The 130,900-nt window shown below is 38.5% G+C and overlaps 1 protein-coding gene and 2 non-coding genes across 5 annotated transcripts; all 3 read right to left on the reverse strand.

Moving 5' to 3' along the window:
- Positions 1 to 1,190: 1,190 nt before the first annotated feature.
- On the reverse strand, positions 1,191 to 118,198 carry ITCH (itchy E3 ubiquitin protein ligase). Of its 3 annotated transcripts, none has more exons than XM_075563753.1 (25): positions 118,107 to 118,198; positions 110,319 to 110,382; positions 76,599 to 76,689; positions 68,133 to 68,274; positions 65,159 to 65,283; positions 63,074 to 63,211; positions 49,487 to 49,532; positions 46,389 to 46,546; positions 44,445 to 44,634; positions 43,159 to 43,254; positions 41,243 to 41,417; positions 37,139 to 37,208; positions 32,176 to 32,260; positions 30,721 to 30,849; positions 28,749 to 28,821; positions 27,451 to 27,522; positions 22,454 to 22,542; positions 20,436 to 20,595; positions 20,055 to 20,188; positions 19,605 to 19,745; positions 14,990 to 15,110; positions 14,453 to 14,557; positions 12,693 to 12,789; positions 9,122 to 9,194; positions 1,191 to 4,168 (listed from the first exon to the last, which is right to left on the reverse strand). In XM_075563753.1, exons 3-25 carry the CDS (start codon positions 76,666 to 76,668, stop codon positions 4,069 to 4,071), a joined length of 2,589 nt encoding a protein of 862 aa, XP_075419868.1. In that variant the 5' UTR covers positions 76,669 to 76,689; positions 110,319 to 110,382; positions 118,107 to 118,198; the 3' UTR covers positions 1,191 to 4,068. The 3 variants fall into 3 exon arrangements, with proteins under 3 accessions (XP_075419868.1, XP_075419867.1, XP_075419869.1); XM_075563752.1 differs by having other exon boundaries at positions 110,306 to 110,382; XM_075563754.1 differs by lacking the exon at positions 110,319 to 110,382 and having other exon boundaries at positions 118,107 to 118,190.
- Positions 29,803 to 29,906, reverse strand: LOC142423561 (U6 spliceosomal RNA). Its single transcript, XR_012779190.1, has one exon. It is a non-coding gene; the product is annotated as a U6 spliceosomal RNA (small nuclear RNA).
- LOC142423654 (small nucleolar RNA SNORA9) lies at positions 54,603 to 54,737 on the reverse strand. The gene has a single exon (XR_012779260.1). It is a non-coding gene; the product is annotated as a small nucleolar RNA SNORA9 (small nucleolar RNA).
- Positions 118,199 to 130,900: the final 12,702 nt, after the last annotated feature.

The raw sequence follows: 130,900 nt of genomic DNA on the forward strand, positions 1-130,900 counted from the left end.
CCAGTCTCCTATTGGGTCTTGACAAGCAGGCCTGGGCGTGTTCTGTGGCAATGGAAGACCATGATTTTAAGCAGAGGGGAGTCGTTGAGATTTAGGTCAGCCAGTTCACTGAGCTTGCAGAGGATGGGTCTGGAGTGGAGAGAATGGAAACAATGAAGATGGAAGACTGCTGTGGTCAATCAAATTAGGGCAAAGGCCGAGGGGTGGGGTGCGGGGCACCTGGAAGAGAGTCAAAAGTTTTCGAGATAGATGTGACAGGATTCGGAGACAAAGGAGATGGGAAGAATTCATTGGCCATGGAACTTGTGGACTGCAGTTTAGCAATGCCATTAATCACACAGGCTTTGGCGTCTCATCGTTCCAGATCCCAATCCATACTCTCATCACGGAAAACTTTTAGCACGTTACTCAAAACACTTTTGAGCTTGTATTTTTTTCATCTGCAAAATAATTATCCTTCTCCTGAGGTGGCTGAGAAGACAAATGAGAATGCTTTAGAGATCCTGCAGTATCTGGCATTTAGCAGTGAATGCTGGCGATTGTCCGGAACTAGATGACAGTGGTGCAGGGACTGCTCACTAGGAAGAAAAGATATTTAGAAGAGCAGGGCTGAGCATAAGTTGTCAGGAGCAGATAGGCAGGAATCTATAGGACACCTGCTCATACAGGTCATTCTTCTGTAGGTAGGGAACACCTTTTCACCCAAGACAAAAAAGTGTGCAAGTGAAGAACCAAAACGTTTAATTATAAACATAGTCTTATAGTGAGGCAGCTCCTTGAGGACCTTTAAGAAAGCACGTGACTCCCGTGGTAGCTGGAGTTCCCTGAGCATTTGAAATGAGTCCAAGGAAACAAAGAAACCGGTACAGTATTCACAATCCAGTGCTACCGTCTCCTTTAGTTAATGAAAGCACAGACACACAATTTTGTAAATAACTCTCAAAGGAAAGAAAAAGGGCGCGGGGGGGGGGGGGGGGGGGCTGGAGATACCAATTACTAAAACGTAGTAAAACCCTGAAAGTGTTTAGGTGGAAGTTACATCTCAAATGAGGAGGGATAGAGAGCAGAGGAAAAGTTCGTTCCCATGGTTCACTCAGCTACCCATGAGTCACCCTTGATAACACTTAAGGGTCTTCACTTGATCTTAGCCAAAAGGCCGAGAAGCGATTGCTTCAGGGTCTTCACAGATAAAGTGTATTGTTTTAATAGAGTTATTGTAAGTCTTATGACATAGGATTCTTCTGCACTCTGTCCAAAGATCATAAAAACAAGCAGGAAATCACTAATCTAGGCTGCTGGGTCACTTTTCACGATTTCATTTGATGAACCAAGTGAGGTCCTTTAGAATGCTGTCTTTCCCAATCCCCCAAACAGCAGAAGAATAAGGCAGTTGTCACTTTGTTTTTATTTCAATGAAACATGCAGTAAAAAAGAAAAAAATTAACAGAATTTATTAGCATTTACAATGCTTACAAGAAAAAGGACTCTAAGAAGCAATTTAGTTTTGATTTAAGAAGTCGCTAATTTAACACTTACAATAAATCTATTTCAAATGTTCCTTTTAGACCAAAATTTAAGATAGCATTTGGTAGATCCTTTTGTCTATATTTGCCGTGTTTTTATATAATCTCTGATTCTTGGGATATCCAGCCCCCATTTTCCTAACACAGCAGGGAAGACATATACATGTGGCCACTTAAATTAAAGGAAGAAATGGAGTAGGGAGATCACAGGCTGCAAAAATATATACAAGCATTTACCTTTTCCAGAACTAAATGTTTCTTCCATAAAAATATTAAATAGCCAAACCCTATAGAACTAGGGCCAGGGCTAATTCAAATATAACTATTCTGTATTTTAAAAATATAGGGCAGAAAGCCTTTTGGGTGATATTTATACATTTTCACATGATATTTCTAGGTCCCTAAATGAATCATGAAGCATTATGTAGAACAAAACAAAACAAAACAAAACAAAAGAAGCTACTTTCTTACATTATCTCTTAACTTAATCGCATAAATCTCTTGTAAATATTGTAGGCAGCTACATTTCAATATGAGAAATCACCTCAAGAAGAAATCTTTATAAGGCTTAATCTCCACAGCCATGTATGACCGAGGTTCAGACATATATATGAGTGGGTTGGTGGCAGACATTCGCTCTGTAAGACAAAGCAGTAGCATTTGTCCTCCCTGCCAGTGAGAAGGCAAGTCCCGACTTTGAAACGAGGGCTTTTGGAGACCATACTACAGTTCCCAGGCTATATAGGAGAAAAGGTACAATAAAAGCTAAGGGGAGCCTCATTTCCCCCTTGACACCAACAATCCCTGAACGAGGCGACCCTTTTATTCACCTAAGTCTCTGCTTTCTGATGACAGTGTCTAAAAATAGATGCACAAGGTTGAGAAATAAAATGAAATCGTGGTTTCAGGGTTTAATGGGGACCAAAACAAAATCGAAGAGTTCATCAGTCCGTCTCCTGCTTACTGTTGACTGAATGTGTCCCATCCTACTGAAACCTGCTAGGGTCCCTGGTTCCTGGGTTCAAAAGCTGTCCCCAGGGATCAGCCATGACAGCTAACTCCCTTGGCTTAGGCTGCACCCTACAATCTGTAAAGTAAAATCTGTGGTAGGAGCCATCTCGACAGAGTCTAGGTTAGGCTAAGTGAAAAGAAATTAAGTATAGGGAAGTTCAAAGTGCATTAACTGGCTACTAAAGGAGCAGTCTAAGATTAAACGGTGTGTGGGTGGGGGTGGTGGTAAAAAGGATGGATGAAAACTTAAAATTTTAAGTGTGAAAAGAATATTGTAGGTGAGGACATTACTCCAATCAGAATAAAAAAATTTTTAAAGGGAAATTACTTTCGCGTATGTCAGAGAAATGACAGGTGAAGACAATCAAGGGCGGAGGAGGACTACAGCTCTGCGGTCACTAGGCAGTCCCTCCTCGTCTCACACAGCCACAGCACTGCAGAGCATGCTTCACTGCCCTCACACTGCTTACAACCGGAGCGACTTGGAAATCATCACCTAGAGCAGCGGTTCTCAATCTTCCTAATGCCGCGCCCCTTTCCTACAGTTCTTCATGTGGTGGTGACCGACCAACCATAACATTTTCGTTGCTCCTTCACCACTGTCATTTTGCTACTGTTACGAATTGGACGACCCCTGTGAAAGGGTCGTTTAACCCCCATAGGGGTCGTGAGCTACAGGTTGAGAACCGCTGATGTGGAACAAAAGGCAGATTATGACCAAAGTATAAGGATGTCTTCTTTTCCCAAACACAAATATTCACTGTGGCTTGAGATGGACTGCTACATTAATCCCAATTCCAGGTTAGTTTGTGTACACAACAGTGAGAGAACCACAGTGTTAATGTTCAGTTTAGTATTTGCAAGGCAACTGAAACAATCAAAATTCTCAAGTGAGCAGTCTGAAGGAAGTCATTTGCAGGCTGGGACCAACTGCTCCCTGAATTCAAATGGACAAAGCTACTTTGCAGGGAGATGCAAGAGTCCTAGCCTGCACCTCCTCCAGGTGTAACATCAAAATGCTGCAGGATTCACGCTCCACAAAGGAAAACACTTCCAGGCTGAAGTGAGAGGGAAAGCATGAGCCCAAGTCAGCGCAGGGCCCCAGAAGCTGGGTCAGCTTGTTCTTTTAACAAAGGCCCCTAAACCAAGGGGTTAACACCAAGATCTTGCATATTGTAGTTACCACGGGACTTCCCTGCATATGTGCAGAACCTTAAAGAAAAACAGAACTACTCCCAAGTGAGACTTCTGTGTACAAAATTGTTAAGGAAACAATCTAGTAGAATAAGACAAGGCAGATTTCATTGCTGTTAGATCTCAAGTTAAGAAGGTTCTGAGTAGTCATTTGCAGATCTGATTTCTGGAAATGGTGGAATAGAAATCCAGAATCCCTGGGCGAGAAATCTCAGTGATAACAGTAATTTGTTTACACAGACAACTCTCTAAACAGCCACAGTCCATTTACAGCAAAATGTGCAAAGAGGGAAGGGCAAGTCGTGCCATCTTGTCCTGCAGTGGTGCCGATCCTCAGAAGCTACTCTTGTCCAAAACCTTCCGTTTCTTCAATGGCAAACAGCAGCTTTTCCTTCAGTTGTTCGTAACTCTTATAAGGTGGCAGGTCCAGGCGGTTAAAACTAAAACAAACAATCATTAGCTTGAGAAAAGGAAATATACCAAGAATCACATGGACAAGTATTCTATAGCAAACTTGGCTTTACACGTGGGCAGAACGGGTTCAAACCCCAGCCCTGGGAGTGAGTGCTTTCCCCTTTTCCAAGTGTCAGTTCCTTCTCCAGGAACAGGGCAGTGGCAGTATCTCCCCCCTCAGGGTGGAGTGAGGCCACAGCCAGCACAAAGCACAGTGGGGGTGCTCAGAGGGGTACTCTGTTCACCAGAGGCAGCAAACTTTTTCTGTCAGTCACCTAGGAAGGGCCAGACATCCGTAACGCCTCTTTGCAAAGTTAAACACACCATCTTCTGAGTAAGAAATGCCTTTAATATTCCGCTTCCACTGCATTTTCATGCACTAGTTTGAAGCTTGTGGGATTTTACGTGGCAGCTTCTAACTTGGGGCTGTTACTGGTGGCACACGAGGGCTAAGTGTTGGGCTGCAAACCTTGAGGTTGGCAGTTCAAAAACAACAGCTGCCCTGAGGGAAAAAGTTAGGCTGTCCGCTCCTGTAAAGACACGCAGTCTCAGAAAACCTACGTACGGTCACTGGGAGGCAGACTTGACTAGACGGCAGTGGGGTTATTTTTTTGGTATCAATATCTCAAGGTAACAGATAGAGAATCTCTTCTAACGGAATCCAGGACAGATAAACCCCTCAGGAACAGTTATGGGAGTAGCGATACCATGAGGGGAAAGGGGGGAGGAGGAGGAGAAACAGGGAACCAATTGCAATGATCTCGAACAACAGAAACGTGGGTGAAGGGAGACAGCGTACAGTTTCAGACATGAAAAGGATAATTTATAATTTATCAAGGGTTCACGAGGATGGGGAAGGGAGGGGAAAAAAGAGGAGCTGACACCAAGGGCTCAAGTAGAAAATGATGATGGCAGCATATGGACAAATGTGTTTGATACTATTATGTATGGATTGTTATAAGAGCTGTAAGAGCCCCAATAATGATTCATTTTTAAAAAACCAAATGAAGGTGAATTATGAGAGTGACGAGTGCAACGAATGTATAAGGGTGCTTTGCTCAATTGATGTATGTACAGATTGTGATAAGAGCCTTATGAGCCACAATACAAAGATTTAAAAAAAACAAAAACCAAATGATTCTAGAGCTTTGGTCCTCAGCTATATACATTTTTATGGTAAGGCTTAGGAAAATGTACAGTGACAGGGAAATCATGCTAGCTATAAAGGAAAACAAAATGATTTCTTTTGTTAGCCCTTGCAAATGAAAAAAACAAAAAACAGAACTTGGCCAAACAATGAGGTTAGTTTATAAATGACTGAGATAAGATGTTCATAACAGTACAATGAAAGCACAGGACTATGTTTCAACTGTGAAAAAAAAGCAAAACGTCAGCGGTCAAATCAAAACACATGTACGTGCAAGGTTAACATACAAAAAACAACTGCGTTTCTAAGCACTGACAATGAACCACAACCTAATAAACCTTGTAACTTTGAGTATGGCCTGTGAGTTCTATGCAGCTACTGTAATAGATTATTGAACTCAACAGAGCAGTAGAGAGTGCCATGGGGGGGCAGTAGGTATAAGACTTGGTAAAAAGATTGGAGGATGGAGGGAGACACAGCTTACCTTCCCCTCCAAGGAGTCAGCTTTGAACAGTTGATGCGGTGAGGCCTCTCTCCCCTCATAAAATTACAGGAGACTAAGCCTACACTATGCTATTTTATAAGAATACAAAAAGAACTCTTACAACTCACCATAAAAGGCAATCCAATTTTAAAACGAGCAAAGATACACCAAGAGCCAATAAGCACAGGAAAAAGTTGTCAGGAAAATACTACTCAAAATCACTATGAGGTATTAGTTCAAACACAGCAGGATGGCTATAATTGTTTTAAAAAGTGAATATGAAAATACAGATGAACTGCTGGTAGGAATATAAAATGATGCACTTGTTCTGGAAATGAATAACTCCTAAAAAGGAAGGGGGGGGGGGGAGGAGGGTGAGGGGGGAAGGGGGAGGCTGACACCAAGAGCTCAAAAGAAAATAATGATGGCAACATATGTGCTTGATACAATTGATGCATGATTGCTACAAGAGCTGTAAGAGATCTCAAAATGTTTTTAAAAACATTAAAAAATATATTAAAGATTTAAAAATAATGTACCCCTAATTTAAAGAAAAAGGAATTCAAAATCTATAGCTACCATATGACCTAGCTATTCTGATCCTAGGTATATATACAAGAGAAATAAGTATGTCCAACTCAAACACTTGCACATGAATGTTCATAGCAGCATTATTTGTAATAGCCAGAAAGTGGAAATGACCTAAATGGCCTTTAACTGATAACTAGATAAACAAAATGTGGTGTTACCCAAACAACAGAATACGTTTTAATCAAGAAAAGAAGTGAAGTACTGAAAATACAGCATGGGGAGCCCTGGTAGCACAGTGAGTTAACCACTGGGCTGCTCACTGCAGTCAGCAGTTCAAACCCACAGTCTGTGTGGGAGAAAGAGGAAACCCTTGGCTCCCGTGAAACGGATCAGCTCAGACAACATGGATGGACCTTGAAAACAAGATCTTAAGAAGCCCGACATAAAACACCACGTATTGTATGATACCATTTATAAGTCCAGAATAAGCATGTAAATACTAGGGGCTAGGAGCAGTTGGGGCAAAGGTGGAGTGTTGATGGATATAGTTTCTTAGTGGGGCGGGACCTGTTCTGGAACTAGATAGCGGTGAAGATGAGGGCACTTCAAAAAGTTTGTGGAAAACGAGAATTATAAAAATGGGACTCTACTCACTCAAAAAAAAAAAAAAAGCGAGAAGTAATGGACTTGCCCCCTCATGAACACTATTGAGTCATCTACTTTTAAAATAGTAATTTTTATAGGGAGCCAGAGATAGCAATCAGCAATGAAGATAGGTTAAAAAGCAAATAGAGGGAATAATGTAGGAGCAAAACATTTGAGCAAAAGGAAGTCAAGCAGATTTCAAGAGAGCAGTGTTTTAAACTTGGGAATAAAATAACAGTAACCTCTAAGAAAATGGGTAAAACTTATCAAAATAAAAGGAAAATCAGACTTAGAAAATAGAAACATAAGCAGCACACACGCAAAATGAAAGCAGTAACAATCAATTGCTATCAATAACACTGAATATAAATGGATAATGTACCGGTTAACAGAGCATAGCAGAAAAAATATGAAAACAGGAGCAATTAATATGCAGCTTACAAGAAATACGCCTTAAACACAAAGACAAAAATAGACTTAAAATCAAAGAATGGGAAAAATATATTAAGCTAATGAAAATTTTAAAACCTGTGGGAGTGGCACGATTAAATTTTATAAAATAGACCTCAAAGCAAAATCCACTATGGGAAACAACAAAGGACAGTCATGTTGAAAGGGGACAACTGAACAAGAAACGAGAACCAATAAGTACCCAGGTGCTCAATGAAAGGCTTTCCAATACATGAATCAAACTCATAGATTTGATGAGCAAAACAGACAACACTACAATGCTAGGAGACTTCAATCTGCCATTCTCCAGGAAGGACAAACAGCTAGAAAGAAACCCAACAAAGAGACAGAAGAACTAAGCACAATCAACTTGACCTCTTACACATATGCAGAGCACTCCACCCAAGAACACGATACATTCTTTTCTAGTATAGATAGGACAGCAAAGCAACCCTTAATACATTTCAAAATAATGAAATTTCAAAACCTATCTTCTCAAATCACAATGCTGGGAAATTGGAAGCCAACAATTAAGACTAAGGAAAAATCAGAACCATGGAACTTGGATAAAACGCTGCTCAAAACGCACTGGGTCGTTAAATAAACTGAAACAAGTGAACAATTTGGAAAGCAGCACTTAGAGGGATGCGCCGTGAGCAGCCCGGGACATGCATGGACTAGGAGGACACTGCACTGGAGAAAGTGACTCAAACTCCCAAGGACAAGTACTGTAGGTGATCACTATCATGCGTGCATGTCCCAAACAAGTCTTTAGTGGAGACTGGAGAGGAGGGGAGGGAAGGGGATGCAACAGGTTAGAGCACAGCCTTCCAAATGTATCTGACTTACCACTCCTTTTCAGAAAACAAGAATTACTCATTGTCCCTGATAGTTAGAAACTGTTGTACTATAAAAGCCCACAATCCAGGGTAAAGCATAGGTATTAGCTTTTGTAGGCCCTGGATTGTTCCATCAGTTCCCAGGGGTGGTGTGTTACTCACCTTAGGAAACACTGGGCTGGAGGGTTGACAGGCATGAACCTGAGTTTTATCATATGTGGATTATGTCTCCACAAAGTACTATTTAAAATTCACGTCTTTTATGTATAAAATAATTTTTTAAAAGATAATGAATTAGTAAAAAGAGCAAGGTTCATAGACAATGAAAATGTTTCACAAAATAAATTTCAAATATTGTTGATATCAGGCCAAAGTATAACATATTTTTGTGTTTAAAGTAAGATTGGGATTCCTTGCTTTCATTCAGAAAAAAGTTAAGTTTTCTACATGCCACATTTAAAAAAATTCAGGGCTAGAAAGTAAGAATCACTGGCAATGGGGACAAGGCATCATTTGGAGTGATCAAATGCTCCCAAAGAGGACTGCGATGCTGGCGGCACTGCTCTGCAGATCCACTAATCACTGAATTACATACACAGACGGCACTCTGTGATGGGCACTCTCTCTCAGAGCGGCCGGCAGGTTCAGAACTGACCTTGCAGGCAGCAGCCCGATGTGCAACCACTGTGCCACCACGCTCCAATACATAAAGGAAGCCTCAATAAAGCAGTTAAAAATAAATGGATATTGTTAAATATATTTTACTTCTGATATCTAACAAGTTTTAATGTCTATAGGATATCTGGAAAGGGGCTTTTTACTTTCTCTTTCTAAATTTACTTACCAAGTATGACTTCTGGGTAGCCAATTTTCTTTCCCCACTTTTTCAATGCAAAACTTCTGTGGTCCATTGCTTCCTATAAATATATAGAAATAAAAAATAAACTACAGTTATGTCATCCCAGTGGTTTTCAAACTGTGGTCCCTAATCCAGTAGTATCAGCACCATAAGGAATTTCCTAGAAAGACAAAGTTCACTTCAGACTATTGAGTTGGAAACTCTGAGAGTGGTGCCGAGTTAATTCTATTGGGCACTGAATTTTAGAACGATGTATGAGCTAAAGCACAGTCAAAGTAAGAAAATGCTGCTTTAGACACCATTCCATAGCTGGAATACAATAAAATGATTATTAATAACTTGCAGAGAACACACAAAAACTGTAATTTCAGTAGTGGTAAACACAACAGCAAAACCCAAATCCACTGTCTTACACAAATACTTGATTTAGGTTGAGAATTGTTAAAGTCTTTTAAAATGAAAGCTAAATGCCAGTAAGTCAGCTCTAACAGCTGCCTCGTGTGCTAAGGAATTGTTCTTTATTTTCAATGGCTGATTTTTCACAAGTAGGTCTTTCTTCCAAGGGTTTCTGTGTTTTAAATGGTTATGTAAAAAGTCCAATAGCATAAGAGAGTTTACTATTTCTTCAGTATGAAGGTTAAAATGATTTAATTACACTGGAAAATATTTAATAATTTATTATCTCTACTTGCTACTTCTTTAAGCATACAGTAGAAAAGGAGTTTAATTCAAAAGTGTGCATATTAATAGAGAAGCTTCTGGTTTTAACAGACTTAGAATCAGATATTAAATATCAGAAACATTATGAAAGAAAATGAATTTATAGAATTTCATTAATAAGGCTGTTTTACAAATACATCATATTATTACCATTCTGAATACTTCCTAAGATATTATGGAGCATAAAATAATTTTTAAAAATCTAGTTGTAAAAAATTATATACTGAAATTATTTAGGCTTTGTGTTTTCAGTCTTACTCCAACACTGTCTCTAAAAGTCTATTTCAGGGGTTTTCGACCTTCTTAATGTCGCGACCCTTTCATATAGTTCCTCAAGTTGTTTCGTCGCTACTTCCTCACTGTAATTTTGCTACTGTTGTGAATCGGGCGACCCCAAAGGGGTCGCAACCCACAAGTTGAGAACTGCCGGTCTGTTACATAGCTTCTGTGTAGATTGTTATCTATATTTCTATTCTCAGCCACTGCTCAAGTGATATGGCCTCTAGGCCTCTTCAGGTCTTGATCGCTGACATACTTCCACGCATTCGTCACTACTCAGAACCAGTGTCAGGGCTTGCGAGTTATTTTGACCTTACGCCTTTAAACACAGACTACCTAATTTTTCTTCTCTTTGACAGTTCATAATTTATCTTGGCAGATGTAGCATTCCTACTTCATTCATGCTACATACTCCCATTATCATAAATATTTAAGTCTGTTACATAAATATTTTATAGGTCTGCTGTTTTTCTATTGTTTTCTTACTTTTACACAGAATGGCTTCTGATCTTATCTTAAACACAAACATTTTAATAAGCAGGAATAAATATCTATTTACTTAATTATATCTTCTAGTATAGTTGTTCCCAAATATTCATGTACCAAAATAAATTTCATTACAAATTATTAATTTCTCCTTTGTTGTATAATTGGGCCACACATTTTATTTTTATTTTAAGGAATCCTTTTGAGAGGACTCACAGCTCTTACAGCGCATCCACCGAGTCAAGCACATGTGTGCACATGCTGCCATCATCCTTTTCTACACGTTTTCTTTCTACTTGAGCTCTTGGTATTAGCTTTTTTTTCACCCCTCTCTCCCCGACCGTCCTACCCTCATGAACCCTTGATTTATTATCATTATCAATATTATACCACTACACCAACAGGGCTCTTAGAAACCTTAGAACTTCCCCCAATAAAATGATTAAAAAAAAGAGAAACCCTAGAAGTTATGTCATCTATTACTTTTGTTCAAGAATATTAGTTATTATAAATATGCTATCAAATCAGAATGTTGGCTGATAAGACAGAAAACGTTAAAGAATTAAAAGCATTACTGTTAGGACTTTTCACTGGGTGGAAGGTTAACCAGAGGCCTTTTAAAATCTGTGAATCACCTTGTCTCTACTTCTCAGCAGTTCCCTTCGGTGTGGGCTTAGACAGCCCTTATTCAACCCCAACTACTATTTCAAAGAGCAGGTCTAGTTTTTGTCTGTTCAGTGATTAGATTTCCAGTTAATATTGAGACATTTGTACCAATTTTTTTCTCACTGCTACTTTCCTCCCTAACCTCCAAAATAAATGTTTTGTTCTCTTTTTGTCCTTCCTCAAATTAAAGTGTATTCTAAAAGATGCACCTCAACAACATCTTCAGAAACTGTCCTCTCAAGGACTTCTATAGTACAGTTCTGGGTACAGAATTCCCGTCTATGTATGTTAGTTAGCTTCTGAAAGACTGTTACGACTTCATTAGGTCTTCTTTACTCTGAAGTCTTCAGGCTATTTATTCCTGGCACCTATCTAAATCAGATGTGTGTAAGCAGATGTGCTGTACTCTCGTCTTCTATTGTGTACGAGAGAACTCCTTCCCACAGCTTCAAAAGTCACTGCTGTTACGTTGTCTGTGACATTCCCCCACCTCTTTCTGGTGCATTCGTCCCAACTGCACCCCTGCCCGGGATGGTCTACTAGTCTGCCAGTCACCCGAAACTCTGAGCAGGGTCTGAGACTGCCTCCTCCCTGCACCCTCTCTGTCTCGTAACTTGGGAGTTCTCTTTGACACTCCTTTATATGCCACCCACCTTCCAAACCAAGTATTATTTTCCATTTATTTCTCCCTATAGAACTTCCCCAGTGCTTATTCTTTCTTCAGTTTCCACTTCATTTCCTAAGATCAGGATCTCATCATGCTGTAATAATTTATTTCTATCTCCAGACTTCCCCCATCCTTCAATCTACCCAATTTATACCTTGCTATGAAGTCTTCCTAAAATGCCGCTTTAACAATTCTGTTCAAAGCTGTTTTCATAGCTTCCACTACCCTCCAATTAAGATCCAAATATATTCTGTCTTGATAACATGAACACTTTCAGCTCTGTAAGTAATACACAAGGATGTCTCACTGCTTTTATTTCTGCTATGTCTTCGCCTACAATACTTCCTATATATATTTAACTCACTGCCATTGAGCCAGTGCTGGCTCGTTAGTGACTCCCTGTGGGTTTCCATGACGGTAACTGTTTATGAATTTACTTATTTTTAATGTCATAAAATTAGCATTCTCATAGTCACTCACTTTAATGCAACACCTAGCTTAATCACTCACAGGTACTGCACTAATTGAAAAGTAACAGGACCTGTTACAGACTCTGAAATGTCCACATGTCCAAAGAGATAAAGACTGAAGAGTGGCTGATTTATGTTTAGGCAAGCAGGGGTAACTATGAATAGTTAAGAAAACAGTTTCTACTTGTCTTTGTCATTTGTTATGTCTATGAGCACAGCAGTGGAATAAGCACACTTCTCTACAGGAAAGGTGACCCTGTATACATACCCATGAGGTCAGCAAATCCTCCCACTGGCAATCGACAGGTTCCAGTGACAAACTGCAGAAGTCTCATTCTCTTTTCATTATCGATTTCTTTAACAAGCTATGAAAAGTACATTTTAAGAGGCATGTTGGTCACACGTTTAGCATATTAAACCAGAAAGAGGTATCATTTCAAATTTAAAACAGTAAGCTACTCTCGATAATGACGGCAGGGAACGCTGTAGGCCCACATCCTTACAAGGTGCTAAGTCAGGCCACTAGGCCCAAGAGCAGCCTTCTCATGCAGTCTCAAGATTCGCTTTTCCAGGGCAGCGCCTCTCTTCACTCCCAGTATGTGTGCTGCTGAAGCAGACACAGAATATCGGTCCAACAGGACATTCAGAATGGGCTTTTGGTGCATGAGCAAATCAATCTACAGAATGCTAACCCATATCCAATCACCTTCTTCCTGCATTGTCCGTAAGGTTTTGGGGCAGCCAGGAACAGTTGAATTTATGTGGCTTTTACCACTTTGACTCAAATATTAGGTTTCCATAGGGTGTTTTCTAAGCTACAGCACACTTCTACAGCACAATTCTTTTGATTGTCAGATATTTTTATAAAAAACAATTTTTATCTTCTACACTATTATTTTAAAATGCTAATTCCATTTGTTAAAGAGTTCAGTTCATCTTCTGAATTACTTAAATGAATTTCTTTACATGAAGTCATCATTTTTTGAGATGATACCATGACTGCAAACTAGATCTAAATTTTCCCTTGTTAACATTATTTATCTCTTAATGAGGTCTGAATGATGAATACCACACTTCGAGTTAGACACTAATTATTTCTAAATCATTTAGATCAATAGGTGCATTGTGTCTTATACTTTGGATAAAAGGAGAAAGTGTGTTTGCTGACTTGGCAACAATCTTAAGAAGCTATTAAAATCAGTAATAGTTTGTTTATGTAACACACAGTTGGGGTTGTGGCGCCAGTGTACATTCATACATTTTGTTCTGTGATTCACTTCCTATGTGACATTCCGTTCTAAAACACTTATGTCTTCCAACAGAAACAGATGAACAATTGTTGAGCTAAAAGCTGGAAAATATCATGCTAATTAAAATAAATCCAGAACAGAAGGGTAAATACTTTATGGTCCTTTTATGTGAGGTATCTCAGAAGGACAAATGCATCGAAACAATAGCAGATAAGGAGTTGCCAGGAGCTGGGGAAGAGGAGAGGGGAGTGCTACCTGTTAATTGGTGCAGTTTCCATTTGGAACGATAGAAAGTTAAAAATTGATGGTGCTTATGGTTGGTACAATGTGGTGAATGTCAGCAAACTGCACATTTTAAAATGGTGAAAAATGGCAACTTTATTGTATATAATTTTTACCATATCCATAAACCATAAAGACTTTACACTGACCGACCTTCCAAATCAACACTGACTACACTCATGTTGAGACAACTACTTCTGGAAGAAACTGAAGCAGAATATTACCCACCAATGAAAAAGCTTCAGTTCACGACTGAAAATAAAGTTTTGAATTTCACAGATGCTAATTCTAGTTAAGTTGAAAAATCTCTATGAAATGACTTTTCTGTCTAAAAATAATAATTACTCACACTGTTGATTTTCAATTTTCACAGGAGTACAATTCAGTGTTCTGGAATTCTCATTCTTTGTCATATTATCAATAATTTGTATTGATCCAAACAGTCGAATGCCTTTGCATAATCAACAAAACGAGAGAAAGTAATAGATGAACAAACCTGCCAGAACCATATGATTTGCTTGCTTGTCCTTGTGTAATGACGGTAGATGGCATGTCTCTGCCAATCATTCAAATCAATTTCCTGCATTCCACATAAAAGAACCTTTAGGGAGAGAGAAAAGACAATTTGTAATTCGAAAGCCTATGTAAAAATGAAAAAAATAGAAAAATGTATGCAAAAAAGTAAAGTTAAACACAGCTATAAAAAACACAAATTACTAAAAATGCAAGACAAAAAACCACTAAACTATTCAGGAGGTGTCAGTTTGTGAACTGCGTCAAGACTTGTCGCACATTGAATTTCTATGTGAGGAGTGTCATATTTACACACACACATCATTCATCGTAGCGATGTCCTTATGGTAAAACATATCTTCTATTTTTCAAGGGGGGATGGGGTTATTGTTTTATCTTTAGATAAATAATGTCTTTTTACCCACTGGAATGCTCAAAAACATTAAAAACATTACTGATGGCACCAGAAGGTATTATTTATCAGCACACTGCAGGAAAAGATGAAAAAACAAACTGTTACCTCTAGTTCTTTTGCATCAAAGTATTGCAAATATTGCTGAGGAAGTATTTCATTGAAGCCCTCAAAGAAAGCTTGTGTCTGTTCTTCAACACCTCGAGACAACCTCCACTCAGCTACCATTCTAGGAAATAAAAGTAAAAAGCTATCTATCAGAAAGTTTATATTTTTCCTGTTAAGCTGTATGTAAAATAATTTTTAAAAATTTCATTACTATGAAAAACCTTAAAATATAAACAAAGATATAAAAGATAACATGATGAGCTCAATGTACAAATCTCCCAGCTTCAACACAAGGATAATCATGTTCCATTTATGGCACTATCATTCCCTTGATATAAAAAATATTTCAGACTATAACTCTAAGAATATGGATCTCTTTTAAAAAACATAAACACCATAATTCCATTTTAAAAAGTCAACTAGGCACATCTCTTTTAATTATCCTTTATCAAATATTCCAAATTTTAACTTTGCATTTAAAAAAAATGTTTTTAAAATGCCCAGAGTATACATCTTAAAAAGAGTTAAACTGATACTTTCCATTTTGCTGTAGAATATTTACTTCTCAAAAGTTTTACTGCTAGGGGAAAAAAAATTTTAGTGCTAGGAATGTGATTACTTGACAACTTATGACATCTTTTAGAGCCTGGCAAGTGTACTGTACCCTCTAGTCTCTAAAACTCAGGAGCCCTCCTGGGACAGTGTGTCCAGTGTTTGGGATACGAGCCGCTCCATGGGACAAAGAGGAGGCTTCTAATGGGATTCTCAGCCTAGGAAACCCTAAAGAGCAGTTTGAATTTGTCCAACAGTATTGCTGTGAGTCACAATTAACTCACCAGCAGTGGAAGTCTCTATATGTCTGGAAAATAGCAGTCTATTATTAGTGTACTCCTCCCAGAGATAACAATTATGAACTCCAGGAAAGTTATTAAAAATGACTATTTGAAGATATCAGAGAAAAACAAAGAGCAAGCAGAAAATGGAAGTGATGAGATCCTTGTAGGAAGAATAGCACCGTAAAATTGATCCCTATGTAACACATTATTTTTACCTGAAGCTACTTTCCAGTTTACCCAAAACACAGGGGAATGGGGATAAACTGGAAAGTAAGAGTCTTACTAGGTTGGGAGTATAAAGCTGCCAAGTAGTTGTGGGGAAATTTCCAGAAGGAGCCCCAAAAGTGCATTCAAATGTATTTAAAATCCTCACTCTTTCCTAAATTACATATGTAGAATGATGTTATGACTGACTCAACAATAGAAAAAATAAGATTAAAAAATTTCTATAGAAAGCAACAACTGGAAAGCTAAATACATCAGCAGAAATGTAAGCAGCAACCTAAGTTGCAAGAAAGAATTCGAGAGCTTCTAGCTCACAAAGTTAAAGGGGCTCACACTGAGTTTCCCATCAAGATGTCAGAGGACCATGTCATGGTATGCTGTAGGACTTGGGCAAAAAAATATCAGCTGTAGAAAGTTTCCATATAATTTAAGAGATCTGCTCTTGATTTAAAATATCTGCCAGGGAAAACAAACAGGTAAACAAATAAACTCAGTATCCTTTGACGAAGAAAAAAGAATTCAGGATCGCTATTAAGTATCATTAAAAAAACAAAAAACCACAAACACGATATACAAGCATCAGAAAAATGTAGCCCATAACCAAGGGAATGCCTCAAGATCCACTGATAATTCACTTTGTATTTAGCAATGACTTAAACGCAGTTATTTTAAAATGTATTTGAAAAATTAAAGGAAAAGACAGGATTCTCAGCCAAGAAATTGAAATCTTAAGATTCAGATGGCAATTTAGAATTATATGAAATGGATGTCCTAAGAAGCTGAGGATACAACAGAAGAAACAATCAGTAAATTCGAAGGTAGGCCAATCAAAATTATCCAAAGTGAAGCTCAGAGAAAAAGGATTGAAAAAGAGAAAAATATGAACAGAGCACCTGAAAACTGTAAACGAAATAATGCCAAGAGGAAGTGAAGCAAAAGGAACATGTATAAAGTTAAACATAAAAGCAATCACACTTATGCACATCGTCAAGTAGTTAAAATCTAGAATTTTATTAAAATATTTTAAATTTCAGACAGAAAAAATATATTTCATTCATAACAATAGCAAAGTCAATGGCTCACATTATTAAAAAACATGGACAACAATGGAATAACCTTGTAAAAAGGAAATGTTGGTAAAAACCTTCCCACACGTTACGGTAAGGGCATAAAAACAAACCATTAACCTAGATCTAGTGAAAATATCCTTCAAAATGTAAGGTAAAAATAAATATGCTTTCAGGTAAAAAGGAGAATAATTAGCTGCTAGCAGATGCATACTAAGAGAAATGATAAAAAATGTTATTCTGAAGGGAAATGATTCCAGATGGAAAAAAATTAATCTGTGATAAAGAATGAAGAGGGGCAGATATGGTAGCTTTATAAAGGGGTACCCTAAACAAACCCACAACCCGTCCCCCTAAAGCCATGTCTTTAATTTTTTTTTTTTTTTTACAAAACAGCCTTACCACCTTCAAAGTACTCCCCATTGTATTTAATACATTTGTCAAATCTGCGATTCCATTTTTGGAAATATTTTTGAAACTCATCTGTTTTGATATAGCTAACAGCACCTCCCTCATTTTTTTCCTTCTACGATGTCAAATCTCTCTTTTCATGTCACTCTTCATTCTCAGAAACAAAAAGAAGTCGCACAGAGGGAAATCAGATGAGTAAGGCGCTTGGGGCAAAAGATACACGCCGATGTTGACCTAAAACTGGCACACTGTGAACAGGCACATTGTCATGGTGGCAAACCCATCCCAGTCTACTACAAATCGGGCCTTTTTTGTAGCACACTCTTATGCACTATGAGTGCACATTTCCTTCTGTTCGGGAAGTTAACAGTTATCAAGAACGAGGCTTGTCATCAATTGACACTTCACCTTGTTTGAAACAAGAAAACCACTTGTATACTTGAGTTTTCCACATAGCGCTGTCCTCGTAGGCTGTGTTCAACACAAGTTTCTGTGACATTTTTCCTGAGCAGGAAACAAAACTTCACAGTCGCACACTGTTCTCTTAAATAAGCCATCACAAAAAATGAGGTTCAGGGAAAACTCCTTTTAGGAAAATTTCACTGTGACCAGAGAGAACCTGTTTAGGAGACCGGGTGCACTAACCCAGAGTGAGGTGCTCAATGCTCGCCTAGTGGGGAAAATGCGTAATACTATGAGAGCTCCACCTAGTGGGGCTTTTTTCCATTTTTTGGGGGGTACCCCCTCATAGCTAAAAACCAACTTCTATACTTGAATTTTTTGTAAATCATAAGGTATGTGAAATATATTTCAATAAAACTTAAAAGAAAATATGGGGGTAGGTAGAGCTGCTCAATTTCCTTAATGAGTTCAGATCTTCAACAACCAACAAATTATTCAGAACACAGACAACGACCACAAATCAGTAATAAAACAAAACAATTACAAAACGGACACAAGATTTGCACAGACTCTTCACAAGAGTATCTTCAAATAGCCAATATGCACTGGGAAAGTCATGGTGGAAAGCAAATTGAAATCTTCGTGCACTCACAATGGCAATGTTGTGTTTATGAGACTGTGAAACAACTCTTACACTGCTTGTGGGACTTCAAAATGCTACACAAACACTCTGAAACACTGCTTGACAGTGTGTAATGAAGCTAAACACTTACTGTACAAACTACCAGTTCCATTCCGAGGTATTTTACTCAAGAGAAATACAAACATATGTTCCTAAAGAGACAACAGAAGTGGCCACAGCAGTTTGACTTGTAGTTCCAAACCGGGAAACCACCCAAACGTACAGGAGAATGGATAGGTAAATTGTGGTACATGAGAGTACACCTCCCCCCAAAAAAACAGAAAACGGCAAGAAAAGCTCAGCTGGGTGGAGCTTTTGTAAAATGCATTTTTTTAAGCGAGCAACTTGCTCAGAGTTAGTGCATCCAGTAGCGTCGCCTGTTTTAAAGTGAATTTTTTTCTAAAAGCACATTCCCTCGAACCTCGTTTTTGTGATGGCCAATTTAAGAAAACAGCATGTGGCTGTGAAATTTTGTTCCCGCTCAGGAAAAATGCCACAGAAATCGTTGTGAGGTTGAACACAGCTTACAAGGACAGCGCTATGAGAAACATTCAAGCGTACAAGTTGTTTCCTCGTTTCCAAAAAAGTGATGTTCCCACTCTTCACTTACACACGAGTAGTTTTCTAAAGTGAAATCTGGTGCTATGTGGAATAAGATACTTCACAAGTAAAACAATGTCCTTCTCTTTGACCTTGCACAGCTCATATCCTTTTCATCTCTCCATCCACTTATATGGTGGAAAATGATTTCTCATATAACATGATCGCGTCATAATACACAATCCATTCTGAGAATTAGTACAAGGGCAAATGTTATTCTTAAAATACTGTCCATTCATCAAAAGGGACTTTTAAGAAGTTCCTGGAAAAATTCCACTATCTTGTAATTCCATTTTTCCATAAACTATGTGAAGCTCCCCTGTGTTACTAGATCGTTACATGCTGTGGTCCATGAGAATGACTAAAGTATGTTTACAAGGATTCTCTCTCACCTGATGTATTCTTCCTTATTTTCTTCTGTTACAAGAATATTGCCACCATTGGGTTTCAAATCATGACTCTTTATTTCACCTAGAATTTCTTTGTCGACTGAGAAGTACATTTCCAAACCACATTCTTCAATATTGTTTTCTCTGCAAAAATAAAATCAATGCATTTGTTATATTCAATCATAATTTAAAGGTCTATATCCTTAAATTATATTAAGCTATAAAATCAAACTAATAAGAAAACTAGATAATTATACTTTAAAAATCAATGTTTTGGGCTAAGTACCTAGGTTTATTTCTGTAAATTCACATTTGAACAACACAGGTTTCATCAATGTATCAATTTAAATCCTGTAACCCAATTACATGCTTAGTTTGGATAAATTAAAAGTTGCATAATGAAGGCATATAAACTACATTTTGAGAAATTATATGCAAACAAGGGTAACTCACTTAACCCAGATGAGAGAATTATAAAATTCCGGATCAATTGACTCTAAATCCTTGAGTCCAACTGGTTTGTTTAAGATCCGCTTGTAGAAGGGCAAAGAAAAGCCTGTATCTATGAATTTCCCATGAAATAGAGCCTGTACACGCAAAAAAATATGAGCAGTTAGAATTATTGTGTTGTAATTTAAATAGGAGTCATTTTATTTAGAAATATTCGATGAATTCTTTGTATTATGTTAGGGAGAAGGATATATATATATATATATAATAAACACAAAGAAATGCTATTATGAGGTGAAATTTTCAAATAAGAAAGTGAAAGAAACAATGCTTTATTACTGATTTGGCAAAAATAAACACACACAGGTCTCCACCTGCACTTACCATGGCAATAAACCTGCCAATAAACCGAAAATATTTCAGGTGATCTGGATTGATGTAAGAAGCGGGGTTGATCTGCAAACAGTAGTTATCCTTCCCTGCATATTCAAACAGGCAGTACATTGGGTTCAGCACCTCATGCGACAAAAGAAAGAACCATTCTCTGAAATCAAAAGAAAACTTTGGGTAAAAAATCCTGTGAGTAGTCATGCTAAAAATTTAAAAAGCAGTGCTACTCAATTTCAAAGAACTTATATTCATTAGCTGGTGATAGTTTTCTACTTCCATTTAGATTTTTTAGTAATTCTGTTTAAATTCACATTTCAAAGATGACATATATACCATTACTATATTTCAAAGAATCTAAGACATGAAATGCACCATTATTTGGTGAACCACTAAAAATGTTTCCAATTATAATATTAGGGCACATTCCAATTTCATAATTTTGAAAGTATTAGTCTTAGAATCAATGAAATAATCATATATAACTCTAAAATTCCATATCAAGCCATTTGAGAGCATCTGAGGTGAGTCTAACATGAAGGGATCTTTAAAAAGTTCATTGGTAAATTTCAGTACCATTTCCTTTTAATAATATTTTCCTAAATTTCTCAGAGCCCCTTCCGTATTACTAAACCCTATGGGTAAAATATTAGAGTGCTCGTGGAAAGGCCAGCAGTTTAAATACAACAATCACTCTGCTGGAGAAAGATGTAGTTTACTTTGGTAAAGATTTGGAAATCCTACAGCTTTGTATGCTTTAGGGGCAAATCAAATCCATGGCAGTGGGTTATAAGGGAGCATAGTGATCCTCTTCAAGTGCCATTGCTACCAATATCTTTACTTAAATATATATATTTCCTATTTTCATAGTGGCAATAAAGCCCTAGGAAAAATGCTTTGAGAAATTCTAATTAAAATGTTATAAAAATACTAATTGAAACTAATGTAAGACAATGGTTTCTAACTGTGTAACATAGATGGGTCAGGTATAACAGAAGACAGAATGGTAATTTGAGACAGTACATGTGGTATCAACCTGTATCTAGATCTCTTTTCCTTTGAGTCCATGGCTTCTAACAAGAACACTACTTTATACTATTTTTTAATTAACTACCTTGTACTGAGTATCTTTAACTCATACAAAATTGGAAGTTTTGGCTTATGTTTAATATCTATCTATGATTACTCAGCATTTTGGGAACAGGTTCATTTGAATTTTGAAACAAAGAAATATAAATAAGAGCTAATAAAATGTAGTTAATGAGCATACTGATACTCAGCCTCAAAACTATACCACTAATAAAATAGTTCTAATCCTCACAATAATTACAGCATGGTAGATATTACTATTCTTATTTTAGGTGGAGAAATTTGCCCTGGCTCATAATTCTAAGTGTAAAAAAAATTCGAAACCAAAATTGATGCCAACGCCTGCCTTTTCACACTGCCCTGATGCTATGTAAACTTTGAAGCTGTCTGAGTGTGTGTATAATTATGGGAAAAAATAAAGCAATTTCCTGTTTGAGTTTATTTTCTAAGTATTTTTTATTAGAAGCTCCAATATTAAGAAAAGAGAACTGACTACCAACTTCTATTTTATACCATCTTTTTAGGATATGTACATTAATCTGAGTTAGGCGATGAATAGATCATCAATGAAGTGAAGTGGGAGCCTTTTGTGATCTGAACCCAGGTTTATAGCTAAGATGACAAAAAGCTTACATCTAGACCCCACAGCAGGGTACACCTCAACTGAGTCATTAAACCTCATCATTACCCTTTTTATAGGATATCTGCGTATTGAGTGAGTGATATGGGTGAAATCAATTAGTCCTTCAGAGAGAAGGTGTTGTAATTCTGTAGCTGCTGTATAATTAAGGTGCAGTAACTGGCTACATTTCTTTCTTTCTTTTTTTTTTTTGAAATATAAGACTGAGAAAATAATACTTGCAAGCAAAGTATAATGATACTTTTGGAGGAAAGGAACTAAGTCTGAATATTCATATTACTACTACCTTGCTACACCTCCATAATCTAAACCTTCTTCCCCGGGAAAAATCACCCACAAACGTCTTCGCAGATCTTGGGGACTGAAGCTCATTATCTATAACACAAAAGTGTAAAAGAGTATTTAAACACGGTTGTTGAACACTGTTCTACTACTTCTAGGTTTTAAAACAAAAGTTACATTTCTTATGATAGAGTTCTGTCCACACCACATAACACAAAAATGCATCACAGAAAAGCTTCCTAACATTTTACACATTACAGAACATTTCATATACATACGTATATATTTTAGATACTTTATGCATATATAATTTTCCTTTTAATGCTGTTACTATTGACTTATGAGATTGCATCCTTCAATTGCTTCAAGCACAAAGTAATTGAGCGTAGCCAGAGTTCAGTCCTTTCTTTTTTGGGTTGACGCGGGTTTATTTCAGTCGAAGGGTACATGTAACGGCCAATAGGCTAATCCAGAAGCCAAATCCAAAGACTACAAAGAGAATCCAACTCTGAACACTCATTCTTAGTAGAAACATACCACTGTCCAGAAAACCTCCTAAAATGTTTTGCCTGAAGACAGATGGCCAATCTGATCAATATCATATGTGAAGGACAATTCTATAAATGAACTACAATGGACAGATAATTTTGTTGTTTCTTGGATATAAAGTGACTTTATCATTAGTTTAATATCAGGTTAGTAGAACATTTGTAAATGTCATTACACTTAGGGGTGGAGTGAGGGGAATCACAGGGTCTGCATAAAACACTTATTTTATGAAGTGGTTAAGATGAATGATCACATTTAAATATCAAGATTTATATTTACCCTAGGGCTCTCATCCCCATTAAGCAGTTCCTTTTTATAAATTCAATCTTAGTCAATTAAGAACATTGCAGATATAGCAAAAAATTCAAAGAAAATCCCATCTATAACAGTCTCTTGACTACATCAGCTGGGTAGCTAAGCTATGAAAATCAGAACTGTCTCAAGGTTAAAAATACCTTAATTTGCTTTAACAATATGAATGAAAATGAACAATACAAATTCTTCTCTTGCAAACCCTCCCATAGTAATTAGTCTATGTTAACAAAAGAAATATTTTATCTAACAGCGATGGGGGAAAAAAAAATCAGACGCAAAATTTGACATAGATTTATCACCTTTCCAAAATAGTGAAATCTTTCTCAGATTTTTTATTTCATATGTAGTTGAAGGATATCAAATCCAGTGTAGCTTTTGTAGTGTGATTTTTAAACGACTGTAGCAGAACCACGTGTCATTTCTGCAAACGTTTTTGGGCTTTAAACTAAAGACAGAACAGATGATGAACCAGATCTTAAAGAAAATTTTAAATTTTTATCAAAAGATTAAAACAACAAATTAAAAAACCAATCACAAAATGGAAGAAAATTTCTGAAAATCATCTCTATAAGGGTTTAATGTGTAAAGTATATTTAATTTTTTTAATTTAACCAAACCATAAGCAGACCAATTAAAAGAAAAACTGGCAAACGACTTTACTTACCAAAGGAGGTTAACTAAATGGCCAAGCACATAAAAAGTAGTTCAACATTAAGTCATCAGAACAGTGCACACAAGAACCACAAAGAGCGAGCACACGGCCTCTCAACAGATGGCCACGATACCAAAAGTATCTCTCAAAAAGAGAAAAACACAGACATTGGTGAGGATGTGAAGGTACTAAACACTCATCCAATACTGGTGAGAATGGAAAATGATACTGGTGCTGTGCAAAGTTAAAACCACCACCCCACGACTCATTCGTAGGTATGTACTCCTAAAAATGGAAAGCGGAATCTAATAGCCAAGATGTAGAAACAACTTGAACTTCAAACAGATGAATGGATATGTGATATACACATACAAGGAAAAAGAGAAATGAGAGTAGAGATACCAGAATGGATTAGGGGATGGGTGGAGGGATAAAGGGGGAATTGATCATAAGGATCGATCTAGAACCTCCTCCTAGGGGGATGAATAACAGAAAAGTGGGTGCAGGGCAACAGAGAATGATGTAAGATATGGAAATAATAATCTACAACGTATCAGGGGTTTGTGAGGGAGGGTGGGTGGGGATGGGAGGGGGAAGAAGTGAGTAGCTGATATCAGGGGCTCAAGTGTAAAGAAAGCTTTGAAAATGATGGTGGCTATGGGCAAATGTGCCTTACACACGGGAGGCACGTATGGATTGTGATAACACATGTAAGATCCCTCAAAAAAAGTACTTTTTGCAAAAACTGCAACTGAACTGTACATATAAAATTTTAAAATGGCAAATATTTTCTACAGATATAACAAAGTAAAATAGTAATGTAGCAAGATCAGATAGATCATAGGACCTATTATTGAACAAAAATAGCAAAATGTGAAGTTAAAATTTCTTATTATATTATCTACCTAGGTCTATATACTTCTGAAGGTGCTGTTTCTATCTTATAATACTTTCTGCGGGAATTCTGTACTGTTTAATTTATACCAACCAAGTAGTTTTGTCATCCTTAAGGGACTCAAATAGTGCTCATTTGCAATGCTGAGTTTGTTGTTGCTGTTTAGAGTGGGGGAAGCCTGGAGGGGCAATAGCAGGGCTGTGGGGTAGAAAGGATTAGGTTTCCCAAGGAAATTCTTAAATACTACCAGCAGACTAAGCAGGTTCATTGGGATAGAAAAAAATTTGATTCAACTTTCTTGGCCTTTTTCTCATTAGTGTAGTTTTCCATTTTCTTAAAATGTCTTCACAATAGTTCCTATGATTGGCCTGTGTCCTTTGTGAAAAGCAAAATCTATCAAGATTACATCTTTGTAATTTCAAAAACAGCACAACCTTATGAATTGACTTCTCTGCCTTGTATTTAACTGATTTAGCAGATTCCCTCAGAAGCCACTGTTTTGACTGTTTTATTGTATTGGTAAATCTGAGACTTAGATCTGGTTTCTTTCCATAAACTCGCATTTATAAGCTTCGATACTGCGTAAAAGATCGATGGAAAGATTACCTAGGATCTAGTTTAGCTGTTCTTTATGCAGTGCCTTTTGTGCCCAACCAGGAGAAAAGCTTGCTGAGGCCAGGATGTTTGCTTAAAATTGAAACTGCTCAAGTCTTTGAGATGCTAACTTCATCCTCTGCGACTGAGCCTTCCTTCTAGAGCTGTTTTGTAGTTTCAGTGCGGAGCAGGGTTCCTAAAACTTACTACAAAGCTTCAATGATGTGGCAAGATTTCCACTTGAGTTGTTGTTTTTTTTTTAGCTCTAACCTCATTTTTTTCCTGTGGCACAGAAAGTATCTCTCTTTTTTAAAGCATTCTTATGAGACTAAGACAAATGTATTACTGAAATACCTAATTTACAGCAATCCAATGACTGCAAAGACATGTTTAAAAATACACTGCATGGAATATAAACCTGTGCACACATGAGGTCTCATCGAAATACTTTTTGACTTATTAACTACCAAATAAAAGGGTAATTTAATCACATTTTGTATCTTTGAATATTTCTATCAGCAAGTTATATTTTAAGAGAAAGCTCCACTAGAGCCTGTCTCAGTGACTCACTCTGTGATCCTGTAGGCCAGGATTACCTGCTTTGGGTTTCCAAGGCTGTAAATCTTTATGGGAGCAGAGAGCCTCATCAGTCTCCTACTGAGTTGCCTGGTGGGTTTGATCCATTGATCTTTTCATTAGTAGTCCAATGTGACCTGATAACCACCAGGGTTCTAGCTCAGTGACTATAGAGTGAGAGGAAAAAGAAAAGGGGCACTGTGTGGAATTGCTTTCCAGACTCAGATCACAGGAATGACTGATAATTATCTAACTGGTCTCAGTAAGATTCCAACTGCTAATAAAAATTTGTTCATTTCTACTTAGCAAGCTGTGAGTTTTCTTCTTTAATAGTAGTAATTGAGGTTCCATTAGGAAATGAACACAACTGTTTCTGAAAGGAGCCAGCGATTGTCAATTATCTCAATATCTTTCTCCCTTGCATTCAGTTTAGTGTTTTGTAAAAGCTAGCAAGCACTAACACAGAGAATCCTCTTGGCTCTGTTGATTAAGTATTGGACTACCAATTACACGGTCAGTAGATCAAACCCACCAGTCACTCCCTGGGACAAAGATGAGGCCATCAGCTTGTATAAAACATCTACCAAATCCTCAGAAATACTATAAAGGGTCGCTGTGAGTTGGAATTGACTCAATGGCAGTGTGATTGTGTACAGCTATCATAATAGTATTGTAGGGGCTATATAATAAAGAATCATTTCCACACTTGGACAAAAAGCAAGGATGAACAATTACATAAATAGATGTTTACATTCTATGATATTTTTTAACTAGGCATTTAAATTTTCCCAATAATAAAATTACACAAAATTTAGTAGCAGTTGGTTATTAATGATTTCTTTTTAAAAATAATTTTATTGGTGACTCATACAACTCATATCACCATCCATACATACATCAATTGTGTAAAGCACATGTGTACATTCATTGCCCACATCATTCTGAAAATATTTGCTCTCCACTTAAGCCTCTGGCATCAGCTCTTCATTTTTACCCCTCCCTCTCTGCTGCCCGTAGTTCAATACTTCTACTATTAGTGATCTCTACAACATACATTAAATAAAAGTAAATAACTCAATTTCAGAGGAAAAAGTAGTTGACTACTACTGAATAGTGTTTAAAATTAATTATTCTTTCCTATAATTAGTATAACATGCTTAAAATGCAAGTACTGGAGAATGTAAAAACGAAGCCTTTTCCTCTTACTAAGTAAAATCCAAACGCGCCTTACACAACATGCCGATACGCAAAAGTCTGTCTCCAGGATCCCGGATGGTAAGACAGCCGGCAACGAGCCGGCACTTGAAAAGTCAAGGACTCTAACTCAAAGAACTTCCAACTGCGCAAGTTAAAATGGCAGCGTCAGGAGGCGGCCCGGGCTGCCAGTCAGAATGCAAGCTCTGAGTCACTCAAACTGTACCTGTTGAAAGGAATCCTCAAACAACGTCTTCCTCGTCACTGTAATCTTTATGTGCTGAGGCATGGCCAGTTGCTGAAATACAAGAATGCCTATGTCAATTCTTACATTAAAATGGCCTATCAGAAAATCAAAAGGAGAAAGTTTATTTACTTTTATCACTGCATAGAATATCAAGCATGACTATGAATGTGAATTTATATCCAATAATGTTTAAAATGCATTTGTGAACACTCATGCCAATGACACCTTGTTTAATACGTAGCTATACAAGAAACAGAAGAAAACAGGTTATCAGATGCATATGGGCTTGCGCAGCATGGGCCAAGTAAATCTGCACCTAATTTTGTTTTCAAAAGACTACTTCAGGGGCACGGGGTGCAGCTACAAGAGTGTAGGCTCACTCATAAACCCTTTCTGCTGTTTTTCCCATGATCCAACTCTGTAATTTCTGGTCAGTGATTCCAGGTTATAAATATTTTGTAAGTGTTCAGTTTCTACACTTTTATCATCCGCAGAGAATTTAAAAATCACCTTTTCAGTTCAGCTGTTAATGCTGGGATTCATATTTAGCTTTATAAGCTTTTCCCTGTTTTTAGTTTTATTTGGGATTTTGGCTCATGGATTTTATTTCTGTTTGTCAATAAAAATGTAAGAGTGGAATGTTATTAAATTTCAGTTTAGTTCTGTAATGTCAAGAATTTAAGAATTAAAAAATGGATCGGTTAAAAAAAAAAAAGACTACTTCAGACCCATCTTGTGTGTTTGGGCCCAGTTAATTACAAGAATGTAAAGTTTAAAAATAGTTACCATAGTAACATTTTGATTAGTGTATTCCTTTTAAATTAAATTTAAATTAAATATTCATAGGGAAATCATTAATTCAGAAACCTTATTTATACACCACAAATCATTAACCACACGGGGAAATACTTTGAATATAAAAATACTTATCAAAATGCTACTATGTATATCAAATATTAGAAACGAAAAGGACTCACTACATGTAACACATCAGAAAATGTCTTAACTTATGTTTGAAGATTTTTGCAATCTGCAAGTAATGAGTACTACAGAAACAAGAGTAATGTTTTCTGATTCAAATGATTTCAAATTTATCCTGCCAGATAACAGTAGTCACCAGTTACCTAACTATTGTCTAGTTCTTTGCCATTAGCAGGTGAAAGCAAATTCTAGTGCCTCCCATTTTACCTGTTTTTCTATGGGATAACGGTTTTCACCATCACTGTGTAGTATAAGTACAGAAAAGGAGTTACAGAAAATCCAGTCCTAATACTAACCTGACACCAGAACCGGAAATACTGAACCTTTGCCTTGAAGTCCCGAACATAGGCTATCTGGGGTCCATTGTCTCTGAGGAAGAACAATGGTTAGCATGGTCTATACAGCAGATTGTCAGAGGTTATCGAAAGAAACACGCATGGGCATCCAGACACAAACCCTCAGGACTTAACAAATACAAAAATAGCCAATAATCCATACTCCTATACAGCCTTTAAAAACAAAAAAAATATTTTCTCAAAAGTATTTTTTATTTGTAAGAAACCGAGGGAAATACGTTTCAATCTTACTATAACTGTTTAGGGATTTTCTTCAATGTAGCCAAATCTAATACAAATCAGTTAGCCTGCAAGATTAGTTAAATGAGTGAATTTCTGTTGGCGGGAAGGAAAGGGGAGGAGAAGGGCTCATGTAGAAAGAGGATGTTTTGGAAATGGTATTTGTACATATGGCAACATATGTACAAACGTGCTTGATACAACTGATGTGTGGACTGTCATAGAATTGTAAGAGCTCCCACTGAAATGATTTAAAAAAAAAAAAGAATTTCTATCTCTGAGAATGCTGTCTACCACAACATCCATTCTCTGTGGACTTAAAATATCAAGGAGTATATAAACTAGGCAGATTCCTCTCCAGGAGAACAATTACTGTTTCCATTGTGGCCATGTGACTAGATTCAGGCCAAAGAGCTACAACTGTAGGGAACATCTTTTTAAAAATCACTTTATTGGAGACTGGTCCAACTCATCACAATTTACACATCCATCCATCCACTGTGTCAAGCACACTTGTACATTTGGTGCCATCATCATTCCCAAAACATTTGCTTTCTACTTGAGCCCTTGGTATCAGCTCCTCATTTTTCTCACTCCCTCCTGAACTTCTAAGGATTCTCTTTAAAGGGAGTCGATATAACTGGAAAAGAATTAGATTTATCTGTCTTACCTATCTCATATAGTTCAAGAGACTACAATAATGAGTTGGGAAGTATTTCCATTTTATGAAAAAGCTTTTTAGTGATTTTCTTTGCCAAATACTTTTTTTCCCTTCTCTAATATGGAACGCTTCATGAATTTGCATGTCATCCTTGCGCAGGAGTCCTGCTAATCTCCTCTGTGTTCTAATTTTGGTATATGTGCTGTTGAAGCAAGCACACTTTTTCTTCAAGGATTTGCTCATTTTATTTAAGTAATCAAATTTATTGACACAAAGTTGTTTAAAATATCACAACTTTTAAATATCTGTTTATTCGATAGTGATGCCCCTCTGTCATTTTAACATTGGTAATGTTCTTTTTTCTCTCTCAGGTATACTAGGGGATTAGCAAGGTTATTAGTTTTTTCCAAGAACCAATTTTTAGGTTGGACTTCTCTAGTGTTTCATTTCAAATGATTAATTCCTGCTTTAATTTTTTATTACTTATTTTTCCTACTAACTTTGGGTTTAACTCAGTCTTTATTTCCTAGTGTCTTTTTATTTTTTGCCCCTAGTGTCTTAAGGTAGAAACAAGATCACTGATTTTAGGCCTTTCTTATTTTCTAAACCAGACCTTTAAAGCAATACATTTTCCTCAAATAAGTACTTTAGTTATTGATATTACAAGTCATATATTTATAACTTAGTTCCCTTATTTAAATAATCTCTAATTTAATTAATATTTAATGGTATGATTTCCAAGTATCTCCATTATGCTTGAAAATTTTATTATGTAGAAAGTATAAAGTTAAAAGGTAACAGGAATGAAAGAACGCAAACATCAGGCAGTGAACAGATGGTAACAAATATGTAAGGTCTCTAAGTTAAAATATTCATGAAGGAGGTGGCAATACAAAATATTTTGTGGAATAAGACCTACTGGCAAACTGACTCAAGAAACAGAAAGGCTGTATTCCCTGCCAGTTCAGATCTATACATCAAAATCTGAGGACCTGCTTTCATTTTTTAATCTATTTTGTTTAGAAAACTTACAAGGCTGATTTTCCTGTGCGGGGATCTATATAGGTAGTTGCTCTTCTATTGTGGTCCACAAAATAGGGAATTCCATCCACAGTGAATCTCATTTCCCAGCCTTCTGGTAAAGGTTTTTCATTTAACTGACTAAAAAACATATAAGAAAGTAGTACCAAAAAATTTTAGAGTAGGTTTTTTTTTGTTGTTGCTAATATAAAATTAAGATGTCTATAAATGTAGCCATAAACTCCGAAGGAACCATTCTTTGCAGTGCCTTTCGTGGTTTCATAGACATCTCCATCTGAACTAACTACTCACTCACTACTATCAAGTGGCTGAAAATCTTTACAGAAGTAGACAGCCTCATCTTTCTCTTCCATAGGAGCAGGTGGGCTTGAACTGTTGATCTTGTAAACAGTTGTCCTACACTTACCCAACAGCTCCAACAATTCCATACTATAAGCACCTTGAACTCAAACATCACTTCTGTCTTCTCTATGCCTGTGGTTCCTCATCTACTCAGTCACTGAAATGAATTCCCATCAAGAAAGCTTCACCTAATGGTGGCCTTACAGAGTAAGCTTTACAAAAGCAGACAGAAGCACTGGCAGCCAAGCACTCTTGTACAACCAGGACTCCTTGTCTGCCACCCTCAACAGCGTATGGTAATCAAGCTGTGCCCATTCTGCCTTAGCAGTCGTTCCAGTTCACACTTACCTTCAATCCCAAACATCATCTTTACTCCAGTTTTATTCACCACTCAGCTAACTTCTCCTAACAGCTACCTAACGGGTTTTCTTGCCTCCAGGCTTACACTAGTCCTACTCTTATATTCCATACTACTGATATAACGCTCTTCTTGAAATACAGATCTGATAAAATAAGAGTGTTCCTTAAAGTACTCTAAAGGGTCACCTCCACCGGCACCATTCAGCTTCTACACTCTGACCCTAACGCTCCCTTTCAGACTTTTCTCCCATCCCACCCTCCTTACATAAAGCATAACAATTCCTCTGTAATTTTTATTTCCAAGATGTTATTACAGTCATAATCAGATACACTATGTGGGAAAGTACAAACATTTTATCAAATGATACTTAATTTTCATCTCAAAGAATTCATAACCTTCTCTAAAAAAACTATCAAAAGGAAAGAGAATTTTGCTATATTCAGATATTTGAATACAATAATGAAATATAATAGGTGACCATATATTATAATACAAAATATAACTGTTTCTCACTTGCAATTATATACATAAAATAAGAAAGAACTTATCATTTGTGCTATTAAAATATGATTTTTAGCTCTCAAATTTTAAAAGTTCAAGAAAGACCAAAAATGGTAGCAAATTGTAAAAAGAAGACTGTCAACTCTACCTTTAGAGATAGAACTCTAAGGCCTCTCGGGAGAGACTATGTAACTGATCTTCTTTATACCTGAGTCAGAATAAGGCGAACAGCAAGTTCTTACCCTTGACTTCTGGGGTCCTCCCACTGTGTAATACGAGTGTTGTGATTGACAAAATATACTCTGCCGTTGCTGTCTGTTCTCTTCTCTTAAATAAAAGAAAAGATTACTTGGTATAATCTCTTTCCATAAGTTAAAATAATATGATGAGTTAATTTGCCTATTTCTCATTTTGCATGGATACTTTTGGAGATTTTAAATCCTAACTGTAAAAATTTTCATTTATTTTTTGACAATTTATGTATATGTTTACCTAATAATAATATTACTAAGTCCTAGGTAATAAATAGATGTAATTCACAATGCCAGTCCATAGGATCTTTCTGCTTAATTCAATCAAGATGAGCAAGAATTAAAAACATAGAAGCCAACAGTAGTTGTTGTCACACCGATACCAACTCTTGGTGACACCATGTGGAGCACAGTCTTACTGTGCTCCCTAGAGGTAGTCCATGCTGGTGTATAGGGTCATGAAGAGTCAGAATCAACTCAGTGGCAGTGAGTTTGTTTTTTGTTTGAGTTCCATAGGATACGTAATTTTATTTTTAACCTGAAGATACAAGAACTCAAGTTAAGTGATCTATCCAAAATTTCAGAATTAAATAACAGACTATGGAAACTCAAATGTATCCATTTGGGATTTCTGGCATATCAAATGATATTTCTGGCATACTCTTTAAAACATACTAGAAGAATTAACAACTGTTTCTTTGGTATGTAGTAGACATTATGGGAGGTGTTGTTTCTGTTTTAATGTACTCAGTTATTTAATATACTCATTCCAAAATCAATTGCCTTAACAGCTTCATTACTATCCCTGTTAAGAAGTGAGCAACAGGACTCAATTCCCTAATTACACATGAAGCTGTTGTTAGTTTCTCATTTACCTACTGCTTTAGTATTCTCCTTGATTTCTTTTTTTCTATTCTACAAAATTTCCTCTACTCTCCGGAGCTTTCCTATCGGATACATGAATATATATATGTGTTTCCCTTTTTAATAACTTAAATCAAGTAACTTTACAATTTTAATAACATTAAATTCTACTAATCATTGAACTGACTTCTTTGCCTCACCAATAGATTCTTCATTAAGACAGACCTCCTTCTTATATTGTATTTTTTTGTTTGCCTAAAACATCTCAAATAGAACATTGAAAGATTGAAGATTAAAGCATTTCTAACAATTTTCAAACAAAATTTGAGGTTCAATTCTAAGCTGATAAAAGAAATTTTTAATTTTTATTATTGGAAAAATTATATCTAAGCTCAGCTATAGCCTTTGAAAGTTAGTTTTGGTTAACATTTAATTCTAGTTCCTGCACTGATTCCAGGTGGCAGTGAGGATATAAGTTCTAAAAGAGTGTACTGGTGACTCTCTTGAACCCACTCCTGACATTTCATTTATACTCCAGGAGAAACAGAACTCCACGTATGAAGTACGGAAAAATGAGACTCTGTCTCTGGTGACACACTGACATACCTGAATGTTAATATAGGTGTTACTGCTCATAGCACTTGGAGAACTAAATCATGTACCAAGCTAACGCTTAATCTAGAACAAATAAACTCTCACAATGCTGGCCCAAGGTGAAGTTCACATTCTTGGTAATCCCAGCAAAATTTAAAAATTAAGTATTTGAGGACTTTAGAATTATCTTTAAAAAAAATCCCCATTTATTTCTTTTTTTAAAAAGATCTCCTAGTCTGCCTGTCGAGTGCACTCACTGTGAACCTTCCTCCTCCTCGTCCTTGGCGAGCTTCAGATTATGCAAAAGGTCGATTGATGAAATTTAAGAAAAGCGTTCTTTTTTCAATAAATGGTTTATTTTAGGAAAGCTTTTTAAAAAGATCTCCTAACAATAACCTAACTGTACAACTTAAGGAACTGGGGAGGAAAACAATAACAAGTTAAGATTAAAGCTACCAGAAGAAAGGCAGTAACAAATACCAAAGCAGAAATAAAAAGGAACTTAAAAATAATATACTTTAAAATCTAAAACAGTACTCTAAATGAATAGCTGAACATGTATGTATCTTTTATCTGCTACCTAAGTTTACATTTCAGGGCTAGAGATTTTCCCGCCAGACATAATGTGACCACAAGAAAGACTTAAAAGCAAACTTGTTTCTCACGTGCACTCTAAATATCTACTGGTGACACCAGCATTTCTTAGAAGAGACTGCAAAACAGAAAATGTCAAAGGTGTATATTTGTGAACTGAAGACTCATCTGCTACATGAGGAAGTGCTGTGGCCAAAGAATTGATTGCTTACTTTGATGAAAAATTACTGACAATCCTAAGCACATATATTTTGAGAATGAGGGCAACAAATGTACAAATGTGCTTGACACAATTGATGTATGGATGGATGGGGGAAAGAGTTGTATGAGCCCCCAATAAAATGATTAAAAAATATAAATAAAAATGGAAAGCTTTACAAATGAAAAAAAGTACTCAAAAAATTAAAGTTAGATTTCATTTTTAAAAAAAAACCAGTAAAAAGCTTCATGCTATTCTATTTTTATTTCACAGCAACTAAGTGAAAAATTAGCTTTAACCTTTGTGGGCTAACAAAGCCCTATTAGACTATAATGTTGAACCCATAGTATTCTATGTTTTCCATAGTGTACATGTGTTCAAAATTCTTCACTGTCAGCCTGGAAGGTGATAATGTCTAGTCTTTGCATATAAAAAATCCGAAAGGGTTGAGACTGTATTTGACTATACAGTCAACGATGCTGTCAATCTCAGAATGCAAACAAAGCTGGTAGTTATGGGACACTATTTTTTAGGTTACTCCTGAAAGGATGGCAGGAAATGGGGGGGATCTCTTTATCTGTTGAAGCATAAGTGTTGTCACAGGTTCTACAGAATCACAAAGCAGTGCTCAGAGGCTGAGCAAGATAATCATGAACTCACCCAGAAACAAGGCACTTTCAACTGAAGGAGTTAAAACCTAAAAATAATCAGACTATAAAAAAGCAGGGGAGGAGGCTGATAACCTGAAAAACCGAGGTTTCATCTTTAGAGGTAGCCTTGTAGCGGAGTTGTTACAGGCTAAAGCAAACATGAGAACAATGCCGATGATGGTGCTGATGATAAACACAGAAGTTAAGGACCAGCTATCAGAAAAGTGAAAGAGAGAGCCATAGTTTTTCCAATGGCCGTTCTCAAGAAGTAAAATGGCTGCTTCTGACAAAGGATAATCGGGTCACAGATTTTCCACAAAAGAGTACACAAAGTTGATTGTGGCGATGATTGCACAATGCTTGATTTGTCGAATTGTATGACATGTTACTTATAGTTCAATAAAACTTTAAAACTTAAAAATAAAGGACGAAATTAATGACTTTCAGATATATGGATGCTGTGCATCAATTTCACCTTCTGTAACATAACAATAAAAATTCTAAAAAGGATGGAAAACCATCCCTGTCTGGGAATGTAACCTGCCAGCTCAGGTTCAGCAAGTCTTATCCTGAACAACGTATCGCTTCTCTTCTTCTATGGTATTCACCAGAGTGTCAGGTTGTGGTAAAAGTAGAAATTCGCTGCTTTCAAATGCCCTTCCTTTGTTGCAAACCGGTAGCAATAAGAGTTTTAAGTGCAGCTTCTATATTTCTTTGGCTCACAAGAGTTTGGGTTTTTTAAATCATTTTACTGGGGGCTCATACAGCTCTTATCTTAATATATACATACATACACTGTGTCAAGCACATTTGTATATTTGTTGCCATCATCATTTTCAAAACATTTGAATAAATAACCTCAATGAAAGAGCATGAGGTCGCTAAGGAGGTGGGGGGGGGGGGGAGTTTCTCTAGTCAGTATCATATTTTACTCAGTTTCTTAAACTGTGGGTCATAACCCCAGATGGAGTCACATATTCTATGAGGGGTAAGTGCAATCAAAGGTTTCTGAATGTACAAAGACCAAAATTAATTTCAAAATCAAACATGTAATGAATCTGAGATGTTTCTGGCAGTACTTGCCCATGTTGCAAATTTCCTAGGTGAAAAGCGCTAGCCACTGGAGAAAATTTAGGAGCTCTGAATTTTCATCATTTTAACCTGCATTTATTCATGTGTATGGTTACACATTTATCCTAAGTAAAGATTCTCTTTTCCACCACCACAATATCAAAGCTGTTTCATCACAACTAAAGAAATCCCTTCAGCTGCCTTTGTATTTACACCTACCCAGCTCAGACAACCCCACGTCTTTTGGCAACCACTAGTCCGTTCATCATCTCGACACTTTTGTCATTTTGAGAATGTACTATAAATTGAATCATGCAGTATATAATCTTTAAGATCATCTTTTTTCACTAAGCTTAACGCTTTGCAGATCCAGGCAGGTGGTTTTGTGGGCTGACAATTCATTCACTTTTTTTATTGCTGAATCCTCAAAATAGTTTTAAACTCTAAAACAGTACAATAATTCTGAAGTTCCATAAAGTTTATTATAATAAAAGTTAGCTTAAAATGTTTGTCGAGATTTTTTGGCACTCTCGGCTTTTTTTTAATATCATTTTATTAGGGGCTCATACAACTTTTATCACAATCCATACACACATCAATTGTGTAAAGCACATTTGTACATTCATTGCCCTTATCATTCTCAAAACATTTGCTCTCCACTTTGGCATCAGCTCCTTTTGATAATTTATAAATTATTATTTTGTCATCTTTTGCCCTGTCCGACGTCTCCCTTCACCCACTTTTCTGTTGTCTGTCCCCCAGGGAGGAGGTCACATGTAGATCCTGGTAATCAGTTTCCAGCCCACCTTCTCCCTATGCACCCTCAGCTTATACTCTAACACTTCCTAGCTATTTACTCAAACAAAAGCAGAGTGAGTCACTCAACAAGACAGCGATTCAATTATGCAAAAAGGAGAATATCAGCCATAAAGATCTAATTTTCGAAATGACAAAGTCAATGAAAAATATTCACATGACTTACCCCAACCAGATGGCAGTGGGCCAAGGGGATCAAATTCTTTATTTTGTGAAGTAGCAAACAAATCTTGATTCTAAAAAGGACATAACAATAGTAAAACTTAAAATAGGTGATTCTGAGTCTCAATTAGCCTCTCTCAGCTGTGTAGAACATAGCATACTCATACGGAGTTCACATCCTAGAGAAGTGTTGCCCAGTCAATATACTTCCTTTTGGAGGGAAGGGTGTAACAAAGATCTTTATAAATTCAAAGAGTACACAAATAATGTATGATGAGAAAGTTCCTGCAAATCCTCACTCCCAAATGACCATTTTCATTTGTTAAAAAAATTATAAAATATATAGCTACTCCAAGAGTTGTAATTATGGGGCGGGGCAGAGTTTATCTAGGTAAGGTAAAAGAAAATCAAGAGTTAACTTTTTGAAAAAGAGAAGCAAAATTCATATGGACTGTGCAGAATGAATGCCTATGTTTATATGCACATTGTCACTGTATGCCATCAAACTGATTTCAAATCACAGTGACCTGGTAAGACACGAGTAAAACTGCCCCTTAGGGTGTCCTAAGCTGCTGCTTGCCAGGTGTTTTCTCAGCTAAGCCCTTACAACATTATGTAAGCAGAGCTCTTTACATTTACAGTAAACTGGGATACTATTGTGGTTGTTCAATAAGACCAGTAAAGCTCTTTCGACCTTAGAAGACAATTGACCAAATATTATATTCCAGCTGCTTTGAAAAAACTATACAAAATCACATGAAATTGGGCAATAAATTCCATAAAGTCATCATGGAGATTCAAATTATAAAAACTTAGCCATATTTACTTCATCTATACATGATTTCCCTGTTCTTTGCTAATTCAAAAATGAGCCATCGATTTACTCTTATATACGTAGGTACATCCAAAGTATTGCTACAAAGGTTCCAGTTCTCTCCCTCTCTCTCTCACACACACATACATATTTATTCCAAATAAAATATTTTTAAACATATCTCTGATCAGTATATGGTTATAGACAATTCTCTGGGTAATATATTTTTCTTAGTCTTCTTAGGGTGTTTTAAAAAACAAGATCCAATCAAGACAGTGACTTCTGTGGGGATCTTCTAGATCAGTTAAATTTAAGGGAAAGGTCATTTCTGAAAGGTTGTGGTAAATGGGGGAGCCCAAAGTGGACATTTTTATAGATTGGATTTAAAGACAAGATGATCACGGGGACTTATAATTAATAAGTTTTAAGAAAATGAAAACTGCACTCCTGATAATAAGCCCAAGAAAGCTGCACCAAGGAATTTTTTTCCTGGTTCATTATAGGGTAGCAAAATATCTGGTTCAATAGAGGGTAGCAAGGGCTCTAAGAGAAATTCACCCTACAGCCCTGATTCATGACCCTTCAAACTCCCTTTTGCTTTCTAAACGCAAACGTTTAAAATGGGCACCATTTTGAATCACTGGAAGATGCCCAAATTGTCACTTTGACGTGTTATACATCAGAGTGCAGAATTCCAATAACACCTCAAGAAGTGTACAGTCCTAGAAAAGGATATGTTAAGAAATAATAGTTTCACATTTTGTTGTTTTTGTTTATTAAAGGTTTCTATGATTTTGCAATGATACTTTTTATTTACCTTCCTATATTAGTATACGTGAAATTTATATACTTCTATATAATGCAAATTTATAATATATCATAAATTTATACACATCTTCACATTTTTATATGATAATCATACACTTAACAAATAATTGCTAATTTAATACCTAAGCCATAATGGTATTTCTAGTTATTTATTTAAATCAAAATCCAAACAAATTCCTCACATTATTATTTGGTTGGGTCTCCTAGTCTCAATTAAAAGGAGTACTATCTTTTGTTGTTGATGCTTCAATGATGCCCAACTTATTGCAGCAATCTGATGATTCGATTGTGGCTTTAAGGAACATAAAAGATACCTGAGCCATCCTACAACCACTACTATGTTCAAGCGCATTGCTGCAGCCTGTGTCAATCCATCTCACTGAGGGCCTCTTCTTTGACATTGAACCTCTTAACTTTATCAAACATGATGCTATTTTCCAAGGGCTGGTTCTTCTTGAAAATATGAGACTAAAAAAGTCTCACCATCTTCACTTCTAAGGAGCATTCTGGTTGTACTTCTTTCAAGGTAGATTTGCTTATTTTTCTGGTAGTTCATGGGATAGTAAATGTTCTCCACCAACACTATAATTTAAATGCACCAACAATAGCAGTAGAACTGTGATGAGTCTACTGCCCTATAACCAGAGTTGGGACAACATTGGGGGAGGGGGGTGGAGCACGCCCAAAAGAGAATTTCTTAAAAACATCCTCCTCTCTTCCAAGCAGCTGGTGCCAATGTTCAACTCATACCTTTGAATATTCTCGGGAGGGCTAAGAACCGACATTTCAGACAATGGCTCAGACTACTTTGGAGCGGGGAACAGCTAAACTTTAAGGAGAATTTCAAAGACTGACTATCAAATTTATTAAGCAAAACACAGTGGGTCCTTCAGAAATTTGTTGTTATATATTCAAAAAGAATGCTTTCAAAGATCAATTAATGTAAAGATAGAGGGACAAGACAATTACAATTTCAAGAGAAGGACAAGACTGGAACTAAAATTCTGAGCATTTAATATGTGACAAACGTTGGAAACATTATTTTATTTTACAGAATTCTCTAAATAAAAACTTCGAAGGCAACTATGTAAATCTAATTTATAGATAAAGTAAATGAGTTTTGATGAGCCTAAGTAATTTACTCAAAGTATAACAGAACAAGAAGCTGATAGGTTCAGCATTCGAACCCAGGTGTGTCTGACTCTACTCACATGACTTTCCCACTGGACACCCATGAGGAAACTAGGTTAAAGAAAGCAGGCAAACTAGGTATTCAAACCCAGAAGAAATCTAGCCAGACACACCAAAGGTAAATATAATTCCAAAAGAAAGGAAACGTAAAAGGAATAAAGGAGAAAATAAAGGGTAAAGTACACAAGAGACAAAAACTTAATTTTATTTCTCAAATCACGGGGAGGGGGGATGGACTGACACCTATCTAGAGAAGGTGACAGGAAAAACTATATTTTATAAAAGTATCTCAAAACAAAGTATCGCAGTCATAAACAAGTAGAATAGGAAAGGTGCCAATGAAAGTGAAATTGTGTACAACACTGAATGATAATTATTACAGTGAGGAGATCCAAGATGGAGGTAATACATAAAGAACACAGGAATATGAAAGGTCCTATTCTACTTCAGTAGATTCTTAACAGAGACAACACATATGAAGCAAAGGAATGACAATGGAGAGGGCTGTCTTTTCCTGAAGTCTAGAGAACTGGTTTTCTGTTTAGGGCCTATACTACTCAAATCCAGCTTGTATGGCACAGAAAATAAAATTTCTCAAAGAATATCTACTTTTTCTTAAAGATAAACTCTAATACTTTTTTACTTGAAATTAAAATTCCTAGCACCAAAAATTGCAAAAGAAAGCATTATTAGAATTTTATGCATTTACATTATTTCTACGAAAATATGTTAAATTTAAACAATTTGTTTCCAGAAGGGTAATTTTTAGACCAAAGATAATATTGTTTCTACTTTCTCATTTAGCAAAATCTTGTTTAAAAAATTAAAATGTACTCATTATCCCAGAGCAACAAATAATTAGGTAAACTTTATTTATTTAATGAATGTAAGAAGTGATTAGTCTCTCACCAATTCTGTACAACCACGTGAGTCAGGTGGCTCTTAGATCAAATCCTTCAACTATTCTGTGAAGTTAAGCAGGACTACATTTATTGTTTTCATTTTTCAAACAGCTTGGTTTTAATTTTACTATTCTTTTGTCCATGAATTTTAGTTGCCCTATTTTCTTGTTTTTGTTTATTTATTTTAACATTAACAAAGCAAAACAGGTTGGACTTCATGATATGACAGAGAGGAAAGTATCGCTCACACTGGCAGAAGATATCAGAAAGGTCCCCAAACAAAATCTTCCACAGTCACACCCAGCTGTAATCCTACCTGTACACAAGCGGAGGAAATGAACAATCCTAACTGTGCAATGCACAGGCTGCTCACCCCATAAATGAATCTCTGGTTAAACTGCTGCATTGCTCCTTGAAGTTGACTTCTCTGTAGCTGCCACTGTTCATAGTTGCGGACAGATTCTATTGTCGGCCTCTGCCATGTTGTTGTTCTTGTGAAATGGTCAACATAATAAATACGTCCCATGTTGTCAACCCGCCGTTCCCAACTAAATCAGGGGGAGAAGGAAAAAAAAATCAAATTAAAAAAATAGTGGTGAAACAGAAATGAATTAAACAAGACCTCATCCTAGCTCTGGTGTAAATTTGGCGAGATTTTAACATGAGACATTATCTTTTATTTACCTGAAGTTTTTCATTTTATATTTTTAAAATGGAGTGTAAGTAAACTTAAAGGGAATTTTTCTAAAAATTCTTTTTAAAAGATCATAAAGGGGAGGGAGGGGAAAAATGAGGAGCTGATGCTAGGGGCTCAAGTGGAGAGCCAATGTTTTGAGAATGATGAGGGCAATGAATGTACAAATGTGCTTTACACAATTGATGTATGTATGGATTGTGATGAGAGTTGTATGAGCTTCTAATAAAACGAAAATATATAAAAAATCATAAAATTAGTTAAATTCTCAAAATGAAGTAAGTATTCAGTCTCAATCAGTCATTAAGAAAAATGTTCTTATTTTCTAATGAAATTTTTAATGTTGCAAACATAATCTCACTCTCAACTCACTACCGTTCAGTCTATTCCGACTCATGATGACCCTAGTGAACAAGGCAGAACAGCCTCTGTGGGCTTCTAAGACTGTTAACTCTTTAAAGTAGGAAGAGTAGATGAGTAGAAAGCCTTATCTTTCTCCAGGGGAGGAGCTGGTGGTATACAACTAAGTTTGCAGTTAGTAACCCGCTAACCTGGTGACACTATGCCACCAGGGCTCCTTGCAGTCAGTCATAATGGGGACACAGATGATGTACCCAGCTTTTACAAACATCGAAAACATTTTTCCACAGAGATGCAACTTTAGTATTTATGATTTTACACTAGAGCACAACATTTAATTATGTAAATTCATTTCTAAAATAACTTGATGACTTCTACTTGATTGTGTCCAATATTCTGGGTATTAGGAAAAGTAAAATAATAAATACCTTTAAAACATCACTCCTTTCTTCTTTTATTTCATCAGAAGACATTTTCTGGGTTATTATTAAGCGTATATGCAAGATTATGGCATATATACATATATTTGATGGGGGCTTATCCCCCACTCCAACCACCAGAGCTATAAAGAGCCCTTGGGGAGCAGTGGCAGTACTCAGCTGATGGCGGCAGTCTGCTCCCTATTTAGATCACAGCCTTGGAAGCCCTATGACTCCATGCCACAGGGTGCTGTGAGTCAGAATGGACTTGATGGCAGTACTTGTTGTTTAAAAACAAAAATAAGGTTCGTTACTGTGTTCCTTCTGCATTTAATATATTTTCCTTTTGTATAAAACCAAGTACATTATTAATCAAATATCCTAACATCCCCAACTATTTTGCAATAACTTCACTATTTTATTTTAAGTTATCTGATACGGAAAGAATTTTTTCTTGCAGGCTTTAATTTTTATTCTGTTAAATAATTACTCTTTCCCTCGCCCCCCAATAATTACTCTTCAAGAAAATCTAATTCTAAAATTCTATGGTTCTGAGACAGGTAAAACACAGGAAGACTTTTAGGTAGTAAGACCTAAGAAATCTTCAGGTCAGAAATAAGTGAAAAGAAAAATGATTCATCATGGTCATTTATCTCTGGATCTCTCCTTTTTATAGTTTCTACCTACCACAAACTAAAGTGGATGGAGAAAGGGCTGATCAAAATACAGAGTAGGAATCTGGTGATGATTTAATTAAGATTTAATACATAGTGCTAAATAAACATTTCTTTTTCTCTTTAAAATTCAGGTACTTACCCAGGAGGTAGAGGTTCCGGCCGATCCCACGTTGTTCGTTTTTCAACATGATCTACATAGTAGACTCGCCCATGTTGGTCCATTCGCTGCTCCCAACTTAAGCACAAAAAATTTAAGGCTGGTATGGTATATGTGTGAATAGCCTGGTTAATCCTATCTTTGTCTTTTTATTATTAAACAGCTACATTATAGAACTGAGGCAAATAAACATGTCAGTATACAATGAATTTCATCAAGAGAATTTAGTAGGAAAATATCATCTTCTGAGGGTGATATTTAATAGTTAAAATGTCTTCTCCAAATGTTATCTGTTCTAGGAAATGACTATTTCTAAACAGACTTGCAGTTGTCCACTTAAGAGACCAATGCCACTCTCAATCTGACCAGTTCAGGATTTGAATACAAAAGAAATTTTAACTTAATGTAATAAAATTTGAAGAAAGGCTGAGCTAACTGAAGGGCAATGGTCTGTGTGCATTTTACAGAGAAAATTAAAACAATATGACTCTATCAAATGTTTCTCTGGCATAGTCCAAAAGGGAAAATTAGAGGACTGACCAACAGGAATACTGTAATCTCCTTTATAGTCAATCATTGAGCTTGACAGTAGCAATCACTTCTAAGAACATTCATTTCCTCTTTCTTAGCCCCATGTACAAATAACATTCTAATTTGACATCCTAAAATGGAAAGGTTTTAACTGCCAATGTAAATAGTATAATCTGGTTAGCAATTAAAATTCTCATCATGAGTTTATTAATTTACCTGCAATCAATTATTTCTCATTAGTACTCTAGGCTCCATTTTCGCTAAAAAATGTTAGAATGTATACACATATATTAATTATACTTAAGAGCTTCATTAATTTAAAAATTAAATTGAAATCATGAATACTATTTTTCTCAATTACCCAATTTATAAATAACTTTGCTCTAACAACTTTATGATGAAAACTTAATTTTTTAAAAAACACCCCCCATCCCCAAAGAAAAGGTAAACTGAATTAAGTCATTATTTTGTTACTTAGCCTGGTCTATGATTCACTGTCTTTCAAAGAAAAACAGACCCCATAAAAGGACCACCCTGCCTAGAAAGCAGACCAACAAGAAATGTCACATGTGATGTGCATGCTTTATTCAGTTTGAGTTCAGACTCCCCCAAATGTTAGTGTATTAAAATCAGTTATTTACAGAATGGAATTAATATTCTTTTCCATACTAATAAGACATGCAGAGATTAAAAAGAGGTGTGTGCCTAGGGGTATAAGCTTAAATAAAATTACTTACCCAGGTGGTAGGGGAGCTTGAGCAACAGTATTTAAGGGCCTAGGGCCTGCACCTCCAGATATAGTGAAAGGAATTATTAATCCAGATGAAGCTCCTTCAGATGTATTTACATTTGTATTTGTTGGTGGCAAAGAGCCTGTGCTAGAACCATCACTTTCTGATGTGGCAGATGGAGAATCATTGACAGATGCTATAAAAGTTCAGGAAAAAATAGGGAAGATTCTTATTTTCTCATATTTTAATTCAGGAGAGAATTCTAACCTAAACACAAAGGTAAATGAAAGAAAATCCAAGCTGACAATAGACAAGGGAAAACAGTTTTTAGTAGCTTTCTTAAAATCAATTTTCCAATGAAATCCTATTCGCTACCATCGAGTCAATGCTGACTCATAGTGACCGGGATTGTAACTGTTTACAGAAATAGAAAATCTAGTCTTTTTCCTGAGGAGCTGCTGGTGATTTTGAACTGCCAACCATGCAGATTGCAGTCTAGCCCGTAAGCAGTACACCACCAGGGTCCCCATGAAATCCTACAGACCCCAGAAATTAATCTTTGGTATTGGTTATATTCTGGGAAATATGACACTTTACAAATATTTATCAGATAAATATTACATCTTTAAAAATATTCACTGACAAAGCAATTTCTGAAGGAAGACAAAGAGGTATATAGTCTTAAAGACAGAATTTCAATGAAAAAAACAAACAAAATATAACTACCACAACCTACAAAGCAAGGCAAAAAGAAATTTCACGTGTTGAGCATTCTTTGTTCAGTATTACTAACAAGCCCTAAAAAAGAGGAAAGTGTATAATTAAACACAAAGCCATTTTATTAAAATAGTTTTTGGACAAACACAAATACTGTTGCTCTTCTAACGGTATTTAATTACTTTGCATTCTCTGCCCACATCTAGGTAAGGGAAATAATGAAAGATTAAAGATTTGACTAATCAGAAAAAATAGGTAATTCTGCTCTTTCTCCCTGGTGATCAGACCAGGACACTGCCTATGTTAGGTACTCTGTTTCAACCATGTGCTGTGCTACCTGTGGGCCATGTAGTGCTCTGCTCTACCTGGCCGAAGCAACCCATGGCCCATGGTGGACCCTGTTGCTGTGCTATTCTGCTCTCCACCATGACACCGCCCCATCTGTGTCTCCTGTGGGCTGATGCCCACTTTGCATTGCTACACCATGAGACCTGCTTCGCCACCGGTGTTACTGGCCACTACTACACCTTGCCACCTTAGCTCCTCAGTTTCCTACTGTCTGCTTCCTTGACCTTGAGCCAGTGGTCACATGAGTTAAAGACCTTCAGTAAATTAACTGTCCCACAAAAGTGAGCTGGACTGAGTTCCCTGTACTACTATGCGGATTAATTTGCTGTTGTATGCCTTTTCGCTATATAAATCCTCTCTACTGATATATATTTATATATGATAAATATATACATAAATTCTCTCTATATAGATAATTCTACTTATAGACATACTTTTAATACATATAATGGGTAGTTTGTTGTACAGATTTTGCTTCAAAACATATTATTTAATATTGTTGGATTATTTGCCATTTACTAATGGTCCTTTAAAAGTTTAAGGGTAATAAGTGAATATCCTTAATGATGTGACATGCTCCTGTCAGTTAAAAATCCTTCTGGAAAGTTGCAATCCTACCTGACTATCCTTAAGATGCATGTAACTTATGTTCTCCATTTCTCAATGGAAAAGTCTAATTTCACATCTAACAAGAAAAACTTTGGAAAAAGGTATTTCTTGGCTCCCTATAAGATTATTTTTGGTTAAGTTTTTAAATGTAAAATTGTAACTAGAACACTGCCTAAAAGGGTCTCTTGACAGTTACTCGAGGACCCAAGCCCCAACTAGGAATACGATTTATGAGTATGGTGAGCTACATTCCTAAGGCATGGCTGGAATACATACCTGGTCTACGTGGGGTAGGTGGAGGTGGTCGTGAAGGTCTTGGAGGCCTAGAGGGTTTAAAACCACCATTTGAGAGTGAAGGAGAATTATTCCCATTGACTCTCCTATTTTCACCAGACCCTGTATCCTCAGAGTCATCTGATCCATTTGCGCTCTCTCTGAGTAAAGGAGGGAGGGAGGTGAAGGAAGGGAAAAAGAAAACTTTGAATTTAACAAAAGACCAACAAGAAAAGCAAGACCTACATGTTTCATGAGCTTAAGAAAAGCTTCCTAAATTTCAGACTAACCCTCAGGTAGTCAATATATATAATCCTTAGAAGCTCATTCACGAAAGAGAATGAGTGTTGCCCAAGGGTATAGTAGTAACACTTGGGAAGATTCTAAACTATTAGATTTACTGGTTTGGATTTTTGGATTTCAAATCATCCAAAGTATTAGCAGAAACAAAACTGAGTTTTCAAAATATCGATGTCACTATCACTAGGCTATTACAAACACGATAATGCCACCATGTTTATTTCCTTAACTCCCTGTGCCATGCCCACTTTTTTTTTCCTGTCAGAGAAAAATATCATAGCTAAAGGCTCTTGATAGCTAAGGAGTGAGAAGTGACAGATGACTCTGGCAGCCTAAGCACATCAATAATAATAAAATGTATACTGGCATTAACAATAGCAATAAAATTAAGTTTTATAGAACAAAGATTTTACTAAGCCCTGTACAACTATATAGAGCCAGTTTCCACCCACTCCCCAGCCAAAAAAAAATTCTGGGTCATTTTTAATACTGGTAGCCCACAAACTCCTAAAATGCGATCACTTCAGAGACTGAAGCAATATGGCACACTATTCAACATCTTAATTGAGCTGCCCATACCATTTGAAAATCAACTGTTTCCTCCATCTAATTCCCTTGTTCCTACAGGGCACATATAAAACTCTTTCCAGCTACCCTCAACTAATACACATTAGTCCCAATATATCGATAACTCCAGCACTCTTTCCAGACAGATTATGATGCATACAATTATTCTTCCCTCATGCAGCACAGTGACTTACGACCTGTGTTGCTAACTACACAATCAAAATCATCAGTCACTCTGGGGAAAAGATGAGGCATTCTACTTCCATAAAGATTTAGTCTCAGAAACCCAAAGGGGCAGTTTTATAGGGTCTAGGGTCACTATGTGTCAGAATTCACTCAATTCCACTGAGTATTTACAACCCCTCTTTATCAAAAAATTTTCTATACCTATAATCATCTGGTTTGTTTTCCATTTCTGAAATCATCCCTCTTCACCTAGTCAAGGTTAATTTGTCTATTTGTGTCCTCGATCGCAGTGTATGAGAGATTCAAAAGTGTGCTGAAATACTGACTAGAAGATAACGATCTGCTCCAGTAAAGACATATGCTTTTGGAAAGCCATGGGCAGTAGGGGTGGAGCAGTTCTACTCTGTCCTGCAAAAAAACCCCAAAAGCACCCCAACCAAACAAAAAAGTGGTATGTAACACAACCTAATAATGAGTATACATAATTCTATCACATTTTCACTTATTATCACAAAGTATAGGCTGAACATACAAAATAGAGGAGTTAACTGCCCAAAGCAAAGTGAAATATTAAAACACTTCAAGGGAGAAATGTCAGGAATTCAAGACATTTTCTATGATAATACTAAAGAGGCACACTATCTTTCAGGCGACAGAAGTATTTGTGCGATTTTAATCACAGTAGTTACTGTGCCCCCCCCCCAAAATTACTATGTGCTCAAAATTCTGCCTCTTGTGTGATTAGTGTAGGACTTTGTCCCTATAAGAGCAACTCTATTAAAGTCTCTCTTAAATAAGAGACAACAGCTTTAGAAATTGATTTTCCTTAAGATCTTGAGTTGTCTTTTTTCTGTACCTATCAACCTAGTCCTAACAACCACCAGTATTTTTCCTACTTGCTTATCTTCGCAACATCTTTCTGAACACCTTTCCCTTATCTTAGGTGACAATGCTTTTCTGGTTCTTCTCCCCTCTACTAGTTTTTTGGAACATCACTTTCTTCCTACCCACTACATATGTGGTTTAGGAAAAATAAAGCGTCCAATGAAATATTATAACCAATGCACTTTACTTAATTACTCTTTAAAAATTTAAAATCACCTCTTTTCCTAATCTCATTTCCTATTATTAATGCCAGTTTCCAGGATAACCAATAAGCATTTAAAGTTTGGTAAGTCATTAAATACAAATCAAAGCAGATATGACACATGAAAGAGCTAAACCTATGCAAAACAGCTGGTACAAATCTGTACAATCCTTGCTTCTGAAGAGGGCCCAAAAGACACTACTGTTAATGTTGTTCTGTGTACATATGCAAGTTCATATCCGAGCTCTGCTAGAAAAGAAACCTAACAGCCCAGTGATTACCCTGAGATGCTGAACTCCCTGTTTTTGAAAAGGGCACCAATATGCTTATGTTCTATAAAGTGCAGGTGAAGTATAACTGTTCATATGATTAAAATAAATTTTACCAAAATTAGGTGTAAATGTTTTTTGTAATATGTAAGAAATTTTAATTAGTCAAGACATATTAAAACAAAAAACCAAACTCACTGCCACCGAGTCCATTTTAACTCATGGTGATCCTTTCAGACAGGCAGATCCTTTAGGACTACCCTTGTAGGTTTCTGAGATCGTAACTCTTTTTTTTTTGGAGATCGTAACTCTTTACAGGGGTAGAAATCCCTGACTTTCGGTCAAGCTATGTTAGGCATGCCTGTTCTGTAGTAGAAAAATGGGGCTTTCTATTCCTTTTAAGAGTTAAAGAGTATTGGACCCACAGGGACAGTTAGTTGTACCCTGCCCTACAGAGTCACCATGAGTCAGCATTGACTCAATGGCAGTGAGTTTGGTTTTGGTTTATTCCCTATTTGGCTGAGTATGGAAATCTTTCGATTAACTATTTTCCTTTTCACCTTGAACCCTCAATTCTTCACATTCAGTTAGTCTCACATCAATCTGAGCTTGAAGTCCCAACTAAGATTTTTCTTAACTTTTCCTTGTCTCTTTCTGCCATCTACAAAAAGCAAGTCAGTGCAAAACCTTACCTTGTTTCATCCTTGGGCCTGGATCCATCATCATTCTGTGAAGTACCTTTAATAGCAATAAATTTAAACAAAGTTATGTTTTAAGAGATGAATTTATACAGATATATATTTTTCAAACAAAGGAATTTTTAACACATCTCCTCTAAAAATTATCATGTAAGCTAAGCCTAGATATTTGCTAGATATTTCTAGTAAAGAACATACTATAATTTAGCTAAAAAATTTCAAGGAAACATTTTTAAAAGAAATGTTCATGTAGATAAAATAAGTTTTACCAAAATACTGCACAAATGTTTATCATTATGTGAAATGTTAATTAGTTGCAATGCAGGAAATTATTTAATATGACTTTGCTAGCCATATCCTTTATTGCCCCCACCAAAGGACCTTCATTTTCTCGATGGGTCTAGGTAAGATGGTGGGGAGATACTGCTTGCATTACATGGTTCACTATGAGCGAGAGTTAACAGGGTTCACTGTAATTGCCATCCTGCTGAGTATAAAACAAGCCACTTCAGAACTAGGAAGGGAGAGATCTCACTATCACAAGAGAAGAGCTTTGGACCTTGAGATCCCTGCACATTGAAACTCCCTCCTTGATCTAGGTAGCAGTTTTGACTCCAAAAGAGCAATAGAGAAGGATCAGAAATAGGAGCCAAAAAGCAAGAGGGTGGTGGACTTCCCAGCCCACAGAGCAAGTAAAGCTGAGTGCTTTTAACCAGTAGGCTGGCTTGTGGAGTGGGTGTTCTATGTAGGCACTTAATTGGAGGCGCTGAGTTTGCGGACCCTCAGAGCTGAAGCTGAATGTCTCTGAATACTTACATCAATCAAGTTGAGATTTATATCAGTGTCATGCCTTGGAGCATTTACGTGCAGCCCCAAAAGGGCTTTGCAGCACTGCCCGAGCATTCCAGTATTTTTTATTCCTGTGTGCTCATCCCAAAGTATTAAAGTAGCTTTGTAGTTAAAAGCAAACAAAAATCATGCTTCGACAGATTGGACACTTATACAATGAAAGCATACAAACAAAAATGTCTGTACTATAAGTTTATATTTTATGAATGTTACTCTTTTCCCCAGAAAAACTTATCTGATTTCTAAATGCACGCTTTTTATCTACTCCGAAAGATCTAAAAAGATGTTCTAGATTTAACAGTCAAAAGGTTCCTCCAAATAAAAAATAAGTTAAAAAAGATAAAAGGACAATGTGTCATCAGGAAAATTCAGTTTTCACATAGAAGCTATTATTTGATGACTTAAATACCAGTATTTAGACTTTGTGTCCCTCTCCAGTCCTAATAAACAGAATTTTAAAATTGAGATATTTATCCTTTTATGGGATTCAGTGGGAAGCAGCTGTCCCATTTTCAGTGCATGTTGTCATCTGGTGGGGGCTTCTATAACTACATAAATCTAAAGAAATAAATCTCACTTCACCAACCCTAGTAGATACCCTTAGAGATAAATATGTCCCACTAATTAATATAAAGCAGAGACCTGGTAGTGTTGTGCAGTTCAAAACCACCAGCTGCTCCAAGGGAGACAAAGAAGGCTTTCTACTCCTGAAAACCGTTCAGTCTCAGAGACCCACAGGGGCAGTTCTACCCTATCCTATAGGGTCATTATGAGTTGGTATCAACTAGACAGCAGTGAGAGTTTTGAACTATATGAAAATACATATAACCATTTAAATTTTTCCCATTAAATTCAAAATGTCTTCTGTGATGGAAAGCACACAGATTCAACAAGATTCAAAGCAAAAATAATTCAAACTTGAAAAGGTTAAGGTCTACAAAAAGAAACTTTTAAAAAGAATCACCCTGTATGTTTATCCACAAAAATGCCAGACTTAACGCGCGCAGGAATAAAAACAGACCTAAAATTTTGTAACATGGGTGGGGCGGGGGAGGAGAAAGGGAAAAAAGGAGAAGTTGACCCCAAGGGCTCAATGGAAAGTATATGTCTAGAAAAGAATGATGGAATACATGTACAAATATGTTGGATACAAATGATGTATGGTTTGTAACAAGAGTTGTAAGAGCCTCCAATAAAATGGTAAAAAAAAAATTTGTAACATCAAATGCACACACACAAACACACATAGAGGCAATTTTCCCCCTTAGGTCTTTTCCAAGCAAATACTGCTGGGATTGCTCAAAATTCAGTTTTAATGCAAACCACAGAATTCCATTTCTGGTTTAGAGTTAAGGTTACAGCAATCAAACCAATCGCAACAAATTGATATTGTTCCAAACAAAAATAGTTATAAACAGAAATTTACATTTTGTTTGTTGGCTTACAACAAATAATTATCTTATTTATAGTTAATAGATTTTTTTAAAGTGTGAAATTAATACTGCATTGGGGGAAAAAAAAGCAGCATCTCTGCCTGAGGCTCCAGAGGGTGTGGCACAGAGAGAATGGGATAGAATAAGAGCTACAGGCCAAGACAGGGGCTGAGGTAAATAGACCATGAGACAGACGAGAGGAAACACGCCAAGAGTAAGGGACTGTGAGAGAGAGGCAGGCACTCCTCCATGTTCACAATGGCAAAACCCAAGGGACCATGTGGCTGAGAGACAGACTTTGCTGCTGGCTGAGTTGTTGCTGCTGTGGACCAAATATTGGATCCTTACTGTTTACGCATCCTGACTTGTTAACATCCCTAATAAATCCCTGAACTTGAGAGTTTTGTTTGCGAATTTTGTGCAGCTATTACAATGAATTATCAAACCTAGCAGAAAGGTAGTGTATCTTGGGAAGAATGGCAGGTGTACAGGTAAAGAAGGATGAAGGGTGGAGGTATGTTTGCCCTCTGCCTTAAGGCCATGGGGTGGAGTTGGATTCTATTCTTCCCTTATGTAGCTGGAGGTCAGACAGGGCCTCAATACTGTTTACTCAAAAGGAAAATAAGCATAATTTTCTTACTTAAAAAATGATAGTGCACATCAGACAAGACCATGGAATAGGGAACCAAAGGGGTAGTACCCTTCACAATAGCCAAGCACAAATGGAAATATCTAGGGATATACCTGACCGAAAAAAAACCCAAAAGATCTGTACAAGGAAAACTACAGAACACTATTACAAGAAACCAAGAGTAACCTCGATGGAAGAATAACCCATGTTCGTAGATCAGAAGACTTAATTTGGTAAAGATGTCAGTTCTGCCCAAGGCACTAGATAAGTTTAATGCTATCCCAAATCAAATACCATCATCTTTCATCAAAGAACTGAAAAAACTGATTACCAACTTCACATGGAGAGGGAAGAACCTCAAAATTAGCAGAGAAGTCCTCAAGAAGGACAAAGTGGAAGGGCTTGCTAAACCTGGAGGGAGGGGGGGAAATGAGCTGATACCATGGGCTCAAATAGAAAGAAAATGTTTTGAGAATGATGATGGCAACAAATGTACAAATGTGCTTGACACAATGGATGGATGTATGAATTGTGATAACAGTTGTACGTGCTCCCAATAAAGAAACTTAAGATAAAAAAAAAGACATGGATAGTGGGGGAACAAGGCACTAACCCACCCAAAGGGAGGGTATTATTTATAACTCAACAAGAGAGGGGGAGACGAACCAGATTTCAACCAGGTGTGCCAAGACATGAACGTAACACACTGGCATGAAGCAGTGAACCGATTGAAGGTCTGCAGGCCAGCCCAATTCCAACTATGTGGACACTCCTCCCCCACAACTTTCTCTAGAAGAATCTAATTCAGATGTCAGTACTGAGCCTACAGCTCAAGGAAAGGGGCATTCTGATCAGAGCACACACAAAGAGGGTAGGAGAGTGTAATACATCTTGGTCCACCAAGCCCCAAGGATTATATACTTGCCCAAAGCAGCCAAAACACAGAGAGGACCATAGGGCCAGCCCCACCACGAGACATGACATCCCTCACTGACCCATAGCACCACAGGGGACAACACTAGAGACACAGTGCAGAAAGCATGCTTGATCTGACCCCACCACACTGAGGGGAAACACTAAAGGTGTGCAACAAAGCAGCAAGGGGAGCAAAAGCAACGTCGTCTGTGAGGAATATAAATAATAAACATTGGGACCAGAGCATGGCACCCCATCAGATTCGACTGGAAAGCACTTCTAAGGGTCAACAAACACACCTGGAACTATTTATAGGCTTTTCTTTTTTTGTTTTGTTTTGTGTTTTCTTTTGCTTTGTCTTGTTACTATCTCTGCATGTCTATCTAGGTAAGATAGGCAGGAGAGAAAATTTGGAGATGAAAAGAACAGGACCAATGGTTCTGGGGAAGATATGGGAGAAAGGGAGGTGGGACAAAAAATGGGGCTGGGCTGAGGGGAACCAACCCAGGGACAAGGGAACAACAAGTGAATTAAAATCAATGGAGAGAAGGGCATGGGAGGCCAAGTAGGGCTTAATCAAGAGCAACATAGCAGCAAGGAATTATTAAACCCTAATGAAGGCTGAACATGATGGTGGGACAAGAGGAAAGTAAAAGGAAACAGAGGAAAGAACCAGGAGTCAAAACATATTCATACAGGTCTAAATACAGGCATGTACATGTGTAAATATATATATAAAACAAGAGGGGAATAGGACTGTGTACTCATATCTATATGTTAAGAATTAAGTTTGCAGATGGACATTGGGTCTCAACTCAAGTACTCCCTCAAAACAAGAACACTTTGTTCTAAAAATCCGGCATTCTGTGATGCTCACCTTCCCTACACCAACGCTGAAGACAAAATCGGTGCATAAGCAAATGTGGTAAAGAAAGCTAATGGTGGCTGGCTATCAAAAGATACAGTGTCTGGGGTCTTAAAGGCTTGAAGATAAACAAACAGCCATCTAGCAGAGAAGCAACAAAGTCCACATGGAAGGAGCACACCAGTCTGTGTGATCATGTTATGTCAATGAGATCAGGTAACAGGCATCAAAGACCCGGAACAAAAAAAATCGCATGTGAATGAGGGCAGGGCGGAATGGAGACCCAAAGCCAATCTGTAGACAATTGGACATACCCTCACAGAAGGGTCACAAGGAAGAGACGAGCCAGTGAGGGTACAGTATAACACTGATGAATCATACAACTTTCCTTTAGTTCTTTTTTTTTAAATTTTATATATTTGTCTGAAATGTCTATAACCTCACCCCAGAGAGGGTACAGAGCGAGGCCTCAAACCGTTTCACAACTGTTCTTGCAAGGCCTGGAGGAATGCACAGGGTCACTCCAGACCCAGGCATGCTGGAGGCTTGCAGCCTTTAGCTCTTTAATGCTTCTTCCTCCCACTATCATGACCCCAATTCTACTTTACAAATCCAGCTAGACTAGAGCATGTACGCTGGTACAGATAAGAGCTCGAAACACAGCGAATCCAGGACAGATAAACCCTTCAGAACCAATAATGAGAACAGTGATACCAGGAGAGAAAGGGAAAGGTGGGGGGAGAAAGGAGGGACCAATCACAATAATCTACATATAATCCCCTCCCAGAGGAATGGGACAATGGAAGAGTGGTGAAGGGAGACAGTGGTCAGTAGAAGACATGGGGAAAAAATTTTTTTTTAATTATCAAGGATTCATGACAGAGAGAGGGGGGAGGGAAAATGAGCTGATACCAAGAGCTCAAGTAGAAAGAAAATGATGATAGCAACATCATGTGCTTCCCTGGTCCCTCAAAAACAACTCAACGCAAACAGCCATCACCCCCAACGACCTCAACGAAAAAACAGGAGAAACAAAAGGCAAAGGAAGAAGATGTCCTGAACATAACAACATACATAGAAGAAGCAGACATTGAGATGCCATACAAAGAAGCTCTCAGAATGGTGCTTGGAGCGATGCAGAATATGAGGGAAACACTACAGAAAAAGGATGAAATGATAGAGGAGATAAAAGACATATACCAAAGAAAAATACAGGAGCTTGAGGAGCAGGTAACGAAAAACAATAGCAGAATCATGTTCCTTGAGAATCGATTGGAGGAATCAGAGAACCGCATCAGTGTCGTGGAGGACAGCCAAGCAGACTTTAATAAACGTGAACAAAAATCTAATAAGAGCATCAGAGAAGCCGAAGAAAACCTAAGAGCTATGTCTGATGCTATGAAAAGGAACAACATTAGAATTATTGGCCTACCGGAGGAAGACACAACAAAGAAGTCATCTGCAACAATAGCGAGAGAATTCTTGGAGGAAAACTTCCCCAGCCTAATGAATGAAAACCAAGCAACCATCCAGGAGGCTGAAAGAACACCAGCACGACGGGACCCCAAGAAGAAATCACCAAGGCACATAATAGTTAAACTTTCAAACTTTGAGGAAAAGGAGAAAATCATGAGAGCAGCTAGGGAAAAGCAAGCAATCACATACAAAGGTTCCCACATAAGGATATGCTCAGACCTATCAGCAGAAACTATGAAAAAAAGGAGAGAGTGGAGTAACATATTCCAAAAATTGAAAGAAAACAACGCAAATCCAAGAATACTCTACCCAGCCAAATTATCGATCAAGATCGATGGAGAAGTAAAAGTCTTCCCAGACAAGGAAAAACTCAAAAAATACGTTACAACAAACCCAGCATTACAAAAGATCCTCGCCGACTCAGTATGGGCAGAAGAACAACACTCACCAAGCACAAATAAGACACCAGCACATAGAACAACCTCACCCAGAGCACAACAAAGAGAAAACAGACCCCAAGATAGCAATGGCTTAAGGATGGAAAGAAGTCAAGAATAATACACACACAAAACACACACTAATGAGAAAGGAAAGTAGGAAAACTCCCAACACAAAAAGTATAAAATGGCATCACAGAGTCCGCACATGGAGATAATAACCCTGAATATCAATGGCCTGAACTCAGGCATTAAAAGACTGAGACTAGCAGAATGGCTTAGAAAACACAACCCATCAATTTGCTGCCTACAGGAGACACACCTCAAGGCTACAGACAAAAATAGGCTGAGAATCAAAGGCTGGAGAAGGACCTACCAAGCAAACAGCAATACAAAAAAAGCAGGGGTTGCAATCCTTATCTCGGATAAAATTGACCTCAAAGTGCAAACCATAAAAAGAGATAAGGAGGGACACTATATAATGCTCAAGGGAATGATAGACAATGAACCACTAAGCATTGTAAACATATATTCCCCGAATGACAGACCAGCTCAATACGTGAACCAAACACTCCAAAAGATTAAGAAAGAAATCACAGACTCGACAATTATAGTGGGTGACTTCAACACACCACTCACTGAGAAAGATAGATCACAGGGAAAGAAACTCAACAAGGAGACTAGAGAGCTAAACTCCACAATTAGACAATTTGACCTAATAGATATTTACAGAGCTTTTCATCCAAATACAAAAAAATTCACATTCTTTTCAAGTCCCCATGGCACATATTCGAAGATAGACCACATGCTGGGGCATAAGGCAAATCTACATAAATTTAAGCACATTGAAATAATACAGACCTCTCTCTCTGACCACTGTGCCACTCTCTCTGACCACTGTGCCTCTCTCTCTGACCACTGGAAATCAACAAAAGGAAGACAAAGAAAATAAGAGCAAATAATTGGAGGATGAATAACTCTCTACTGCAAAAGGAGTGCATACTGGTGCAGATCCGAGACGAAATCAGGAAATTTCTCGAAACCAACGAAAATGAGCACACGACGTACCAAAACTTATGGGACACAGCAAAGGCAGTCATCAGAGGAAGGTTCATAGCAATACAAGCACACCTGAGAAAGGAAGAGAGACTCATGACGGATACGCTGACACAAAATTTACAAAAACTAGAGCTGAGTCAGCAGGACAACCCTACTAATAGCAAAAGAAAAGAAATTATAAAAATCAGGGCTGAGATTCAGGAGAGGGAAAATAAAAAAACTATGGAAAAAATTAATATCGCTAAAAGTTGGTTCTTTGAAAAGATAAACAGGACCGATAGACCATTGGCAAACCTAACCAAAGAAAGGAGGGAACAAATCTCAATAGCAAGAATAAGGGATGAAAGAGGGGTCATTACAACAGACCCTAATGAAATCAAAAGGATAGTTACACAATACTATGAAGGATTGTACTCCAATGAATTCAACAATTTGGAAGACATGGACAAATTCCTGGAAAAACAATCCCTCCCTAGACTATCCTCGGTGGACATCAAGAATCTCAACAGACCCATCGCAATAGAAGAAATAGAAAAGGTTATCAAGGGATTACCAACAAAAAAATCCCCTGGACCAGATGGATACACTGGAGAATTCTACCAAGCATTCAGGGAAGAACTAATACCAATCCTACACAAACTTTTCCAGAACATAGAAAAAGATGGCAAACTCCCAAACTCCTTCTATGAAGCTAGTATAACTCTGATACCCAAACCGGGCAAGGATCCCACAAGAATCGAGAACTACAGACCGATATCCCTAATGAACATTGATGCAAAAATCCTTAACAAAATACTAGCCAACAGAATACAAAAGTATATAAAACAAATAATTCACCATGACCAAGTGGGATTCATACCAGGGATGCAGGGATGGTTCAACATACGAAAGACCATTAGTATTATTCGTCACATTGACATGAAAAAGTATAAGAATCACATGATAATATCAATAGACGCAGAAAAAACATTCGACAACATCCAACACCAATTCCTGTTTAAGACACTAGCGAAGATAGGAATGGAAGGAAAGTTCCTCAAGACAATACAAGCTATATATGAAAAACCAACAGCCAAAGTGGTAGTCAATGGAGAAAAGACTAACACAATCCCACTGAAAAAGGGAACCAGACAAGGATGCCCCTTGTCTCCACTCCTATTTAATATCGTGCTGGAGGTTTTAGCTAACAGCATAAGGCAAAGAAGTGACATCAAAGGTATTCGTCTGGGGAAGGAAGAGGTGAAACTATCGTTATTTGCAGATGATATGATTTTATATATGGAAAATCCCAAAAGTTCCACAAGGAGAGTACTGAAGCAATAGAAGAGTTTGGCAGAGTGGCAGGGTACAAGATCAACAAACAGAAGTCCATCGGACTGTTATACACATCAGATAAGACCACAGAAGAAGAGATCAAAAAGGTGGTACCCTTCACAATAGCCAAACACAAACGGAAATATCTAGGGATACACTTGACTGAAAAAACAAAAGATCTATATAGGGAAAACTATAGAACACTATTACATGAAAGCAAGAGCGACCTCAACAAATGGAAGAATATTCCTTGCTCTTGGATTGGGAGACTTAATATAGTTAAGATGTCAGTTCTGCCAAAGGCACTATATAAGTTTAATGCTATCCCGATACAATTACCATCATCTTTCTTCAAAGAAATGGAAAAACTGATTACCAATTTCATATGGAGAGGGAAAAAGCCCAGAATTAGCAGAGAACTCCTCAAGAAGAAAGACACCGTGGGAGGGCTTGCTTTACCTGACTTTGGCACATACTATGCAGCCACAGTCCTCAAAACTGCATGGTATTGGTACAATGACAGATACTCAGACCAATGGAAAAGAACTGAAAACCCAGAAATAAAAGCATCAGCATACACACAGCTGATCTTTGACAAGGGCCCCAAAAAGATCAAATGGGAAGCAGATGCCCTCTTTAACAAGTGGTGCTGGAAAAAATGGATATCAACATGCAGAAAAATGAAGCAAGACCCTTATCTCACTCCATGTACAAGAATAAACTCAAGGTGGATCACAGACCTTGAAGTTAAACCCCAAACTATTACGGCCATCAATGAGGGAATTGGGACCAACTTGAGAACTTTAGCGCAGGGAATACACAGGCTATCAGAAATAGGGAAGGACACAAACACAGAGGAGGCACAAATCGACAAATGGGATATACTGAAGATAAAACACTTGTGTACATCTAAAGAATTCACCAAGAGAGTAATAAGAGAGTCCACAGACTGGGAAAACATCTTTAGCAATGACACATCAGACAAAGGCCTTATCACTAAAATCTACAGTAGTCTGCTAGCTTCCAAAAAGAAAAAAACCAATAGCCCACTTGAAAGGTGGGCAAAGGACTTGAACAGAAGTTTCACAGGGGCAGAAATCCGAATGGCCAACAAACATATGAGAAAATGTTCCCGATCTTTAGCCATAAGAGAAATGCAAATTAAAACAACAATGAGGTACCACCTGACACCCTCAAAGGTAGCCCAATTCAAAAAATCAGAAAGCAACAAGTGTTGGAGGGGCTGTGGGGAGACAGGAACTCTCATCCACTGCTGGTGGGACTGTAAGTACGTACAGCCACTATGGAAATCAATCTGGCGATACCTAAAACAGATGGAAATAGAGTTACCATATGACCCAGCAATCCCCCTACTGGGCATATACCCAGAAGAGGCAAGAAACAAACCAAGACCAGACATCTGTGCTCCAATGTTCATTGCGGCACAGTTCACAATTGCAAGGAGTTGGAAGCAACCCAAATTTCCATCAACTGACGATTGGATTAAAAAACTGTGGTATATACATACAATGGAATACTACGCATCACTAAAAAGCAGTGATGAACGTATGAGGCACATGGCGGCATGGGAAGAACTGGAGGAAATCATGATAAGCGAAGTAAGTCAGGCACAAAAGGACAAGTACAACATGAGTCCGCTGAGGTAAGAATTAAAAAAAAAATTTTTTTTTAAAAGCAAAAGTGGCATAGGGAAAAAAGCTACTGTATACAAATATTTTAGGGGTGAAGACGGTGTAGTATGGAAGAGACCAGACCAAAACCAGGGATGTACATGGTAGACAATGGTGGAGGAGGTGGGGAAAGGAAAACAAAAGGATGAATACAAGGAAGAAAAGGGTAGTGGGGTCAGGGGGCATTAATCCACCCAAGGGGAGGGTATTGTTTATATCTCCACAGGGAAAGTGGGACCAAACTTCAACCCAGTGTCGCAAGGTGTGAATGCAATATCCCGGCGTGGAGGAGGGAACCGGTGGAGAGGTCTGGGAGGCTGGTCCCAGCACCATACATTAAGTGGATTCATGCCCCTCCCCCGAAAAGAATTTGTTCCAAAGGACGACATTGACTCTGCAGCTCTGGGAGATGGACATATTTGATCAGAGCACACGGGAGCAGATGAAGGGGCAGGAGGAGAGAGTGGAGCACAGCCTGGCCCACCAGGCCGTGAGGATGATGTTCCTGAGTAGAGCAGCCAGTCCACAGAGAGAACAACATGGCTGGCCCTACTATGAGACATGATGCCCCTCAGTGACTAAGGGCGATACAGGGGACAGCACCGGAGACACAGTGTGGGAATTGCACCTGACCTGATCCCACCACACCGAGGCAAATCACTGGGGGAGTGCAGCGGAACAGCAAGGGAATGGAGTGGCAAGGTCCCCAGGGAATGCTGAAAGTGGACTTTGGGGCCAGGGCGTGGTGCCCCAACAGACTGGACTGGAAAACGCTCCTAAGGGCCAGCAAACGATCCCTGAACTAACTACAAGCTTTTCTCTTGTGAACTGTTTTGTTCTGTTCTTTGTCAGTGGTTTGTTTTTGTTGTTTTGTTGTCTGGTTGTATACTGTTGCTTTGTTTTCCTCTGTCTAGTTTTCGTGCATGTTAGTGACTCCACAGGTCTGTCTGAATTGGACAGGCTGCATGAACTATCTGGAGGAAAAACAACGGGACCGACAGTTCCGGGGGGACTTGGGGTGGGGGAGTAGGGGGAATAAGGAAGTGGTGTTAACAAATCCAGGGACAAGGGAAAAACATGGGACCCCAAATGGTAGAGAAGGGGGAGTGGCAGGCCTGGTGGGAAATGATCAAGGGTAAGTTTGCTTAGAGAAGAGGTATACTCTAGCCCAGGTGGCGATGAAGCATGGTAGTAGGGCAGGAGGAAAGTCAAGGGAGATGGAGGAAAGAGCTAGGAGTCAAAGGGCATTCATGGAGGTCTAGACAAAGACATGTACATGCAAATATATATAGGAGGATGGGGAAATAGATCTATGTGTCTATATTTATAGGTCAAGTATTAAGGTGGTGGAAGGACCTTGGGCCTCTACTCAAACACTCCCTCAATGCATGAATACCTTCTTTTATTAAATTGGAACTCTATGATGCTCACTCTCCCGACACAACGGCTGGAGCCAAAGTGGGTGAACAAGTAAACGTGGTGAAGAAAGCTGATGGTGCCCGGCTATCAAAAGAGATAGTGACTGGGGTCTTAAAGGCTTGAAGATAAGCAAGCGGCCATCTAGCTCAGAAGCAACAAAGTCCACATGGAAGAACACACCAGCCTGTGTGATCGAGTGGTCCCAAAGGGATCAGTTACCAGGCATCAAAGAACAAAAAATCATATCATTGACTGCACACCTCCATGATAGGATCGCTGAAGACAAATGGGTGCATAAGCAAATGTGGTGAAGAAAGCTGATGGTCTCCGGCTATCAAAAGAGATAGTGTCTGGGGTCTTAAAGGCTTGAAGGTGAACAAGCGGCCATCTAGCTCAGAAGCAAATAAGCCCACATGGAAGAAGCACACCGGCCAGTGCGATCACAAGGTGCCCAAGGGACCAGGAATAAGGCATCATGCAAAAAAAAAAAAAGATATAAGTGTGTGTATGTATGTGTATATGTATATATGTATATATATATCATATTAAATGAAGGGGGAAGTGCAGAGTGGAGACCCAAGGCCCAAGTGTTGGCCAATGGAGATCCCCTCATAGAGGGGTTTAGGACAAGAGATGGGTTAATTAGGGTGTGAGGTAGTATCGATGAAGAACACAGCTTTCCCCCAGATCCTGGATGCTTCCTCCCCCCAACTACCATGATCCGAATTCTAGCTTGCAGGGCTGGATAGGACAGAGGCTGTACACTGGTACATATGAGGGTTGGAGGTACAGGGAATCCAGGGTGGATGATACCTTCAGGACCAAGGGTGGGAGGGATGATGCTGGGAGAGTGGAGGGTGAGTGGGTTGGAGGGGGGGAACTGATTGCAGGGATCCGCATGTGACCTCTTCCCTGGGAGAGGGACAGCAGAGAAGGGGGGAAGGGAGACTCCGGATAGGGCAAGATATGACAAAATGACGATGTATAAATTACCAAGGGCATATGGGGGAGGGGGAAATGGGGAGGGAGGGGGAAAAAAAAGGAGGACCTGATGCAGGGGGCTTAAGTGGAGAGCAAATGCCTTGAGAATGATTGGGGCGGGGAATGTATGGATGTGCTTTATACAATTGATGTATGTATATGTATGGATTGTGGTAGGAGTTGTGTGAGTCCCTAATAAAATGTAAAAGAAGAAAAGAGAAAAAAATGATTAGGGCAAAGACTGTACAGATGTGCTTTATACAATTGATGTATGTATATGTATGAACTGTGAAAAGAATTGTATGAGCCCCAATAAATTGTTAAAATAAATAAATTTAAAAAAAAACATCATGTGCTTCACACAACGGATGGATTATCATAAGAGCTGCAAAAGCCTCCAATAAAAAGATTTTTTTTAAAAAAAGGATAGCAATAATTGGCAACAAGCAAGTACCATTTCCTATTTTATGTAAGAAAAACCATTAATGACCATACACAAAAAGTTGCTTACTTTCTGAGCATGTAGTTTCACCATTAGGAACAACTTCAGATTCTAGCTGTAGTCCATCAAGGCAAACTGACAGGTCACCTATTGTCTCTGTTGGTTCTTTGTGAGCTACAAGCTCCAAAGTCACAACTACTTCTTCAACTGGAAGAGAGTGAGATAAAGGCGGGGGAAAGTCCATTTTTTTTCCTTTACATCATCTTAACTACTAAAAATCTAAAATAGCAAAAATGATATATATGCATAGAAATTGTTTTAATACACCAGCAAGGTTGCAGCCTTTAACACCAACATCTAAAAGGCAAAAACTTGCCAATGATTGATACCCACAACGTAAAGTACTGGTATCTTAATTATTTTGTTACTTGTATTTAAACCTTTGTACGACTGCTGTATGAAGGTGAGTCCAAAAGTATTGCTACAAACCCACAAAGAAGTATCAAATAGTGAAGCTACTGTTTTTCAGTATATCTCCACCTAGGTCTATATACTTCTGAAGGCAATGTTCCAATCTCTCTAATACTTCTGTAAGAATACTATGCTCTTCAATTTATATCACATCAAAACAGCAGATTGGGCATCAAATGACTCAAATACATTCATTTTTAATGTTCTTTGAGCTTTGGGAACAAAAGAAGTCTGAAGAGGTACATGAAGAGCTGTGGGTGGATAAGTTAAGGGTTCCCAAGGGAATTCTCATAGGACAGCCCTTATTATTCTTGAAAAATGAGTGGGAACATGGTTGTGATGGAAAAACTTTCCTTAGTGCAACTTCCCTTGTCTTACACCCTTGAAGAAAATATAACAGTTTTCTGAGTTAACTTCTCTGTCTTGAACTTAACTGGCTCAGCATATCCCCTTGGAAGTCACTGTTTTGATTAGAGGTTTCTCTCTAAACATTTGGTAAAACTGAGACTGGTGCTTGGTTTTAGTTCAGGTTCAGTTCATAAACTTGTCTTCATTCATCTTGATCTTCCCTAAAAGACTGATGGAAAATCCCTCTGCATGGAAACTGTCTCAGCCCTTTGAGCTAGCTCATCTTTGTACTATGCTTTTGGAACCTATCTAGTCGAAAAGCTGAAAAATGTTCATTTAAAGTAAAAATTGCCAAATCATGCGAGAATCCAACTTCAGTAGCTGTCTCCATCCACTGTAATTCTACAGTCTTAGTCTACTCGTTTCATAAATCGTTTCTTCATTTAGTGAGGGTGACAGTCCTCTTTTGGCTCACCTGTGAGCTCTTCCTGAGCTTCCTAAAAAAATTTAATCCATTGAAAAGCTGTCGCTTTATATGGCAGCACTCTCATAAACTTGCCAAAAAAGCTTCAATGATTTTGAAAGATGCTTAATAGATATTTGTTAAAAATCTGGTATTAGATTTTTTCTCCCATAGAACCCTTTTTTCAAGGCACTCTAAAAAAACAGACAAATGTATTATTGCAGCTATCAACGGCATGCAGAAACATGTTTAAACACGTGTAAGCTGAAATATACCGGTGCATATGTACCCTAAAACCCTTGAGGCAACTTTTGGACTTTCCCTCATATGAAATGAGACACAGCAACCAAGATTGCATAGCAATATATACCTGAATAAATTATATTGCATTAAAACACTAAACACAAGGACTATCTACTAAGTCTTTACAGATAAAGGATAATCTTAGAAGTATATGTTAGCGAGAAAGCAAAAAAAAAAAAATCACATTAAAAGCCATATCCTAAGTAAAGCAAGTGTATTTTACAACTGTATACATTTATGCGATATATATATGAAAATAAACCCACAACCATAAAAAATAAAAATCTTAAAGTACTTGAAAAAAACTGTCAAAATGATTAACCATATTTGTCTCTAATATGAAATTATATATTTTCCTTCATCTTTGCTTTCTATCTTTTAGTTTTTCTATTATTTATTACATAAATACTTATTAAAATATTCTATCCAAAATTCTCAAGTCAAAATTATTAATGCTTTAGTTAATCCTATAAATCTAAAAAAAACAGCATGTCATTGTGCATGTATGTCATGAATTCTTTAAAAAAAACAATAGTTAAGTGAAATTTCTATTATTTTTACATACATACGTTTCATATTGTTTGACTTCAGTGTTTCATAAATATCTAATGAAGCACTTCCCAACAAAACATCAGATTTGAGTGTCTGGTGACTCCATACACGAAAATGTAATTTACTCACAGGAGTTACAATACTAAAAGTGAAAAAGGAAGGAAAATACAATTTTAATTAAATATCATGAGATTCTAAATCAATTAAGCTAAGTTTTAATATCTAAAAATCTTCTCACTGTATAGTTTATATTTTACTATATGGCCAATATTAGTTACATTTATAATCTTAGAAAAACTATCTGACTTTCACATACCAATACTTACTTGGTCATATTCATTTATGGCTTAATTACCAAGGCAACTGCATATATGTACCATCAAAAAAAAAAAATCAAAGCTACTTTGTGTGCTACAAACTGTTAAAACATTAATTTTACTTTACCGGTAAAAGAGAGTGCATTTATAAATTATTAATTTATATCAACTACTGTATTGATTTTGAGGTTAATTTACTCTGCATAGCAACATGAGATGGGAATTATTTCCAATAACTTCAGCATTTTTAAGTGAAAAACTAACAGTGATTTAAGCAAATTTTGAGCACAAATCAGAGCACCTCTGATATCAGAGCCTAACTGCCCAATGTAAGAGTCAGTAAGTGCTGAACTGAACCACTTGAACAAAGTCTTGTCATTAAAATTTGAATTACAGAATTCCTTGGTCAACAACATGATAATTTGAGGTTTACATTAAGTTCATCAAATTTCATACTGCTAGAGGCAATGTATTCAGGACAATTCCTCAAATGAGTATCAACTCACTCATACCAATAAAGAAGCAAACTTTGGGAAGTTTGAATTTAAAGTAAGTGTACAAATGATTTAATCACCACTGGAAAAATAAGATTTCTATATAATTTACCAAAGTTCCACAATTAAACACTACAAAGACCAATTCCAGAAATGTTTGAGTTTATCTATACCTTATTCTTTCCAATAATGCGCTCCAACACTGGAGACAAAGAAACACATTGCTCCTCAGAAATCCAGCTAGCTCATGTTCCCATCATCATTTTAACAGTCACAAATAATTTAGACAAAGTTTAAAATATGTTCAACTTAATGCTTCCTTTCTTTTGGTACAATGTATTCATTCTCAACTTTTCAAAATTCTCAGATGCTAATTCAAAAGAATATATAACAGGACATACTGTATAAGGAACATACTTTCTGCTTGTCAAATGGTGAATCATAATAGGGAAAATAAAATAATAAATTCATTTTTATTACACTAGGGAAAGGAACAAAAAGTATGTTATTAAAGAAGGTCTTATCTAAATTACTTTAATTCAAATCTAGAGATGTAGCCTGAAAAACCTGCTATTCAATGATGGAACCTGTGTCAAAATTACAGGCCAATCTGCAACAACAGAAGAGCGTGAGCTAAGAATCACCCCCCTACCACCACAGCAACCCCAAATCTAGTCAAGCAACAAAACTACTAGATGAGGCTAAGAGGAGAGTTTAATGCCATCACTGGCTTAAGAGCCTCAAAGTCCACAGCGCAGAGAGATGTTGGGGTAAATCAGAGGACCACTCAATCTGAAAGTCAGCTGATATCTCTGGCCATTATGAAGGGTGTGGCCTTTGTAAAAGTCATTTGTTTTTAAATTTTTACTCATATATTGCTTAGAAACATAACCACTAATTAAGCATTAATTATAAACAGAATGCCTAGGAAACATTTAATGTTGAAATAAATATTATATAATGATTATCCTGAAATGTCAAGATTTTCAGTCAATTCTTAAATTTCATTCATTCGCTGAGAATCATAACCAACATAAAAAGATGCTCCTAGAATGTAAAAATCCATGTTAAGGAATATAGTAAGCATATCCATTTTGTTTTATCATTTATTAGGAAAAAATAACATCCATGTCAGCAGTTTATATGTGAAAAGAAGAGCTTACTGTAATTTCAAACTTCTCACTTCACTATTTAGAAACTAAACAGTTTTAGTACATTAGCTTATCTCTATAGGAGTGAAATACAAAAATTACAAATATCAGGTAATGAAAACTATATTTGCTATACTAACAACTAGTTACATATTGAACCACATTTTAACATAATCAAATATGATTATCAAGTAAAATATGCTGTTGCTGTTATGTCCTCAAATCAAATATGCTGTTATTTCAAATCTATTAAATCACAATTTCTCTTCTACTTCAGTTAAAAAAATACATTAACCTATAATTTCCTTTGATAAGTGGTCTTAAGTTTAATACCAACATTTGGATTTTTGTTAGTAAGTGTTAAAACTTAGCTTAGCTATATGTTAAGGCTATGAATTCATCCTACAGAGAGAAACACTACCAAAGACAGAAGTACAAAGATGCTTATATAAACACGTCTAACCACACACTAGAAAGTTAATAAATTCAGAGAAGGCGATTAAAACAAATTATAGTTTATGTAGGTAAAGGACTATTAGGTAACTATGTAAGTAATATTGGACCTACATACACTCAGCTGGAAAGATGTGTATGATACAAGTGTTAAGTACAAAAGCATATAGACTTAAATGGATAATTGTTCTACTTTTTTAAATCCTTGTGTGCATTTGTTATGGCCATTATAATTAAAAAAATAAAAGTACTACTTGTAAAAACTAAGTTGAAAAGGAAGCTAAAAGTCTTTCTAGATCTGTGACCATGGCTCTCCCAGTTGTTGCTCAGCAGCAACAGTGATCCCATCAGTCCCTAAGGTGGAGGAGTGAAGAAAGGGAGAGTGGAAAATCAGAGAAAATTCTCTAAATAGAAAAAAAAAAAAAAGGCTAGGGGAAAGAAGTCAAGAAATGGAGGAAAAAAATGGGAAAAGGGGGAAGCCAAAGAAATCAAGTGAGCAAAAAAATTGTAAAGGTGCATTTCTGATAACTTAACAAAATACACTCTAGCAAATGCTTACACTGTAAGCAAACCTACACTGTGAGTGGTTGCTTCCATTTGGGACTGTTCGTATTGTTGCATTTTTCAGTCTTCTTTGTCTGTCCATCTACTATGACTTCCACATAAGGACTTGGTCCAAACCAATTCTTTTTATTTTCTTTGAGTTTCGCTGAGATGACTATTTAAAAGAAAAAACATTTCAATAATTGAGATTAGTATATATGACTTCCCCACATCACCTACCTAAATATCCATCAGTAGACCCCAACTACCAATTTTACATCTTTTAATATCTATTATAAAGTACATCAACAAACATAATTAACAAGTATTTGAATGTCTACTATGTGTAGATATCGCTCAATATTCTGCTAATATAACAGTGCATAGAATAAAAAATGCCCTAGCTCTCCAAGAGATTATATCCCACATAGGGTTAAATTATTGAGAAAAAACAGGTTGCTGTGTCAAAATGTGACTTGGTGTTAAGGCCAGGCCTTCTAAGGAAGTGACTTAAGCAACTATCTGAATGGCGGGGTGGGGTGGGGCGGCAGTATTGCAGCATTGTGGGAAATTGGGGTTGGAGAGAAATGATCATTCTATGCAGAGGCAAAGGAACTTGGCATATCTGAGATTTAAAAAAGTTTAGCAAGCACAAAATAGTAAATGAGATGATCACATATATTTTTGTAAATCAAGATAAGGAACTGGAACTTTATTTTAAGTCTAATAGAAAGTCACTGAAGGAAACGGATTACAAACTACTGGGTGGTTTTGGGGGTCTTTTTCCCCCTCCTCCTTCTTCAGAATCTCATGTTGTTAAATGCAGTCAATTTGATCCCAAGTCATGTTGACCCCACATACAATAGAATAAAATATTGTCCAGTCCTACACCATCTCCATAATTACTGGTATGCTTGACTCCCTTGTTGTAGCAACTGTGTTTTAGTGCCTTCCAACCTAGGAGGCTCGTATTTCAGCATCATACTGGACAATACTCTGTTGTGATCCATAGTTTTATCATCAAGTTAAAAGTCACCTTTACTCTAAAGTAGCCTTTTATATCCTGTTGGAGGGTACAAGAAGAAGAGAATCAAGCAGAACACCAATGGCTCCCAACTCCTTGCTTCTCCATAAAGTAATCCTTTCCAAGTACCCTAGGAGCCCTGGTGGCAGAGTGGTTATGTGTTGATTTACTAACTGCAAGGTCAGCAGTTTGAAACCACCAGATGCTTCAAGGGAGAAAGACATTGCTATTCCTGTAAATAGTTCCAGACTCGGAAATTCACTAGGGCAGTTCTCCCCTGTCTTATAGTCACTGAGTCAGAATCAACTCAATGGCACTACGTTTGGTTTTTAGTATTCATGTACTCGGGATATCTTCTTTAGCTACAAAGTAAGTTCAGAGGATGCCAGTACTTAAGCCTAGTGAGTCCTGAAATGAGTACAGCAACTTGTATTCTGACTACTCAAGAAGCTTGATATATAACCCAAAGTTCAGTCTGGGAATCTGGGCACAGCTCACTAGTGGTCCTGAATCTATGACTTCACATAGATCAAACAAACTTCTGTCTTTTTGGTGGCATCTAAATCACTGAAGCATCTAAGTGAGGTGAGTGTTCTAATCCATATCCACCCTTACACTGTCCTCTGGCATTCTAATTATCCTCTGCTTTTATTGCCATCCCTCTGTAAGGGTGCTCTACTATGTACCTGCATGCCTCTATATATACTGCTCCCTCCAGGGATAGTGTTCTTTCCTTTTCACTCAATAAAACCTTTTATCTCAGAGAAAAATGCCTCATGCATTTTTAACTGAATGCTTCTTTAACTCTAAAAGTTCAATTGCTCCTGTGTCTATGCTTCTTACATGGTATTTTATTTGGTTGTGATGAGTTTTACTTTTATTATTAGTAAATACTTTTATGGGAGGCTCTTACATCTCTTATCATAATCCACACATTCATTCGGTGTATCAAGCACATTTGCACATATGCTGCCATCATCATTTTCAAAGCATTCTCTTCCCACTTGAGGCCCTGATATCAGCTACCCATTTCTCTCCCCCAGCCCCACCCTCCCTCACGAACCTTTGATAAGTTATACATTATTATTTTCATATCTTACCTCCTCTGCCATCACCCTTCACCCACTTTTCTGTTGTTTATCCCCCAAAGATGGGGGTTATAGGTTGATCCTTGTGATCGATTCCCCCTCTTCCCCCCGACCCCCAAACCCATCCTCTAATCCTCCTGGTATCTTTACTCTCATTGTTGGCCCTGGGATATTTATCTATCCTGGATTCCCTTGTTGGGGGCTCTTATCTGTAGCAGTGTGCATGTTCTGGTCTAATCCGATTTGTAAGGTAGAATTGAGGTCATGATAGTGGGGCGAAGGAAGCATCAAAGAACTAGAGGAAAGTTGTGTGTTTCATCGATGCTATATTACACCTTGACTAGCTCATGTTTTCCCTGTAATCCCTCATAGGGGGATGTCCAATTGTCTACAAATGGACTTTGGGTTTCCACACCATGCTCACCCCCATTCACCTTGGGTATGATTTTGTTCTGGATCTTAGATGCCTGGTAGCTGATCCAATCAACACCTTATGATCACACAGGCTGGTGTGTTTCTTCCTGTGGACTTTGTTGCTTCTCAGCTAGATGGCCACTTGTGTATCTTCAAGCCTTTAAGACCCCAGACGCTGTATCTTTTGATAGCCAGGCACATTTACTTATGCACCCATTTTGTCTACAGCGATTGTGTAGGGAAGGTGAGCATCACAGAATGCCGGATTTTTAGAACAAAGTGTTCTTGTGTTAAGGCAGTATTTGAGTTGAGGCCCAATGTCCATCTGTAATCTTAATTCTTAACATATAGATATGAGTACACAGTTCTATTCTCCTGTTTATATATATATATATTTACACATGTACATGCCTGTATTTAGACCTCTATGAATATATTTTGACTCCTGGCTCTTTCCTCTATTTCCTTTTACTTTCCTCTTGTCCCACTATCATGTTCAGCCTTTATTAAGGTTTAATAATTCCTCCCTGCTACACTGCCCTTGATTAGGCATCCTATGTCCTTCTTTCCATTGATTTTATTTCACATGTTGTTCCCTTGTCCCTGGGTTGGTTCCCCCCACCCACACCCCTTCTTTTCTCCCGCCTCCCCTTCTCCCATATCTCCCCAGAACCATTACTCCTGTTCTTTTCATCTCTGAGTTATTTATCCCATCTATGTTATCTAGATAGACATGCAGATGCATTAATAAGCGCAAAAACTCAGCAAGGCCAAATAAGAAAACAAAGGAAGTCAATACCAACAAAACAACAATAACAAAAAGAAAGCCACTTACAAAAATGGAAAGGTCTATAAATAGTTCAAGGTCTATTTGTTGGCCTTTACAAATGTTTTCCAGTTGAGTATAATGGGGTACAACACTCTGTCTCCAAAGTCTATTTTTGGTATTCCCCAGGATTTCTTCACTTTACTCCCCTTGCTGCTCTGTTGCATGCCCTTAGTTTCAGATTGGGTAATGGAGTCGGATTGTGCCCAATTCCCACACTGTCTCCATTATTATCCCCTGCAGCACTATGGTTTAATGAGGGTGGTCGTGTCTCGTGGTGAGGCCGGCCCTAAAGTCCTCTCTGTGCATTGTGTGCTCCAAGCAGAAATTTCATCCTTGGGTCTTGATCCACCAGGATATCCTCCCCTCCCTCTCCATCCCTTTGTGTTTCTCCTGTGCGCTCTAATCAGAAGAGCCCCTCTCCCCAAGCTGCAGCCCCAGTGGTGTCCTCTGAAGTGCATTCTTCTGAAAGGGCGGGGGGGCTTTTATTTCTTTCATCCTCTAATCCCCTAGTATGACTCCTATAGTACTTGGTGATTTAGATCTGAGAAGCATTATCTATGTTTGTGAAAAATGATCAGTGATGTTAGAAACAAGTTTCTGTGGTTTGAAACCACATATGAGCGTAAGTTTTTTTTAATGTTGCTATAAAATTACAGAAATCTTTATTAAAACTAAAATATCTGGATATATCCTCCCACCTCGGTCTATATGCTTCTGAAGGCAATGTTTGCACCTTTTAACCCTTTCCTCAAAAATTCTGCACTCTGATTTATGCATCAACATGGAAGTTTGCCATTCTTGAAGGACTCGAATTATGTTCCTTTTAAATGCCCTCTGATGTTGGGGAATGAAAAGAAGTCTGAAGGGACAAGATTAAGGCTGTAGGGTGGCAGATGAGGTAAGGTCTCCTAATAAAATTTTCATAGGACAGCCCTTGCTACCCTTAAAGAGTGAGCAGGTGCATTAAGATTAGAAAAAAGTTTTGTGTAACTTTCCTGGCCCTTTTCTCATCAACACACTTTTTCAATTAAAAAAATGTTTTCCCCAGTAACCCCCTGTGATTGACCTGCATCCTTGAAAGATTAAAAAATCAAAAACAAAAAAGCAGTACCCAAACTGTGCCAACATCTCTTTTTGTTCATCTTTAAAGTCTTTACAACCTTCCTTAAAATACTCAATCCGTCTAAAAATTGTTTTATGTAAGGCACTATTCCTGTACACTTCTTTCAAGAGCTTCATTATAAATTTGCTATTATTCCTGATCTGGAAATCGTTTTTTCCCCCCATGGCACAAAAAGTTTCTGGGGTTTTTTTTAATGGTACATAACAAGACCAAAGATAAGCTTCACTACCGAGACTTGACTGCAGCAATCCACTGATCACAAGGAAAAAATAGCAAGAAACCTTATTTACAAGGGGTAACCCCCCAAAAACCGGAATCCCACTACAAGGTATGTATCTAATTTTTTTACAAAACAACTTTATCATCTTCAAAGTACTCTCCATTATACTTAATACATTTGTCAAGTCTGCAATTCCATTTTTGGAAATATTTTCAAACTGATCTGTTTGGATAGCTGACAGCACCTCCATTTTTTTCCTTCACCTCTTCTATTTAATCAAATTATTGTCCTTTCATGTCTCTTCATTCGCAGAAACAAAAGTAAGTCACACAGGGAGAGATCAGGTTGAATAAACTGTGGGGGGCAAGAGAGGTATGTGGTATTTTGCCAAAAACTGGTGCATCAAGATGGCTACATGAGCAGGTACGTACTTTTATGAGTAAAAGTCACAAATCAGGCCTTTTTTTCACACAGTTATGCAATCTTTGCAGAACCTCTAACTAGAAAGTTTGATTAATGGTCTGACCTGGTGGAATGAATTCCAAATGCACCAGGAGTTGAAGTATTTGTCCATTTGGGAACTTGACAGACATCCAAAACAAGGTTTGTCATCAGTCGACATTTCACCTTTTTTAAAACAAGAGAACCATTCGTACACTTGAGTTTTTCCCATGGTGCTGTCCTTGTAAGCTGTGTTCAACATCACAACAGTTTCTGCAGCATTTCCCACAACCAGGAAACAAAAGTTCATAGCCACAAGCTGTTGTTCTCTTAAATCAGCCATCACAAGGAAACTGTTTTCATGAAAACATTCACTGTGACCAGAGAGAACCTTCCCAGGCAACGCCACTGGGTCCCTCCCTTTTTTGGGGGGTGGGGTGGGGTGGGGGGGTGTACCTCCTCCCTCGTAGAATAACAAAGTTCTATGCAATCTAAACTTTGAGATTTGAACTTTAAAAAAATTTCTCCGGTCCAGCTTTTGTAGAATGGCATTTAATTTCACTGAACTTGTTTATCACAGAAAAATTTGGTTCTCATTTGAATATTCCTATTTTGAAAAAATCTTCTACCTTTTTTTCGCCCACACTATCCAGAACCTTCTAATGTAATCCATTTCAGAGCAGTTGGTAGTTGTAGCTAGGCACCATCTAATTCTGGTCTCAGGTCATGGAGACTGATGCTTCCATGCTCTATTAGTCCATTAAACCAAATGTTTCCATGTCTTTTGATTTTCATTATTCTTCCAGAGAAAGATTAATAGTTGCAATCAGGTGGCTGCAACTTTTATGGTCCCATTCATCCATTATTCACCAAAGTCAGATGTAGAGAATTGTCTTGGTGAACTATTTTATGCTAACTGACCTTGCTGTCCCTCATCTTTGCCAGTTTCTCTTTTATCAATGAAATGACAGTATCTGCTATGTTATCAATATATATGTTATTTATTAACTACTGCATATGAAAAGGCATCAAAAAGTTTATGGAAAAATGCCGTATCTTTTCCTTTCATTTTTCCACAAACTTTTAAAGGCCATCATTATTTATTGCTGCTAAATTTTTTGTCTTTCTGATAAATTCCACTGTAAAGTTAAATTTCCCTTCTAATAGAAGAAAGAAAATATTCTAGAATTGATTGTGGTGATGATTATACATCGCTTTTTAATATGATCAAAATATCTATGATATGCGAATTATATCAATAAAACTACTTAAAAAAAGCAAACAATTTCCCAACATGGGATCAATTCAGGTACTTTTAGATACCCAAGAAAGCTATTTTAATGCCAACAGGAATTCCGAAAGGAGCTGCCCTCAGTAAGTTACTCTGATTCATCTGCAAGACTAACACAGAAAACCATTCATATTCAGCTCAAATTTGAGGAAGCTAAATGCAATATATCAATTCTATAAACAAGTCTGGTTTCTATCGTGGAGAATAAATATTACTTGCATACTGGAAGAAGCTCTAAAAAGAAAAATAAAGCTGCCTTTCCTGTAATATGCTTATAAGGTATTTAGTAAAGTGAAAACTTGCAGCCAACTTCCTAAACAATAGCACTACGAATTATTTACATTTAACTTTTGACCCTAAATTCTGTCCAAGATGACCCCAAGGTAGAATTGGTAAAAAATGTTAAACAATTTTATTTTAAAATACCATGTTTGCTAGTCTGAATGAGACTCGAGGAGCCCCCTAGGACCACTGACGTGAAACAACTTTCTAACTTGAAACTGGAGCTACTCCGGAGGCAATCTTTAAAAAAAAAAGATAGGACTATAAAGTAAACAACAACAGACATAAAGAATGTGTTCACTTGAACAATCAACTTTACTAGACAAAAGAGGCAATATTTGTCCAAACCGAAAGATGAGCAGGTAAGGAAGAACAAGAAACCGAATGAACAGAAGCGGGGAGCCTAGGGAAGAAATAGGGAGCATGCTAACACATTGTAGGGATTACAACTAATGTCATGGAACAATTTGTGTAAGAACTATTATGTTGTGTAAACCTTCATCTAAAGTACAATAAATGTTAATGAGCATATATACATATTTATTCTTAGTATACCACATGGCCCAGCAATTATACATGAGAACTGAAAGCAGATCCCTCACAAAAATTTGTATGCAAATATTCATAAAACAGCAGTATTTGAAATATGCAGAACTGAAACTATGTAAATGTCACCAAATAATAAATGTTATAACTTAATAAAATGTGGCATATTATTTGGCAATTAAAAAGAAATACTGGCACACGTTATAACATGAATCTTAAAAATATTATGTCAAGTTAAAGAAGCCAGACACAAGAAGCTACTTATTATATTACTTCACTTATGCAAAATATCTAGAGCAGGCAAATCAACAGACATAAAAAGTAGCCTATTTGTGAACTAGGGGCAGGTGGGGGAAATGGAGAATGACTCCTATTGAGAATAGGTTTCTTTTGGGGATGATGAAAATTCTCAAAGATTGACTATGGCACATGTTGTACAACTGAATATATTAAAAAACATATTTTAAACAGGTGAATTTTATGGTATGAGAATTCTATCTCAGTAAAATTATTTAAAACAATAAAAACAATTGTTCAGGCAAACATGTTGGGGGGAGAGTGCAGCACATAAATCCATCACTAAATATCTTGATGAAAGATTTTACCAAAGAATTCTAATAAAAAGGAAGAAAATACAAAGCAGAATTTCAAATCTTCATGGAATCCAGACTTTCTGGGGCCATGGAAGGCTGGATGAATGCTCAAAATTACTGCATCCTAAGGTAAACTTTAAACCTTAAACTCAAAACATGCCCTGGTGTTGTTAACTTAAAACTAAACAATCTAAGTAGTAAAGAATGCCTTCCTTGGGCATTGTGCTCATTAACATCTATCTATAAGGGATCAAAGTGACACCAGTAACTTCATAGGTCAGACTAGAACCTCAGGGAACAAGGAGCACATGTTGATGTAGGAGGAACACCTCGGAAAGGAGGGTGAGAATTGTTAGACAGCTGGAGGAACTGTATAATCAAAATCACCGAGCTATACATATACAAACTGTTAAACTGGCCAGTGCTTTCCCACAAAAGCGAAAAATCATTTTTTAAAACTTATAAAATATCCAAAAATATCTAAATAAAAATGTTATTTTACATAGCTAAATTTGGTTAATCTATTCATTTAGAAAAATATTAATTCAGGACCTTATATGCAACAGACAATGAAGATTTTCTTAGCATTATTTTTAACTTAGAAATGGCAAAAATTAATTAGAGTAGTGGGCCTTCTCTAAGACTTACCAGTGATCTGAAGCTGTGATTTCATGGTCAGGCTACCCATTGAACAAAGTTGTGATCCACTGTCAGACATACCACCAATAGGACGTCACACCTGAACATGGCAAAGAAGATACTGTAAGCTTAGAAAAATATCCCATTTAGAAGACATGTAAATAATGCTAGCCAGGTCATTCCCATGTCCCACTGAAAACCGCATCATAACCAAGGGCATTCACATAGCTCAATATGATTGTCAATTCTAATGTTCACTCTACCTATCCAGCAAAATCTTAACAGTCGATTTTTCCTTTGTAGCTTACTTTCTTCCCTTGAGTTCCCAGATGATATTGTCTATGTCTATGTTCCACCTCACCAGTTGTCCCTTTCTCAGGCTTTTTGAAGATTTCTTCTCCCTTCAATCTCTCAATATTGGACAGATTTAGAGCTCTTCTCTAACCAACACATTCCAAAGTTGTATCACTAGCCCAGCTCATCACTAAAGTCTAAACAGCTTCACTTGTATATCTAAATGACACCTCAAATGTAACATAACCAAAACTGAACTCCTGGTCATACCCATAAACTTATTCTATCCTGCAATCCTTCCGATCTCATTTGATGGCAACTCCATCTTCCAGATGCTCAAGCTAAGAAACGTTGGGATCATCCTTGTTCTTCCCTGCCTTTCATATTTCCCCTCCAAACTGTCACCAAATGCTATTGTCAGCCTCTTTAAAATATACCTAGAATTCAACCATTCTTACCATTTCTACTACCACAAATCTGATCAGACTTGTCTCTGATGGCCATCTTTCTCCTAAATTACTGCAAAAACCTAACAGAGGTCTTTTTGTTTCTACACTGCTTCCTTTTACTATCAAAGTGCAATGATACATAAAGGATGACTTACTGAAATGTTCGAAACCCGGTAAAGTCTCCCCCATTTTACTCAGAATAAAGGTCTAAATCTTACAAAGATCCACAATACCCTATATTATGAGGTGCACTCCCTGAATTCAACCTCCAGGTCTCTTTCCTTCTTTCTACTCTTCTCTCCTCAGGCACATTATCTCTTCCTTTATCACTCCTCAAACATGCCAGCATGTTCTATCTAGTTTTTGAGCTCTTGTTCTTTTTGTTTTCTTGGCCAATCTGCCCCACCTGTCTTATACATTCTTTCCCCTATAGCAGGGGAGGGAACTTTAGTCTGTCAAGGGCCATTTGGCTATTTATAACAACATATGAGGGCCATACAAAATTGTCAACTTAAAAATTAACCCCCTAACAAGGGAATAAAAACAAGTCAACAGAAGAAAATGAAGGGGAAAAAATTAACCTGCTACTATTGGTCAAATATTTAATTAACCTAATCACCTCTAATGTTATAGCTGAAACTGCTTCTCTTTGGTGAGGTGTGGGATGTTAACTGGTACCGATGATTCTGCCCTACAGAATATATGATCTACTAATATACTAATACATTGACTTAGTAATTCCCGTTTTATCTTCTTCCTTGGCTAAAATATAAATTCATGTAAAGAGTTTGGTCTTTTGTTCACTGATAAAACCAAAGAGCCTAACAAACAGTACACACTTATTTGTAATGAAATGAATAAAGAACTTATTATTGAATTATACTAAGTAAACAACATATCTTCTTCACAGTCGCGAATCATAACAGTTTAATTCCCCATGAAAGCAGCATCATTTACATTTCAAAGATTCTACAATAAAGTTAGAAAACTTGGACTTGATTGCTGACACCAACACTTAAACCTGTAAAACCGAAGCTGTTGCCACTGAGCAGGAATGGATTCCAACTCTGGCGACCCTTTAGGGCAGAGTACCCTGCCCACCAGGGTTTTCCAAGGCTGTAACCTTTACTGATAGCTGGAGGACTGAAACCACAGACCTTTCAATTAGCAGCTCATCACTTACAGTGCCACCAGTGCCCTTTACTCCAATATTTTGTATCTGGCTACCTCTGACTTATCTATCTTCTCTACATCAGTGGTTCAAAGCTTCCTAATACTGCGACCCTTTAAGAGTTCCTCATGTTGTGGTGAACCCCAACCATAAAATAATTTCTGTTACTACTTCATAACTGTAAGTTTGCTACTGTTATGAATCATAATGTAAATATCTGATATGCAGGATGTATTTTCATTGTTACAAACTGAACATAAAGCATAGTGAGTAATCACAAAAAATATGTAATTCTGTATTGTGAAATATTTATTTCTAATAACAAATAAATGAAATTTTGTCTTGAAGCTTGGTGTAGCATGGGTAACAGTCTTCATGCCAGATACTCACATGTGGGTGTCTCTGCATGTGGATGGACCCGCCTGGATAAAGACGTAAGAGCTGTGTCTAGGTTTCTAAGATCATCAGAAATAATGTGTCTTCCAATGGTCTTAGGCGACCCTGTGAAAGGATCATTCGACCTTCAAAGGAGTTGCAACCCACAGGTTGAAAACCCCTGCTCTAGATCCTAGTTTTCTTGTTTGGGGGTAAAACAAAAAGGATAACTAACCACTTCTACTTTTATAGGGTTGTCATAAAGATGCACATGTATAAAAAGATCCCTCTGTAAATGTTTATCATTTATATGAGTAGTATCTACATAAAATTTACATGTTCTTTACAAAGAAATTGTTTTTAGGCTTTTGAAAATATTGAAAATATTTCCAACAAGGATAACAGTCATAGGGGAAAGTAGCAAAATACAATAAAGATAAAAGAGCTAAATTTATTTGTTGTTTTTGAGTGCCATCAAGTTGGTTTCAACCCACAGGGACTCTATGCACAACAGAAGGAAACAATGCCATTTAATTTACTTAGCACTTACTATTGTCAGGTACTATATAAAAAATTATAAACATAAGCACAAACAAAATATCATAAAATGAAGGGTTTTTATACCAAAATGGGCTTCTATTTGAAAAATATTTTTATTATAAAACTAGTCTGGCAAAATGAAATTGAACATTAATTTCTCCTAAGAAAACTATAAAATCTACTGGTTTCCACTATGAGACATGATGCGCCTCACTGATCCATGGCCCTGCGGGGGACTGCACCGTAGGCAGAGTGTGGGAATTGCGCCCAATCTGATTCCGCCACACCAAGGCAAAGCACTGGGAGAGTGCAGTGGAACAGCAAGGGAATGGGGCGGTAATGTCCACAGGGAATGCTAAAGGTGGAGTTTGGGGCAAGGGCGTGCTTCCCCAGCAGATTGGACTGGAAAACACTTCTGAAGGCCAACAAAAGATCTTTGAACTAACTACAAGCTTTTCTTTCTTGTTGTGTTTTGTTCTTTGTCAGTGGTTTGTTGTTTTGTTGTATATTGTTGCTTGGTTTTGCTCTGTCTTGCTTTTGTGCATGTTATTATCTCCACAAGTCTGTCTAAATAAGATAGGCTGGATGAACTATCTGGAGGAAAAAACAATGGGACCAACAGTTCCAGGGGGACATGGGCTAGCGGGAGGTGGGGGGAAAGGAAGTGGTGTTAACAAACCTAGGGACAAGGGAACAAGTGATCCAAATTGGTGGTGAGGTGGGTGTGGCAGGCCTGGCAGGGCATGATCAAGGGTAATATAACCAAGAGGAATTGCTGAAACCCTGGTAGGGACTGAGTATGATAGTGGGACGGAAGGAAAGTCAAGGGAAATAGAGGAAAGAGCTGGGAGGCAAAGGGCATTTATAGAGGTCTAGAGAAAGACATGTACATATGCAAATATATATATGAGGATGGGGAAATAGTTCTATGTGCCTATATTTATAGGTTTAGTATTAAGGTGGCGGAAGGACATTGGACCTCCACTCAAGAACTCCCTCAATGCAAGAATACTTTCTTCTACTAAATTGGCATTCTATGATACTCACCCTCCCGACACAACCACTGAAGACAAAGCGGGTGAATAAGCAAATGTGAAGAAAGCTGATGGTGCCCGGCTATCAAAAGAGATAGTGTCTGGGGTCTTCAAGGCTTGAAGGTAAACAAGCGGCCATCTAGCTCAGAAGCAACAAAGCCCACATGGAAGAAGCACACTAGCCTGTCCGATCATGAGGTGTAGAAGGGATCAGGTACAAGGAATCATCAGAACAAAAAATCTTACCATAGTGAATGGGGGGGGGGGGGGAGTGCAGAGTGGAGACCCAAAGCCCATTTGTAGGCCACTGGACATCCCCTTACAGAAGGGTCTCAGGGAGGAGACGAGCCAGTCACGGTGAGATGTAGCAATGGTGAAAATACAACTTTCCTCTAGTTCCTAAATGCTTCCTCTCCTCCCACACTATCATGATCCCAATTCTACCTTGCAAGTCTGGATAGACCAGAGGATGGACACTGTTACAGATAGGAACTGGAAACACAGGGAATCCAGGGAGGATGATACCTGCAGGACCAGCGGTGTGAGTGGCGATACTGGGAGGGTAGGAGAGTGGGTTGGAAAGAGGGAACCAAATACAAGGATCTATCTACCTGTGACCTCCTCCCTGGGGGATGGACAACAGAAAAGTGGGTGAAGGGAGACATTGGACAGGACAAGATATGACAAAATAATAATTTATAAATTATCAAGGGCTCATGAGGAAGGGGGGAACTGGGAGGGAGGGGAAATATGAGGATCTGATGCCAGGGGCTTAAGTGGATAGCAAATGTTTTGAGAATGATGAGGGCAATGAATGTACACATGTGCTTTACACAACTGATGTATGTATAGATTGTGATGAGTTGTATGAGCTCCTAATAAAACAATTAAAAAATAAATAAAAAGAGAAAAAATCTACTGGTTTAATTTTTGATTAACACATGACAATGTGTAAAATTAGCCTCATCTATAGTGACTAACTCATGCCCTTGGTCTGATACATAATTTCTGATTGACCTTTATTTATTTATATTGTGCCATTAAAAAAGGTGCTTTTCTCTTTGATGTTCACCTTCCATACAAGATGGGTACATAAGTAAATGTGGTGAAGAAAGCTGATAGTGTGGGGCTATAAAAAGATAATAATGTCTGGGGTCTTACAGGCTTGAAATTAAACAAGCAGCCATCTACCAGGGAAGCAAATAAGCCTACATGGAAAAAACACACCAGTCCATGTGATCATGAGCTGTCAATGAGATTTGATACCAGGTATCAAAAGATCCAAAACAAACAATTATATCGATATGAAAGAGGGCGGTTGGAGTGAAGACCCAAAGCCCATCTGTAGACAATTGAACACCCCCCCACAGAAGAGTTACAAGAGAAAATTCAACCAGAATGTAGTACAGCATAAACAAAACACGCATCATTCCAATAGTTCCTGTTTGCTTCTCCCTCCCCACCCCACACTAAATCCAGCTAGATCAGAGTACACACATTGGTACAGATAAGAGCCCTTGACACATGGAATTTACAACAGCTAAAAACCTCAGGGACAGTCCGGGGAGTAGTGATAACATGAGGGAAAGGGGATGATGGGAGAAAGAGAGAACTCATCACAAGATTGGATATATAGTGCGCACCTGTGCACTCACACACCCCTCAGGGGAACAAATAACAAAAATGTGGGTGAAGGGAGACAATCGACAGTGCAAGACACAAAATAACAATAATAATACATAATTCATCAAGGATTCACAAGGGGGGTGGCGAAAAAAGAGGAGCTGATACCAAGGGCTCAAGTAGAAAGAAAATGTTTTGGAAGCAACATATGTACAAGTATGCTTAATACACTGATGGATTGCTATATGATTTGGAAGAGCCTTCCAATAAAATTATTAATAGCAAAAAATTATTTTAAATAGGGAGATGTAAACCATAAATAAAGTCATTAGGAGTCACTAAGGATAGAGAGAAAATGAGTTGTAACATAAAAGCCTTGACAATGAATTTCACAGGAGATTCTTTAATTCAAAGTACTGGTGATAAAAGGTCATCATTACCACATTCTGCACCGTGATTATTTCCTCAATACTCACCCCCCAAAGCCTGTGGGCTACAGAACTATGCCATCAGACAATTAAATTGAAGGGGGTGAGGGGGAAGAGGAAGGGAAATTCCAATATATGGGTGTTCATTTTGAATTTGTTTACTGATCTATATCAAGTTTACTAATGGGAAAATCCCATTTTAATAGTGTAGCTTATTTATTAGAAATTAGCATTAAGGTGCCCTGGTGGTGTGGTGGTTTAAACGCTTCCTGCTGTTAAGGCAGCTGCTTCACAGGAGACAGCTAAGCCTTCCATAAAGACTCAGTCTTGGAAACTCTAACGAGCAGTCTGACTTTGTCCTCAAGGGTCTAAGTGAGCCTCAACTCAATGGCAGTGGGTTTTAGTTTCATACCTTGCATCTACCTAAGCTTTAGCTGTCCCCTCCTGCATCACCCAGTTGCTAAAGCTAAGAATATAGGCATCTTCATTGATTCTTCTTTTTTTCAGGCTCACCAACATGTTCTAATAGTTCCACCTGCAAAATACACTTTAAAATACACCTTTGTTTCATTCTAGCCGCAAACATCCCTAGCCACTAAGTTGGTTTGTCTGCCTCCACTCTGGCACCCTCTCATCTCCTTTTCCCACCATCAAGAATAGTCGGAAGTCTTTTTAAAATGGAAAATTACATTTTACTCTGTTTAAAACATCTTAATAGGTCCCTATCTCATTTGGGGGTGGGTGGGAAGTTATCCCAATTCCGATTAGGGAGCCCCACACAATCCCTACTCAAAAGTAACTCTGGCCTCACCACATAGCATGATTCTCACCACTGATAACGCAATTCTTTTTCAAACACACTGTGATCACATCCACTATTCCAAAAATGCTATTGCTTCTAAAGAGCTAATGACCTCTCACACTAAAGTGTTCAAGTTAAATATCCTGAGAGAGGTTTGCCCTAACTACCCAGTTTAAAGTAGCCATTTAATTATTTGATATCTAGTGAATGAGGGGAGTGTGGAGTGGAGACCCAAAGCCCATTTGTAGGCCACTGGACATCCCCTTAAAGAAGGGTCTCGGGGAGGAGATGAGCCAGTCACGGTGCGATGTAGCAACGAAGAAAAATACAACTTTCCTCTAGTTCCTAAATGTTTCCTCTCTCCCACCACTATCATGATCCCAATTCTACCTTTCAAGTCTGCCTAGAACAGAGGATGTACACTGGTACAGATAGGAACTGGAAACACAGGGAATCCAGGGAGGATGATCCCTTCAGGACCAGTGGTGAGAGTGGCGATACTGGGAAGGTAGAGGGAGGGTGGGTTGGAAAGGGTGAACCGATTACAAGGCTCTACCAGTGACCTCTTCCCTAGAGGACAAACAGAAAAGTGGGTGAAGGGAGACGTCGAACAAGTGATAACAAAATAATAATTTATAAATTATAAAGTATTCATGAGGGAGGGGGAGGGAGGGGAAAATGAGAAGCTGATGTCAAGGACTTAAGCGGAGAGCAAATGTTTTGAGTATGATGAGGGCAATGAATGTACAAATGTGCTTTACACAATTGATGTATGTATGCATTGTGATGAGTTGTATAAGTCCCTAATAAAGGAATTAAGAAAAAATAATTACCATAATTATTTGCTATCACATCGCAAAAATATTTCTGGTTTCTGTGTTTTACTGACTTCAGGTCCACAAGAGTTGGGCCCTTATCTACTTTGTTAACCAGTACCTGGAATACACTTATAATTTGTTTTTAATTAGCTAATGTCCATTTTAAGTTTCACTCTGTTATACAGTTCTATGGGTTTTGATAAGTCCATAATGTCATGTATTCACTATAACAGTACCATACAGAATATTTTGACTGCCCTAAAATCCCCTGTATATATCCTTTCGCCTAACTCCCAGGTCTTGGCAAACATTTATGTTTTTACTGTCTCTGAAGTTTTCTTTTTCCAGAATGTCAGATAGTTAGAATCATACAATATGCACTCTTTGCTTTGGGGTTTTTCATTTAGCAATATGTACTTAAGGTGTCTTTTTTGTGGCTTAAAGGAGCCATGGTGGTACAGTGGGTTACAAGAAACCACTAGCTCCTCTACAGGGGAAAGATGACGTTTTCTACTTCCATAAAGAGTTACAGCCAAAACAAACAAACAAGAGATAGTCTCATAAAACCACAAGGCAGTTTCCTACTCTGTCCTATAGAGTTGCCATCAGTCAGAATTGACTTAATGGCAATGAGTTTTGTTTTGTGTGTCTTGCAAATCTTATCTATCATTGAAAAAATATATCATAGTATAGATAGAAGTACCACTCTGTGTTGATCTGTTCATCTACTGAAAGTCACCTTGATGGCTTCTAGTTGTTGGCAAAATATAAGATTGCTATAAATATTCACATGCAAATTATTTTTTATCATTTTATTAGGGGTTCATACAACTCTTATCACAATCTATACACACATCAATTGTGTAAAGCACATTGTACATTCATTGCCCTCATCATTCTCAAAACACTTGCTCTCCACTTAAGCCCCTGACATCAGATCATTTTCCCCTCCCTCCCTGTTCCCCCCTTCCTCATGAACCCTTAATAATTTATGAATTATTAAGGGTTCTTGCCCTGTCCGAAGTCTCCCTTCACCCACTTTTCTGTTGTCCGTCCCCCAGGGAGGAGGTCACAGGTAGATAGATCCTTGTATTTGGTTCCCTCTTTCCAACCCACTCTCCTTCTACCCTCCCAGTATCGCCACTCACACCGCTGGTCCTGAAGGGATCATCCACCCTGGATTCCCTGTGTTTCCAGTTCTTACCTGTACCAGTGTCCATCCTCTGGTCTAGCCAGACTTGCAAGATAGAATTGAGATCATGATAGTGGGGAAAGAGGAAGCATTTAGGAACTAGAGGAAAGTTGTATTTTCACCATTGCTACATCTCACCGTGACTGGCTCGTCTCCTCCCTGAGACCCTTCTGTAAGGGGATGTCCAGTGGCCTACAAATGGGCTTTGGGTCTCCACTCCACACTCCCCCCATCATTCGCTATGGTAAGATTTTTTTTCTGATGATGCCTGATAACTGATCCTTTCGGCACCTTGTGATCACACAGGCTAATGTGCTTCTTCCATGTGGGCTTTGTTGCTTCTGAGCTAGATGGCTGCTTGTGTTACCTTCAAGCCTTGAAAACCCCAGACACTATCTCTTTTGATAGCCGGGCACCATCAGCTTTCTTCACCACATTTGCTTATTCACCCGCTTTGTCTTCAGCAGTTGTGTTGGGAAGGTGAACATCATAGAATGCCAATTTAGTAGAAGAAAGTATTCTTGCATTGAGGGAGTTCTTGAGTGGAGGTCCAATGTCCTTCCGCCACCTTAATACTAAACCTATAAATATAGGCACATAGAACTATTTCCCCATCGTCATATATATAATTGCATATGTACATGTCTTTCTCTAGACTTCTATAAATGCCCTTTGCCTCCCAGCTCTTTCCTCTATTTCCCTTGACTTTCCTTCTGTCCTACTATCATGCTCAGTCCCTACCAGGGTTTCAGCAATTCCTCTTGGTTACATTACCCTTGATCATGCCCTACCAGGGCACCCACACCCTCCTCACCACCAATTTGGATCACTTGTTGTTCCCTTGTCCCTAGGTTTGTTAACACCACTACCTTTCCCCATCTCCCCCTCTCCCATGTCCCCCCGGAACTTGTTCATCCAGCCTATCTTATTTAGACAGACCTGCGGAGATAATAACATGCATAAAAACAAGACAGAGCAAAACCAAGCAACAATATACAACAAGAAGAAACCAATGTGAAAAGAACAAAACACAACAAGAAAGAAAAGCTTCAAAGATCGTTTGTTGGCCTTTAAGAGTGTCTTCCAGTCCAGTCTGTTGGGGTACCATGCCCTGGCCCCAAAGCCCACCTTCAGTATTCCTTGGGGACCTCGCTGCTCCGTTCCCTTGCTGTTCTGTTGCACCCCGTGTTTTGCCTCGGTGTGGCCGGATCCTATTGGGTGTTGTCTCCGGTGTTGTCCCCTGTAGGGCTGTGGGTCAGTGAGGGGCATCATGACTCATAATGGGGCCGGTCATGTGGTCCTCTCAGTGGACTGGCTGCTCTAATTGTGTACATTGTCCTCAAGACCTGTTGGGCCATGATGTCCACCATGCTCTCCTCCTTCCCCTTCATCTGCTCCCATGTGCTCCTATCAGATATGTCCCTCTCTTGGAGCTGCAGATTCAATGCCGTCCTTTGAAGTAAATTCTTCTGGGGGGGGACCATGGAGGGTCAGGTGTCCATGTAGTAGTTGGGATTCAGGCTGGCCCCCAGCAAATTATTATATAGACATAAATGTTCAACTCAATCGGATTGAACACTAACAGGCCATGCTGAACCGTATCAGTAAGCCTGTGTTTATAAGAAACTGCCAAGCTGTCTACCAAAGTAGCTACGCCCTTTTACATTCCTGTAAAGAAGCCATGGTTCCTGTAGCTTCAATTTTTCTTAGAATTTGATAATGTCAGCTTTTAAATTTTTAAGCAATCTAATAGTTTGGAAAGGAGCTCTGGTGGCACAATTGCTAAGCACTCAGCAGTCAACCCAAAGGTTTGCAGACGCCCCACCAATGGCTCCGCAGGAGAAAAGAACTGGTGGTCTGCTCCAGTAACATTGGAGCCAAGGAAACTCTCTGGGGTAGTTCTACTGTTCTACAGGGTTGCTATGAGATAAATGAGATAAAAATCGACCAAGGGGAACACAACAGGTTGGCAAGGAATCCTGGTAGTTCAAAAGTTAAGCACTCAACTGCTAACTCTCAGAAAGCCTATGGGTAGTCCTATTCTGTCACATGGGGTCAGGCCACTACGGTGTAAAATCAACTGGACTGCACATAACAACACAGTGATATTTCATCATTTTAATTTGCAATTCTCTCATGACATATAATGGTAAACCTTTTTAATATGCTATTTGCCATCTATGTATCTTTCCTATGGCCATCAAGTTGATTCCAACTCATAGCAATCCAATAGAACAGAGTAAAACCACCCCCGTAGGTTTTTAAGGCTATAAATCTTTATGGGAGCAGAAAGGCTTATCTTTCTCCTGATGATCGAGTGGTGAGTTGGAACTGCTGTGACCCTCTATGCCACACAAACACCTGTATTAGGGAAATGCAAATCAAAAGCACAAAGAGGTACCACTGCACACTCTCGAGGATGGCTATGTTCTAATGGCAGATAACAAACGGTGGCCAGTATGTAAAGGAATTGGAAAGGTGAAATGCCGTAACTCTTGGGAAAGTATGATAGTTCCTTCAAAGAGTAAACACAGTAATATATGACCTAATAATATATCCACCCAAAAAGCCACTGCCGAAGAGTTGATTCCGACTCGTCGCAATCCTACAAAGGATTCTCCTCACTGTAAATCTTTACCGAAGACAGCCTAATTTTTCTCCAACAGTGTAGCGTAGCTGGTAGGTTTGAACTGCCAAGCTTGCAGTTAGAAGTCCAATGCCTAACCCACAGTCCCACTATGGCTCCCAGAATAAATGAAAACATATCCATATAAAAACATATATAGGCATTTTCATACTAGCATTATTCATAGTACCTTAAAAGTGGAAAGAGCCCAAATGCCCCTCAATTGATGAATGGATATAGTGTGGCACATCTAACGGGTAAGTTCAAATGTTATTGTTACTTTGGTTCCAGTTCACACATACCCAGCTTTCTTCAAAATGAACCAGGATTGAATATGTTTCTGAGGAGAGCAGATGGCAGCAGACAAGCTCTCTAAGTAATACTCCTGTCTTAACGGCATTAGGGTGCTCTAAAAAAATTCCAAACACAACTGACTTCTGAGGGGATCTGCTGGGCCAATTAAATTCAAGACAGAGAAATCAGCCCAGAAGGTTATAGCCACTATTTTTCAGGATCCCAAAGGTGTAAACTGAGTGGATTTGTTTTTTTAAGGACATAAGATGATCATAGGGGCTAATTAGGTAGATGTTCTAAGAAAATTGAGAAGTGTGTTAGTGAGACAAAGGCCAGGAACGGTACACTAAGGAATATTTTCTGATTACGACCAGTGCACCTCCCTCCCTCATTCTCGGGGATAACAAGAGCTATCCTTTGAGAATTTCCTTGGGAAACCATACCCCATCTAGCCTACAGCCCGGATATTAAGCCTTCAGACCCCTTTTTGTTCCCCAAACTCAAGGATAATTTATAAAAGGAACACAAGTGGAGTCTCCCAGGGGAACCAAACTTATTTTCATGTGGCACATAATTCTTTGGGAGAAGAGTTGGAGAAATAAAAATACTGCCTTCAGAAGTGCTTAGACCTTGATGGAAGATATGTTTAGAAACAATAGCTCCACATTTGGATATTTTAGTTTAATGCAGGTATCTATGACTTTTTTGTAGTGGTAATTTTTTTATTTATCCTTGGTACAATGGAATATAATTTAGTCACAAAAAGAAATTTAATATTGATAAAACTAAAAACCACCGCTCTATCATTGAGAAGATTCTGACTCAAAGCACACTTCAGGACTGAGTAGAACTAACTGCCTCTGTGAGCTTCTGAGGGCTGAATTCTTGATGGAGAGTAAATTGCCTCCTCTTTCTCACTTTGATCAGCAGGTGGGTTCTAACTTCTGGCCTTGTAATTAGCAGCTCAGCATGTTAACCTTTGTGTCTTACATTAACCAGGTGGAACATAACTAAGATGTGACAGGAGATGGTAAGAGATGCAATGTTATTTTCTAAAAACAGAAATGTAGTCTACCCCTAACCCCTTCCTCACTTACACAAGTTCTATCTGCTTCCATGTCTTTCTGTGTCTGGGCTTATATGAATTACATGTTTTGTGTGTTGTGCATCCATGTTTGTGTCCATGTATGTACTCACTCCTACTCTCCACTTCACCTCCAAAGTTGATCAGCTATCTCTCTATTTGGTAAGCAATCTTAGCTCTTTCAATAAGAAGTTTTATCTCTGTTTCTATGTCTGACTGTGTAAACATGATCCTAAGCAAAAGAGAGTTGAAAGGACCATATATTATGTGATTCAATTTATATGGCAAATCTCTGGCAACAGGAAACAGAATAGTGGTTGCCTAGGGCCAAAGGGTGGATAATCGGGAGGTGATACCTGAGGATGCAGAGCTTCTTTTCTGCATAATAAATCTGTTCTAAAATGGACTGTGGTGATGGATTAATAATTGCGAAGAAACTTTTGTGAATTTTCAACTTAAATGTATGCTATATAAACTAGAGCTCAATAAAGTTGTTGAAAGACATAAGGAAAATTCTTTCTTTTTCTAGGTGAAATTCACTGATACCAATAGGCCCTCACCAGAATTTCTAAAGGGAATACTTAAGGCGAATCACCTAGGAAATATCTGTAACTCAAGATGAAACAGAGCTTAACAAAATGGTAAACATGAGGTAAATAAAAAATACACAAAACAATGTTTAACTTTTGGGATTAAAAATATAAAAATGAAACTAGAATACTGAACAACAGCACTGAAGTGGGAAATGAGGTGACTGGAATGAACAAAGTCCTTAAGACAAGTTAAAGACACTGATTAACTTTTTGTGAAGTTAATACGCTAGTTAAAATGTCAAAGGTAAACAGTAAAGAAATGACAAACAGATAGCTTCCAGACTCAAGTTTCTTTAAAGGAAAGGAGAAAAATACCTAAAATATTTCAGACAAGGATTTCTAGATAAAGATGACAAACACACATACCCAATTTTGCTTCCTTCCAAATCTCCTCTAAAATAATAAAGGGATTTAAAAACTTAAAAACAGAAGTAGAGACAACAAATAATAATCTGCAAAAAGCAGAAAAACAGATGGAACCATGCTTGTCAACAGTAAACCCAAGAAAGCTGACTCCTACATCAAAGCCAAGCACCAGCTACTCTAGAAGGGGTAGAGGTAGGCACGTAGGAGGATTGATCAATGACATTTTGACTCCTAGATTCATGACTAAACCAAAGCCTTGGGATTTTTTCCTCCTAAGGGAGTAAAATAGTATCTCAAGGACAGGGAGTATTAGATATAGCTGAATACTGAAGACTATATCAAAAGTAGGAGAATTACCCCTTTCACGACCCAATTATTTTCTACTTTAAATTTTTTGATACCATAAAGGTGCTTTACTCAATTGAGGTATGGATTGTGATAAGAGTTATATGAGCCCCAATATAATGATTTATTTTTTTTTAATTTTGATATCATGTATTTTAATTAAGTGGATGGCATACTAAATGGCTAAATGGAGGCACACTTCAAAAATTGTTATGAAATGTCACTTTTGATATATATTATGTAGGATATACACATGTCCCTTTGGACTCTAATTGGATTAGGTGGGACACACTTGTTACTCTGGATTTTCGGGTACAGTTATGTATGACCCATACAAGGGGCTTCAATTCCATTATCCTATAATTACATTTTTCCACAAACTTTTTATAAGGTTATCTCCCAGTAAAAAGGCCTACAGAGACAAAAGTTTTACAAAATCACACCTCCCGAATCACTTGACTACCTTGTTATAAAAAGGTCACTTTCATCCCCTTACAAAAGGGTTGCAGGGAGGAGACCAGTCAGGGTGCAGTATAGCAACAATGAAACATACAACTTTCCTCTAGTTCTTAAATGCTTCCTCTCTGCCACTATCATGATCCCAATTCTACCTTACAAATCCAGCTAGACCAGAGGATATACACTGGTACAGGTAGAAACTAGAAACACAGGGAATCCAGGACAGATGAACCCCTTCAGGACCAGTGGTGAGAGCAGTGGTGATACCAGGAGGGTGGAGGGAAGGTGGGGTAGTAAAAAGGGGGAGCCAATTGCAAGGATCTACATATAATGCCCTCCCTAGGGGACGGACAACAGAAAAGTGGGTGAAGCTGGACAGTGTTAAGACATGACAAAATAATAATAATTTATAAATTATCAAGGGTTCATGAGGGAGGGGGAAGCAGGGAGGAAATGAGGAGCTGATGCCAGGGGTTTAAGTGGAGAGCAATGTTTTGAGTACGATGAGGACAACGAATGTACAAATATGCTTAACACAACAAATGTATGTATGGATTGTGATGAGTTCTACGAGCCAATACGATTTAAAAACCGGTTATTTTGCAGCATATACCCATTCCTTCCATTTCAAACAATTAAATATAGGTCTTAACCCAACAGCTGCATGTACCATCAATGGAAAAGCAGCTGCCCAACAAACCCCAGAAAATGAAAATTTATGTGGATGCTTTGGGTCACAGTTATGAAAGTTTGGAACTCTGTATCCTCTTCTCCCACATGACATTCATCCCACTCTAACCAGACATAACTAACCAAATAGGAACCCTATGATGAAGGTTTCAGTTAAGTCCCCCCTCCCTACACCCCCCCCTCTCTTTCTCTCACACACACACACACACACACACACACACACAGTTCCCAATATGATTTTTAGTCTCACTTTAAACTATAAGTTATTACCAGCCAATGTGGAAAAACTTCTACAATGAAGACAAAGAAAACTTTGAAAGAAAAACAGAATATCCTCGCAGATAAAAAGATCCTGCATCCATGAAACAAGAATAGGATACCAAAATATTTAAAAAGAACACTCACAGGAAATAAAAGGGAGTAGGGGCATGAAACTCTCCCCAACAGGTACAGCATATTTTATGTCGCCTGGCTATGCACATGTTGTTTTACTTAAGGGTCCTGATGACAGTTAAATTTTCCATTCTTTATCTTCAGAACTGTGCGATTTAGGAGAGCCTAATTAATACAATTTTCAAATATATTATAGGTCCATTATGAATGAATGATTTGGTATCACCTCATTAACACTGACTAATATACACATTCACTGTAGTTAACTGGGAATCAAATGTCATCAATTAAATACCATATATACTCCAGTATAAGCCGACCCAAATATCAGCCGAGGCGCCTAATTTTACCACAAAAACGGCATTAAAAATGTGCTGAAAACTCAGCTTACACATGAGTATATATGGTATTCTAAAATAGAGGTTAGAAGATTCTTTTCTGAAAAGGGGTCAGAGTAAATATTTTAGGTATGGAGGACACATGACCTCCCATGTAACATAAAAGGTGACATAAATATGTAAATTAATGAATGCAACTGTGTGCTAATAAAACTTTACCTATAAAAAAACAGGTAAACGGCTGGATTTGGGTCATAGGCTGTGTAGACTGCAGAAGCTTGTTCTAAAGCATGCCTACTTCTTAAGTCTCACCTGTCACATTCCAGTATCAGAGGCCTTCAAAAAGTCTGAAAAATTAAAATGCAAAGATAGTGGATTTTTTGCAAACTTTTGGAAGTTCTCTCATGTTCTATATTCCAACCACACAAAATTACTCATAGTACCCTAACATTCCATCTGTTAAAAGATCCCCATGGTTTGCTTATGTTGCTGCTTCTGTTCAAAACTGTACCTCTCCAAAAGAATTAGGTGGTGGCTGTCTACCATTAAAGAACATTTTAATCAAAGGTTCTATGAAGAATCCTGATCATATGGGCAAACATACAGAGTAGAATTTCAAAATCCAGAATTTCTGTAGCAATGGGAGGCTGCATAAACATATAAAACTATTGCCTTGAAAAGAGCTTTAAATTTTACACATTGAACAAAAAATATCCCCTAAAGTCTTCTAATAGCCAAACAATAGTTTTGTTTAATAAAGAATGTCTGCCTGAGATAGGAGCTGGAGGCACAGGGATTCTAGGGAGGATGATCCCTCCAGGACCAGGGGTGTGAGTGGCGATACTGGGAGGGTGGAGGGAGAGTGGGTTAGAAAGAGGGAACCGATTACCAGGATCTACATGTGACCTCCTCCCTGGGGGACGGACAACAGAAAAGGGGGTGAAGGGAGACGTCGGACAGGGCAAGATATGACAAAATAATAATTTATAAACTATCAAGGGCTTATAAGGGAGGGGGGAGCAGGGAGGGAGAGGGATAAAAAAAGAGGACCTGATGCCAAGGGCTTAAGCAGAGAGCAAATGCTTTGAAAATGATGAGGGCAATGAATGTACAGATGTGCTTTACACAATTGCTTTAAGTATGGACTGTGATAAGAGTTGTATGAACTCCTAATAAAACGTTTTAAAAAAAAGAATGTCTGCCTGAGCATCACGCTCTTTTAAGATTTATCTACATGAGATCAAAGAAACAACCAAACTCAAACTCACTGCCATTGAGTCAATTCTGACTCAGTGACCCCTGTAGTACAGATTAGAACCAACCACCCCTGTGGGTTTCTGAGATTTTAACTATTTCTGAGGGTAGAAAGCTCCATCTTTCTCTCTCATAGTGGCCAGTAGTTTGATCTGTTGACCTTGCGGGTTAGCAGGCTAATGTGTAACCCATTCCAAATTAACAACAGCAACTCAAAAGATAATATAGAAAACTTAGGAGTGTTGAGTTTATGGAGGAGGAACAACTCAGAAAAGGAGGATGAGAAGGATTACACACCTTGAATAATCACCAATGTTACCCAACTGTACATGTAGAAATTGCTACGTTGCTATGTGAACTGTTATATATTCAACAAAAATAAAATTTTAACTGCAGAAAAGATAACCCTTTGGAAATGTCATCAGAAAGGTTTTTTAAAAAGATTGAGCATTTAAATTACTTTTAGTTGATTTAGATTAATATTTAGTAATCTCATTGGTTTGTTCTATTTTGGATTCCAAATATGTGCTCAACTGCTTGTTTCTATTTTCACTTTGTTGAAAATATATTCAGTGTGACTCAAAATACCAGTTATAAGAGGTGGTAGTAAGAAAATTTTTTCTCTTTCCCGAATTGGTCCTCTCTATCCTTCAGTAACCAGCTGTTCTCTGGTAGTTTTCCCTAAAATTCTAAGCAAAAAAGAACAAACTCATCCTTCTAGTCAACCCTGTTGCATGATTACTGGAGCCATTATAGCTGATAGTATTTCAGTGTGTAGACTTTGGTGTCAGACAAACCTAGATCCAAGTCCCAGTGTTGCTACTCACAGTGCAACCCTAAACAACGAACTGAATCTCTCTGAACTACACTTTCTTCATCTATAAAACAGGAATAATTTATCTCATAGTGCTCTTTTAGTTTTGTTTTGCTTTTGAAATTAAAGAGGCAAGTTTTATGATTAAATGTAACAATTCAATAAAAATTCAGTAGTATTGTAGGAAGTATTACTACTGCCTAGCAAAGCTTTGGGCAGATAGCGCTTAAAGGCATCATGCACAAAGAATTTCTTTCTGATCTTAAGTTCCATTTTTACACAAACCGGTTTTGTTTTTGCTTTTTGTCTTCTCTACTGAAGTTAAAAGAAGGGTCACTACAAGTCAGCTAAAGAGGAAAATGTCTGGCTCTCCACTCAAGGTGTTCATCAAAAGTAATGCTAACTAAATGAAAATAGCAGCCACAGAAATCTGCATCGCATTGCATCTCACAGTGCTGTTTTAAGGATTAAGATACCACTTATAAAACGCTAAAGACCATTTTAAGCCTAATAAATATTCAACAGAGGTCTATTATTACCTGTTTGGAAATTTGTTCCCTCTCTCAAGCTGTTTTTTTGAAGCTAAGATCATTCATCTTTATGCAGCTAGAGCTAACACAGTGCCAAGAAGCCCTGGTGGCACAGGTAAGCACTGGGCAGCTAATCACAAGGTTGAGGAGTTCAAACTCACCAGCTATCCTGTGGAAGATGAGGCTGTCTGCTCCTATAAAGTTATATAAAACCTCAGAAACCCTGTACGGGCTCGGAATCCACCCAATGGCAGTGCTTTTTGGCTTAACTCAGTGCCTGAAGGTACTAAATATTTGAGAGTAAGCCCTCAAATATTTGTCCAATTGATATTAAAGAAACAGGAGGAAATTATAATACTTTCAAAATGATACTCAAGGTGAGTTTTTCTCTAACAGAACATGAATTTATTTGGGCTGTTAACCTCAAGGAGAGCGGTTTAAAACCACCAGCTAGCTGCTCATGGGGCGAAAGATGAGGCTTTCTACTTCTGTTTAAGAGTTAGTCTAGGAAATCCACAGAGACCGTTCTAACTTGTCCTATAGGGTTGTTATGAGCTGGAATTGATTCAACTACATTGAGTTTGGTTTGTTTGTTTAGTTGGGTTGTTGTTTTTTTTCTCAAAGATGTGAAAGGCTTAAAAATATGAGGACTTTGGCTCTTTTAATTCCATTTTCAAGAATTTTTAAGCCCCCTTGTATACATACATATATTACATTCCAAACCATCCACCACTGTCCAGTATTTCGGGGGAGCACTAATAACATATACAGAGGAGTCTCAATTTAGGATTGAGATCACAATGTTTTTTCTTTTTAGTCTCTAATATAACTAACAGCAATCAATGAATACACACTACATAAAGTTTCACTTCTATTACTATTATAATAGCAAACACCTTAGCTTGACAAAGAGGGCTTCTGCTCTTCTAGGAATTAAATTATAAATGAGAAAAAAATTAAATATATGAGTCATAATATAAGTAACTAGAATTATAGAAAACCGACACAGTATTGTCTATTATGTATCAGCGACATTCAGTATAGACACTCAGGCTGGAATAATTAATTTTAACTTTGAGGAAAGGTTCAGATCAGATGCCACAGAGAAAAAACACTTGAGGATGAAAAAAAAGGATAATACAAAGAGAACAGGAGATATGCTTAAGTTATAAGAACTGGCAAGTCAATGAAGTGGGCACCAAGCTCCAGTTCTGCCATTAAATATTAAAAAGCAATAACACTTGTAAGTCACAGGCAGTGTGCATATCTTCCTAGAAAATCCAAAAGACTTTGCATATTAACGAGGTGCTATGAGTTAACTCCAACTGATGGTGACCCCACGTATCACACTTGAACTGTTTTCCACAGGGTTATTAACTGCCAGTTTTCCAGAAGTAATCACCAAGACTCCCAAGGTTCCTCTGAGTTGTCATAAACTTCCAACCTTCCATTAGTTGCCAAGAATGTTAAACATTTGCACCACCCAGGGAAGATAGTCCACATACAACTGATAATTGACCATTATTATGAACAAAATTAAGTAGAAATGTTTTATATGAAAAAGTTACTTTAAAAAAAAAGTATGAAACTAACTACATGAGGGTTAACTACAGGGTTAGTATGAATCAACTTGATGGCAGTGGTTTTGTGTTTTTTTTTTTTCATTCACATTTTGACCATAAAACATACACATAACAGGGCAACCTTGGAATTCAGATAAATTTAAGACAGAAAAGAAACATATAAGATTTGAATTCTGCTTGTAAGAAGTTTAGAACTTAGGGTATATAGCCCAATGGTCCCGTATAATCTTTCTGTGATTCACACACTGCATAGTTCCCCTGCTATAACAAATTAGGGCTGAACTATGTGTGTGATGGAGCCTTGTTGCACTGTATTGTGATTTAGGGGTTGGGCTTCTAACTGCAAGGTCAGTAGTTCAAAAATACCAGCCACTCTGCCTGAGAAAGATGTGGGGGGAAAGGCCAGCCCCCCACAACTAATCATGGGTTCAACAGGCGCAATTGTACAGTTGATATATATATATAATAAAGTCATAGCACAAGAGATAAAAGAGATTGAAATAATGGAGTCAGACACATTTCATAGTAGCACACTCACTTCAACCCCACTTGGTGGTCCATGTGGAGATGGGAGAAAGGAGGACAGGAGAGAGGGGGCAGGGAAGGGGGACAAGGGGAAAGGGAACAGAGGAGTGAGGAAGGCAGAGCTGAGGAGAGACCAAAGGGGATCTTTATTGCTAACCCAGGCTTATATATCCTTGGGGGGGGGGGGTGCAAGCCTCCTAATTACAGGTAAAGACACAAGTCCCAGGAAGGGATTGCACTATAGGTTATACAGCAATGAAAAGGGGGCAATATCAGTAGGGTGTAAATCCCACCCACAGGGACCAGATGGCCTCAAGCCTTTAGGGAGAAGTAGCCAATTGTCCTTAACTGCAGGGAGTGGGCCTGGCAACAGACTGCCTTAAGGAAAGTAACTTGACAATCATTTACCATTAGCTGCAAGCAGTGTCCTAAATCTAACATATATTTGGGGGAGCCACTGGGAGAAATCTTTCCCACAGAAAGATAAAACTCTTATAAAGATTCCTAGCATCAAAAACCTAACAAGAGCAGTTCTACTTTGTCCTATGGGTCACAGGGTCAGGTCGCTATGAGTTGGAAAATATTCAATAACAATGACTTTGGTTTGGGGAGTATATGTGTGAAAGAATGTGATGGAAGTGACTGCAACTTCTAAAGCAAGGTCATAAAAGGCAATACAATTTCTGCCTTGATCTTTGGGATTATGTGGTAGTTTCGTAATCTGGAGTCAATTTGAGACTATTGAAATGAAGGAGTGGAGTTTAGTCTGTCAATCAGGTCTGCAGCTTGATGACCTCATTTGGAGGAGCAACACAATCACTGAAGACAAAATGGGTGCATAAGCTAATGCAGTGAAGAAAGCAGATGTTACCCATCTACTACAGGATATAGTATCTGGGGTCTTAATGGCTTGAAATTAAACAAGTGGCCATCTAGGAGGGCAACAACAAAGCCCACATGGAAGAAGCACACCAACCAATGTGATTAAGAGGTGTTTGGGGTCAGATATCAGGTATCACAATGTCCAAAACAACCATTTTGATTTGAATGAGACGGGTAGGAATGGAGACCCAAAGCCCATCTGTAGACAGACAATTGGGCATCCCCTCACAGAAGGGTCACAAGGAAGGGTGCAGTATAGCACCAACAAAACACACAACATTCCTTTAGTTCTTTAATGCTTCCTCCCCCCACTATCATGACCCCAGTTCTATCTTACAAGTCTAGCTAGACCAGAGCATGTACACTGGTACAAATTATGAGTTCTGGACACACAAAATCCAGGCCAGATAAACCCCTCAGGAACAATAATGAGTAGCAATACCATGAGGCGAGGGGGAAGGTGTGGGGAGAAGGGAAAACTGAGAGCAGTGATCGACATACAACCCCACCCTCCCCAAGGGGGGTAAACAACAGAAACATGGGTGAAGGGAGACAGTGGATGGTGTAAAATACGAAAATAAAAATAATTTCACAAAGGTGGGAGGATGGGAGACTGGGGGAAAAAGGGGAGCTGATAACAAGGCCTCAAGAAGAAAGAAAATGCTTTTGAAATGAAGATGGCAAAATATGTACAAATGTGCTTGATACAATTGATTGTAAGAGCTCCAGTAAAATAATTTATTAAAATTAAAGAAAAGATTACAATAATAAAAATAATATATTACTGATTAGACTATCAGTTATAAAGAAACTTAAAATAGGGTAATTTCTTAACATTTTCATAACATTTATTTTAGGTAATGTTTACTATCACACTAGGAAAATGTGACAGAATGTCTAATGTAGAAAAAAGGTGCTAAAACATTGCAAGAAGTAAAAACCTAAAATCTTCCTGAAAGGCAGTGGTAAAAGACACTCTTACAAGATTATTTCAGTAACATTGTGTCCCATTAGCAACCATGAAAATTACATTTCTAACCTATTTAAAAATATCTATACTATTTATAAATAAATTAATAAACAGGATGTTATGAAGTATGCTGGGTTTATTTTCAGAATTAACATATCTAACACTCAGGTTTTTTTAACATAATCAGTTATTTTTATAAGCCACATCCATTTTGACTTAGAAAACTTTTAAATAATTTTAAATTGGCTTGTTTTATATTTTAAAAGAAGCCACCAACAAAATATTTCAAAAAACAGACAAATAAGGGAGGAGACTTGCTGAAGCCGAAATTAAAGAGTTCAAAGAGTTACAGTACACGGTGATATTAGAACTGAAACTTAATGAAGTCAAACTCTCATAAACTTAATGAAAAAAGCATGCATCGGATATGCAAATTGAAAATACTGAGAAGTCTACTTGGATAGAGCCCCTTACCCATGTTCCAGAACAATATTCAAGTAAAAGAGCTATGTATCAAAGGATTGCTTTAAAAATGTTTCTCTATATTTACCAGTCATTATTGTAAAGAATAAACGACAGCCACTATCTAGTTGGAAGTACAGTCTTGAACTTGATCATGGTTCTTTTCTGAACAACCAAGGCTCCCCAACAGGGCTGAGACCTGGTTCATTAGGGTCATAGTTATTTCTATCAAGTCACTTCTAACTCAAAGTGACCCTAACAGAACAGGGTAGAGCTGCTCTTGAGGGTTTCTGAGACTAAATCTTCAAGGGAACAGACAGCTTCATCTTTTTCCAATTGCCTACCCAGGAGTTACCAATACAACACTTTTGCCTACTGTGTCACCATAATTCCTTACAGTTCTGTAAACCAGTCAAAGAAACAATTGTTAAGATCCCATTCTTAAATTTTACCAATGATAACTAATGATAGCAAAAGAGCTGACCTTGCTAGGGGTATCAGCAGAGGAAAGAGCATTCTTTGAATTGGAGAGGGTAATAACAATTTCCATTAACAATTTCTCTGCAAGGAAGAGACATTCTCATACCCACTCAAGATGAAGCAAAGCTACTTTCCTATCAACTGAGAAAAGTACTCTAAACAGGCCTGCTTAGATCTTAGCTGTTGGTATCAAAGCTCTGGACACTATATAATCATCTCAAATGATTGAACACACCCCAATATATCAGTGTGTGCTACCAAAGTGAATTCAAGTGTATATATGTTAAAAGATTATCTTATTCAAAAAGAAAAACAGGAAGCTGTAACTTTTGAGATTTGACAGTGTAAAAACAGAGCTTAAGGAAATTGGCACTAAGATATAAGTTTTAGCACTTATTTGTTAGACTAAACTTTGTATCTACTATTCCTAGAGACAATTTCTTCCCAATTCTACCAATCTGTTTTTGACAAATATTTAATATTAACTACTATCACATATTCTTTCCTGTTTGGCTTTTACTGAGTATTTATTGGAAGAGTTTAAAGGATTTAAAATGCTTTAAACTCTCCTAATAATAAATATAACTACTCTTTTGGGAATATAAATATTGTTCTCTTTTGTAAATAATGCTTATGAGAATATACAACCTAATTATAGAAAGCTGAAATTCCTGGCTACTAAGAAATTCTTACTTCAGTCCATCTCTAATACCTATGACTTAAGAACCATTCCCCTTCATTCCAACAAATGTCTCTCAGATTGCTTCTAAACACTAAAAACTCTCAATTAAATAGAGACACACTAGTACATAGCATAAATATACTATCATGATGGCAGCACATATACAAATGTGCTTGACACAATGGATGTATGGATTGTTATAAGAGCCCCCAATAAAATGACTTTACATATATACATACATATATATATATATACATACTATCAAATATAACTAAAAACTCACAAACATAAGACAAAACAGATGGCTGGGACCTCCTAAAAATTAGACACTGTGAGCATCAAGATTTTACCAAAAGACTAGGAGAATCTAGAGATTAGAAAACATTTTTTAGCTAGCTATGACACATTGGGCAAAATTAATAGAAAATTTCAACACCTCAGCAACAAAAAGCCAAACAACTGAAGAAAATAAAGCCAAATAAGTCAATTTAAAAATGGACAGAGGACACAAACAGACATTTCATCTAAGAAGACGTTCAGGCAGCCAACATGCATAAAGAAACGCTGATGATAAAAAAATAAATAAATGCTGATGATTATTAGGTATTAAAGCTGTGGTTCTCAACCTTCCTATTGCCGTGACCCTTTAATACAGTTCCTCATGTTGTGGTGATCCCAACCATAAAATTACTTTCATTGCTACTTCATAACTGTAATTTTGCTACTGTATAAATCGGGCAACCCCTATGAAAGGGTTATTTGACGCCCAAGGGGGTCATGACCCACAGGTTGAGAACTGCTGTATTAGAGAGATAAAATCAAAACAAGGAGAAAGCATATCAATTAGTAGCAAAGTTCAAAATACCAGAAAACAACAAATGCCGGTGAGGGTGTGGCGCCATTATGACCCTCAGACAATGACAGAACTGTAAAATGGTGTAACTATTATGGAAAGCCATACAAGGCTTCCTCACAAAGTTGGAAATGAAAACACCATATGACCCAGCAATCCTCTACTTGCTATCCGTCCTAGGGAAACCAAAGCTGCAACCCAAATTAAGTGCAGTTAAAATGTTCACTACAGCATTATTAACAATGGCAAAAAGATGGAAATAACCTACGTGCCCACCAATGGAAGAATGGATAAACAAGCCTTGGTACATACACAATGGAATGCTATACAACAAATGTAAAAGAATAATGCTAAAGCTACACTCACAACATGAACAGACTTGTCTGGAGGACACTGTGCTGAGTGAAAGTAGTCAATCACAGAAGAACAAATATTGTACAAGGCTATTATTATAAAAAGTCAAGAAAAGGTTTCTGCACTTGAAGAAATAGCATGGAGGCCACATCAGACTTCCATTGCAAGTAAGAGACTCCAACTCCACACCTGCCCAAGGCTATCTATTCCTGAGGTAGAGGTCAGGCATGCCGCCACCCTCCAACCTGCTTTATTCTATTCTGACACCAATCATCCCTCCCATGTGTTCTACTTCTCTGCTGGGTTTGATAATGCATTGCAATAGTCACACAAACTCAAACACAATATTCATGATTATAGGGATTAGGAAAATTAAGAGGCTGTAAGTCACAATCAGAAATGTTAATACAGTTCTCTTTTCCAAAGCACTTCTACTCAGCCCTGCCCACAGCACAACTCCTCTTCTGCCATCGGCCACCTGACTCTCAGCTACTAGGCCCATTGGCCTCTGCTCTAACAAGTGCTACAAAGCTCCTTTCAAGCTCACTGCCATTGAGTCAATTCTGACTCACAGCAACCTATAGGACATAGAAATCTTTACCACAGTAGAAAGCCTCATCTTTCTATGGAAGAGTAACTGGTGATTTCGAATGGCTAACTTGCAGTTAGCCGCCCAATGCATAACCCACTATGTCTCTAGGGCTCTTTACAGAGTTCCCTTCGTGCTGATAAATGTTCAAAGGGAATCCCACTCTGCTAGCCAGCTTCCTGCCTGATGCTTTTACTCCCTCTGTATACCAGAAAGCCTGCCACTCTGCCTCAGTCTCTGCTGTCACAGGGGCCTCTACAAAGATTCCAGAGGTGCTCCATTTGTGGTTCCCTTTTCTAACTTCTGAGGTAGTTCACTTCAAACCCAATGGAATGGTAAAACTACTGATCCTGTCTTTAACATCCCCTTCACCCTATTTGTATACTCCCAGCCACTTTGAATATTAAGGTGTACTTGACCCTAGTCATGGTATTTTCAATTGCCTAACATGCATGTGAAAACTGGAAAATTAATAATACCTGAGAAGAATTGGTACATTTGAACTCTGGTGTTGGTGAAAAATTAAAAATATGCTCCAGTCTGCCCATAGAACAATAAATCTGTCTTGGAAGAAGTAGAGTCAGTATGTTCCTTCAAAGTGATGATGGCAAGACTATCTCACATGCTATTTTAGTTATCTAGTGCTTCTATAACACATACCAAAAGTAGTGGCTTTAACAAACAGAAATCTATTTTCTCACAGTTTAGAAGGCTCTCACTACCATCAAGTCAATACCAACTCATAGGGGCATGGTATGGTAGGACAGAACTGTCCCTATGAATTTCTGACACTGTAACTGTTTACAGGAGTAGAGACCCAAATTCAGTGTGCTGCCCTAGGCAGTTTTTCCCAAAGTGAGCAATAGTCCCCTGTGGGTACCTGAACAATCCAGGTGGGACTGCAAAAATAAATAACCTAATAAATAAATAACACTTTATCCTAGATTATGGTCTGTAATACTGGTACAGATTAAGAACTGGAAACACAGGGAATCCAGGACAGATAAGCCCCTCAATGTAAGGAATTCTGGGGCACAAAACAGAACCAAAGATCCAATCGGCAAAGTTTAGAAGCAGGCTTTATTTGAGAGGCTTGCAGGCGGATTCAGCAACTCAGGGTATTGAGCTTATTGAAACCACGCTTGGGGAATTTAGGCTGTGTTTTTATACCCCTGCTGGCAGGCACAGCTGGGAAGGATCAAAGCTTGGGAGGATCTGTGCACACGGGGGCTTCAGCAGGGAAGAGGTTCGTTAATTTTATCTATACGTCCAGGATGGGTAGAGGGGTGCGCTTATCTTCAGAAAACATTCTGGCTTCGGAAGGAGCCGGTTCCAGGTGTTTGGGGTTGAGCAGGAGAGGGGGAAGGTCAGTGAGAGGGAGGTCGATGAGAGGTGAATTCTAAGAGCCAAGCTGAAGGCACCGGATTTAAAATGGAGTCCCTTTTGCCAAGACCAGGCACTCATGACCAATAATGAGAGTAGCAATACCAGGTGGGTAAGGGGAAGGTGGGATAGAAAGGGGAACCAATCACAAGGATCTACATATAATCCCCTCCCTGGGACAGACAACAGAAAAGTAGGTGAAGGGAGACGTTGGACAGTGTAAGACATGACAAAATAATAATAATTTATAAATTATCAAGGGTTCATGAGGGAGGAGGGGCGAGGAGAGAGGAGGGCGGAGAAGGGAAAAAAACAAGGAGCTAATACTAAAGGGTCAAATAAAAAAATGTTTTGAGAAGGATGATGGCAACAAATGTATAAATGTGCTTGACACAATGGGTGCATGTATGTATTGTGATAAGAGTTGCTACGAGGCTCCAATAAAGTGATTTTTTAAAGAAAATAAATAATAAAGTTTTTAAATTGCCAGGGGGTGCTGAGTAATTTTTTTCCCTGAAAAGGGGGCAGTAGGACAAACTTGGGAACCTATATTCTAGGAAAAGGGTTCTTCTCTCTATTGGTTCTGGAGGAAAATTCTCTGAACTTCTGCTACCGGATAATCTTCATGTGCCTTGGCAGTTCTCTCCCTAATCTGTGCTTCCTTCACAGTAGTGTTTAATATTTTTTATATTTCAAGAAATTGACAGAAGAGACACCCTACACCAATCTAGTCTCATTACACAAAAAAGACACACTCCCTCCCAAATGGGATTATAACAATAGCAGCTAAGATTTAGAACACCTATTTGGAGGGGCATAATTCAACCTATAACTTGTACTTTGAACATGCTATCAGGAGGGACCAGTCCCTGGAGAAGGTTAACATACTTGGTAGAGCAGGGGTCCTCAAAATTTTTAAACAGGGGGCCAGTTCACTGTCCCTCAGACCCACGGGAGGGCCGGACTATAGTTAAAAAAAAACTATGAACAAATTCCTATGCACACTGCACATATCTTATTTTATAGAAGTAAAAAACAACGGGGCAAAAACACTCAGTCGGCCAGATAAATGTCCTCGGCGAGCCGCATGTGGCCTGCGAGCCATAGTTTGAGGACCCCTGTGGTAAAGGGTCATTGGAAAACAGAAAAATCCTCACAAAATGGGTTGGCAGAGTGGCTGCAACAATGATGTTAAACACGGTATCAATTGTGGGGATGACACTGCCAGGGTTGTGTTTCCTTCTGTTATACCTAAGGTCAGAGGAAACAGAGGCTCAGAGCTGCCTAACAACTACAATGACATTTAAATGACACAGGGGTTATTTGCCTAAAAGCTTAACCCTTTATAAAGTTATGAAATTAGATAGACTGCTAAATGGGAAAAATTGAAAGTAAAAAAACTATATTAAAATATAATAAAGGTCCTGTCCTCATCCAACTTTCATCTAATATTTAAAAAAAATTTTAACAAACACTTACTGAGGAGATATACATTGAATAGATTAGTTCCAATTGTTTTGTTTACGATCCAAAATCAAAATCAAATCCATTTCAATCAAGCCCATTTAAAAAAAATCATTTTATTGGGGGCTCGTACAATTCTTATCACAATCCATACATACATACATACATTGTGTCAAGCACATTCGTACATCTGTTGCCATCATTATACTCAACATTTGCTTTCTACTTGATCCCTTAATATCAGTTCATCCCCTCCCTACCAAGCCCATTTTTAACTCATACAGATACTATATAGGGTTTTCAATCTTATAAATCTTTTTTTTTTTTTTTTTTTAAGGATGTTACAGAAACTCCATCACCCAATCAACCACCTTCTTCTGGGGCACTCTCTAGTAGCAGTGAGTTAACTAGTCCCCTGGTACATCAGCGATAAAGACGAAGCCCATGTCTGTGATGTAAATACTCCCATTCTGACAGATGTCAGGCTACTGTGGTAACCCCACCAAGTGCATCATTGAGACGAGGGACACAATAGAAGACGGGCATGAAACATGTCCACCGGGCAGATAGAGTAGATTTAATAAAATGTAATACAGACAATCTTGGAAGTGATAAATGATGAGTACTTACTATGTTTAATTTTAACCTCATTTCATGTTATGTCTATATATACTTTTATACTAGTGATATTTAACGGTCAACTTGTATAATTCCTGAAAATGTAGCAAGCAGCTCTAGTAAACCAGTAGGGGCTGGTCCCAGCACCCTCCAGCCACCACTCCACCCACAGTCCACCTTCAGTTGACTTCTACAGCGCAGCCCTCCAGGAAATGGGAACCAGCTTTCCATCCTCACTGTTTCTCTCGGGAGGCAGACTTGTTTTGCCTCTCCAATCTTATAAATCTTTAAGGAGCAGAATCTCATCTTTCTCTCAAGATGTGGCTTTTGAACTTCCAAATGTGTTGTTGGGAGTCCAACACTTAATCCACAGCTCCACCAAAGGTCCTTCTGTCAATAAAAACCCCACTTCCATGGGTTAGTTTCAATTCATAGCAAGCCTATATACGAAGAATTTCCAAAGCTTTGTAAATCTTTACAGGAGCAGACAACTTCATTTTTCTTCTGCGTAGAGGCTAATGACCCTCCAGGTCTCCTCTCTTGTCAATACCAAAACAAACACACACAAAATAAACCCTCACTGCCATCAAATCCATTCCAATTCACAGACACACTAATAGGACAGCGTAGAACTGCCCAAGGGTTTCTGAGACTAACTTTTTACAGAGTAGAAAGCCTGTCTTACCCTCTGAGAGTGGCTGGTGGTTCCAAACTGCTATCTTGCAACTAACAGCCCTACTCCTAACCATTATGCCACCAGGGCTCAGTCTTCTTTTGTCAATAGGGGAAAAAAAGAATAGTAGACTCAGAAGTACAAAAGATACTGAGCAACAGACTACAAAATAAATTAAAACAAATACCTGAATGTTTTCTATGTTCCTCAGAGCCAAAAACATCTGTTTATATCATTTTAAAATACTATAGGGAACTAGATAAACCCCTATAAATTTAAAATTACAAGAACAGTTAACACAACCAACTGACCATACTCAAGCAATCTCCATTCCCTCCCAAAGCTTCAGTAAAATGAATTAAAAAGTAAGAAAGCATAAATCCCAGTGGCAAGACAAAGAGCTGAGGGCAGTAGACAATTGTAAGTAACATTTGGATAATGGAAAGCAATAGGAGCTAAGTCCTGCCTGTTTTAATTATATATCATTTAAAAAATTAAAACCTCAAAAAGAAATTAAAAACAGGAAAATATAATCTGGGATTCCTCTTTATTAACTTTTCACGGAGGCAAATGCAGCTAATACCACCTCTATGTTCCTTTCTTCCCAATTCCAAAGCAGATATATAATTGAATGAGCTATCTGAAAGTCCCTTTTAATGTTCAAAATAAATGAACTCCCAAAACTAGGCTAGCCCATGCTTCAAAAATAAAGCAAAAACAAATCCCTTCTCCATCAGATGAGATTTAGTTCAATTTGACCCTATTGTAGCACTAATGTCATGGTGACAATGGCAACTTTGTGTGCTTTTTAAGAGCATCAGTTAAAACTCAATTCATAAATAAGGAAAATGTTGCCCTATTACAGATAGACAATATTGAGAATATCGACATGCTACTGAGCTTACTTGCTAAAAAGAGCAGATCAAGCCTTTCTCATACAGAGCTGCTTGAGGTAGTTTCAACTGCCAAACTGTAGGTTAGCAGTCAAACTGAAATCCTAACACTACGTATGTTAAGATTTTCATAAGCAAAATCCTAGAAATCACTCACTCAGGTTATACACAGTAAACACATTTCACCTTTCTACGACATTTATCACTTTCTCTATAAACATTCTGAATCGTGAATTGTGTCAGGTTTCTATAGCAAATATCTCTATCTTTTATAGGAGCAAACAGTTGTCAAAACTTTAAACTGGTGAAGACAAACATTCCATGTGTAAACTAAAGTATAATGATACATGATCAGAGATAAAAAGATAACCCAAAATCTAAAACCTGAAGTATGATAAGCAGTTGAATTACTCTGGTCCTTCCTCTATTTACTATGTTCCATCTAGTTTATTCCTACTCACAGCAACTCCATGTGACAACGTAAAGTTACCCTAGAGTGTTTTCTAGGCTATAATCTTTATGGCCCCCTCTATACAAAGTTCCACTATAACATGGTTTTCACACCCGGTCAAGCTGGAAGGACTCCAGGCTATCTTAAAGTCAAAAGGCTGACTTCTTATTCTTTCAAACTTTTAGTACAGCCAGGCCTTTACAAAAAAACAAGCACACTGGCCAAGGTTATCCTGCTACCCATATTAGAGCCAAAGTCATAATCAGATCATCTAATCAGATTATTTACAGTATGACTCCTTTAAGAGTGGCATCCTTTTCTTTGTGATCAACTAAACCGAACCAAAGTCCATTCTTCCTTTACACAAATAACTAAGAAACAAGCCAAAGTTCACTGAAACACAGGGCATTTTTAAAGTTTTTCTTGCCCTTAAAAAAGTGATTGAGAGAGAAAATGATTGCAGAACCCAATAAAAGGTTACTTATTTTCTCAGAAAGCAAGCATGTTACTAGATATATTTCAGGAGAGAAACTCTGTAAAATTCATAAATGATGACACATTATGAAAATTCTTCTCTATTCCGGTGTAGAAGAGTGTATCTATTAGGGTAAGCAATCTGAAGACAGAGGATAAAAATTGCAAGCTTCTTGAGGTCAGGGAGTGCTTTTTTGTTACAAATTCTTCTAATGTCTAGCACAGATGACATAGTTAGCATGTTTTATTATGTTTAAAAATCCGAAACAAGTGTTTTAAATCATAATACAATCTTTATTATGGCATTTACCAATCTTGCTTTTTGTGGTGACTTGCCAACAAATTTGTTTCATAACAGAAAAACACAAAATGACAAGGGTTTTTATATTTGTGTACCCCTCACAACCCAACCCAATAAAGATAAAGATTACAAAATTTGTGAACGAGCACACATAGTCCAACAAGTGAGCTAGAAACTGAGGTCCATAAAGATTTAAATGAATTGTCCATGATCTCAAAGTTTAAGTATCAAACAATACCAAGGCTGGAAACAAAGTCTCTTGAATTTTGGCGGAAATATCATTCCACAAGGAATTGTTTTGTGAGCTAAGTTTGAAAAAATATTTTAAAGATATTTGGTCTGGAGAATTCTTTCTCAGAACTGTTTCTAAGGCATTATATCACCACTGAAGAAATGAAAGCTGCTTTGTTCCTCTACAGCAGATAACACCATCTTCTTTTTGCATTATTGCACTCTGCATATTTTCCATTTTCATTCTCTTCTGAGCCTTTCTTCTTAACACGATATTTGCCTACTTTCCCTCTCGCTTTCTTTCCTCTTAAAGCTCATACACATGTTCTCTCCATAATCATGAAAAAGACGAGTTAAAACTCACATTTGATTATAGCTTGGCCTGGGGCACAATAATGAGCAAATCAAAGTCTTGATCTCTAAGCAGCTATATGGCAATTAATTAACAAATACATAAAGGATTACACAGACAGATGAATACAATGGAAACAAGAACCCAAGTAGGGGTGGGGTATTTGTGTGAAAATTAGTGGTAATGACACAACTAATATCTCACCCCTCTAATTCACCCACTACCTAGTCTCTGACTGCAGGACTTTATGTTCTACTCTTTTTTTTATTGGCTCTCATTCAGTAATCTTCCTTTTCTCTCTCCTGACCTTTTAAATTAAATCTGTCCTGTCCTTATGTTTTCTTTTTCGTGATTATTACCAACTTCTCCCACTTTCTGTATCTAGATAATACCTGAAGCTGTGAATTCATTTTCTTTTCCAAAGACTTACATGTTATATTTGATTCTGACATCACTGTCAGTCATAAGGAATCAACACATCTATTTTATAGACATATAAGCTGACATCCAGCAAGCCTAAATGACTTGCCATAAGTCATGAAACTTCACAGTGGCAAAATCAAATCAAATCTAAGTACCTGGGTCTTTTCTTTAAGACTTCTATTTTTACTCCAATGGTGTACACTGCCTTCTTTGTAACTCCCCTACTTTTTAACCATGTACACGTTATGTCTGGACAAGCATACTAAAGATAAATATCTATAAAATAGCACAAGTAGGAAAAATATGTGTATCTCTAAGGGAACAAGAAAAAGAGAAAAGTCAGATCTAAATTAGGAGGAGCACAGTGTGGCTCACAGACTAATCCTTCCAGACGAGGCTGTAGGTTTCAGATCCAAATGGAAACTGCCTTTTCTTCATCCAACACATGCAAACAGCATCACACAGCAATCTCCCCACACCTCCCTAAAGCAGTTATGAGACCAAGGCTTGCACTCTGCCCCACAATGTTCCCAAATCTCTATCACAGGAATGCCCCCATACCTGAAAGTCCCACCTCTTAAGTCACTTCTTTGGGTTAAGGCGCTGTCTCCAAAAGGTCACTGTTAAATGCATGTTACCTGAAAGGAGAAAGAGGTCTATAAACACACTGCTACAGTGGCTAAACACATCAGATTAACGATGACCTTGGGAATCTGACAGCACAAAGTCTTTAAAATATATCTAATTGTTTCTGTGGCTATTTCGACTAATGGAACATGTGACTATCATCCTCTACAACTCTGAGACCAGAAGAACTAGATGATACCTAGCTACCACTATCAATTACTCAGAATGAGACCATATTAGAATGTCCTGCATAGAGTAGGGGGAAAAGTGGAACAAAGTCAAAATTATTAAAATATATGTGTGTGTATATATGGTGTTTTGTTTTGAAGACTTGGCTTAGTTGAATAAAGACTGGTAGAACTCTCGAGATTATGGCCCTCAGTCACTGTGTTATCTATCAGTCACCCTTCAGGTCTGGAATTAAACTCATCCCTGAGGTCAATTTTCATTCAAACAAAAGACAAATCTTTCAAAGGAATAATAGCACTAGGAAAGTATGTACACACACCTTGGAACAGTCAACTATTTGAGACCAAGACTGCAGCATTTACCCAAGGACAAAGTGCTCAAGAGTTAAGAAAGGAAGTGGAAAGGGCAGCAGAGGGAGGAGGTGGGAGACAGGATGTTACAGTGTGCGGATGGCAATCAAAGACATGTCACAAAACGAAATGAAAAACTGATTTGCTTTGGAAACCTTTATTCAGTTTACAATACAAAGATTTTTTTAAAGACAAGTTCAATGAGATACTCTTTAATGAAATGGGCAGGCAAGATGAAAGAATGAGTGAAAAAGAAATAATTTACAGCATTGGGGGATGGCAGCATAACGGCCCCATGGCAACAAAAAGGGGGGATAGCCACATAAACTATCTCTGCTGCTGGAGTTGTCATACGGGCAACACCTGCAGCTTGGATGCTCCTGGGTTTAAGACAAGAATAAGCACTCTCAGGACCGACCGGAATATAATCAGTTCTGAAGAGGAACAAAAAAGCTGAGCTGGCAGCAGTTTTCCAAGGACAGAGGACTGCTAAACTGGAGGACAAGGGAGGGAGGTACAGCTCCTGGTTAACAGTCTCTAGTTGTGAGGCTAGTTTCTCAACTGGAGAATGCTATAGTTCAATTGTGTGAACCTCTCACTAATTTATATAGACTTAAAGCCATTATCATTTATGGTCACAAAAATCAACATGCCTGCCCCTCCCCCCATCCCAAAAAATGCACTTCAGAGGACAGGCCTGAAGCTACAGCTCAGAGAGAGGCATGCACCTGATCAGAGCACACAGGAGCAGACAAAGAAGGAAGGAGAGAATGTGGAACACATCCTGGCCCACCAAGCCCAGAAGACGCTATTTCTGCTCTGAGCAGCCAATGCAGAAAGGGGACCATAGGGAGAGCCCCACCATGAGACACAGACTCGATGTCCCTCACTGACCCATAGCGCTACAGGGGACAACACAACACAAATGTGAGAATTGTGCCCAATATAACCCCATCATACTGGAGCGAAACACTAAAGGCATGCAACAGAGCAGCAACGCAAGCAAAGCAATGAAATCCAGGGAGAATACCAAAAATAGACTTTGGGGTCAGGGCGTGGCACCCATCAGTCTCAACTGGAAAACACTCCTAAAGGTCAACAAATAGACCTGGAACGATTTATAGGCTTTTCTTTTGTTGCTTTGTTTTGCTATGTCTTGTTTTTGTGCTTATTATTATCTCTGCACATTTATCTAGATAAGATAGACAGGAGAAACAATCTGGAGGAAAAAAGAACAGGACCAACAGTTCTGGTGGGGACATGGCAGAGGGGGAGGGGGAGGAAAGGAAGTGGGTGTTAACACACCCAGGGACAAGGGAACAACAAGTGATCTAAAATAGATGGCAAGGAGGGAGTAGGATGCCTGGAGGGGCTTAATCAAGGGCAATGTAGCTGAGAGGAATTACTAAAACCCGAATTAAAGCCAAACATGATAGTGAGGTAAGAAGAAAGTAAAAGAAAATAGAGAAAAGATGTAGGAAGCAAAGGATATCTATAGAGGCTTAAATATAGGCATGTACAAATGTAAATATATTTATATATGATACAGCAATTGATCTATGTACATATATTTATATTTTAAATATTAAGGTAGCATATGGACATTGGGCCTCTACTCAAGTCCTCCCTCAACACAATAACTTTGTTCAAATAGCCCAGCATTCTATGCGATGCTCACCTTCCCAACACGATTGCTGAAGACAAAATGGATGCATAAGTAAACGCGATGAAGAAAGCTGATGGTGCTTGGCTATCAAAAGACATAGCTTTGGGGTCTTAAAGGCATAAAGATAAACAAGCAGCTATCTAGCTGAGAAGCAACAAACCCCACTTGGAAGAAGCACACCAGCCTGTGTGATCATGAGGTTCTGATGGGATCAGGTATCAAGCATCAAAGACCCAGAACAAAAAATCTTATTAATGTGAATAATGGGGAGTGCAGAGTAGAGACTCAAAACCTGTCTGTAGGCAATTAGACATCCCCTTACCAGAAGGGTCACAAGGAAGAGACGAGCCAGTCGGTGCAGTATAGCACTGATGAAACATACAACTTTCCTCTAAGTTTTTTAATGCCTATTTCCCGCCACTATCATGACCTCAATTCTACCTTACAATTCTAGCTAGAGCACGTACGCTGGTACAGATAAAAGCTCGAAACACAGGGACTCCAGGACAGATAAACCCCTCAGGACCAATAATGAGAGTAGAGATACCAGGAGGGGAAGGGGAAGGTGGGGGGAGAAAAGGGGAATCAATCACAAGGATCAACATATAAATCCCCTCACAGGGGGACAATCAACAGAAAAGTGGGTGAAGGGTGACAGAGGACAATGTAAGGTATGAAAATAATAATCTATAATTTGGCAAGGGTTCATGAGGGAGGGAGGGAGGGGGATGGAGGGGGAAATAAGGGCTCAAGTAAAAAGAAAAAGAAAATGCTTTGAAAATGATGATAACATATATACAAATGTGCTTGACACAATGGATGAAGGTAAATGGATGAATATATGGATTCTGATAAGAGCTGTAAGAGCCACCAATAAAATGATTTTTTAAAATCAACATGCCTTTATGTAGTGCTTATTATATAGCCAGAATTTTGCTAGAGGAAAATAACTTTTTATATTTTTGTCTTAATTCATATCAAGAAAACCAAACAACAAACTTCCACGTTGAGGGGTGAGGAATGAGAGAGGAAGCAGGAGAAAGAAAAAAGAAGAAAGAACCAGGTGACTTATCCCTATTAACAGGAACACAAATTTCTGAAAACGGAATGAATATAACAAAACCCACTTCTAGGTCAAAGTTCCTTGTTAAACTCTGGTTCAAACAGTCAATAAACAGTCTAGAAAGAAAAAAAATTGGGGTGGGGGGGTCTAATACCAGAATCTTTGTAGTTGCACACATTTATCTTGGTCTACTGGAGAATAAGTAACTGGGAGTTACAAAACCTGAGTCACAGTTCTAGGTGTTAGGTAAATTATTTAACTTTTTAGGGGTGTGTGTGTGTGTGTATAAAAAAAACAAAAAACTAAGAGGTTGGATTATCCCAAGAATAGCATGAGAGGGCTTCAAAAACTTCATGTAAAACTAATGGAATTTTCCAATGAAACTTTTGAAGCTCTTGCATAGATGTGACATTCCTATCATCAAATAGGTAACTGTCCATAGGAGGCATCATTAATCAATTCCCAGATAATCCATATGACCATAATCTTTCTCAACACAGGATTTCTGGCACCTACTTTCAATAATAGTTGGCCTATGTGCCAAAATATAATTATTCCTGTGAATTAGATGGTTTCTGAAATATCTTCCAACTCTAAAATTCAAATACCGAGATTTGATACAGGGGAAGAAAAATATCACTTCCAACAAGCTTAGTTCAATAGTGCTGATAGTCATAAATAAGTCTAAACTCCAAGTCCTCCAAATTCCACTTGTCTTGTTCTTTCTAATTTTTCAAAGATGCTTATAAACAATTCACTCTGATACAATTAGCATACGAGAGGTACCCAGCAAAAAAATTAGAAAAAAGCTCCGCTTGGTGGAGCTTTGTTGTATGTATTTTTCCTGCTGGGTGAGCATCAAGGACTCACTCCCTGAGTTAGTGCACCCATTGGTGTCACCTGGGAAGGTTCTGTCTGGTCACAGTGACATTTTTCATGAAAGCAATTTCTCTTGAACATTCTTTTTGTGATGGCCAATTTAAGAGAACAGTGTGCAGCTACGAAATTTTGTTTCCTGCTCTGGAAAAATGCTGCAGAAAGTGTTGCGATGTTGAACAAAGCTTACAAGAAGAGCACCTACGGGAAAAACTCAAGTGTTCGAATGGTTTTCTTGTTTCAAAAAAGGTGAAATGCCGATTGATGACAAACCTTGTTCTGGAGGCTCATCAACTTCCCAAAAGGACAAAAATAGAGTTCATCCCACCAGGTCAGTCTCTTAATCAAGCTTTCTAGTTAGAGATTCTGGAAAGATAACATAGCAGGGTGCAACAAAAAGGCCAAATTCATGGCAGATGGGAGAATGGTTTTGCCACCACAACAATGTACCTGCTCACGCAGCCATTTCAGTGCACCAATTGTGGCAAAAATAAAAGCATGCCTCTCTTGCCCCACGCACCTTACTCACGTGACCTCGCTTTGTGCTACGCGACTTTTTAGTTTCAACAAATGAAGAATGGCATAAAAGGACAGCGATTTGATTAAATAGAAGAGGTGTTAAGAAAAAAACATGGGAGGTGCTGTCAGCCATCCAAATGAGTTTGAAAAATGTTTCCAAGAATGGAATCGCAGATTTGACAAATGTATTAAGTGTAATGGAGAGTACTTTGAAGGTGATGCGGTTGTTTTGTGAAACAATTTAAATACATAGCTTAGAAAAAATTCCGGTTTGGGGAGGGTATACCCCTTTGTATATGACATTATTCAGACATGATAACAGGTACTTTTGATAGGGGAAATAAAGGAGTAATTTATGCAAACATTAAAAAAAGAAAAGTAATATTGCACTAGTAAATGTTCATCATTTAATCCTTGATTATCTCCACAGCTTCTCTCCAGGGTTACTTTTCCTCTACTAGCCAAAAGATTGGCAGTACCTCAGAAGACAAGCCTGGCAACTTGCTTCTAAACGGTCACAGCCTTGAAAACCCTATCATTCCCACACAATCCCTGCCATCAAGTCAATACCACTCCTAGAAACACCATACAGGACAAAGTACAAGTGTTCCTTTAGGTTCCCCAAAGAGGTGGCTAGTGAGTTTGAACTGACCATGTGGCTAGCAATTCAATGTGTAGCCCACAACACCACCAGAGCTCCCTTGCAAAGAACATTTTACTCTGCACATATACTTGTCACCAGGAGTTGGAATTGACTACTAATGGGAACTAACAAGTTTGTAACAGCCACTCCCCCATCTTTTCCACTCTCATCTCCAGAACAATCTTTCTCAAACACACACACACACACACACACACACACACACACACACACATTCACATCTTTCTAGGCATACAAACCTATACCCATTACTGTCAACATAAAATTCAAATTTCTTAACATTAGTCAGGGCTTCAAAAAAGTTCATGGAAAAAAATTTCCTTTAATTCCATTTTCTATAAACTTTTTGAAGATGCCTTGTACTTAGACCTTTTTATAGTTGCCTCATTTTACCTTTCTGGCCTCACGTCCCCAAATCCTTTCCTCCCCCCCTTTTCCTTTCATGATCTCCCACTGACACGCAGTTGAAAGCTTTTCCTCTGCCAACCCTGTCTCCCCTTTCCCCACTCCTGTGCCACAGGTCTACTTTTCATCTAAAACCCATTTCTTGTCCAAGGGCAGATTCTGCATTATCTGGCCAGTCTCCAGGCAGAACTTCCTCCTCTCCACTCTCACAAGTTTTCTAAGCAACCTTCTGCATAAGGTATTGAGTCACTGGTTCCTAAGACCTCAGGCATGTTTTAGGAATATATTAAGAGGCCAACCCAGTCCTACTAAATCAATCTGAGGAGGTAAGATCTTAGTCTTTGTACTTTTTAAAAAGCTCCTAGTTATCCTAATAGTCAAATGTGAAAACCACTAGTTTGTCTGTCTCTCCCAACAAGGGTAATGATGTGGTTTTGTTGTTTGTTTTTTGTTTTAAGAATGCAAAAATGGTTTATTCCAGAATGTGCTTCAGAAGTATTCTGCCTTCATGTTTTTTATTTCATAGCATATCCTTGTTGACTGGATTTGTGTGCGTTAGATGAAGAATTATTTTTGGAGTCATATCCCCATTCAACTGTTCAAACAGAGTTGTTGAATTTCTGGATCTCAAAATGGAAGTATTTCCTACTTTGAGTACAGCTGTGAATAAAGGGTACAGACGCTTACTAGGGCTACCCTGACCACCTTATTTCACCCTGGAAGGAGGGTGAGCATACCTCCCTTGTGCATAAGATTATTCTGTGGCTAGACACAAAGGGAAATGATCTAAGGGCAATGATAAGTGAGGCACTGACTGGCTCGGGGCCTCATTAATTTTCAGAGAAAAATCCCACTCTTCCTTTCCCACCCCACCCCCACTACACTATATTGCAGCTGTAGAAGGGCAGATTATGTCACAAGATTAGGAGCCCAGGAGGCCCAGTGGTTGCGCTTTGGATCAGCAGTTGAAACCCACCAGTGCTGGGGGGGGGGGGGCGGTGGGACCGGCAGTCGGTTTCCATAAAGATTTAGAGCCTGGGAAACCCTCCGGGGCTAGTACCCCACAGGCTCTTTGAATTGGCGTCAATTCATCGGCGATGGGTAGCGGCTGTGCAGCCCGTGGAGGCACCGACACAAGCAAGAAAACAAGTTTGCAAATTCACCTCGCTGCAGAGATGACTAACTTTAGGCCCAGCGTCGGTCTCCCCCTCGCCCAGAACCCAGGGTTCATTCCCTACGTCGCGATCAGGGGCCAAGTGGGAAAACCTGAGTTCCCCACTGGAATTCACGTCCCCGTCGCGTCTCGACCCTGGGCGACTGTTTCCCTTTTCTCGACTAACGAAAAGGGCATTCTCAGGGAGGAGGACCGAGGCAGCTCCACGTCTGCAAAGTCGGCGCCGGCGGGGCCACGGCGGCGGCGGGCCAGGAGGGGCTCCCGGACCCGGACCACCACGCGGGGGGACAATGGAGGGAGGAAGGGAGTGGACCAGCGGAGGCAGGCGCTGTGCTCGGTCCCCCTCACGACGAGGGGCTCGGAAAAGTCTTGGGGCGGCCAGACCCGCAGCAGGTGGGCCTGGCTGCCGCCCCTCACTGGGGCCATGTCGCCCGCCCGGCGGCAGCCGCCCGGCCCCGCGGGTAGGCCGGGCCGCCGGCGAGTATCTCCCGGGCGGGGCGGAGGGGCGCGCGGACCAGCCCTTGCCCGCACCCGCCGCGGCCCAACCCTCTCCCAACTTGGCGCCCGCGAACCCAGGGGCAACGGGGAGCCTTCGCCTGGCACTGGCCGTACGGACAGGACGTGCGAGCCACCACCACCCCCAGCCTGGCCTTGGCCACCAGCCGGAGCGCCCCGCGCCCCCCACGGGCACCAGCTGAGGGAAGGAGCTACCGCGGCTCAGGGGTCCGGCCTCGCGCCCCGCACTCTTTCCCTGCCCCTTCTCGCGGGGCTCTCTCGCCAGAGTTATTCCCCTCGCCCTAGAATCGCCCCCAGTCCGCCCGCGGGTGTTTACCGGGACTCGGGGCGGCGGCGACTCCTCAGTCCCTCGACTAAGATGGCAGCCGGTCCCGAGCCCGGAGCGCAGCGACCAGAGCGAGTAGGCTGCCAGCGCGCATGCGCGTCCGTCCGGGAGCGTGCGGACTACAAGTCCCAGCAGACCTTGCAGCCGCCCGCCCGCCGGTCGTGCGGGGCTGGCCGGAGAGGGTTGCGGAGCGCCGGGTCCAGCGGCGTTTCTACGCCCCCAGGTGTCAGGAACTCGTGGATTGGCTCTTAGCAACTCCACGCTTTTGTTTGTTTTTAACGACCCCCATGCTTCCAGAACTTCTGAAGATTACAGCTGTGGTTCCAAAACTCTAGTGTGCAGATGAGAAGCTTTTGCAGGACTGGTTCAAAGTGGGCTTCAAACTGGTTCGTCCTGGTTCGGCCCCTAGTTTAAAACCTGGGAATTTCTGATTCATCAAGTATGGACTGAGGTCTGGTATTTCCATTTCTAACGAGCTCTCTGGGGGTACTACTTGAGGGGGAATCGCACACGAAGAACCACTGGCTGATGTCTTTACAGCATGTGGCGGCCGCTTCCGTAAAGATTTTAGACCTGGAGTTACTCTGATTAGGTTCCAATTTTCCCCTTCTCCGTAGAGTACTCTTTAAGGATGAGAATAACTTACACCGTATTATTCCCATGTTAGAGAGGCACTAAGCAAGTCAGATGACAGTCATAATCTTTACCTGTGTCATGGGTCGGTTGTGAGAATAAACTGTTCAAGTAGACTGGGAGGCAGGACTACGTACTCAGTAATTAGCGACCTTTGCTATTATTGTTTAGCCTGTTTCCTCCAAATAAAAATAGTAATATTTTGCCATCTGGAAAGTGACTTACACTTTTTAAAGTTCCTTCAAATCTGCCATGCCAATGTGTCTAGCAATATGCCTTGGGAGAGTGTATTACAAATACAGATTCCAGAACCCTTATCATATTGAGATTCTCCGAGGGAAGTTTCTCAAAATGATCTGGAGGTAACCCTGAGCCTTCAGACCAAAAGAACAAAGCTCTCAGGAGTAAGTTAATGTCTAATTCGTATCAGCATCTGTACTTTTTATTGTTGCAAAATGATAGGTGACATAGTATTTACCAACTTGTCTCTTGTTCCTGACGTCAAGTTGTGCAAACTTTACCCCAACTGGGGTCAGTTTTCTGATTCAGTTCTGCTGGGCTGGGCCTGACACTGCGTTTTAAAGCAGGGACACCACCTTGAAAGCCACTGCCCTAAAGAGGTGTTAGCGCCAGGAGTCAGGTGTTGGGCTGATCCCTGCAGGCAGCTGAGGCTGTTCCTGCAAAGACCTACAGCTTGGAAACCCAAAGGAGCAGTTCTACCCTATTAGGAGCTACCTGCCCTGTTAGCTACCCTATTAGTAGTTCTGTAATATTAACTGGTACCAAATATATATATATATATATATATATATATATTAACTGGTACCCTGTCGACAGTGCTGTCCTGTTAAGGTCACTGTGAGTCAGAATCAACTCCATAGCAATTAGTCTGGGCTTGAAGCAAATGTAATTCGACCTTTATTTCATTATTGTTCCTCAAAGGAAAATATTTAGACCTTGCCCCCCACCTATTTTTATACATTGCCCCCACCCACTCCTCCTAACTACCCACACCTAATTTTTTTTGTCCCATTAAGAATGTGGATTCTAGGATATTCCGGTTTTCTAAATAGAGCCCCAGGTGATTCTATCACCAGGTAAATTTGGAGAACATAGTGATCCTTTTTAGGGAGCTCTGATTATGTAACGATTATTCTGGGCTGCTAATTGCAAGGTCAGTAGTTCTGAAACTACCAGCCATTCCTCGAGAGAGAAAGACCACCTTTCAGGGGAAAGAGCAACAGAAAAGTAGGTGAAGGGAGACAGCAGTTGGTATAAGACAAGAAAAAAATTATACATGATCAAGGATTTTTGAGGACGGGAGGATGAGGGCGAGGGGGAAATGAACTGATACCAAGGGCTCAAGTAGAAAGAAAATGATGATGGCAACATATATACAAATGTATTTTACATAGTGTGTGTATGGATTGTGATAAGAGCTGTAAGAGCCCCCAATAAAAGGATTTGAAAAAAAGGAGTCTCCGAAACTCACAGGGGCAGTTCTTCCCTGTCCTATAAGGTCGCTGTGATCAACATCGACTCGATGGCAGTGAGTTTGGTTTGTTTGTTTGTTTGTTTTTCAGAGTGATTCTTTGAAGTTTCAGGTATTTTTTATGGCCATTGTACAGAGATTGAGTTTCAACTAAAATGACTGATACAAGGTAATCCTGCCAAAGATCCAACCTAAGCCCTCAGGCTCCAGCCAGATTCTGTTTGTGTATACTTTTTATTTTATTTTACTTTTGGTGAAATATACAGTTTCTAAACACAGTGATTAGTGATACTGCTTACATTCTTCACATTGTAACAACAGTGGCAGCTTCTCTGTTCTAGCTGTTTCACTTCCACTGCCTCACACTCCCTGTCACCTCAATCTTCTTGTCTAGGCTTTAAAACAACTGTGCTCCCTCTGATCTTATAATATTTTCCCCAAAACGGATGAAGTAGTCAAGGCTGTCATTTTTAGTGCTAACCTGTTCCTTAGTTTACTTTCCATTCCAGATTTGAGGGGGGCAATAGTCTCAGGGACTCCTCCAACCTCACACCAAACAAACAAACTCAACTGCCATCAAATTGATTCTGACTCTTACGTGGAGAGCAAATGCTTTGAGAATGATTGGGGCAGGGAATGTATGGATGTGCTTTATACAATTGATGTATGTATATGTACGGATTGTGATAAGAGTTGTATGAGTCACTAATAAAATGTAAAAAAAGAAAAGAGGAGAAAAAAAATGATTAGGGCAAAGAATGTACAGATGTGCTTTATACAATTGATGTATGTATATGTATGGACTGTGATAAGAGTTGTATGAGCCCCTAATAAATTGTTTTAAAAAAAATTGATTCTGACTCATAGCAACCCGATAGAACAGGGTGGAACTGTCCCTGGATATTTCTGAGACTTAGTGCGGAAGTAGAAAGCCTCATCTTTCTCCCCAAATCAGATAAATCTGGACTCTAAACATTTTAAGTTCAATTCTGTATTTTTCTCCCTTTTTGTCAAATTCCATCTACTGTGTCTCTGATCAGAATGTTGGCTATGGCAGCCAGGCACCTCTAGTTCTTTTGGCCTTGAGGGAGAGGAGGCAGTAATTCATGGAGACAGTCCTGAAATTGAGCGTCTTCTCTAATTTGGGAGTTTCCTTCTTTCTCTTTTGGTCAAGGTGAATAGAAAGCAAGAGTATCTTCGATGGCTGCTCATAAGCTTTTAAGACCCCCAACATTACTCACCATCCTGGCAAGTAAAACATAAACTTTAAGAACTATATACGCTAGTTGGCCGTTTGCCTCACCAGATTATGACTGTAAGCTTCAACCCAAGAGAGCTAAACCCACAAAGTGATAGGTTCTGTCTATTTAGTATCAGCAGCAGTGCCTGTTTCCGCCTCCACACACATATTTGTTATTGTTGCAAAATTATATATAACAGCATTTTCCCATTTATCCTCTTTTCTTGTGGACAGCTTCAGTGACCTATTTGTACCCATTCCAAAGAAATGTGGCCCAATTGTGAAAATTTTGATAATTGTGAAAGTTGTCAACAAATCTTATTGACTACCACATACAAGTAAAACTTGGTTGACGAGTTCGAAATTCAAGCTGTATTCAGAAGATTCAAGGTCTCAGAATGAGGGCAACCCTTGCGGACATCAGAGGGACGTTGGCTGAAAGCAGAGGACACCAGGAAGGTGTTTACCTGTGCTCTGTTTGCTGTGCAAAGGCACATGACTGTGTGGAACACAACAAACTTGGTAACACTCTAAAGAATGGAAATTTCCTAACAATTCTGTTCATAATGGAACCTACACCTAGACCTAGAAGCAGTTGTTTGAATAGAACAAGGGATACTGCATGGTTTTAAGTCAGGAAAAGTGTGTATCAGGGTTGTGTCAGTTACCATATGTATTCAATATTTTGGCTGAGCAAATAATCCACCAAGCTGGACTGGAGGAAGCAGAAAGTGACATCAGCATCAAAGGAAGGCTTCTTACCTTGGATATGGAAATGATAACCCTCTTTGCTAGAAACAAAGAAGACTTATTTCCTTAAAGATTTACAGCCTCAGAAACCTTGGAGAACTATTCTACTCTGTCCTACAGGGTTGCTGTGAGTCAGCATCAACTCAATGGCAGCGAGCCTGGACTCCTAGCATGTTGTGAAGATTCTAACAGATAAGAGGTGGCTCTCCCAAGGGGAGCTGAGTTAGTGAATAGAGAGATCCCAGCTTAGTTGTTTGCTTAAATGCCATTCAGTGCATTGAGCTGCCAATCACAAGATCAGTGACTCAAACCTATCAGTAACTCTAAAAGATGTGGAAATGCAAAGGGGCAATTCTTCTCTGTCCTATAGGTTCTCTATGAATTAGAATGGATTAGATGTGAGTGGGTCCTTCTTTTTGCCATGAGAGGCTGTCAATAAACAGGCACCGCAAGTTGGATACTGCAAAGCACAGCACAACTTGACAAGGGTGGAAAATAAAAGCATTTGGAAAGACAGCTATGGAAGATGTGGGGGCAACTTAGAATGCTGAAAATGTAAGACTTCCTAGTCATTTTCTTTTTTTAAAAAACATTTTATTAGGGACTCATACAACTCTTATCACAATCCATACATACATACATCAATTGTGTAAAGCACATCTGTACATTCTTTGCCCTCATCATTTTCAAAGCATTTGCTCTCCACTTAAGCCCTTTGTATCAGGTCCTCTTTTTTTCCCCTCCCTCCCCGTTTCCCCCTCCCTCCTGAGCTCTCGATAATTTATAAATTATTGTTTTGTCATATCTTTCCCTGTCCGACGTCTCCCTTCACCCCCTTTTCTGTTGTCCATCTCCCAGGGAGAAGGTCACATGTAGATCCTTGTAATTGGTTCCTTCTTTCCAACCAACTCTCCCTCTACCCTCCCAGTATCACCACTCACAGCCCTGGTCCTGAAGGGATCATCCGCCCCGGATTCCCTGTGCCTCCAGCTCCTATCTACACTAGTGTACGTCCTCTGCTCTATCCAGACTTGGAAGGTAGAATTAGATCATGATAGTGGGGGCGGAGGGGGAAGAAAGCATTTAGGAACTGGAGGAAAGCTGTACTCTTCATCGGTGCTACATCGCATCCAGACTGACTCATCTTCTCGCCTAGACCCCTCTGCGAGGGGATTCCTAGTCATTTTCATAAAGTATTTTGAAGATCTCAATTAAGTCCCTGGCATCAGCTCCGCATTTTCCCCCCTCCCTCACTGCTCCCCACTCCCTCATGAACTCTTGATAACTTATAAATTATTATTTTGTCATATCTTATTCTAACTTTTAAGTATTTCTGTGGAGAAATTGTGTCATCTTAAAACAAGAGTGGAATATTTTAATTTTAATCAAGCAGTTTGAACTCTGATGGACCCATTTTGGGTTTCAGAGCATTTGAATCTCTATTTATTGTACAAAAACCACTACCAATCAATTGATTACAACTCATAGCAACCCCATAGGACAGAGTGGAACTTCTCTTGTGGGTGCCTGAAGCTGTAAATCTTTACAGGAGCAGAAAGGCTGGTGGGCTCAAACAGCTAAGCTGCAGTTAGCAGTGAAACACCTAACCCACTACACCATCATTGTACAGTAGCTCTTATCTCTGGCCCCTTTTAAAGATAACAAATAAGAACTGCCTACTATTCAGTTTCTAATAAAGGTGAACTGATACTTGGGGAAAATTCCAAGTTCATGCAATTTTCACTATTCAAATATATCTTCCCCATATGAAGTATAACTTGACCTAAATATTTAGTACAATACAAACTACTTGGGGCGTGGGGGAGGGGCGGGGAAAAGGAAGCGGCGGCGCCTGCGGATGTCGGGGGGGGGGGGGGGGGGGGAACTACTTTACAAGTGTGCACTTTCTCTGTCTGAGGCTAGCCAGTACTATATTAAAATATCCTGATTTTTAAAATACATGAGCAGATATAGAGTAGTAGATGGCATCTATTCTGTATCTCAAAGATTAGAGCTGATAGGGGACAACTGGCGCCATTTATTTTTAATCAGCAGGTCAAATATACCCAGAAACAAGTCTAGCATCTGAAGCTTAACCAAAATGTCTGTGGGCCATTGTAGTATTCCACAAGAGAGAGAAGAGGGATAAAAGGGAGGTGAGAGGACGGTAAGCTATCGGGCTTTGTTACGTAGTTTAAATTGTTGCATACAAAATTGACTATATGAAATGTAAACTCCCACCTAACTCCCCGGCAAATTACATATATGTATGTATATATCCAGATGGCCAATAAACATATGAAGAAATGCTTGCAATCACTAGTCATTTGAGAAATGCAAATCAAAGTAATGACGATATATGACCGCACACCGGCATTGACAGCAAAGTTAAAAAGAATTCAGAAAAGAACCAATGCTGGGGAGGGTGTGGTGAGATTCGAACTTTCATACACTGCTGCTGGGACTTTAAAACTATACTACCTCTGTGGAAAGTGGTGTGGGACATCCTCAAACAACTAGGAATGGAAATACCATCTGACCCAGCAATCGATACCCTAAAGAGAAATCAGGAACAAAGTACAAGCAATTATGCACACCCATGTTCATCTATTCACCATGGAGGAAAACGGAAACAGCCTAAATGCCCATCGTAGAAGAACGGCTAAGCTTTGACACATACACACAATGGGATACTAACGAATCATGATGAAACTGTGAAACTCCTCATGGCATGGATGGATTTGGAGGACATTATACTGACACAAAGGGACAGATATTGTATGAGACCGTTGTTTCTTTAAAAATCAGATAGGTCAACAGACCAAAAGAAACAGATGTTGATGTTTACCAGGGGTAGGTGGGGAAGAGAGGGACAAGGAAGTAAGAAGTTAGAAGATAGACAGGCATGTTGACTTGATGAAGACAGGGAAGCCATAGTTGACCAAATGGATTTAGGTGGAGGGGCAGGGGAAGGTGAAGGGGACAGGGAAGGCTTTTGAGAGCGTTGATAGGTTGTTACAGTGTGCACTAAGAGCTTAAATTCTGAGCACTGGTGTTGCAGAAGGCTACGTTTAACACTGAAGACCTCAAATCCATTTGCAGAGTCACCATTTGGATGAAGCCTCCATTGGTGCCCTTCTGCCTAGTAGCCAGTAATGTGAACAGTCTTGCCCTCAGGTAGAGTGCAATAGAAAGTAGATAGATATCCACCACTCCCCTAACCAGCCTAGACAGGGGCAGCCTCCTCTAGGGGATTTCCTGGGTATGTCCTTGATCATGATTGGGCTATTAGGGTCTCATGGTCATGAGTCATGGGGCCCTAACTGCATTGGTCAGAGGGCCCCAGACCTATCTTGTAAGCTCGTGTCTAACATAACTTATGTATCCCAAACATGCTCCCGTTCTCATTTTTTGTATTCTCCCAGCCATGCGTCTGTAACAGTTTCCTTCATCCTCCCCTGTTCTATTTAAGCCATCAGTCTGTCAACTCTCTGACACCATTAGGAACTCATGCTAATGGTCTCCTTTGCCCAACGATCCCTCTTGGTCTTAAGTCTTAATAAATGTTCTCCTTCAATTATGTTTGAGATTTGGAGTCTCTTTGGTAGTATAAATCAGGGATGCTCTGATATGTTAACCCCTCTTCATTCACAATAAAAAGTTTGAAAAGGATGTCCGTTATTTACATACTGCTGACTTAGGCCTCGAGCAGCCCAACACGTGACCGTGATGCCAGGCGGCTATCTAGTCACCTCAAGAAAAGAAATCCATGCAGTCGAAGGCATCTTGTAATAATGTTCAGAAAATTTCCATGAATATTCTTGATCAAAAGGAAGGAGTGTGACAAGTAGCACTTTCCAAACTTGAGCAAAGTGTTGGGAATGAAGAAAATCTCGAACTGAGGCACGCGATCCACTCCATTGTGTCAGTTTGTTTATTTCTCAAGAATTATTTGTGCTTTGCAGGTCTTGAGAAGTCCTGGTGGCATAGTGGGTTAGGAGTTGGGCTGTTAACCACAAAGTCAGCAGTTGAAAACCACCTGTTGCTCCACAGGAGAAAGGTGAGGCTTTCTACTTCTGTAAAGATTTACAACCTGAAAACCCACCAGGGCAGCTCGCCTCTGGGTCACGGTGAGTTCGAATTGATTTGAAAACAGTGAGTTTGGTTTTGGTTTGTAAGTCTCAGAACGTTTGCTAACTAGATCAAAGTTTGCTAAATAGGTCAAGATTACAATAAGGATTTTTTTCAGTGTTCTAGGAAACACCTGCTTGTACTGTGGTAAGCCCATTTCCAAGATAACCCAATAGCTAAGATCCAACCAATAACAATTGTTTGCAAAGGGGAGGGAAATAATGAGAATGCTGACCCATTACAGAAATCATAATCAATGCCACAGGAGGAAAAAATATTATAGAAATTGTTCAATGGGAACTTAATGCTCCTGTGTATATGGTTCACCTAGAAAATACAATATTGAAAGAAGAAAAAGCAAAACAAAACAAAAAAACCACAGAGGCTAAAGGGGGTAGGGTAAGGGTGAGGGTGGAGGAGAATTGGTTATCAACAATTTTTTTCTCGTCAAAATGTCAATTTATTGTCACTGCCATTCTAGTTTTTAATTTTTTATGCAATACTTTTACTGGGGGCTCTTACATCTCTTATCACAATCCATACATTCATCCATTGTGTCAAGCATATTTGTACATACGTGGCCATCTGCATTTTCTTTCTACTTGAGCCCTTGATATCAGCTCCTCGTTTCCCCCTCCCTCCCTCATAAACCCTTAATAAATTATAGATTATTATTTTCATATCTTACATCGCCCTCTGCCACCCTTCACCCACTTCTCTGTTGTTCATCCTTGTGTTTCAGGCTCTTGTCTGTAGCAGTGTACTTTTTCTGGTCTAGCCAGATTTGTAAGGTAGAATTGGGATCATGATGGGGGTGGGGGGAGGAAGCATTAAGGAACTAGAGGAAAGTTGTGTATTTCACCGGTGCTACACGGCACCCTGACTGGCTCCTCTCTCCCTTGTGACATGAGCAGTTTAAGTGACAATCCACTGATGACTGCGCAGCAGACACCAACACTTCATGGTTTTGTCCTATAAAGAACTCTCGTGCTTCCCTCTGCCTTAGTGTTTCGTTGTACTCTGTGTCCTGAGTACCTTTTCAGTTCAGACTATTAAAAATGTCTTCAATGAAGCTCTTTGCTTCATTCCGAGACTCCAGTTTTGCCTTTTGACAGAGACTATTACCAGCAGCCTGCTGGCTCTCTCCAGCTGGAAGTTTCACAGTCACTTCAGAGGCGAAACCGAAAGCTACTCCTGCTCCAAATCCTTTCTCTTCCGTTGATGCTCAGCTTAGTGACAGCCCTCCCTCCCCTTGGTCACACCAGATAGAAGCTCCAGCTTACCATCATACCCATGTTGACGAGCGTGCTTGTATTGACACACTAGAAGATTTTGGAAAGTTCATGGGAAAATGGAATTGAAAGATAATGAATTTTTTTCATGAACTTTTTGAAGCCCCTCATTTATAAATTCCTCTCTCAATGATTGTCTTCCAATATTCTGAATTGGGCTCCAGTGCCCTACTATTTACTTGATATGTAACCTTCCAAGAATCTCTTTACCTCTCTGGGTCTCCATAGACTCATCTGGAAATTGGGGTCAAATGCCTTACCTAGCTAAAGACTATTTAATCTTGCAAGTTTCATCTTTTCCCAAACTATAAGCCCTTCAAGGGGGAAGAACCTGTATTTTATCCCTCTATATGTTTTCTCTAATATGTAGTAACATCTGAATGATGCTCCAAGAGAAATGAAAACCTATTTGTAAACTGTGAAAAGAGGCAATAAAGGCACTGGCATTTATAGAGTGCCTACTGTATGCTGCAAACTAGAAGTGTCTTTATTCATCCCTACAACGCCCCTATCAGTGGGGCCTGGTGTCCCACTTTTATAGCGGATGAAACCGCGTCAGTGGGGTTAGATAACTTGTAGAAATTCACAAAGGACGCAAGAAGCAGACCTGTGATTTAAACCTAGGACTGTCTCTTTCAATTACATCACAACTGTCTCTCCTTGAATCAATCTGAGGAAGAGACTGTGCTTTTCGGTATTTTTCAGATTCTCTATACTGGATGTGGAGCTTTTAAAAAAAGTTACAAAAATAAATAGCCATAAGGAGCTCTGGGCATTTGCTCCTGCTTTGGGGAAGGCTGGGCTTCAGAGAGTTAATTACTGATGAACAACTTCAGATAAAAAATAGCATGTCAGTGCTTCTTCTGGTCCTGCTCATCCTCGTTTCCTTCTTGTTTTGCTCCCATACTTAAAATTGCTCTTCCAGAAAAGTCCCATTGGCTCATCTCCACCAATTACAGACCAGATTAATTTCTTGCTTAGAGTTTCCCCTGGAGATGTCTGTTCTAAACCAAACTCTGTATCTCTCAAAAATAAATAACTAAAGTCAAGGCTTCAGATGCTTCTGGAAAAGATATTATCAAGCCACAATCATCCAGGACACTTTCTGCAATCTAGAGAAGTGTTGTCAGACTGGAAATAGGATCCTGGGAATCCTCAAGCTGTCTTGATTTATGCAAATTTCTCCTGATGTAGCGAAAAAGCACTATTAGAAATGAGGCATACGTGACACTTTATTCTCCATCCTTGAAGACCTTTAGGCCAGGAGGGCGGGGTGGGGTAGACAGGTCCTACAAGACCAATTGTTCTGGTAATCTGCATTCAGGTTGCTTCATCATCTTGAAAATAGGAGCAATCCCTCTTTCAGCTATGGGGAGTCAACCAAATGAGAGAGCATTAGCATTGTATAGGCCCATTCCATGAAAGTTAGCATTTGATTTTCCAGAGGAGCAGCTATGTCCCGAGTGGTCACCCAGCTGGTGGAAGTGGAATACCAAATTGGTCAGTCTGACTTTAGAGCACTTACCCCACATCCAGCTTCTTCCAAAGTATGGTGTACTGATAGAGGCCTCCAAGATGCTTGTAGGTGGTGTCATAAATGGTCATGTAAAATCAGATTTATGACGCAAAAATTTAAAGACATAAAAATAGCTAATTAGACACTGAATTTTCAGCTTCACCTAGCTTCAAGTATCAACTCAAGAATGACTTAATAAAAATAATAGCTTTCACCTATTTCCTCTAACAGCTTATTTTGACCCAAAGCCTAGACATGATATCACTTTCTTTATAACTATTTCAGTAGATTTGATCATTTTTAAATCTTAATAGTTACATTTCTTTTTAAGACTTTTGATTGTGGATTAGAGGAATGTTTACAGAGCTTGCCATGAGTGTACATCCAACAGTCCATACACATTTTGATTCACTTTCAGTCCTTCAATGTATCATCACTTATGTCACGTTCTCCGTCCTTTTTTCCATCCCGTCTCCTTTTCTAACCCTCTGAATTTCTTCCTTGAGTAGATGCTGCCCCTTTGGTTTTAAATGGTTGCTTATTTCAGCTCCAGACCTGAAAGACGACCGAGGGTCATAGTCTTAGGGGTCCTAACTGTCTCGCAACAGCCAGGAAGTGTGGTCTCCTATTATTTTCAGTTTGGGGACACATCTTTATCCCAATTTACCTATTTGTGGTCCTTTTCAGAGCAGTTGGTGGTGACAGCAGGGCACGATTTTATTCTTCTGGTCTCAGGTTATGGAGGTCAATATTTGTCCAATCAAGTTAGGCCATTGAACTAATGGCTTCCATACGCCTCTCTACTTTCATCATTCTCTTTTCTCTGGATGGAGAAATACCAATATTTTCACTCAAGAGCTTTTAAGATCCCAGCCACTAGTCGCTAAATTAGAATATAGAATATCATCTTTGTGAATGATGTTATGTCAATGAACTTTGCTGTCCCCTGAAACTGTGCTCCTGAGCCCCCAGTTCAGGCAACTCTTTCCCTCAATGTGTTTAATTATGTCTGAGAAGTTTTCTGGTCTAAGAAGTTGGGTATGCCTAAGAAGTAGAGATGACCCTACTGGAATGGATGGAGTAAAGCTTTAGGAACCATAATTTGCTGACAAGGCATGACAAAATGAGAAAAAAACACTTCAAGCATCCATTAGTCATCTGAACATATAATGCATGAATTATTAGTCTAGAACACTTAAAAGTTGTTGAAAATTAAATGGCATAAATAAAGATCAATATCCTAAGTATTCAAGAGTTGAAATGGACTGGTTTTGGCCATTTTGAGTCCAAATTATATGGTTTTCTATGCTGGGCATGATGAATTCTAGAAGAATGCCATTGCAGTCTTCATCAAAAAGAACGTTTCAAGAGCTATCTGTAAGTACAGTGCTGTCTGTAATAGGTAATATCTATATGCCTACAAGGAAGCCCAGTTACTACAATAATTCAAATTTATGCACCAAACTCTAAAACTAGTGATGAGGAAATTGAAGAATTTTACCAATTTCTTTCATTTGAAATTGAGCAAACATGTGATCAGAATGCATCAATAATTAATTCCAAGTGTCTGAAGAATACATAGTTAGAAAATATGGCTTGGGTGGTAGAAAGAAAGACAGAGATCAAATGACATCATTTTTCAAGGCCAATGACTTCATCATTGCAAATACGTTTTTAACCAACAGCACAGATGGTGTCTATACATGTGGACTTTGCCAGACGGAATATAAA

The sequence above is a fragment of the Tenrec ecaudatus genome, chromosome 12 (genome assembly GCF_050624435.1).
Source record: "Tenrec ecaudatus isolate mTenEca1 chromosome 12, mTenEca1.hap1, whole genome shotgun sequence".
NCBI lineage: Eukaryota > Metazoa > Chordata > Mammalia > Afrosoricida > Tenrecidae > Tenrec > Tenrec ecaudatus.

Excerpts from the sequence above, each read along its gene's own strand:
- ITCH (XM_075563753.1), bottom strand. The coding sequence starts at position 76,668 with ATGTCTGACAGTGGATCACAACTTTGTTCAATGGGTAGCCTGACCATG. Across the intron at positions 37,209-41,242 it reads ACCAGAGATTCATTTATGGG|AATCAAGATTTGTTTGCTAC; the intron begins GTGAGCAGCCTG and ends TGTCCTTTTTAG. Across the intron at positions 19,746-20,054 it reads AATTCTCTCATCTGGGTTAA|AGAAAACAATATTGAAGAAT; the intron begins GTGAGTTACCCT and ends TTATTTTTGCAG.